General features: G+C 36.3%; 6 protein-coding genes, 1 long non-coding RNA gene and 2 other non-coding genes across 12 annotated transcripts; 6 read left to right on the top strand and 3 right to left on the bottom strand.

The window, feature by feature from the left end:
• Positions 1-5,933: 5,933 nt before the first annotated feature.
• Positions 5,934-24,638, top strand: LOC109101780 (envoplakin-like). Its single transcript, XM_042721354.1, has 23 exons — positions 5,934-6,160; positions 9,866-9,965; positions 11,177-11,331; positions 11,415-11,538; positions 12,826-12,945; positions 14,085-14,126; positions 14,237-14,398; positions 14,689-14,796; positions 15,904-15,999; positions 16,092-16,202; positions 16,292-16,438; positions 16,592-16,746; positions 16,840-16,953; positions 17,387-17,393; positions 17,874-18,068; positions 18,205-18,383; positions 18,496-18,634; positions 19,636-19,829; positions 19,956-20,106; positions 20,341-20,424; positions 20,520-20,624; positions 20,710-20,802; positions 20,928-24,638. Exons 1-23 carry the CDS (start codon positions 6,120-6,122, stop codon positions 24,384-24,386), a joined length of 6,081 nt encoding a protein of 2,026 aa, XP_042577288.1. The 5' UTR covers positions 5,934-6,119; the 3' UTR covers positions 24,387-24,638.
• A 542-nt stretch (positions 24,639-25,180) lies between these two features.
• On the bottom strand, positions 25,181-46,482 carry LOC109101408 (sphingosine kinase 1-like). 2 transcript variants are annotated; one of them, XM_019114775.2, is made up of 5 exons: positions 45,843-46,482; positions 33,848-33,997; positions 31,526-31,620; positions 31,280-31,395; positions 25,181-29,125 (listed from the first exon to the last, which is right to left on the bottom strand). In XM_019114775.2, the coding sequence occupies exons 1-5, from the start codon at positions 46,309-46,311 to the stop codon at positions 28,405-28,407; spliced, it is 1,551 nt and encodes a 516-aa protein (XP_018970320.2). In that variant the 5' UTR covers positions 46,312-46,482; the 3' UTR covers positions 25,181-28,404. The 2 variants fall into 2 exon arrangements, with proteins under 2 accessions (XP_018970320.2, XP_042575469.1); XM_042719535.1 differs by lacking the exon at positions 45,843-46,482 and adding an exon at positions 39,636-39,892.
• A 3,900-nt stretch (positions 46,483-50,382) lies between these two features.
• Positions 50,383-51,638, top strand: LOC109101429. Its single transcript, XR_006154135.1, has 5 exons — positions 50,383-50,540; positions 50,632-50,704; positions 51,070-51,109; positions 51,211-51,260; positions 51,543-51,638. It is a non-coding gene; the product is annotated as an uncharacterized LOC109101429 (long non-coding RNA).
• Positions 50,915-50,991, top strand: LOC122136936. The gene has a single exon (XR_006154422.1). It is a non-coding gene; the product is annotated as a small nucleolar RNA SNORD49 (small nucleolar RNA).
• Positions 51,384-51,453, top strand: LOC122136935. The gene has a single exon (XR_006154421.1). It is a non-coding gene; the product is annotated as a small nucleolar RNA R38 (small nucleolar RNA).
• On the bottom strand, positions 51,596-66,124 carry LOC109075977 (fas-binding factor 1 homolog). Of its 2 annotated transcripts, XM_042719520.1 has the most exons (30): positions 65,690-66,124; positions 64,280-64,307; positions 64,142-64,195; positions 63,980-64,055; positions 63,697-63,754; positions 62,943-62,993; positions 62,748-62,856; positions 62,583-62,666; positions 62,437-62,472; positions 62,210-62,329; positions 62,000-62,123; positions 61,666-61,811; positions 61,468-61,564; positions 59,880-60,287; positions 59,731-59,802; positions 59,582-59,643; positions 59,268-59,368; positions 59,053-59,172; positions 58,874-58,974; positions 58,397-58,603; positions 58,111-58,218; positions 57,882-58,021; positions 57,693-57,811; positions 57,481-57,603; positions 56,106-56,291; positions 54,761-54,937; positions 54,552-54,689; positions 53,789-53,882; positions 53,604-53,707; positions 51,596-51,724 (listed from the first exon to the last, which is right to left on the bottom strand). In XM_042719520.1, the coding sequence occupies exons 1-30, from the start codon at positions 65,690-65,692 to the stop codon at positions 51,656-51,658; spliced, it is 3,315 nt and encodes a 1,104-aa protein (XP_042575454.1). In that variant the 5' UTR covers positions 65,693-66,124; the 3' UTR covers positions 51,596-51,655. The 2 variants fall into 2 exon arrangements, with proteins under 2 accessions (XP_042575454.1, XP_042575455.1); XM_042719521.1 differs by lacking the exon at positions 62,437-62,472.
• A 13,103-nt stretch (positions 66,125-79,227) lies between these two features.
• LOC109075981 (cytoglobin-1-like) lies at positions 79,228-88,262 on the bottom strand. Its single transcript, XM_042719540.1, has 3 exons — positions 88,015-88,262; positions 80,509-80,740; positions 79,228-80,019 (listed from the first exon to the last, which is right to left on the bottom strand). The coding sequence occupies exons 1-3, from the start codon at positions 88,146-88,148 to the stop codon at positions 79,852-79,854; spliced, it is 534 nt and encodes a 177-aa protein (XP_042575474.1). The 5' UTR covers positions 88,149-88,262; the 3' UTR covers positions 79,228-79,851.
• A 9,929-nt stretch (positions 88,263-98,191) lies between these two features.
• LOC109080812 (sterile alpha motif domain-containing protein 9-like) lies at positions 98,192-104,470 on the top strand. Its single transcript, XM_042719518.1, has 2 exons — positions 98,192-98,622; positions 98,842-104,470. The coding sequence occupies exon 2, from the start codon at positions 98,846-98,848 to the stop codon at positions 103,253-103,255; it is 4,410 nt and encodes a 1,469-aa protein (XP_042575452.1). The 5' UTR covers positions 98,192-98,622; positions 98,842-98,845; the 3' UTR covers positions 103,256-104,470.
• Positions 104,471-104,606: 136 nt separating this feature from the next.
• LOC109080813 (ADP-ribosylation factor-binding protein GGA3-like) lies at positions 104,607-114,964 on the top strand. 2 transcript variants are annotated; one of them, XM_042719525.1, is made up of 16 exons: positions 104,607-104,885; positions 105,708-105,792; positions 105,864-105,939; positions 106,027-106,121; positions 106,653-106,950; positions 107,058-107,138; positions 107,709-107,846; positions 109,518-109,599; positions 109,677-109,793; positions 109,895-110,149; positions 110,853-110,926; positions 111,014-111,165; positions 111,353-111,636; positions 112,388-112,557; positions 112,739-112,849; positions 113,027-114,964. In XM_042719525.1, the coding sequence occupies exons 1-16, from the start codon at positions 104,837-104,839 to the stop codon at positions 113,135-113,137; spliced, it is 2,178 nt and encodes a 725-aa protein (XP_042575459.1). In that variant the 5' UTR covers positions 104,607-104,836; the 3' UTR covers positions 113,138-114,964. The 2 variants fall into 2 exon arrangements, with proteins under 2 accessions (XP_042575459.1, XP_042575458.1); XM_042719524.1 differs by having other exon boundaries at positions 104,608-104,885; positions 105,864-105,936; positions 106,024-106,121.
• The last annotated feature ends 3,188 nt before the right edge of the window (positions 114,965-118,152 follow it).

Here is a 118,152-nt window from a genome sequence, read left to right on the forward strand (position 1 = left end):
ATAGCAATAGTGGTTTGGCGTGTGAGCAGCGTCTGGTCATGATTACAGTTTTCGTGTGTGTGTATTGTCCGGACGCAGGTATGTAGGTGTGTATGTGTGTTAAGTTCCTGTGTAGGGTGTGAAGGAGACACACCTGTTTCAATAGTCTTGTGAACACAATAAACCGCATTTCCACATGCAGAAGCACGGAGGATTGCAAATACTAGGAGACAAATAAACTGATCTCACACATATCGTCAAGCCTTCCACACTCGATACCGGTTTAATTCACTTTGTAATTGTGACTCACGTTTCCTGAACTCTTGTTGCCAAATACTGGTGTCATAATTGGACTTTAGTAATTAAGGAGGGACATTTTGCAACCTAGAAACTGATTTTGAAGTAGATTTTAGTTTGTTTCCATGAAAAAAATAGGGAACAAAAATTCTTTAATTGGCACCCCATTCAACAAGACTCCCGCTGAGATGACTAATATAACATTTCAAAATACATTGAATGTTAGATAACCGTTAAATGTTAGGCTGATTCACTAGCTATATGGAAAAATGTCTGTGCCATTTGTGTCACTTTTAGAGGCTTTCTTTTATCCTGGTTAATTTCTGACCCTGTCTAATACACTTCAGGATCAGCAAATATCATCTCATCATCTCTATTTTGCAACAGTATTGTTTAAATAAGCTGTTTATGTATTTTCTTTGACGTGAATGTACAGTAGATAATCTAATCAGTATGACGTGAAAGTAACAGATTAAGTCTGTGGATGAAATGCATCTCTGTGGAGTGCTAGTGAACAGTTACATGTTTTCATAGCGTTTGTTACTGTGCAGTGCAATATGCACTATACTTAAAACATAGGCCTACTTAATGTCTGAATGTCATTGGATTAGATGTTAAAATAGTCACATTCATTTCTATAGTGCTTTTTTCATTAGATTGACAGGAAACAGGAAAATATCAGTGTTAAAGGGATACTCCACCCCAAAATGAAAATTTTGTCATTATTCACTTACCTCCATGTCGTTCCAAACCCGTAAAAGCTTTGTTCGTCTTCGGAACACAATTTAAGATATTTTGGATGAAAACCGGGAGGCCTGTGACTGTCCCATAGACTGCCAAATAAATAACAGTGTCAAGATCCATAAAAGGTATGAAAGTCATCTTCAGAATACTCCATCTGCCATCAGACGTGCAATCTGAGTTATATGAAGCGACGGGAACACTTTTTGTAAGTGAAGAAAACAAAAATAATGACTTTATTCAACAATTCCTTTGTCAACAGTCTCCTCTGTGTCTCTCCATATCACCGTATGCTGTGTGTGCTTTTCTGTATCATCCGTGCCACAAGGATGCACTGTTTCTATGTGTATTTAGCTTTGATTTGAAAGAAAACAGCGCATCCTTGTGGCGCAGATGATGCAGAAGAGCATACGCAGCATACGGTGATATGGAGAGACACTGGAGACTGTTGACAAAGGAATTGTTGAATAGTCATTATTTTTGTTTTCTTCACTTTCAAAAAAGTGTTCCCATCACTTCATATAACCCAGATTGCACGTCTGATGCAAGCGGCAACCTCCCGCTCTCTCTCGTGAAGCCAACAAGGAAGTGACTAAAACTGCAATTCATCGACTGGCCACTTGAGGCTGGCTGCAAAAGGGAGTCAAAAATATGTTTACAGCCTGGTTCAAAAAATAATTTTGGTCTATATGGCTAATTTTACCCTTCATGACAACTATGAGGGGGGTGAATTTTTTTTATAACTAATCCGTTTAAATTATATTAAGCCTTAAAGTTCTGCATAATTAAGGGAGTGGCCACTTGAGTGACAGGTGGATTGCCGCTGCTGACACTGCCGTCGCACTAGGTGGGCGTGGCTTCAGCAACCAGCTCCCATCTTTTTGCCCAAATACAATGATCCGGGAGAGGCACGTGGTGACACGCTGCCAAGATGGTGACGGCCCGCTCCGCCCACTATGCACTTCAAAAACGCTCTTCAGGAATCTACGGGTGACGTCATGGACACTACGTCCATGTTTTTATACAGTCTATGGTCTGATGGCAGATGGAGTATTCTGACGACGACTTTCATACCTTTTATGGACCTTGACACTGTTATTTACTTGGCTGTCTATGGGACAGTCACAGGCCTCCCAGTTTTCATCCAAAATATCTTAAATTGTGTTCCGAAGAGGAACGAAGCTTTTACGGGTTTGGAACGAGATAGGGGTTAGTGATTAATGACAAAATTTTCATTTTGGGATGGAGTATCCCTTTAATGTACAATTAATTAGTTATGAAACAAATTGGCTATAAAGCAGCTCTACTGAAGGCAATAATATAGAAATAAAAGCAAAATGTAATTTATTGAAAAAAAAAATTGTCTTAAGACAAAACAAGGAAAGAAAACAGATCTAATAGTGAAAACTAAGACAATATGTATTGTCACATTATCCAACGCTATCTCACGATCAGTTCGTACATATTTTATGAGATGGCTAATTCATAGATGTTTGAAGGACCTCATTTATATGATTTTGTATGATTTGTCTAGACCCCAGTGATGGGTAGGTTTAGGGGCGGGGTTAGCGGTAGGCCATTGTACGCCAAAATCTAAATCATACAAATTTGTATGAGTGAGATCAGACGAATTCATACTAATTAGCCACCTTGTAAAATATGTATGAATTGCGATGAGATCAGGTTGCATTATCTTATGTAGTTCAAGTGTGACTGAAGTGTTTTCGAGGTCAGTGTCGGTCAGGTCACATTTTTGTGATGTAAAAGGAAGATATGATGTAATGATGTGAAGAATATTATTAATATTTAAGGTCATAATCGCTGACTAATTACACTTTCTCTCAGTCTCTATTTTAATCAGTGTGAGAGCCGGTGTGTGTGTGTGTGTTATCCATCTGTGTTTGCTTGTAGGGTGGATGCATAACTGGACTGAATCCACATTCAGTGTTGTCCAACATTAAAAACAAATAGAATCTAAAATGCATCGAATATGAATAAATATTTAGTAACGCTGTCTAGGATAATCTCTTCTTCCATACTGAAAACCTTACAGATGTGCATGTTATTATATGCAAGTCTTTGTTTAAAGAAAATTGAACGGCAGAATTACATTCCAATAAATAATTTAAAAGTAAATTCAAATAACAGTTAAAAATTCTAAATTCTGATTGGATGAGCTGTGTTTGGAATGTTCAGAAGATTCTAAAGTGATGCAGCAAGTTGCTATGTTGCTTGGCAACCATAAACAATCTACTGTACAGTTACTCTAACATGTTTATTCTGATTGTTAATATTTGTGATTGTTTTTACAATCACTGAGCCTTTAAAGGGCTTTCGACAGTGATTCTGTACAGATGTTCTCAAAGTTCATGTTTAAAGGGCTTTCGACAGTGATTCTGTACAGATGTTCTCAAAGTTCATAGTGTTTGTCAAGTAGGATTATTTGATATTGTGTTTTGTATAATATCAAAATCCACCCACGTAATGGTTTTTCACTGAGAAAGCAATATTATGGATAATGGAATCATATTTTAGCAAAGGTTTGAAGTACTGAACACCTTAATGATGGATTTGTTTCTTAAAAATTTGCAACGTTTCTCATCACAAATCATTATCTGATGGACTGGAGTGGTGTGGATTATTGTGATGTTTTATCAGCTGTTTGGACTCTCATTCTGACGGCACCCATTCACTGCAGAGGATCCATTGGTGAGTAAGTAAAAAAATGCTACATTTCTCCAAATCTGTTGAAGAAACAAACTCCTCTACATCTTAGATGGTCTGAAGGCGAGTATATTTACTGCAAATTGGGTTAACTATTCCTTTAGTTAAAAGGAAAAACTGTTTTTTAAACCCCATTCTTGATTGGCAAATTAGTAATTTTTCTTGATGAAGTAAATGCATTTTGGCCTAAGAAATGCTTAGATATTTGTACTTAAAAACAAGACTTTTTGGCAGTAATAAAACATTAATATGCAGACAAAATAGTTCATTTGGCTCTAAACACTCATTTGAGATGCCCTGCAGCCTAAACACACACTCTAGAGAGGTCACGCTAACACGCCGCCGCATGCGTACCGGAGCAGGTTTAGGTTTAATGTGCCCCTCAGGTGTTTCCTCTGTCTGTGGGACACTAGTACATGGAGTTTCTTCTGTCAGGGGTAAGAGGTGACTGTGCATTGAGCCGTACCTAGCTGTGACTCGACTGGCTTAATTACAGACTGTGACTATGTCTTTTGTGGGTGGCTAAATGCCTCGGCTTTTGAGTTATGCTGATAAATGAGCAGTGACAGAGAGAGTTTCTAATGTTCATCTGACTGGATTGACAGCATTCCTGCTCCACCACACACCAAACACTCATGCATTTACACACCTGTTATACAGGTGTAAGAGCAGATGGATATTTATATAGAGATCTCAGACGCTCCAGGATCCTCTCTTCGTTTTGTTTTTGAATCTAATGGTGTTTTGGTGAATGAAGTCAAGTTCACACAAACAAACACAATAATTACTGACTACCTGCATTTTTAATATTAGATTAGTTTTTTTTTTTTTAGCATTTCAGACCCAATAATTCTCATTGCCATACATTTACATTCATGCAATGGCAGACACTTTTATCCAAAGCGCATTAATGCATTAACTTGTGCTGAAAAGTTTTTGAATAAAGGTTGAAATGTTTGGAATAAGTTAATAATTTTTTTTTTTATGTTTTTGAAATAAGTCTCTTCTGCTCGCCAAGTCTGCATTTATTGGGGTTTAAAAATACAGTCAAAACTGTAAAAATTGTGAAAAGTTTTTAAAATTTTAAAATAACAGTTTTCTACGTGGATGTATTGTAAAATGTAATTTATTCCTGTGATGAAAAGCTGAATTTTCAGCATCATTCCTCGAGTACATCCAGGCTTCAGTGTCACATGATCCTTCAGAAATCACTCTAATATGATCATTTGCTGCTTAGGAAACATATGATGAAAACAGTAAAACAAAATTTAGAAATTGTGATACATTTAATTTTTCAGGATTCTTTGATGAAGGTCCAAAAAAACAGAAATAGTAATCTTTTGTAAGACTATAAATGTCTTTACTGTCACTTTTGATCAAATTAATGCAACCTTGCTGAATAAAAGTATTAAAGGTGGGGTAAGCGATTTTCCAAAAACGCTTGGGAAAACTGATTCGGGCCGAGTAGCAAAACAAACTTGTAGACAATCAGCAGTAAGGGTTCAGTTCAGCGTTCAGTGCACAGGATGGACATTAGCCGAGCCGAGCGGCAGAAAGATAGAGATGGCAGATAAAAACAAAAGAGGAAAACGTCTGCGGAAGAAAAGAAGGCTTAAGCAAATAAGGCAAGAAGTAGGACCCATGTCTAGGACCCGTAGATATCCATGGTCTACACTGGACGCGACAAAGCGACCATTGATAATCATTTGAAATATGTGTCAATACGTCATAAATAGAACGCAGCATCAGTTTTCTGTCGGGGATTTGTTGTGTCGTGCCTCGCCGCATCCAGTGTAGACCATAGATATCTATGCTGTAGACAGCATCACTGATTATAATGAGTTTCATAGTATTTTGTCGTGCCGCGCCACTCGCGTCTGGTGTAGACAGACTAATCATCGTATATGTGGGGCGGAGCTATCAAAATGGGGCGAGACTCTTTTAGAGTGGGGTTGTGTTTGTTTTGGTGTTTTCAAATGTCAACATTGGCTACCAGAAATCACTTACCCCACCTTTAAGTTCGTTCAAAAAAAGACCTTTTGAACAGTAATGCGTATTCTAGTAATCTGTTTATGCATTAAAATCAGCATTTCTATCTGCTCTATGACACATGAGCGTTGTTTCCGGTGATGTTTAGCTGGTCTGCGGCGGCGTCAGTCGAGCAGGTTTTTCAGAGGACGGTGAGAGTGCAGAAGAGGAAGAGTTTGCCGGAGGAGTTCAGAGGGCAGGAACAGGTACGTCCAGTCTGAACCACCTGAATGTGACACACCTGTTTCAGTGGGCGGAGCCACAGCAGGTGACAGACAACCATAACACAAGACAGAAGGGACCTCGACAGCACAGAGACGCAGAGACGGTTCTCAGACACAGCACGCGGGATGTTTAAGAAGAAGGAATACAGTCCTGTCAAGGCTGGACAGTGAGTTTCCATCCGTTCTTGTTTCTGTTCGCTCTCATATGATATAATGAATGACAGATCTGTCTAAAGGCATTTTAGAGTAGAAACAGACTGCTGTTTATGCATTATAGCATTGACTATAGAGTTAACTGGATTTGTGTGATAATGTAGAGTGTGTAATTTATCTTTATGGCAGGGCAGGGCAGGGCCGTATCTCACTCACTCACACACACACACACGGGTCATTGAGTAATCTGGATGTTTTATTAGGGATAATGTACCATGAAACTGGCGTTATTGCAAAATAATGCATGACAAGCTGATCCGTGTCTTCGGCCGATAATGATAGTACCTGATTATCCTGCTCATTACGTGACTAATCAACATAACATTCATCGAGTGGAGCTGAAATAATGAAATTAATTTATTTAGTGACCAGAAAAACCGGTAGTGCTTGACAATAAGATTGTCTTTGTTAACATCGTATTAGTTAACATGACCTGACAATGAAAGAAAGCATGTAATAATCTTAGTTAATGGTCATTTCAATATTTACTAATGCATCAGAAGTTTCTGTTAATTTTATTTAATGTACCTGAGCTGACATGAGCTAACAATGAACAATTGTGTTTGATAAATACATTTACAAATATATTGCTCAACTAGTGGGATCTTATTGTTAAATCTATTTTTCTGGAATGTTGGACAGAAAGAATCTTCTAGATAAAAAAAAGACATATTTTACACATTTATTTTATTAACTTACATTAACAAAGATTAATGAATGCTGTTGCAAATGTATTGCTATATAACTGTTGGGACCTTGTTGTAAAATGTTATACACAGTTGGACAGAAATATTAATCTGGATAAATTGAATAAGCATTAATTTAACTGAATTGAATTTTTATTATATTTTATGTATTAACTGGTTGACAGTTTGTCTGTGTGCGGTGTGGGTTGGGACATCTAAACTACAGCGTATTCTGAGTAAACGAGTTCATGTGTCATATACAAACCGACAGGAGAGACAGCAGATGCTGTAGGACAGAAGATGAGATATCTATCAGACTCTGACAGCAGCAGCAGACACGCCTCTTGTGTAACCATTACACATGCATGCAGGTTTTATCACATTATTAATCATGCATTAGGTGATTTAAAAATGGTGGAACATCATTTTTTATTCATATAAATTTTACATACCATCACAAAATTGTAGCCTGCTGAATAAAACAAGTTCATGGCTCTTGGTATCTTAAGACATGCTCAGCAATACTGAACAGAAAATAAATTATTCTGTGTAAGTCAAGGAAGCACATTTTATTTTATTTTATTAATAGTTTAATTTATATAGCGCTTTTCCAGGTTTATTTTTTTTTTTCATTTTTTATAAGTTATATTTTATTTTATATTATTTAATAAAATTTATGATATTACCATTAAATTTATTAATTTATTAAATTTATTTAATTATATATTTATTATATATTAAATTTTTTAATAATTTGTATTTTAGATGTTATATTTTACATTTTATTTTATGTATCTTATATTTATTATAATTTATGTTTAATTTTAAAACGCACTTTAATATTAAATAATTTAGTTTAGTATTTAATAATTGAATGTTTTGTTTTGTTTTTATTTTTATTTTTATTTATATTATATTAAAATTATATTTGATATATTTTTTATATTATTGCCATTCGTGCTGTCCCATATTTTCCCTGTCAGCCTGAAGCAGTGGACTAGAGGTGGGAGAACAGAAAGCTGTTGTACAGTGTATGTTCTGTGAGTCACGTCTATTATTACACTGATGTGGATCCAGCTGATCGTGTTTGTGTGTGTTTCCTTGTATCCTGCTGAGGCTGTAGCCAGTGTTTGTGAGCCGCTCTTGTGTTCAGGATCAGCCCATGTAAAGATGGGTGTGTTGTTTAAAGCAGTGCTTCCCAAACCTGTCCTGGAGGCCCCCCTGCCCTGCACTTTTTGTATGTCTCTCTTATCTAACACACCTGTTTCCACTCATCGGCTCATTAGTAGAGACTGCAAGAACTAAACTGGGTGCGTCTGATTAGGGAGACATATAAAATGTGCAGGGCAGGGGGGCCTCCAGGACAGGTTTGGGAAGCACTGGTTTAAAGCACCGGTTCTTCTGTGTGTGTGTGTGTGTGTGTGTGTGTGTGTGTGTGTGTGTGTGTGTGTGTGTGTGTGTGTGTGTGTGTGTGTGTGTTGGGAGGTGTGTGTTTAACCCAGAATCTAATTGTATGCTAATCAGTGTGAGTAATTCATTACTCATGCTGATGCGTCACTGATTTTTTTAATTGACTGATGGTTAATTGTTCGTTTGAATGAGGAAAATCTCCCTGCGTTTAAGCTCCACTCGTAACAGAAGAATAAGCATTCGTTTCCTTCAAGCAAACGGCTGTCATCTGTTTGAATGTTCGGGTGTTTGTGGCATGTCAGTTTCACCGGTCGCTCACTATAGTTTCACCTTCCTCTGATTATTAAAACACTCTCAATCTGTTTTCACCATTGTTCACTTTATTTAATTATTTATTTATTTGTGTTTATATGCATGTGTGTAGGTGTTTGTCTGTTTGTTTTCCTAAATGGTAAATATGATTATTGTATGAATTTTGACAAATAAATTTTGAAAGTATAGTCTCTTCAATATAATATCATGTTTTTTTCTTATTTTTTTTTTACTTTTGAAATAATTAAACATTCATTCATTCATTCATTCATTCATTCATTCATTCATTCAAATTGTAAATATTGCCATTGCATGGATCTTGACAAATGAGTTTTAAAATACAAACATTTCATGCTGTCTCTCAATTAACACTTATAATATTTAATAATTTTCAGTGTTTTTATCACCTTGACCGATTGATTGATTGATTGATTTTCCAAAATTGTGAATATGACCATTGCATGAATTTTGACAAATAAGTTTTAGTACAAATACTTCATGCGGTCTCTTATTATATCTGTGCAGTGAAATAATAACGGCACAGTGTTGTTAAATGCCACAGAGTGAGCAGGAAACTCACACAAAGCACCCAGATCCCTTCCCAGAAATGTCTGGCATGAATCGGCCTTTGACTTGTAATTGCGGCCACACGCTTGATTGTGTAGAGACAAAGATCCAGGGTGTGACTTTATACAGCAGCAGCGGAGATTCCTCAAGAACAGAGCAGGAATTCCCAGAGTTCCACCTCAACATTCCACAGACACACTCACACACCTGTCAATCACTCGCTCTCTCACTCTCTCGCAGTGTCTCTCTCTCTCTCTCTCTTTCTCTTTCTCTCAGTGTCTCTCTCTCTCTTTCTCTCCCTCAGTGTCTGTCATACTCTCCCAGTCTCTCTCTCTCTCTCTCTCTCCCTCTCTCAGTGTCTCTCTCTCAAGAGGGTGTGACGCGGTTGTGTAAACGACTGCAGGAATGTCAGCACAATAAACACACAGAAGAGCTCACAGAGCGATTGATTGAAAGATGTAGATTCATGTGGGTGATGGAGAATGTAGAAACTCTGATGAAATGTCATTTCTTTTGCTGAGCTTGACAAACCACAAATGACTGACTGACAGTGACTCTCACTATTAAACACATACTTGAGCTTTAGACGTGAAGCGTCCCGGCGCGGGCATGAGCAGATGTGAATGGGATGTTTATAGTGCTGCAGTGATGCTGAATGTCTCTCTCATGTTTCCATCCGTTCAGGTCGCAGGCCAATGAGATGCTGGCTGTGACCACACGCCTGCAGCAGAATGCCGACCAGGTGGAGAAGAACGTCCTGCTGGCCGATAAACTGCTGCTGGAGGCAAGAATCTCTCTCTCTCTCTCACACACGTGTATATGTATATATATAATATATATATTATATATATATATATATATATATATATATATATATATATATATAAAACATGAATTATATATATATAGTTCAGTCATGAAACTCTAGATGGCGCAGACTGATGGGTATTAACATAACTTGATATTCACAGCATTAAACTACTTAGTCACAAGTTGATTGGTTCATGCTCCATACGCAGCCAATGAGCTTGCTGCTTTACATTTAAATGGCTGGTTAGCATCCACTTGAACATTTTGCAGTGCATTTTCAGAGTTCCTCTGAAACCCTCCACCTTCCCCAGCTCCACCTGTATAGATCTGGGTTATTTTTAATTCAACAGCGTAGCAGATCTATTCCACCAAGACCAAATACAGTAAATTTGTCATATCCATTACCATGCTAAAATCTTCTGAGAGTTGTCTTGATTGAAATACACACACGCACACACACACACACACACACACACACACACACACACACACACACAGACACACACACACAATACCTGCTGTATGACAGTAGATAATTATTATAATTATTCTTATAAATGCATAAACTTGTGACATCATTAATTATGCATTAGATTATTAAAATGGCAAAACATAATTTTTATTCAAACACATTTTATACACATTCACATAAATTTTAACCTGCTGTATAAAACAAGTTCATGTTTAGCCCAAATGAAAATGCAGACTCAAGTAAAGCATTGGAATGGTTCCAGTCCATGTGACTTATTTTTCTTCTCTGTGAAACATAAAAGGGGTAATTTATTTATTTTTTAATTTATATCTAATATTATTTTAATTTTTCATTTTATATAAAAATTTTATTTTATAAGTTACATTTTACATTTTATTTATGTACATTATTTAATTTGTATTATATTTTATTATTATGATATTGTATGGTTTGTTTATTTTTTACATTTTATTTAATTTTATATTTTTGCTTTTATTTTGTATTTAATTTAATTTTGTTTTATTTATTTATTTTGTTGCTTGTCAGATTATAATTAATAAAAATGACATTAATCACTTAAAAAATATGACATTAATGACTTTAATCACATCAAAACATCAATGATATTTAATATATTTTGTCTCTCAAATCAAAGCTAGCTCAGAAGCACACATGCTAAACTGTTAAGCCAGCTGTTTTGTTTGTGCGATCAGGATCTGGAGAACAAGCGTGCAGGCTCTCCTCTCAAACAGCAGGGTCCGGCCGCAGAGAACCTGTCTCAGGCAGAGATCTTACTGAAGGACCTCTTCATGGATGTCAGCAAAGCCAAAAAACTGCAGCACCCACAGGCCAGCGAGATCGAGCAGGAGTGAGTCCTCAAACACAAACACACTTCGTACACTCGAGCGAGAGCTCAGCACTAACACTTTCCTCTGATGTGTGTGTGTATAGCGTGAGTAACCTGCACGAGCGCTGGTCCAAATACTGCAGCACCTACAGAGATCTGTACGGCCAGCTGCACGAGCTCTACCTGCCTCCCGGTGTTGACTGGAGCAAACTGCTGTCTGACAAACAGGTGACACACATCACATCACATCACCTGCTGACTGCATATCAATATGTGCAACAGAGAGAAGTGAGAGGAAAAGTGCAGTTAAATCGAGGCTTCTCCAGTCTGATGTGACAGGAGAACCTGCTGACATCCCTCAAGAACATCTTCTTGATCTGGTGCTTTAAAGCAGGATTCAAACTGAGGTCGAGACAAACTAGAGGTGCAGAAGGGAGTGCTAGAACGTCCATAGGAAAAAAAAAAACGTTTAAAGAAATGTACAAAATTCAAACATATAAATAATAAAAAAGAAGATTAATATACATAAATTATTTAATTAAATAATTAATAGATAAACATTAGATTAAAACAAAGGAAGAAATTTGATAATAAAAAATTGCTTAAAATGATGATAATACATAAAATCAACATACATATAGTACTATAGCAGTACAGTGCTATAATAGGAAAAAAAAATTTTTCAAATATTTTAAACAAAAAACAAATGTAAAAATTGATTAAAAGAAATACTGACAAATATTTATACCAAAATACAATAAATAAATATAATAAATGCATATAGTACTATAACAATACAGTGCTAACATAGAAGAAACAATTTATTTAATAGAAACTATGTATAAAAGTAGTTTAATATATATTATATACTATATATTATAACAGAATCTGTATATTTTCTAAATAATATTTTAGACATTCATTTATTGATAAATAAGTAAATACACATTAGATTAAGACAAAGACAAACAACAACAACAAAACAAACAAACAAAGAAATAAAGGATTAATTAAATAGGTAAATAAATACAAATTAGATTAAATACATAAATGAATGTTAATTAAAACAAAACAAAAACAAATGAAGAAAGCAAATAATAAATAAATATATATTATATAATATATATATATATATATATATATATATATATATATAAATAAAGTACTATAGCGGTGAAGTTCTATAATAGAAAAAAAAGTAATACAACTAAAGTAATATAGTAACTAAATATTTTCCAAATAATATTTTAGATGTATTTATAATATCATTTTTTCAAGCCTAAAATTGGGTCTTTATACAGAAGATAATATAGCTGCCTCATGTGTGAGGGTTGATGGCATCTAAAAGATCGAAAACTGCTTTAAAGCACCCAGAAACCAAAACACAGATCTGAAGAAGCTTTCATGAAACACCAAGAGCTCTGTTCATCTCCAAACAGCTCAAGAGACATTACAGAAGCCAAGAGCGTCTGAAGAAGCTTCATTTGAGTGTGTGTCTGTGTGTGTGTGTTTCAGAAGCTGATTCAGGGAGATGTTTACGGTCCGACACTGTCTGATGTGGAGAAACAGATCGCAGTCCATAACATCCTGCATAAACAGATAGAGGCGTATCGCTCGGCCCTGGAGAGCAGCGGGGTCAGTCACACACACACACACACACACACGCACACGCGCACACACACACACACACACACACACACACACACACACCACCACACACACACACACAAACACACACACACACACACATGTTTGTTTTTGTGAAAAGTGGTGACATCCCATAGGCGTAATGGTTTTTATACTCTGTACGAACTGTATATTCTATCGCCCTACACCAACCCTACACCTAACCCTACCCACCCTTACAGGAAACTTTGTGCATTTTTACTTCTCAAAAAAAACTAATACTGTATGGTTTATAAGCGTTTTGAAAAATGGGGACATTGGTTATGTCCTCATAAGTCACCCTCTCCTTGTAATACCTGTGTCATACCCATGTCCATTATACAAAGTGTTGGGTCCTGATATGTCACAAAAACAAACACACACACACACACACACACACACACACACACACACACACATGCACTTTCACTAACACTGTGTAAATCTGATTCATTTTACTGATTTCAGAGGATGGGAACCAAGTGCCTTTAGCATGACGCTCATTTAATTAATTTTTTCCTTTAAATTGGGTGCCTGTAGAATAATTTTTGAATAAAATAGGATAAAAATACAGTTTATATATATATATATATATATATATATAGATATATATTATATATATATATATATATATATATATATATATATATATATATATATATATATTTCATACATGATAATAATGTTTCATTTGTTAACATTAGTTAATGCATCAACCAAAATGAACGAACACTGAGCAATATATATTTTAAAAGCATTTATTAGACTTTGATAATGTTAATCAATAAAAATAAAATTGTGAATTGTTTGTTCATGTTAGTTCACAGTGAATTAACATAATTAACTTAAATGATTTAAGTCATTAATGAGTAAATGATTTAATGATTTATCTTCACATTAAGATCAAAGTGCTGTAGAAGTGTGGTTTATTATTAGTTTATGTTAACTAATGTTAATTGCACTATTGTCTAGTTGTTATTTTTTATTATGAAGTACAATTTTATACAACTTTATCAACCTATAATTTAATAGCATTCTTATAGTTATTTTACAGTATTATATTATAGTTTTATGTTATTTACTAATATACAGTTTTTTTTTCCTAACAGGATAACACATCTGCTCTTCAGAAGCAGTGTGCAGATCTACTGGTAAGACTTTCTGAAATCTGATCATGTTTACAAATGACAAAGGTTTACATTAATGCTTTTATAAAGCCTTCTAAAGTGCAGCTGAAGTGAGAGTGTGTGTTGTTGTGTAGGAGGCGAGTGAGCAGCGCCGGCAGCATCTGGCGTCTCTCTATGAGTTCATGCACAGCTGCAGTAAAGAGCTGCTCTATCTGAGCGAACAGCAGCACAAGATCATCAGCACAGACTGGAGCGAGCGCATGATCGACAGCGCCGGGGTGCGCATGGACTACGAGGTGAGACACAGCTCAAGCTCATCGTTTAAAGTGACAGTTCACCCAAAAATCACAATTCAAACCTGTATGAGTTTTATTCTCCTGCTGAACACAAAAAGAAGATACTTTGAAGAATGTTGGCAGCCAAACAGTTTCTGGTCTCCAATTGACTTTTAGAGGATTTTCTTTATCCATACTATGGAAGTCAATGGCTACCGTCAGCTATTTGATTACCAACATTCTTCAGAATATTTTTCTTGATATTTTTTACTTAAGCTTTTATATGAATGATTTTTATGCATGTGTTTCAGAGGTTTAAGAACAACGGTCTGCTGTCACACGAGAAGGAAGTGAGCAAACTACAGGAGGACGCCAGTGTGCTCATTGAGGAAAAACACCCCGGCTCATCCGCTGTTAAGGTATTCATTCATTCATTCATTCAGTCAGAGATTCTTTCATCTGTTCGTTCATTCATTCGTTCATTCAGTCAGACAGTCAGTGATTTGTTCATTTATGCAGTTTTTTGTTTATCCATTTGTTGTTAGTTGTTCATTCATTCATTCATTCACTAGCTCGCTGTTCATTGAATATATTTTTATTATTATTGTTTATTTTTTTCCAGTTCATTAATTTATTCATTCCCTCACTAACCGTTAATTCATTGTTCATTTATTTGTTTGTTCAATCATTAAATTGATAATTTTTTGTTCATTGATTCACTCATATTTATTTATTTAATCATAGGTTCATGCATTTGTCAGTTCATTCATTTATTATTTCCCTTACTAACATATTAATGCATTATACAATAATTTGTTAATTCATTTGTTTGTTCATTTATTCACACATTTATTTAGTATTAATTTGTTTTGTTCATTTAGTTTGTTAACTGATTTGTTCATTCAATCACTAACACATTGATTCGTTATTCATTTGTGTTTGTTCATTAATTTGTACATTTATTTGTGCATTCATCAACTTATTTATTTAATCGTTCATTTGTTTGACAGCTTATTCATTCAGTCACTAACACATTTATTCATAAATTGCTGGTTTGTTCATTTTTTTGTTCATTCCTTGCATCATTTATTTAATAATGATCAATTGTTTAGTTTTTTTCCTTTGACCATTTGTTGCTTGATGTGTTCATTCACACATACTCATTGATTTATTTGTTTGTTCACTTACTCGTTCATTTATTAACTATTAACTCAAACAATCATTTTTTCAGTTCATTTATTTATTGATTCATTTGTTCATTCATTTGCTTGTCAGTTCATTCAGTTATTCTCTCACTAATTTATTCGTTTTTCATTCATTTGTTCGGTCATTTATGTTAATTCATTCACTTATTTAATCAGTCATTCGCTTCACAGTTTAATTATTCAGTTTCTAACACATTTATTCATTGTGTATTTGTTTTCTTGTTCTTGAATTTGTTCATTAATTTGTTATTTCCTCATCTGTTCGAGTGAGTCTTGCTGTCACTGATTGGCTGAATGAAGGTGATTTCACGTGTGTTTCAGTCATACAGCGCAGACGTGTCGAGAGAGTGGCAGCGATTCCTGAATCTGTGTCTGTGTCAGGACACACACCTGGACAACGTGGAGGCATACAAGAAAGTATGCAAACACACACACACACACACAACATGAGAAGTAGGAGATTCAGACGAGCATTTACTGAAACGATTGCATGTGTGTTTTAATCTCAGTATCAGCTGGATTTGGAGACGTTCACTGAGTCGCTGAAGAGAATCAAATCCACGACCGAACCGTCAGTGCTGAACAACATGAGCAACCCTGAGATCCTGCTCACGCTGGAGGTCAAAACACACACACACACACACACACACACACACACTGCAATATATTAATAATCCAGTATAATTAACAAGTGTGTGTTTGTGTGCAGGGTGAGGAGAGGTCCATCATGAGGAACGAGCAGCGTCTGGCGGATCTGAGAGAGCTTTGCACCAACATCGCTCCTCTACACCTGCGCCGGAGCAAAACAGACAAACCCATCAGCGCCATCGCCCTGTGTGACTGGAGCACTGAGAAGGTAACGTCCTTTTCTGACTGAAATCAATACTTGTATTCATCAAGCCTGCATTAAATTGATCTAAAATGATGGTAAAGATATTTATGCTGCTGCAAAAGATTTGGAAAGGCCATCAGTGGAGGATGAAGCATGCTAAACGTTTCTCTGCTGCAGGACTCTGTGAAAAGAGGCGACAAGGTCACGCTGGTCTCTGATCCCAGAGAGGAGATCTGGGAGGTGAAATCCAGCAAGGGAGAGACCAAGCTCATCCCAGGAGTCTGCTTCCTCATCCCTCCGCCCAACTCAGCCGCCATCAACAAGGTGGACAGGTAATAAAGCTCCTGAGACGCAGGAAGTGCAGGTGTAGTTCTCTCAGCTGCTTCCTGTTTTAACATTCCTGTGTTTACATGTCTTGTTTCCAGTCTGAGCAAGGATTTCTCCGATCTGAAGAGGACGAGGTCAGCTCTACAGGCCCAGGCCAAGACACCGACCGTGGAAGTCATGCAGTTCGTAAAACAGGGTATGATATACTATTAGTTTTTTTTTTTTTTTAAGAATTTTTTTTTTATGTGTGTGTGTGTATGTATGTATATTATATATATATATATATTATAATATATATATATATATATATATATATATTATATAGATATATATAGCAGTTAAAGTTTTATTAATTTAGTTTTTTATCTTTTATAAAAAGTTTATTTAGTTTTAGTCGTTTTAGTACTTCAACTGAAAATATAAAACAATATAAGGCAGCACTTCACATTTTCATTAAGTTTATTTCAGTTAATGTTTATTTTATGTTTTTTTTATGGTTTTAGTTTTAGTTAAAAGAATACTTCACTCGAAAAATAACCTTCTCTGAAAATATGCTCCAGGATGTAGATGAGTTTGTTTCTTCATCAGAACAGATTTGGAGAAATGTAGCATTGCATCAGTTGTTCATCAATGTATGCTCTACAGTGAATGGGTGCCGTCAGAATGAGAGTCCAAACAGCTGATAAAAACATCACAATAATCCACAAGTAATCCACACCACTCCAGTACATCAGTTAATGTCTTGTAAAAAATCTGCATGTTTGATCTATGCATATTTCTCTCCTGATTCAGACCAGGCCACTTTTTCACCAGAGAAACCAATATTATGGATTATGGACTCGTATTTCAGTTAGTTAAAATGTCTTACTTATAGATTTGTTTCTTACAAACATACAGGATTCACTTCACAAGATATTAACTGATGGACTGGAGTGCTGTGGATTACTTGTGGATTATTGTGATGTTTTTATCAGCATTTGGACTGTCATTCTGACGGCACCCATTCACTGCAGAGGATCCATTGATGAACAAGTGATGCAATGCTGCATTTCTCCAAATCTGATGAAGAAACAAACTCATCTACATCTTTGATGGAGTGATGTTGTGGTGTATTTTTAAATTTGTGTTGTAGATGATGTTTTTTCTACATGTTGTTTGTGTTGCGGGTGTTTACGACAGCGCGAAGGCCGGCCTCATTGACGGCCGACTGGAACAGATCTATTCTGACCTGCTGAAGTTAGAGAAGGACATCCAGAACCGAATGAGGTCTCCGTTAGATCGTGCTGCACCCATCGCAGATCTGACCGCCAGAATCAAAGACCAGGATGTAAGAGTGGGAAACAAAACCAAAAGATTTTTGAGTCTAGATGTGATTATTTAGTTGGTCAAAGAAGAAACAAATGCTGGATACTATAGTTAGTATAAAACATAGAGTGACTTTCACTTTGGTTTGATCTCTCCAGAGTTTTGTCATGATTCTGAAGAAACTGGAGGCTGAGAAAGCATCAGCTCAAAGGGAAATGGAGCCCCTGATATCCCAGAAACCCCTGGGGCCCACCACGTCCTCGCTGCCGCTGAAACTGAGCAAAGTCAGCAACAAGATAGACAACATCACCGCCCTCTCTGATCAGTACAACAAGAAGTAAGAAAGCATGCCTGTGGTAAATCATACAAGCAAGGCTTCATAAAGTACTGTGGTATTACTATGGATTTTGGGGTCATACTATGGTAAAAGCATGGGATTGTTTCCTCAGGGCCACATCTTCCATGTTTCTGGAGAAACAGATCAAGAAGGTGGACGACGTGCTGACGGCATTCGAGGATCAGTTGGCTGCAGACACTGGCATCTTAGATGAGCCCAATGCCATCCGCAACCACTCCAAACAGCTGCAGGTAGACACTTATTATACAAACACAATGCTGATATTAGTCTTTATCTATAATATTATAGGGATACATTCTGATATCATTTACGTTCTTAAATATACATTTTTTTATTTTTTATTTTTTAGATAATAAAGTATCTTAAAAGTAGTCGCTGTGGGATCACTATGATTTTTTAAGAATAAAACTTATCAGTTTCCACAAAAATATGAAGCAGCACAATGTTTTTAACATTGATAATAATCAGAAATGTTTCATATTAAATATTCATATCAAATCAGCATATTAGAATGATTTTTGAAGGATCATGTGACACTGAATGTGTAATAATATTTCACAATAATACACTTTCTACTGTGTTTTGGACAAATAAATGCAGCCTTGGTGAGCAGAAGAGACTGACCCCAAACTTTTGAACAGTAGTGAACAGTAGCCTTATGAAAGAAACCACCAATTTACCAGCCATTAACTAAATATCTTAGATTTAGGCTACGTTTACACTGGTGCGTTTTCATTTTAAAACGCATAACTTTTGCTTGGGTTACGCCTGTCGTTTACACTATTACCATTTTTGACCCTCGAAAACAGAGACTTTCAAAAACACAGCTGACCCCATTTTAGAATGAAAACTCCAGGCTGCATTTCAGTGTAAATGGACCAAAACAAAGACTTTTGAAAACAATGACATGGCTGCCCACATTCGCTCTGTGTATCCTTGACGACCGTGTAAACAAAAATATCATGCTCATTGTTGTACCTGCATGAATGATCATGTGACATGCGTTTTCAGTTGTGTAGTGTGGACGGAGATCTTTTCTGAAATGCAGTGGAAATGCCAGTGTAGATTAGGATTGTTTTCATTTTAAAACTGCATTTTTAAAAAGATAATGCACTAGTGTAAACAGGGCCTTAATGTTGACATAAAAGCAGGAATGGTTTTGATATGGTACAACTTCCCATTCAAACAATGTAATGATTTTTCGGTATGTCTGTAATTGTTTTCTCTTTAGACCATGAGTAAAGAGGTTGCAGCCAAGAAAGATGACATCCAGCAGTTAAACCGTGAGCTGGAAGTCACAGAGCAGGCGTGCAGCTCCCTGCAGAAAAGCTTCCAGGAGTATTGCCCTGATATCCGCCACCAAGAGACTGAGGTCAGGCGCTTGAGGAATCGCTACTCTAACATCAACAGCCAGCTGCAGCAAAGGTGAAGTGTTATAAAGAGGCCTTTTATTGTTTATGTTGACATCTTTTTTGTTAACTGAGGTAAATCTGCTTTTTTTTTATAATGCTACAGACTTTTGAACTCTACTATAAACTTTTTACTTCACAGGGCGACTCTGTTGCAAGAGGCTGTCAATAAAAATCAGGAATTTAACAGTGCCATCCAGTCGCTCACTGCTTTCCTCATCAATATGCCCAATAACGAAGTTCGGCCTGGTGAAAGTGTGTCACAAATCTATGCCAAGCAAAATTCTCAGATGGTTAGTATTAAGTTTTATTAGCACGGTTTTAAAACTTTTTTTTTTTATTACTATTAATATTATCTTAAATATTTTTGATGTGTAAACGACTATAACTAAGCTATTAGGAAATTGACGGTTTGTTTTTTGCTATTCTGTTTAGTGCCACTAGTTGCATGGAAATTACATGTATCACATTTAAATATCTCAGATATGTTAAATTTACATTGGATGTAAATTTGTTTTTGGTTGCAGAGAGCAGTTGAAGACATCAGTAGAAAGCAGGATGATGTAAACCGTGTGGTGAAACTTTCTCGTGAACTGCAGGGTGTTCTTAACGTACGATGGCCATCTTGAACATGATCATACTACTGCACATTTCACATGTCAGTGCTTGCATAAATGCAAATGGTCTGTTGCTTCTGTGTCTTCAGGAGTATGAGCTGAATTCAAACAAATACCGCAGTGCATTGGGAAAACCAGAAATAAACACAAAAAGAACTGATTACATCACCCTGGCTGAAGCTGTGCAGAAAAAGGTAGGTTGCTTTGCCATAATGACCATAATAATGACTTATTGTTTATGTATATTTCCAAATATCTGTACAATTTGCTACTTTTTAGGAAAGGGATGTTGTGAACCTTTACTCTGAAGTATCAGCACAGAATAATCAACTACTGAATAAAGTGATCTTGGCCAAGGACCTCATCAACAAGGTACTGACTTTCAAAGCTGCAACAATCATTGGAATAAATAAGTTAATGCCAAATGTTGTTGAAGGGTGTACAGCTAACATGAACTTCTTAAATTAAACAAATCTTTATTTGTATTCCATGAATAGAATGATGAAATTGTGAACCATGTGGTGGTGAGGCAGCAACTTCAGATACAAAGTCAGCAAAAAGACATGGACGAAGTTGAAGGTCTGAAGCAAGAGCTGGCTGAGGAAATATCTCGCCGTAGTCATGCTGAGAATGATTTAGCCACCTACAGGAAACGGATGGTGTCCCTGAAGAGTCGGAGAGGTGTGGAGCGAGTGGAAGAAAAGGAAACCGTGCATTACTACCGTGATCCGAAGCTTGAGGCAGATTTGGAAGCATTGAAGAGGAGGATAACCGAAGAGTTCCATAAACGATCCCAATTGCACACAGAAATTGAGATTGTCAACAAAAAAATTGTCAGTCATGAACGAGAGATTATCACCGTGAAGCCCAAGCTGGTGACAAAGGTGCTTACAGAAATTGAGCGTGATCCCAAATTGGATGTTGAAGCTGCGAGGATCAGGGAGCTCATACTCAAACTAAAGGAGGAAATTCGAGTGCACGAGAGTGAAACGGTACATATGAGAACGGAAGTTACTGTCTTGGAGAACAAGAGGCCACTAATAAAAGAGAAAGTGGTCCAGAAAGAGGTTTTGAAGCTGGAAAAAGACCCCGAAATGCTGAAATCTGTGATTACCTTGAAAAACGACATCTCGGATGAGGGTATCAGATGCCAGAACTTGAATGATCAGATATTCCAAATTAGGAGTCAGATCAATAATCTAGAGAGGATTATTCCAACTATACAACCGAAAACTGTCATCAAAGAGGTGAAAAAGGTTGAGCAAGATGCTGATCTCCTACAGGAGTCCAAGACCCTCCGTGTACACCTGGAAGAGCTCAGACGAGAATACAGTATTTTGATGAAAGAGTTCTCCAGCCTTCAGCTCCGGTACAGCCAAGTGGAGACCATCAAACAAAAGACAGAGTTTAATGAGATCATCCATGAGATATTTAGAATTGACCCCGAGACAGAAGTGGAACTGAGACGGCTGAGAAATGAGCTTCTTGAAATAAGCAAACGGCGTACTAGCATCGAGAATGAGATCAACGTGATTATGGTGGATCTAAAGACTCTGCGTGCCGAGAAGCCCAAGGTTGAACTGAAGGAGATGACTCGAGAGGTGGTGAAAGAAGAGAGGAGTCCTGAAATTGTCAAAGAACTTAAGAGGTTGAATGAGCAGCTCACCATTTTGAGAACCAACTACGACTCCACTATGAATCGTGTGATTCGTCTACGTAAGGACAGGGATGAGTGGAAGGCCGAAAGATCGAAGGTGGAGACCAAAGTGGTGACCAAAGAACTGATAAAGTATGAAAATGACCCTCTTCTGGAGAAGGAAGGTGAACGTCTCAGGAGGGAAGTACGTGAGGAAGTTCAGCGTCGTCGAACAGTGGAGGAGAATGTGTTTGACCTTCAAAACAAGTATATTGTGCTGGAGAGACAGAAACCAGAGGAAAGGGTTGTGGTCCAAGAAATTGTGCGCCTTCAGACAGATCCCAGTCAAATTCTGGCCCACGAAAGGTTAGTCAAGACTTTGGAAGAGACCATCAAGGGTCGTAGGCAGCTTGAACTGGAGGTGCAGCAGATGAGATCTCTAGTCCTGGAGCTGGAGAAGAAGCTGGAGCTCGTGGATCGGCAAAAGAAGATCCTAGTAGAGACAGAGCTGAGACAAATCAAGGCTAGAATCTATGAACTTGAAACTTGTCCAACACCTGTTGAGGAAAAGATTGTTATAGAGGAGGTTTTGAAAGTTGAGAGAGACCCTACAGTCGACAAACTAATCACTGACCTTCGTACTACCCTGGAAAATGAGAGTGCCAGCTTTACCCGCCTGGAGAGAGATATTCGAAACCTCAAAATCAGCATAGAGTCCCTGACCAAAGAGAAATCTGTGGAGAGGGTCATCCACAAAGAGGTTATCAGGGTTGAGAAGGACCAAGCGGTGGAGTCAGAGAGAGAAAACCTTAGAGCTCGACTCACCCAGTTGAAGAATGCTAGAGCCCTCAAAGATGAAGAACTTCTGCGACTCAACAACAAAATAACTCGTATTCAGACAACCAGAACAAATTTCTCTCAAGAAGAGACCAACTTGATTGTTTACAGGGATAGAATCAAGAAAGAGCAAAACGAACTTCTCCAGGAGTTGAGAAGACTGGAGTCTCAAAAGCAGGAGATCACCATAACTTTCCAACATCAATCCAAACTCTCGAGTGAGAGGAACCAAGTCAATAGGCAAAAGACCATCAAGCTGGAGTCTGAGCTCCAGCGTCTGGAGAGAGAAATTCTGGAAGTGAAAGAGCTTATCAACCAGCGGGAAATTACTATCATGGACCTCCAGAAACAAGCAAAGGCAGTGCAACATATAGATACAAACACCAGAGAGACCAACGTCTCCACCAAAATCACCATTCTGGACCCAGAGACTGGCAAAGACATGTCACCCTATGATGCCTATCTTGAGGGTCTGATTGATCGCAATCAGTACATCCACCTCCAAGAGCTTGAGTGTAGCTGGGAGGAAATCACAACCACCGGTCCTCAAGGTGAGACCACTCTTCTGCAGGATCGTAAAAGCGGAAAGCAGTACTCCATCAGTACGGCCCTGCAAAATGGCAGACTGACCCAGTATGACCTTCAGCGCTACAGAGAGGGCAAAATGACCATTTCAGAGTTTGCTCTTCTGGTTGCAGGGGAAAAGAAAACAAAGTCCTTCCCTCCTCTAAGTACAACACAAACAACAACTGTTCAGACACTCGCTCCAACAAACTCCTCCACATTGACACGCCGCTTATCCTACTCCAGCAACGGCAACTTGAACTCGCTGGTAATCACCAGTGGAGATGAGCTCTTCCCGATTTCTGGTGTCTTAGATGTCAGCACAGAAAGCCGAATGTCCGTACGAAGTGCCCTAACGCGCAAACTGATTGATCAAGACACAGCGATGAGGCTTCTGGAAGCTCAGGCCGCCACCGGAGGTATTGTGGACCTGAACAAGAAGGACAAGCTCTCTATTCACAAGGCGGCAGAGCGTGGATTGATCGATTCGAGCCAGCTTCACAAACTCCTCAGTGCCCAGAAGGCCTTTACTGGTTTTGAAGACCCTGTGTCCAAAGAGCGAATGTCAGTGGGAGAAGCCGCCCGCAGGGGATGGATCCCCAACGACAGTGCCTTGTGGTTCATGGAGGCACAGGTGCTGACCGGTGGACTGGTAGACCCAAAACGAGCAGGTCGCATTGACATGCAGAATGCCGTCGATACAAAAGTGATCGACGCATCCATGGCCAAGCAACTTCAGGATGATTCCGCCTTCGTGAAGAATGTGATCGACCCCATCAAGAAGGAAAAGATCACATATAAGGAGGCCATGGCTCGATGCAAGAGGGACCACACCACAGGTCTGCTCCTGCTCCCAGCTGCCTCAACTGACACTGTTGACACTCCATCCTATTCCAGCTACAAATTCTCCACAAGATAAAGACAACACGGAAGTGTGAAAACAGATTTAAGTTCTGCATAGCATGGGACTTCTGATTCTTTGTCTTTTTTCATAAACATATATAAGATAATCTCTGGAGCCTCTCATACTTTTACTTTTTTTATCTTTAACTCTCTTTGTTTTTAACATGCTCTTTCAGTTACTCATTATTTTCTAGTTTATCTTGATGAATGGGCTGCTGAATTGCTTTTTGAACTTCATATATAATAAAAGGTCTAACATATACCCAAAGTGACTGTCTATGTATTGATTTTCAAACTAGTTAAAGTGAATTTCTACAGTCAAATAAAATCAATCTCAATTCTATCAATCTCAAATCAATCAATTCTAAAGTCAATCTCTAAATGAAAACGCGTAATAGCAGAGATTCCCAAACTGGGGTTTGTGAACCCCTGGAGGTTTGAGAGGGAACTGCAGGGGATTTGTGAATTAATGTAAATCAATACCACACTTGAGACATCAAGAAACATGAAACATAAGAGAACTGTGAACATGTAAATGTATATTTAAATTAAGTAAATATTTTAGCCTGGAGGGGTTCAGCTAACAAAAATCTCCTCAATACAGGTATTCTATAGCTTTCTAGAGTTTTGGTCCTTAATAAAAGGTTTCCCTCATAATAAAGGCCTAAACATTTCTTAACCAAGAAAATGCTAAGAAGCTTATATGATCATTCCACTCTAAAAGTAATTATATTAGTTATTAATTACAGTGTTTTTACTGATTCACATGTCATCTTACACATAAAAACAACACGTACACATAAATGCACTTACCATCTGAAATTTTATTTATTTTTTCCATAAAAATTTATAATATTGGAAAAATATAGAACATATTTTTACATTTATCTCAAGTATAGAGACTCCTATTTAAATATCACAGTAAAGTTGGAATCATATGAACATTTTTAATTTGCAAATAAATCAAAGCAATTTTATATTCCGATTGTTCCCCTCTGGTCACACACACATACAAAAATCAAATGTCTCAAAATTATTGCGAAAACAAATATAATTCCTTTACCATCAAAAACAATATGGAGTGTTTACATCATTTCAACTCTGATTCAATAAGTCACACTGTTCACGTTACAAACTCTAGAGAGTGTCATATATACACAAATCAACACAACATGTCCTGTGGATGTTTGATCATCTATACGGCTTTAAACCTTTCAGTCATGATAAGCCTGAATCTGTCCATTGGTCTGCATCTGGCCGGTCTGTACAAGCCTGTAAAAAAATTTTCAAGTTCAAAAATGTTCAGGAACAAAATTCAAACATAAAAGAACTGGTCACTGAAAAACCCATACTGATATTTTGAACTTTGAGCTTTAATACATCTAAGATATTGTGCTATTATTGAATTTTATTAATGCAAGTACTTGAATACTTGAATATTGGTTGTTTTAAACCCCGGAACCTCAGTGCCATTCTAAAATGACAAACTCACAATTTAAAAATAATTTTAGTTCACAATGAAGCAAACAGCTTTGGCTATGGATGCTCATTTAAAAAATGTTTTAACCTCTAACCTTTCACTGATGACATCACCCAGGAAGTGACATCATCTTGGAGGAGAAACGGCAGCACAAACTTAAGTGTTATCAATGGATTTGATGAATTCTGTGATGGTTTTAGTCTCTAAACATTTCATCTTGTTTGGAAAATGTACAGATTAATTTTAAAAGATGGTTATGCTATGAATATGAACCAAGTTGATGCTTATATAAGCAAACAACTTTTGCTCATTATGAACATCTGTGCATTTTCTTGTTTTATTATTTATTCAATTAAAATTGTAATGTTAGAATCTGTCTGACCTCAGAAGTGAATCAGATTTTGTGTCTTTTAAAGAGCTTTTTAAAATTTAAAATAGTTTAAATCATTTAATAAGAATTTCAAGAAAAACAAGCTTTCAGTGACGGGGCATTGAGCATGTTACAACATCAACAATACAGCATATTTAGTAGTTATTTTGTATGTTGTTGATGAAAAATTGTAATTTCCCAGGAGGATCTGAAGGCAGCATGTTTGGTACATACAGTAGAGAAACAGCTAATAACAGCAAAACAGTTTCATGGCAAGAAGGAAAATATTTCTGTTTTTCTATTTTAGTATTTATATTTTAAATAATGGCTTGTCTACGGCAGGTATAATAAAACCTTCGTACTTTCATGGAGTTGATATTGCGATATATTGGTGCAGGCGGCTGGTGAGGCTTAATCACAAATACACACACACACACACACTGACAGTCAAACTGCTCTTAAATAATAACAAACATAAACATAACCTGATTTATATCATAGAAAAATAAAGATGAAAAACTATATCATATTTTCAACATTGGCACTTCTGAAAATCAAGATTGGTGCATCGCAGCAGCATAAACTCCAGCATAATACAGATGCCTGTGCATCAGAGACCATGAAACTCACCAAACCTCAGAGATGACAGATCTCATATTTCACTCCAAAAATCCAAGGAAAGAAATAAGGAACTGTGTTTTGCATAAAGAAAACAAAGCTTTTGTATTAAATGAAGAAGCTTTGCATTGGGAATGTTTTCAATTATTATTTAGGATATAATATGTTTGACTGTAATGAAAATAGTCACAATGTCATCTAATGCAAAATGTAATTTCTTCTGTTGTTTGGGGTGAAATGTGACGTGGACATGTTTTTGGATGCAAAAGCATCAGAGATGATGAATCTTAAATTGTTCAGTTCATATTTAACCCACAGAAAATCAATTCCAAATGATATTTTGCATAAAGTAAAAACAGTCAATTAGCAGTCAGTATAAAAAAACAGTCAATTTTATGCATTTCTTTTTTTCTTTCTTTTGATTTTTGGAGTGAAGTGTGACCCTAAAACGAGCCGCAACCTGCTCAGCTCATATTTCACCTCCAAAGGCAAAGAAAATAAATATATATTTTATTAATTTATTTGTTTGCATAAAGAAAATCAAGCTTATTTTGTAGATCACATGGATATTTTTAATTGTGCTATTTTTCAATAAAAAAATTATAGCTTAGTTTAATATGTTTAACTGTCAGGAAAATTAATGTAAACTTGTAAAACCATAAAATTTTCCTAAAGCAAATTTTCTTTTCTTGTTTTTTGGGGGTGAAATGTGACCTAGACATGTTTTCAGATGAACAAGCATCAGAAGTGATGACTCTCAACCTGCTCAAGTTCAGATTTCATCCCAAAAATCAAAGAAAATAAGTATTTATTTTTAACATAAATTGGCAATTTTTTAAGGATTTTTTTTATTTTTTTCCACATTTAAATTATGCAAATTTATGTCAGGGAAACAATGTCAAAGTAAAAACAGTCAATCTTGTAACCACGAAGTATATAATTTAATTTCCTGTTTTGTCTTCTGATTTTAGGGTGAAATAGGCTATGATCTGGACACCTGGTTTCGTGAGATTCACTCAAAGTTACAATTCCTCAATAAAACAAACAAACAAACGAACATTAAATTCAAGTTTAACGGCAGCCAGTCAGGATTGTGCGGTTGCTTCAGGTAAAGGATTTACCGTTTAAGGGCCAGATTTACTAACAGCTTATGTCAGCGTAAACCGTCTTTTGGCGTTAAATTATTACTGTCAGGACGGGCAGTGAAGAATTCTTTTTCAAGTTATTTTTGTATCTGACCTTACTGAATACGCATTTGTAGGAGTTTCCCTTTCAAATGCAAATTTTATGTGAGGAGAGTATTCAAATGAATCACTCAACACGATTTAGCTACAAACATTTGCTCTCATCAAATTACTGGTATTTGCGCCATTATTTATGGATGTAAGTCAGGCGGTAATTTGCGCTGCTCTTGGTAGATTGTACTGGTCATTATGGAAATTTTCTGACTGTGTCTGTGATCTTTACTGTGCACATTGTTAGTAAATCACTCGCCGAGTTTTTCCATCCCATCGGCACTTTTATGGAATTGCACTCTAATCTGGCCCTTAAACGGTTGTCGGTGGTTCACGCGGAGATGAGGCGGGCCACTCCTCTGTGCACTTGCGCTTGAACGGGCCCGTACTCCACACGCTCCCCGTCCACCGTCATGACGCCCGCTGCGCTCAGCGGCTCCAGCCTCAGTGCTCGCGCGCGCCGGTACACCAGGTGTGCGCAGCCGCAGTCCAGGTGCGTCCCACTCTGCATGGCCCGGAAGAGCCGCAGCAGCGCCGCGCGCGAGATTCCCGCCGTCACATAGAACAGGTGGATGAGCCCGTCGTCGGTGCGGGCGTCCGGAGCCGCCAGCAGATCCTCGCTCAGGTGTGACTGGAACATGGCGAGCACCAGAACGAACTCCCGCTCCTCCACCAGCGTCCAGTCCCGTGGGACGGGCTGCTCCAGCGGGGCGAGCAGATGGTCGGGCAGCCGGCTGTCGGAGGGGGAAAAGCTCGCGGAGTCCGATCCACACTCGTTTTCGGCTGGCAGGAAGGCCAGTTTTCCCTGATAGATCCGTAAGGAGGCCAGGCGCAGCAGTGTGCCGAGGATGAAGCGCAGCGCTCCGATCTGACGGAACTGCTCGCTCTCGATGTCCACGTCGGCCACGAAGCCCCAGGCCAGAGACAGGAAGGAGAAGAGACGTGCGCCGGACGACAGACGGATGGAGATCAGGTCCAGTTTAGACACCAGACCCTTACAGAGCAAAAAGCCACAGCTGGTCAGCAGATCTTCACCCCACACCGGAGACGCTCTGCAGAGAACAAGCAAACACCAAAATCAGAGATTACTGTTTACTGGATGGACAAATATAAGGTTAAAAGGACCGTAAAATAAAGCATGCATCATTTTGCAAACAGCAAAATGAACCTTGTAGGCCTATGATTAGTTGTTTATAAAAAATCATCTCCATAACAGTAACAGTACAATTTAGTACATTTAGTCCAATACTATTATAGTAGGGTACATAGGCTATTAATATTTTAAAAAAGTATAGTGTTGTGTTGCTGTCTATGGGAGGCTCTTTCATCAGAGATATCTTAAGTTGTGTTTTGAAGATGAACGGAGGTCTTACGGGTTTGGAACAACATGAGGGTGAGTCATTAATGACAGAATTTTCATTTAATCAAATGATTGTTTGAGCACGTTGGGTCTCTCTCACCGCCAGTAGGAGGCGCTTGTGCTTCATTAATAAAAAATCCAACGGCCACACTCTGAATGTGAGCGGTTATTTTGAGCTGAATTGCGCTGGTGTTCAATCATTTCTCGGGTACGTCCAGCCCTGATGAATGTCTGCTTCATCTTCATGAATAGAAATGAGTCTATTAATGAGGTTAAAGTCAGCGTTTTTCTGCAGAGATCGCCGAGCTCGAGTGTTTCATGAACTGACTGTTACCGCCTGCTCTAGTCACCTGAAAACACCCCTCTCTGATCCGATGTAAGTCATTAGTGAGTCATTAATGCATTCTTTTGTTTTTCTCTCTCAGCAGAGCCAAACTTTTATTCTTTAGTTCAAAGAAATGCTGAGTTTAAACCCTCAGAGATTCAGCTCTCAGAAACACACGCTAATGACTCTCGGTAATGACTGCTTACATCGCAAACTTTAAATTGAACATCTAAACGAAACAGCAACAGTTGAGTTTAATGGAGATTACTAAACCACATGAGGTCTGACCTATTCTGTATGAACACTGACTCTAGATCAGAGATTCAGAAAACACATGCTTTCTGAAAACCACATGCTCCAGACAGATTGGCTGGCTTTACTTTATCTCAAGGAGTTGATTCAGTTTGTATAGGTCCACTGGGAAACTCTCCCGAAGAACCACGTTGCAGTTTTTATGGCATCGAATCATATTTTAATGCGTTCTGTTCAAGACATTCAATGATGAATGAAAGAGATATCCAACAGAAATGCACAATATATATTAGAGATGTTTTGTTGTTTTTTGGTCTTGGATATTTAACTGTGGATGCTTATTTCCCTTATCTTGACATTTAGATTATTTTCTAAACTAAAATTCAAAACACTAGCAAATTAATAAGACACATGTCATTTTTAGAGAATTTAAAAAAAGAATAAAAATGTGTGCATTAATGTACATGGATTCAAAATTAAGAAAATTAAAAAAAAAAAAAAAAAAATATATATATATATATATAATATATATATATATATATATATATATATATATATTTTTTTTTTTTTTTTTTTGGTTTGAAAATTAAGAAAATTTTAATTTTATTTTTAATTAATAGATAAATTTATTTATTTTTTTTAATTAATAGGTTAAATTTTTTTTTTTTGATTTATGTATTAATTATTAAGGAACTGTATTACTGGCCATAACTTTATTTGTCTGAATTTGAATACTAAATTTCCTAAAATGTAAATTGAATTACTAAAATTATTTTAAATAAATAATTTGTTAAAATAATTCAATATTTAAATGAAAGCTTTTAGTGTTTTGTTTATCATTTGCCATAGATTACTGGCATTGGAATTTTAATATCAGATTTCATAAAACTAAATTATTAAATTTCAAATTGAATTAGATAATTCATTTAAATGAATGAAATTAAAAAAGTTTAGTTTTTAGTCTTTTATTTTAAAAGTGTATACAAAATAACATAATTTTACAATTGGCCATAACTTATTAGTATTGGCCAGAGATTTAATATTGGATTTGATACAATTTAAATACATTAATTTAATTCGATTCATTCATTTAAATAATAATAATAATAATATATTTTCTTATTGGCCATAATTTATTGCCATTGGACAGAACTGGCTTTCATATTTACTGGTCTCTAAACATCATGTAAAGAAACTAAATCCGGTTGGTCTCTTCACATGTCAATCAGACGGTGTGGTGGGCGGTTCTTGTCACTCTGATTGGCTCACCGTGTGTAGTGATGGACAGACGCAGCCAGTGCATTTCCTGAACCTCCGGGCAGGATTCCCAGAGGAGTCTGGATGGCCTTTTCCCAATCCTGCCTCTCCATTAGACCGTTCACTACCTAAAACACACACACACACACACACACACACACACACACACACACACACACACACACACACACTTACGTGAGCTGAATGCCCAACACACACACACACACACAGAGATGGACACAAGCGACCTGCACACACCTCAAACAGCAGTCCGTCTCCAGACAGAATGACCAGAGCGTCCCACTGCGTCAGGTCAGCGCTCCGCACCAGATCCCGCGCGTGATTCTGACGCTCTGTAAGATCACAGATAACTGTCCCGTGAGTCCTTAGCACATTCTCTCTGATACAATAAACTCTACTATTAGATCCTAACAAGTGCTGACACACCTGCTGAGAGAGATCTGATAGCATCGCATTCAGCTACACTCAGTGGTTATGTTACTATCATTGATATGCTGTTGTACTTTTTATTACTATTTTGAATTAGATTTATTTTTTATAAATTTTTTGTTTTTATTTTAAAGTTTTGCAACTTTTATTCATTCATTCATATTTATCTTACATATGTCTATTTAGTTTATATTATGTTTATTTCTGATTTAGTTAGTTTGGTACATCAGGTTAAACTAAATCAACAGTAAATACATTTATAATGTTACAAAAGATTTCTATTTCAAACAAATGACGTTCTTTGGGACTTTGTATTCGTCAAAGAATCCCAAAAAACAAAATGTGTCAAGAAAATTCTGAAAAAATAATATGGAAATATTGGGCAGCACAACTGTTTTCAACACTGATAATAATCAGAAATGTTTCTTGAGCAGCAACACTGAAGACTGGAGTAATGATGCTGAAAGTTCAGCTTTACATCACAGAAATAAAAAACATTCACATAGAAACTGTAATAATATTTCACTGTTTTACTGTATTTTTGATCAAAAAAATACAGCCTTGGTGAGCAGAAGAGACTTCTATCAAAAACATTAGCCCCCAAACTTTTGAACAATATGTAGTTGTTTACTCAACCTGATATTGAACATAATTGGCTCTTATGACAGATCGCTTGTGATATTGCTTATTTGTAAGCTGCGCAAGGCAACAACTAAATGAATGAATGTAAATAATTTAGTCAGATGCAGCAGAGCACAAGAAAAATGCACAAAACTCCTATTAAAGTGTCACAGTCTGAACTGTATGAAGTTTAAATCCTGAGAGTGTGTGTGTGTGTGTGTGTGTGTGTGTGTGTGTGTGTGTGTGTGTGTGTGTGTGTGTGTGTGTGTGTGTGTGTGTGTGTGTGTGTGTGTGTGTGTGTTTGTGTGTGTGTGTGGCAGAAGTGAAGATTCATAGTGACTGATTCAGCAGAAATGCCTAAAGCTGAGATCGCACTTCACACTCACACACACACACACACACACACACACACTCATTGGCTTCAGTGTGGATGTGGTGTGGAGTGTTAACAGAGGGAGACGGGTCACAGGCAGAAAAAAAATTATTTATCTGTCCCATCATCCATCCACCATCCCTCATCCATCATTTCATCGATCCTTCTTTACATCTATCTATTGTTGGAATCACTTTCAGAATGATTTTTTTTCCAGCTGATGAACAATAAAAATATTGACAGCCAATCAGAATCAGTCCTGCTATAACGAGCTCAAGAATTTAAAGCGGCAGACGAACGCGCTTAGAATAAACAGACGATATCGTTCGCTGGTGTGGATGCTAATTTCGTTATCTTTATAGTTATCTTTGTAGTTATTGTTTTTGGTGTGAATGGGCCTTGAATCATGCACATCTGATGTGCAGATACACGTCTAATGACACAAACACACACTCTGAACATTCACTGATGGATGTATAAACAGACCCATCACACACACACAGATGCGATCAGTCGTCATCAGTCAGATGTGAGTGTGTTCATGCTCTGACAGTGAAGCTCTTCATCTGCTTTCTGACTAATCATGAGATTTCTGAATGAAGCTGCCAGCTCTATATAGTGAGACGGGAACTTGTGTTTTATGAGTATATAGACTCTGATGATGATGAACTAGAACTAGATCGACTTTGTCATGGTGGAGCCCCAGTCTGAGGAAAAATATGTTGCAAGATAATTAAAGTAACTTAATTAGCTAGTATCCAGAAAAGCACACCAGGTTAGGGATAGTTGAGTCCAAATTGATAAATGTGTCAACATTTACTTATATTATTGACTTTTTCAGTCTGCAGAACACAAAAGAACATACTTTGAAGAATGCTGGGAACCTAACAACTTTGGACCCCATTAACTTTCACGATATGGATTTTTTTAATATGTTTTCTAGAAGATAGAAAGAGTGTTTTGGAACAACATGAAGATTAGTAAATGATTTCATTTTTTTTTGGCAAAACTATCTCTTAAGACTTGACACATGAAATATATAGAAGCATTTTCAATAAAGAGAGAAAATCATCTAACGCAATTAACAAGCTGAAACTGTTCAGAGAGCGTCTGTGGTGTGTGTGTGTTTTACACACCTGTGATGAAGAGTGTGTGCGGTATATCTGCCTCGGTGAGCATCCTCTGAACGTGGCCATTATAAAGAGCCATTGCTTGGCCCCGCCCACTCTGAGGATTGACCAATACCATCACGCCACACGGTCGACGAACCTCAGAGAACAACACACCTGACACGGAGAGAGAGAGAGAGAGAGAATAACATTTACATACAGGATAAAAATCAGATAAATGAACGTTTTGTGTTTGAGTACAGGAAACATTCAAAATAAAAAAAGAAAATTATAAAATAAAAAAAATCAGAAAAATACAAATACATAATAATATTTATTATTATAAATAATAAAATATTAAATATAAAATATAATTTTAGTATAAGAATAATAAATTAATAAATTCGATTATAGATTTTTAATTTATATTATAATAATATTTATAAAAAAACATTATAAAAAAAAAAAAAATGAAGATCGATTATAAAAATATATTTATAATAAAACAATACAAACATTATAAAATAGATTGAAATAACCATTATAAAAAAAAAAAAAATGAAGATAAAATAGATTGTCTGAAATAAAATTTCAAATAATAATAACATTTTAGGTATGTAACGATTAACTGCGAGCCAGTTGAAAATCGATTCAAATATGTGACGGTTCAAATCGGTTGAGATGCTAAACAAATCGCGATTCAGTTAAGGGTAGGAGTTAATATGAAGACATGTCTGAGGGGAACTTACTGTCATTAGAAATGTTTAGATGGTGTTTTTTCTTTTCATCTTGCCTCTGTATAATGCATATTAAAGTTCATAAGTGCAGCGCTGCTTTCTTTACAGCGGTAACCAAGGAAAGGCTTTAAGCGCCACCTGCTGGCAGAAAGTGAATCTGCGTCTCATTCTGCTCGTCTGCTGTTTCTGTTTCATGCAGATATTATGTACTGTTTCACAAAACTGAAGTCAAACCATTCTGTTTATGCTTCAAAATTTTATAAATGATACAATCTAATTTAGATTAAAAACTGCTCATGTTGCATGTATGCAGCATCTTTGTTTGGATCATGATTAAAATGCAGTGGTTGCCTCTAATTTTAAATGGAAATAGCACAGACAAAGCCTTATTTTGTTTATATGAAAAGATTTATTTTATTTGTGTTACTTATTTATTTGATTTGGGGCTTGTTTTAAAATTTCAATTTAGTTTTGTTATTTACATTAACATTATATTTAAATTTTGTCATTTAGCAGACGCTTTTATCTAAAGCTACTTACAAATGAGGACAATAGAAGCAATCAAAACCAACAAAAGAGCAATGATATATAAGTGCTATATTAGTATATTATTATAGTTATATTATAATTTCACAAAGAAATGTACAGCATTTTGTCCAAGCAACAATAAAAGGACACATTTAATTCATAATTTGTCTTAAATACCATATTGTTTAATAAAATATCAATTAAACAATAAATAAAATAAATGTGAGTATCTGATGATATATTTAATTGGTAAAGTCATTAAAATATGTGCATAATTCATGTTTTAACCATGTGATGTATTTCCTACTGAAGGTACTAAGCAAATAGTTATTGCTGCTCATTTTTACTCATAATTGGTGCTATTTATTATCTTTTAGATTACTGCATTGTATTTTTTTTTAAAAAATGCATTTATATAAAATTACAATGAAACAGTTTAATAAATAAGGTGTATATATATATATATATATATATATATATATATATAAATTATTTAATTTTTTCACATATATTTGTTATCTATTTTTATTATTTTATTTTGTTTTTTATTATTTTACTAATGCAATAAATCATGATTTTTCAGTCAGATTGTCCTGCTGAACTCAGTTTTCATCAGCTGCTGAAAGCATGATTTTAATTCTCTTTAAGAGGTTTTATGTTTAACAAATATCGTAAGAAAAGAGTGTGAGGCCTCGGGTGAGAACACAGCTAACAGATGGCAGCGCTAATGCTAAAAACTCCCAAACGGGACACAGACAGATGCGGGTTTGCCTTGATTCTGTGATGCATTAATCTGAGAGTGTTTCTGTGTGTTACAGGAGCTCAGGGTTTCTGGAATCATCCGGTTCAGCAGGACAGACTGGTTTCCTGGGGGGCGTTTACTCACGGGACGACTGACCCGGAAGACAGGTGACACGTTCAGAGCCCTGCGGCTATTTCAGGATGAAGACAGAGAAACACATGAAGGTCTCAAACAGGTCCTGGATCTTTACTCATGGCACAGTTTCACGACAACACAAATGATTCATGAGCACTGCTTCTGTAACTCATCCAAACTGACAATAATAACACAATAAAATGCAAAAAATAATATAGTTTGATTTAAAACCAACATTAATAAAAATAAATGTACATATTTTAACACAATTACATTAAATAATTTATAAAACTAAAAAAACGAGAAATAAAGAATATTACTGTATATTGTGATTCACAATAATAATACATTTAATCATCTATAAAAAGCAATGCTTTTAAAGACAATAAGCAGCTCAAAGTCTTTAGTTAAACTGATTTACTGCTCCGAGTCATTTAACGGTGATAAAATCACTGCAGTGCTTGACCTATTGCATTAGTAAATGATCTCTGCCACTTCCTGTGGACTGAGAGAGTTTCACATCCAGCAGCAGGAGCTTGTTTAAGCTGAGCTTCATCCGTAACCCAGAATCCTCTGGGGCAGAGGGCCGTAATGAGCTCCTGCGGGTGCCGCGTCACACGCATCAATGCCAGCGCTCAGAAACCCGCAAAACAACAGCCACATTCACTCGCTCCCGCTAGTATCAGCGCTTTCACAATGAGACTGATTAACATTCACCGGCAGATTCACACTGACACACTCTAATTAGCACCGGAGCCTCTGACAGGCCTGAAATTACAGCGCTTCCCTTCATAACAGCACAAACCTGCAGAGACTTTCAGCTTCACACAGGAACACCATCAAAACAGATCCGTTACAAACACTAGACAGCTGACTACTGAGGGAACGAAGCTGCAAAAATTACTCACATTCTGAGTTGATTTATTTATTTATACATTTCTTTCACAATACAATAAAAAATGAAAAACTATAATTATATTTTATTGTGTGATTGACATTAATTACATCATTATAATAATTTAATCACGTAAACAGCAATTCAATCTAAATATTTATTCATACTAGCACGTTCTGTTTTCATCCGAACTGATTAAATCAGGGACAATAAAACAGTAAAAAAAATAAAATAATAATAATAAAATATTTAAAATCTACCGGGCATTAATAGATTTAAACTAATTTGTTTTTGGAAAAATCTTTGATTGTTATATTATGCTTGACAACTATAAAAAATTATTGCATTTTTGCATAAAAGGATTTAAATAAAAAACAAATAAAATAAGTACATAATAAAATTAATTAAAATTTTAATAATGTTTTTCATTAATTAAATATATCTTTAAAGTTTATAGAAATAAAATAAATAAAGTAAAATAAAAATAATTAATAAAAATTTAAATGAAGTGACTAAAAAATAAATACATTTTTAATAAATGAATACATTATTAATGAATAAAATAATACAATATTAATAAATACAATATTAATAAATTATGTTTAGTAATACAATTAATATTAAATAGCATATTTTTTCTTCATAAATATTCTTAATGATTCATTAACATAATAACCATCCATATTTAATTAATTTGGTCAGATGGAGAGCCAAAATTGAAAAAAAAAGAAAGAAAAAAAAGAAGTCTTTTTGGCACAAAAAAAACCATGACAAACATTTCAAGTAGTCATCAGAAACAAATAAAATGATGTTGTTTTCCTTCATTTGGAGGTTAAATGTGATGAGCTATGGATCTGAGCTGTCTTGCACAAAGTTTAAAAGCTTAAACTGAAGTAATGGTTTTACATCCAAAACCAAAGAACCAAAAAGAGCATGTCTGCGATTCTACAAATAGACATCTATTTTTACTAAAAGAGAGAGAGAGAGAGATGAATGTGTGCTTCATTTCTCACACTGGTGGAGCTCTCAGCATCACAGCTGCTGAACTGTGAACATATGCTGAGGAGATACCGAGGTGTGTGTGTGTGTGTGTGTGTGTGTGTGTGTGTGTGTGTGTGTGTGTGTGTGTGTTTACACATCTGTGTGTGTGTGTGTGTGTGTGTGTTTACATATAACTATCCAAACACAAAACCACAAGTATCCAAAAACTTCTCTATGCATCTCACCAAACCTGTCAAAGGAGGACACATTTCACAACAAAACCAAACGAAAGGAAAACAGTCTGTATTTAGATGCATTCAATATGACATATTATGAAAATCTGATCTGAAGTGCTATAATCGGGTCCCAGGTGCATCTACCTACCCATGAAACATGAAAAAGGACAACGCAGTAACTTTGTTTTGGTAAGCCTTTTTCTGCAAGCTTGTGAGAAAAAAAAACAAAAAAAAAAACAGCGCTTCAGATTTCGCTCCGACTGTGACATAGAAAAAGGATCTCATTATAATGTTACCACCCCCTAATCTGCACATTTCCACCCATGGCACCATAATTTTGATTTTGCAGGTGATAATGGTGTACCAGCTCTTATGCCATGGTGAAAGTTTGAGCAAAACATCCTAACTGTTCTGTCTGTGGCTGCACATTGATTTATTTACTGTATATTGCTGCTGCCACACAGATCTAAAATAAACATGCGATTTACTTCCCAACAGTTTACCTTCACAGACATAACCAGCTGTTTTTGTAACTCGTGTGTGTTTTTAATGTAAACTTGAGTGTGAATGAGAACTTAGTTTAGTACTCACATGCTGTGACAGCCGTTTTCTGTCCATGTGCTTCAGATGTGTGTTCACAGAAAATATATCAGAAGTTTAAACTAATATGGTTTAAAACGCATGATTTAAGCACGATAAACATGATAATCAGAATCAAAACTGATGTTTTTTAGCAGATACAAGCTGTAATGATACAGCTCTATTCTGGAAAAGGGGGCGGGGAGCAGCAGCTCATTTGCATTTAAAGAGACAGGCACGAAAAACAGAGTGTTTCTGCTTCCACTCAAAACAGGCATTTTCAAAATGATATATAATAAATGATCTGTGCGTATTCTGAGCTGAAACTTCACAGACACATTCTGGGGACACCTGAGATATTACATTTTGTAAAAAGGGGCATAATATGTCTCCTTTAACATCTGTTTGCATTACAACATTATTTTCATTAGAGTGAAACACATTTTTTTTATTATTACAGTAATACAATATATATATATATATATATATATATACTATATATATACATATATTTATTTATTATATATTATATATATATATAATACTATATATATATATATATATATTCAACATTGATGATAATCAGAAATGACTGGAGTAATGATGAAAAAATTCAGCTTTACATCAGAGAAATAAATTGCATTTTAACATATATTTACTTAGAAAACACTGTATTTTTGATCAGTTAAATGCAGCCTTGGTGAGCAGAAGAGACTTCAAACTTTTGAGAAATAGTGTAACTGTATGTATATGAACGCTGTCACATTATGAAAGCTTAAGCAGCTCAGCAGCTCCATTCACTGTAGATGTAGCGTGTTTTTGCGTGTCCTTGTGTAATGAATGTCTTTGTGTGTCTGTGTGACCGCTGCGTGCCGACAAAACATCATTCAGCGGCTTAAACGGCTTTCTTTAGAGAAACGAGCACCAGAGTTATAGATAGATGAAGCAAGAAGGCCCTTCTTTGTGTTGAAGTCTCACTGACCTTGTTGTAAGAGATGGAGGCCGAGTAAAATAACTCTCATCCATCAACATCTGAAACTCCTGAAAACACATTCATCATGAAATATAAAGCTGGAGAGCTCAAACGCTGACGCTTGACTGGCACTGATAATTAGAGCCTCCAAACCAGAGACATTAAACCTCAGCTCATTAATCAAACGATTATTTGAATAATAATCATGTGGAACATAATTAAGCAATCATGTGGATTAATGCATGTGTCATCACTGTGATTATATGTGTGTGTGTGTGTGTGTGTGTGTGTGTGTGTGTGTGTGTGTGTGTGTGTGTGTGTGTGTGTGTGTGTGTGTGTGTGTGTGCGTGTGTGTGTGTGTGTGTAATGCATCATTAAGCTGCATCAAATCAATGTCAGCAAAAAATAAATAAATAAATAAATAAATAAATAAATACACTAAAATAGTCTATATGGCTGATTTACTTTAAAGTGAAAATGAAATGTAAATAAAATAATTCTAAATATAAATAAGTAAATAAATAAATAAATTGCTTTTTAAATCAAATTATATAATTTTAAATAGAAATGCATTTTAACAATGTAAATCAAAGAGTATAATTTTAAATATAAATACATTTATAAATGTAAATAAATAAAATAATTTTAAATATAAATTAATATATTTTAAAAGATGTAAATAAATTGTTTTAAATTTAAAATGTAAATAAATTAAATACATTAAACATTTTAAATGAAAAATCCAAATTAATTAAAGAAAATTGAAATAAATAAAATAAACACATTAAAGTTTTAAATAATATATATATAAAATACATAATATATATAATATATATAAATATATATATTAGATTAAATATAAAAAAAAACATTACAAATATAAAATATAAAAAATATACATTGAAAATTTTAAATTAATTTTTTTTCTAAAAATATATGATTGAATAATTTTTAATTATTAATTTCATGATTGATAATTTTAAATATAAAATATAAAAATTAAATATTAAATAAAAGGCTTTTAAAATCATCATTAAAAAATCCAAAATAATATATTAAATATTATATTGTATATTGTGAGTGGCAACAATACATTTAATCATCTACAAAAAAATACAAAACTGTTTCATAAAGACAATAAGTCGGGTTTAAAACAATCACTATACCACATGAAAATGAAACGTTACTCCAGATTTTCTGCAGTAGATTGGTGACACACAGCTCATGTACAATAAATGATGGGCGGCGTGTTTTGGCTGAGGGGCTCATGGGAATGTGATCAGATGCGGCCTGACAGCATCATGACACTCAGAGGAAAGGTCAAGGGGTCAGAGGGCAGCGCAGATGAAACACTAGAGGCCCTTCAGGCTTTCACTGAAGATACAGATCCATACACACTCTGTGCTGGAGTCCCTGTGGAAATAACACAGAGATGTCTCCAGCATCAGCAGACGAGCCGTCTCTCTCTCTCTCTCTCTCTCTCTCTCTCTCTCTCTCTTTACATAGAAATTAATCTTCATCTTAAGCTAAATGTGTTTGGGTTCTGGTGTAATTATACTGTGTTGTGTTTTAATGAAAATGATTAGCAGCTGAGAGCTCAAGAGCTGCTGCTCAAATCACTGAATGTGAAAAGCCTATGGAAGTGATGTTTAATGTTCAGATGTTGTTTCACACACAGACAGGCTCATTTTCACTGTTTATCTGTTTAACAAACTGCCCGCTTACATGGGAAAAGACTGACTGACTGTGAAATGATGTACAATATATTATTTGCCTTATTTATAAATTTTTATTTTTTCTATTTTTCTATTTATTTTATTTTACTAAAAAAAAATCTTTTTTTTTTTGCTTCTTAATAATTTAAATGTATTTTAATTTAAATATTTAATTTATATATATATATATATATATATATATATATATATATATATATATATGGCTTTACTATCAAGCACAATATACAATATCATTTTAATTTTTTTATTTTATTTTTAAATAATTTTATTTAAATTTTTGAAAAAATGTACTTTGTAGATTTAAATTTTTATATATATATATATATATATATATATATATATATATATATATATATAATATATATATATATATATATATATTTGTGAATGACTTGTGAATATCAGTCCATCCAGAAGTTACTAATAATAATTAGGTTCTAATTATTTTTCATACACATAACTGTATACATACAGTTCTTGCTATTAGGTCCCTCAAATAAACACATATCTGCCGACGATATGATGTCACCTCGCAAACTTTAACAAATCCAATGTTTTTATCCTCGAAAGCATTCACAGTATCGACCCGGTTCCTCTTTAACATGACTTTGCTTCCACACAGACTGATAAATATCATTTGCACGCTCTTACTCCTGGAAAGTCCCATAAAATCATTCATTCAGCTCAGAGGTCTGCAGATCGTATTTCCAGTCCAGTGTGCAGTATGGATTCACTAACAGACCGTGGGCGGAGGATGGGAAATGGATCACAAAAAAACTAAATATTGACTGTTTAGATAAAAAAAAAAAAAAAAACATAAGTGGGCCTAAAATGATTAAATAATGTACAATACGCCCTCTTTAAATATCTCCCCTGAAGTACTGTAAACTTCTATGACAATAACACAATACAACACAAAGCCTCCCTCTATAAAAACAGCCCCAGATACCTGTTTACACTGCCGTCATCTATCGGTTTGAGCATCTCGGCTCTCAGAGATGAAGAATGAATCACGTTTTGCGTTTATTTTCTGGGCATCTTCACATGTGACTGTTCTCCATACAGGAGAGGCTCATTTAAAATACATGTATTCTGTTAAATAGTGTATTATCATCTGCTGCGGATCACACATGGTGGAACAAACTCATCAATTAAACATATGCTTGCAGTATGATTGAGCCTGTGAGCAGTAGATGGCAAGCTGTGCCCGCAGCGGTCCAGCACTGAATGTAAATATGGCCATAGTTTGGTGCTGTTAGTGGTATAGAAATTAAACACTTATCTTTAAAGACTATCAAGACATAGATTTACTTGAACTTGTTTACATATTACAGTAACTTAGTCAAGAGCTATTTACAATATCTAGAAAGCTCAGACACTGCTATCGTTGTCTTTAATTTTGTATAAATACCACTGTCTTGGGCTGCAGAAATACTCAAAGAACTATACAGAAATATAGAGATTACAACCATCATAAATATGCACATACGTAGATGAATATGCATTGTTATGAATTCTTTGATGTCTTTGCAGAGATATTTTGCCGCAAGGAGTTATTTGGTTTGGCTCATTCTTTTCATGATTGAGTGCACTGTGAGGACAAACAAACCTCTTACCAATGTGTTAAGGAAAAAGTTCACCCACAACGGAAAATTACTCAGCAGTGGATCCTCTGGAGTGAATGGGTGCCGTCAGAATGAGAGTCCAAACAGCTGATTAAAAACATAGAAAAAACAAAACCACAACACCAGTCCATCGGTTAACATCGTGTGAAGTGAAAAGCTGTGTGTATGAATGAAACAAATCCATAACTAAGATGTTTTTAACTTAGAAATAGTTGATTCTGACTAAAATACAAGTCCATAATCCATAATACTACTTCCTTCAGTTTAAGTGAATCAGGAGAGAAATCTGCACATATTAAGCACCATTTACAAGCCAAAACAGTCAAATATGTGGGTGGATTGTGATGTTAGAGACAACAGGGCATGGACTTTTTCACTACAGGAAGTATTATTATGGATTATGGACTCGGTTTTTTTGTTTGTTTGTTTTTTAACCATGCAAAGTAAAAAAAACATCTTGATGGTTTTGTTTCTTACAAACACACAGCTTTTCTCTTTTTTTTCTTCACAAGTCATTAAATGATGGACTGGAGTGGTGTGGATTATTGTGATGTTTTTATCAGCTGTTTGGACTCTCATTCTGACGGCACCCATTCACTGCAGAGGATCCACTGGCGAGCAAGTAATAAAATGATACATTTCTCCAAATCTGATGAAGAAACAAACTCATCTACATCTTAGACAGCCTGAGGATGAGTATTTGTTTAGCAAATTTTCATTTTATTTTTCATAAACACATTGGGGAGAGGTTTGTTTGTCCTCACGGTACCTCACTATTCCTCTAACTAGAATTCCGAGTTACCATGGTAACCTAGAATCATTTAAAACGACCTCATCATTCAGAACTTCCTCGTTCCTCAGTTCTAGAAGGCCAGATGTGTCTCGTCCTGATCAAATATCTGCTGGAACGAGCAGTCTGTGCCGTACGGAGTCTCCGGTGTGTGTTTCAGCTTTTTATAGCACAAACAGAGAAACTGTCATGAACGGCATCCGGCGAAACTTGCAGGAAGAGTCTGTCCTATTTTTATGTGATCAAAGATTTAAACAGCTGAATTGTTTATGCTTGACATAATTACAATATCTGTTGCCTAAATGATGCCAGAACAGTTTTGTCTTGTTGCATAAAACAACTAGATACTGTCTAAAGAAACCATAACAGTGATGATTGATTTTAAAACACCATTTGAAAAATTAGTTTAACCCTATAAAGCCAACTGTGTATTTGATACTCAAATTACTAGGCCTCTAAAACATGATCAGCATCATCAAAACAAATTCTGACAAACCTGTTGTTCACAAACTACATTCCATCTGTCATCTGATTAATAGTTTAGACCTTATTAGCAAGTAATTGTACAAACGTCTGGCTTCAGCTAGTGCTCCGTGTGTGTTTTTGCTGTAAAATCTTTTGAGAAGCGTTTGTTTCCAGAACCTTCACTTTCACTGTTCCTCAGTAAAAGGAATGATCGCTCCAAACCTTGCAAACATCTCAAACCTTTTGAGGAATGATTATTATCTCCAGGTATCACTGTATTGTATAGCATTACATGTTCTGAAGCTACATAGCTTTGTTTATAAAACTAAGCATTTAAATATCATTTTACAATTTTTTTCCTCCATATTCTCACTATACTATATGAGTCATAAAAGCCTGACTAATTAAATATGATACTCAACAAAAGACACACATGCAAAGATTTCTCTGGTGTAAAGGTTCAGTAAATTTTTCCACTAATGTTTCATGTCAGGCTTCACAGGGTTAAACCCCTCAGTGTTGGACATGAGGGTGGACAGATGGAGATGGACGTGTCCCATACGTCTGCGGGTGACACCTCATGTCCTCTCAGCATCTCTTCACATCTGAGCATCATCTCATGCACTGTAACTCATGAATTACACACAACAAGATCATGTCTGTCTCTATCAGATGTTAAACACACACACACACACTTCAGGTTTATAGCTAAGCAGTCCTGAACTACCACATACGTTACAGTAACGACTGTCATCCAGCAGGTCAGACTAGTTCAGGATGTCATCTAGCTCTCATATTCTCCTCCTGGCAAACTGTCACACCTCATCGTCACACACTGAACAGGTGAAGCCGCGTGTGAATGTAAGGAACAGGCATGTCACGCTGACACACAGAAAATATTCCCCACTGAATGATTACCGAGTTCACATACCGTTTGCATGGTATCACTGTATTTTCACTGTGCTTTTTATTAGTCACTGCTTCTAACAGCTAATACTGCTGGATATAGCCTGTTTACAGAAAGGACTGTGGTAGTACCATGGTACAGAGATGACAACACAAAATACAAACACTGAATGACTGACGTATTTATGCACCATGGCACTGACAACCTCAACATATCAAGATATATCTGCAAAAAAACATGGTATAGCATAATCTTCTTTTTAAAGAGTTGTCCCTACTGAAAAAAACAACAAAACAATAGAAATCATCACAGAATGTGGACTATAATGGGAATTTCACTGGTTTTAATGGAAACTGTAATGGACACTGTGGGTCTCTGGTAATTGGTCGCCTTCTATTAGTGGCTTGTTAAATCCAATAAATTCTAATGGCATATGTCCTAAAACTCATTACAGGAAACCATTTTTTTTAAGTTGATGGTTTGTTATGGTATTTGTAGTGGAAACCATTATTTCTGTAATGGTTTCTATTTTTATCTATTATTTATTTCGTAGCTGAGGTGTAATGTTTGTTGATGTTCTTGTTCCGAAGCGTTACCGAACGCGCTCATGAAGAAGACACCTTTCAGAAGACAAGTTTCACCTGTCTATTGAGTGAACGAGAGTTTGAGCTCCGTATTAAGTTGGTTTCTCACCGTGCGTGTGTTCCGGACGCCGCGCGGTGTTGATGGCGCGCGCCCACCGTTCCGCCTCGCGCAGGCTCGCGTCCTCATCGCTTCCCTCCGTACCGAGCCGAAAGCGCCGCTCGTCCCTTTGGCGCACCGGACCCGAGGCCATCCAGCGGCGCCGGTACGGGTAGAAATACAAGCAGAGCTGCGCGCCCTGCGCCTCGCCCCGGTGCGCGCGGCTCCCCAGGCAGTCGCGCAGGTCCAGGTGCTCCGGCGCTGAAGCGCAGCTGATCGTCTGGACCGTCAGGCAGCTGTCCGACAGAGTCAGCGCGACTGTGAGCCGCCCGGTGTCCTCTTCCGTGAACAAACCGTGCATGCGCGCGCCCGCGGCGGACCCGTTCCGCTGAGGCGCCGCGTCCGGTTCATCCATCCCGCGGCGGGACGATGCTGCAGTGAGTGCGTGCTGCCGCGGGACGCTCTTTAAACACATGTGCATCTGTGTGTGTGTGTGTGTGTGTGTGTGTGTGCTTGTGTGCGCGCGCGGGGGAGAGAGAGTTCATATCTCTCCCTAGTGACGGAAAAGCGGCATGACATTAAAATAACGGAGGCAAAGGGCGTGACCGTGACACTCGGACACTCCTGAGATGTGATTTAACTAACAAACGCTGTGTGAGGACTGTAATCTCTGAAGTTATACCATGACCATGTGTGAATGAATAAAACACTTTTACCTACCGTGGTACATATCCAAAAAAAAAAAGATTAATCAACATTATTATCTTTAACTATACCTAAAAAAAAAAAAAAAAAAACTTGGAAAAAAATTATTTAAACTAAATAAAATCCAATTTAAAACAACTAATTTAAAAAGGTGAGAAAATATGTTACTTGAAATAAAAAAATAAAAAAATAAAAAATAAAATAAAAAGAGAAATAAATAATAATAATAAAGATGATAGATAGTTTAAAAAATGACCAAAACATTTAAAATTATTTAAATTATAAAAAAAAAAAAAAATCAAGCTAACTAGAGTCCAAACTAAAAAACTAATTTACAATATTAATGAAACTATAACAGTATAACAGTGATGCTACAATAACACATATCCAATCAAAAACATCACAGTTACCATAATAGGCTACATATAAAAAATATTATGACATATCATGTCAATAAAAACACAGAATTACCATAGTATAATATATCTGCTCAGCTTTCTAAAATAATGTGGTTAATCACAGTTCTTTCATGATTCCAATATGCAAAAAAACAACAACAACAAAATATGAATAAGAACTGTGATTAACCACATTATTTTAGAAATCTGTGTTTAATATCCCTAGCCAAACCCAGGCCTGATTACTGCCAGACCTGCTAAATCAAGAAATCATTTAAACAGAACCTGTCTGACAAAGTGAAGCATGCTTCAAGAGCAACACGTCATGCCACGATCTAAAGAAACTCAAGAACAGATGAGAAACAAAATAGTTGACATGTATCAGTCTGGAAAGGGTTATAAAGCCATTTCTAAGACTTTGGGACTCCGGTGAACCACGGTCAGAGCCATTATCCACAAATGGAGAAAACTGGGAGCAGTGGTGAACCTTCCCAGGAGTGGCCGGCCGACCAAAATTACTAATTGATCAAAGTGAAGAGTGTATATATTTTATATTTTTACTGATACTCTAGTTTACACCAGTATAAAAACATTTTAATCACTCATTAAGTTTGGAGAGAAAAAGAGCAGGCTATACAAGGATCAAATTTCTAGTGCGCATGTGTCATTCGCAAATGTACATGCACGCTATCAAATGAAGTATTGAAAGGCTGTGCGTAAAAATAATGAAGTACGCTTTCAGCTCTACCCCCCAATTGTGTATTTAGAGGATGTGCGTGAAAGTTATGAAGTGAGGTTTTGGATGTACCCCCCAAAAAAATCTTATATTAATATAATGTGGTTTCAGCTCTACCCCCCAAAAAAATCTTATATTAATATAATGTAGGGTAGACTATAGTGAACTAAATATAGCTACAACACACAAAGAGAAAGAGATACTACAGATGTCACAAAGAGGTCTTTGAGACATACATGTTTTTACCAAATAAAAAGGTCACATTTTATTATTAGGTCATCCCTCTATTTGATGTGAGTATAAGTATTGGAACAGCTGAATTTAAGGCAGATGTAAAAGATTAAAAGCTCATATTTAGTTGCAGATCCCTTGCATGCGATCAGAGCAGTGAGTCTGCAACACATAGACATCAGCAGACTCTTGGTCTTATGCTTTGAAATGCTTTTTCCCCAGCACTTTTAATGCAGCCAATTCCAACTGTTTGCTTGTTGTTGGGGAGTTTGTGTCTTTAGTCTCTCTCTTCAGCTGATGAAATTAATGTTCAATCAGATTTAAATCTGGAGATTGATTTGGGCAATCTAAGACTTTACATTTCTTTGCCCTGATAAAGTCCTTGACTGAACTGGCAGGGTGTTTTGGGTCATTGTCCTGATCTAATATGAAGTGCTTTCTAATGAGTTTGGTGGCATTTTCTTGAATATTGGTAACAAAGATGATTTTGTACGTCTTCCAAATTAATTCTGCTGCTGCCATAATACATCAAGTCATCATTAAAATGAAGAGGTCCTGTTCTAGAGACAGCCATGCATGCCCATGCCATGACACCACCTCCACCAAGCTTTACAGATGAGGTTGTATGCCTAGGATCATTTGCAGTTCCCTTTTTTCTCCACACTTTTCTTTCCAATTACTTAGGTAAGGTTAATCTTTGTCTTATCAGTCCATCAACTCAGTTCCAAAACTCTACTGGCCCATCTTTGTGAAGAATCTTGCCTTTCTATTTTCGGTGCTGATCAGAGGTTTGCATCTTGCTGTGTAACTTCTGTAATTCTGTGTCAAATTTTCCTCCGGACTGTAGATGGACAGAGCATCACCCCAGCATTCTGGAGGTTGTTGGTGATTTTACAGACATGTATTTTAGGGTTAATTTTCACAGCTTTTATTATTCATCTGTCATCAGCTACTGTTGATTTTCTCAGCTGATCAGGTCGTCGTTGGTTTCTGATGTCGCCGGTAGTTTCCAAACTCTTGATTTCTCCATGCCCTTTGTTTTTCCTTTAGTTCTAATCGACTTCCTCTTTTCTTTTAGCATCCAAACTCTTGCTTTTCTTTCAGAGTCAGTTTCCTCGTCTTCATCCTGGTTTGTGTGTGTCATCATCGAATACAAGAGTTAGAATGCAGAAGCAATGGATATAACTGATAAGACACATCCCCTGCTTTTAATATCTGAAGAATTAATGCAACAGGACACAGCTGAACACTTAGAAAGGCCTGTGAGGCAACTGTTCCAATACTTATGCTCACATCAGATAGGGAGATGAAACTCTAAAAGTGCTGATCTTCTTAGCTGGTAAAACATCTTTGTGTTGAATCACCCAATAATAAAATGTGACATTCTGTAGTTTTGTCTCATATTCATCTTTAAATCATATTTACAGATTTCTTGACTCCACAGCAAACAGAACAAATCTGTCTTAACTGTTCCAATACTTATGGAGGGCACTGTATATAAACTGATATTTATGTAAAATACTCAAGCTCTCAGTTCAAATCTCGTCTGAAAACCCATGTGGATTAATTGTGTTAAATTGTTAACCAACAGATATTGTTTGAAACCAGTATAGCCTACTAAACCACGACAGGTGAAAACAAAGATTTGTGAGACTGGACTTCATCTTCCCTTGGTTAGCACGGTCATTTTCAAACACTTGTTTTGTTCATTTCTTTCTGCTTCTTGATGTTGCAGACTGGTCATATTTGTCATCTTATTATCACTGATTATCATTTCTGTAAAAACAATGCTTTGGAAAGAAAATGGTCTGTCTGTGCATCAAAATGTGGAACATATGTGAAGCTCACATAACATTACATTAGATATAGACTTAATTAGTTTTTACAAATAAGGTATGTTTACTTTTATTACCCATTACCTTATATGCAATTATGTGACTTTTTAAATATAAAAAAAAACAAAAACAAACAAAAAAAAAACGTTCATTTAGCCAAGTTGTTCATTGTTTTAATGACCTTTATTTTGTAAATCTAAATAGGGGGTGAAAACATGTTAAATTGTGCAGTGGATAGAGAAATCACATTTTTCACATATATTTAAAATTTATAATTACAAATACGTAGCAATAATGTGAATATGTTTTTTTTAAATGTTATTTCTTATACCTTTATTTTATAAAGCGCTTCATTTTCCCAGCACGCATCACGGTTTCCACATGGCATTTCCAACGTGCCAAACTCATTAATGCTGCCTTCGAAGGGCACTTAGAAGGAGACACTAATGAAAGCTGCGCTGTAGGATCATTCCAGACAGAACTCGATATATGTTTCTTAATAAGTGAGTTCCGAGTGACCGTTATTTTGAACGCTACACCTTTGAACCCTCCAAAACTCAGCTTTGAAGGGAGCAGGGCACATGGATGATCACTACCGAGTGGAACACAGCCATAGTCACGTGGGTCGTGACGCTCCAGCGCTATAAAAGCGGACGCTCTCTGCCGCTCGCTCTCTTTCTCTCAGCAGCACGTGAGTGGTTGTTCTTCCCCAAACAGAGAGGACAGAGCCGCTCAAATAAAGCATGTTCATAATGAATTACACGCGAGGATCCCATCGCAGCGCGCGCAAGCCACCGTGATGAATGTAAGTCTCGTTCAAAGCTGGTTTTATTGATTTGACGCTGATATTAAGCACAGCAGTGGTTTTCACGGGTTTCCTCCTTGTTTTTCTGCAGGCTGGATTCACGTGCTCGTGATTATCTGCTGGCTGATTTACTGTGTGATGATCACGCGCAGGTCATGAAAATGGTGGGTATTCAGATGTATTTTTTGTGCATTTCAATGTAAAAATCTAACATTAAGGAACACCTTAAGTCATTAGAGGTTTAACTTGGTTAAGTTCGTTTATACATAGTTTATTACTGAACTGAATCTGGGGTACTTTTTTTTTTTTGACTCGTGTATTTAGAGGCATTTGTTCCTCAGATGCACGAGGTATTGATTGATGGTGGGGTTGTGTTCTGTGATGAAACTGCTATATAGGAAGTGCCGTCTGATGCGAGAACTGACGAGGGCAAAGCAAACTCATTCTGAGACACAACGAGCAGATGTGAGGTGCATCAGTCTGTTCTGGAGACAGGAGATATCTGATCAAGTGATTTTTCTCTCAACAGGTGAACGTCTGTATCTAAACGCTGATTCTGCACTGATCAGGTAGAGCTCTTAACCTTTAATTCTGTTTGGCTGCATCTTCCTGAGATGAGCGTGCTTCTGTAAGCTTTAACTAACCCATCTGATGTGTTTTCTCTGTACAGATGGAGCTGAAACCATCATGGAGTGTCCTGATTCACTTGGATACGGAGCTGTACGTACAAGTAGTGTTTTACTATAAATTCAGGGTTGTAAGTGGTGTAATTCAATGCTTTTTGGTCAGAATAGTCTGTTATAAAGAAAATCTGACCCAAGGTCAGCGTTTAGGTTTATTCATTCAAGCCTGTGATGAGAGAAGTTATCCCTGTCTGAAAAACACATGTGGAGTTTTGGTACCTGAGGCTTGTTAAATGTGTATTTTTTTTTTTTTTTTTTTTTTTTTTTTTTTTTAAAAACCATTTTTTAACTGAAGTGACTGGTTTTTCAATTTTTGCAGATACGCTCCATGGGGACCGTGAATGCTGGAGATTGATGTCAGACCATAAAACATCTCTTTACCGTGTTTATTATCAAATAAAGCATATCAAAACTATTCCTGTCTCTGTGTGGTCATGTGTTGTATGAGGCTTTCTTCAGAGTGTCCAGGAAGTACTGCTCCTCCTGCAGGAAGTCTCTGTCCTGTTGGAGAAATGGCCAGAAACCATTAGCATGGGTGGGATGTTGCCAATTTAGCAGAAATATTTGCTCTGAGGCAATAATGGCATTACTTAAATGCAAATTGTTAAAATAAAGGACAGCCTAATGATTTTAGTGGTTTGTGGCTGACTATAGTTACTGTAGATATAAGCATTTGAGTTTATTACACTTCATGTGATTTAAAGATATTAAACCTATGATTTTTCTCATAATCGAGATTTCTATTGGAAACCAATGGGGCCAAAAATAGTCTGACTTAAGTCCCAAATAAATGAAAAACCTAAATTTATTGTCAAAAAAGATGTTAGCAGTTGTGAACGTTATCTCAAAGCACAATTGCTGTGTTTGTAATGCAGCATTTTACATACACATACTCACTGCCTTCTGTTCATTTTTTAAATATTTAAAATAAAAATCTGTTTAACTCATCCCAAAAATCACTAGCTGTACTGTATCCTGCATATTTCTGCAAATAAACTGAGAATTTGTATACTGTGAGAACACACTGTAAGAATCTATTGACGTGCTATTTAAAGCTTATTTAAGAATTGTGGGTAAAAGTGCGGTCACGTTTACTGTTAAATGATAAAATCCATTCATTTTAGTAGGAATCCTTGTGAATTTGTTTTGAGAAAGAAAGATTTCGCAAGGCGTTCAAGTGTGTCATGATTGGAGGGAGTCAGTGGCTGATAATGTGTTAATATGAGTGCGCACTGTAGTTTTGTCATCTGCTGCTTTGAATGCAGGGTGGATTCTGATTGGCTGTCAATGTTTTTATCGTTCATCAGCTGGAAAATAAAAATCATTTCAAAAGTGAACCGAACATTATAGTTCCTCCATGCCATTTAATCTCAGACTGCAGACGGCAGGATTTCAACAGTTCACCAGCGATTATGATTATGATAACTACACACTCCGGCCACAAGCAATCGTGCACAGGTTTGTTGTGATTGTTTGATGCTCAGTGGTTTACATGTGTTACACCTGCTCTAGTTGACTACATTTTATGTTGAAGTGGATTAGAAAAGCCATTTAAACTGGATTGACTGGATTATTGGCTTCAACATCAATGGGAATATGGTGAGATCTCTTCTGTTTATGTATTTATGTGATTGTGCTTGTCACACTGAATAGTTGCTTATTTACATTTTTTCACTAGTATTCAAAATTCTGGTCAGATCTTTCAATATTATTTTAATTAGATTTTTAAGTTATTTGAATATTGACAATGGATTTTTTCTTCCATTATATGTAGTTTTTGACTGGGGTCGTTCAGAAACTTTTAGCATTTATGAGAGTTATTGTTTGTTTGTTTATGCACTGAAATATTCACTTCATTTATATATATATATATATATATATATGCATATAATATACTCTTGAGCTCATTTTGTACTTAATGTTTATGTAGCATGCTAGTGTTATGTATCTTACATCATTGGGTTTTTGCCTCCAACCTAAATAGTTAAATAGTCCAAAAAAAATTATTTATTTATTTATTTATTTATTTATTTTTTGCTGCATATTGGAATATTTGCTTTTTGGAGACCGAATCGTTATTTTAATTTTTCACTGGAGTAGTTCAGAAACTTGCCATTTATGTGAGGATTGTTCTGGTTTGTTTATATGGTGATACCTTTCCCTTTTTAAGTATTTATTAATTTATTCATGCATTTTTGCACATACTATGAGTATACATACATGCATATAATACACCCTTGAGCTTATTTTTAGTTGAACATGTTAAACCTCTTTAATGTGGAGTGTTTTACTGCAGTGGTCATTTGAATGGTTACAGTCCTCTCTAATGCATCAGAAAGCGTCATCACTGGGGAACTGAAGTGAACGTGTGTTTCTGTACCTTCTCAGCGGTGTGTTTGATGAGGGCGAGGCGGGCGTGTAGTTCAGCGGGCAGCGGGTTCACAGCGGGGCTCAGGTGTGTGCTGGCTAACACTGGAGAGAAATCTGACAAACACACACACACACACACATGACTGACTGTCTGACACACTGAACGCCTGTGGTGAGTCTGTATGAACAGATTACCTGTGATGAGAGGTGCTGACGTCCCTGGATGGACGGGAAGAGTGTGTCTCAGTCGCTCCATGTCTCTGTGATGATCCGTCATCCTCAGACGCTCCTGCAGATCACACCAGCAGAGTTACACAGCCATGAGGAACTACATCATTTATCATTAGTTCAGCTGTTTTCAGTACAGTGCGGCTTTACCAGCACCATCAAACAGTGGTGTGGAATCACAAAACTGTTGTCAACACAGTCACACATGCTCCTAAATATCCTCTCTCTTAGACTGTGTGTAGTTTTGGGAAGTCTGGTTCATCTTAATGAATTAGTTTGATTGCACAGTCCATTTGAATCGGTAAACTATTATAAACTATTGTTACAATGAAAGACATGAAAGTGAAAGTCGTGACATTTGTCAAGTATGGTAACCCATACTCGAAATTGGTGCTCTGCATTTAACCCATCCAAGTGCACACACACAGCAGTGAGAAGTGAACACACCGTGAACACACACCCGGAGCAGTGGGCAGCTATATCCAGCGCCCGGGGAGCTGGATTTTTAGTGTGTCTCCTCTGTAAATCATTGTAAATGTATGATAGTCATTATTTTTTTGCTCAGAAAAAATAAACAGGACACATTCTAGCACATGTAAGAAATGTGAAGCTGTATTAAACTTGCATTGTTTTAATGCTAGAAACCCCTTTTTTGTGTTTGACCCATATATCGTTTCCATTTCTTTATTTTAAAGTCATTTAGTGACAGTGTTTGTGGTCAGTGTGAGACCTGCTGTAGGCTGTGCTCCTGTTGTCGTAGTCTCTCCATCTGTGTGTGGATGTTGCGTAGTCGTGTCTGATGTTCGGCCTCCACCTGTCTGGCCTCTCGCAGCGCTCGCTCTCCCTCCTCAAAGCGCTCGGACGCCAGCTGTGACACAGGATCAGCGATCAGCGCTCTCTCACACACACACACACAGATCTGCTGCTGCAGTGTTTTACCTTACTGAAGCCCTCCACCTCCTGCGCTCGTGTCTTGAGTCTCAGAGCCGTGGCGCTCAGTCTGTCTTTCTCAGCGTCCAGCTCCTGTCTCAGTTTCTCCAGACCGTCTCTCTCTCGCAGCAGCGCTTCCTCCTTCTGTTTCAGCTCTCCGGCGCGCAGCTTCAGATCCGCCTGCTCCTGAGTATCACACCAGAAAAATGTGATTTAATCACTGCGCCTTCCTTTCTCATCTGATGTCACCAGTCCCTCTCACTTGTGAACCGCTCTCCTCTGACCACCTGCGGCTGACTGTATAAACTTATCTTGTATTGTACGTTGGCAGTCTTGTTTTTTAACTAAATCTATTAAAATAGTCTTCTTTAATTCAAATAAAGCTGAAATAAAATAATTTTAAATATTTGATGACCTTAAACTAAAAAACTACTAAAAATGGCAAAAGCACATTTTAAAATCAATACAATTTAAACTACATTTAGTTTAGAAATTTGAATTTAAATTTAGTTTATACTTACTTTTTAAACACATCTAAATTTAAAATATTAATAAATACTAAAACATAATACACTATATTGTACTAATACTATACTACTAAAATATTATATATGAATATAAAAAATCATCCTAAAACATTTTTTTTCATTGAATATCACTTTTTATTTATTCTGCATTTTGAAAAAGGTTTCTTTGTTAATATTAAAATGTACATTTAATCTAAACTCTTTAATGTAAAATATTATATCTTTATATATTTGCAATTTAGACTTTTTTCCTCAGAATTCTAACATTTCTTAGAGGTTTTCAACTTTCAACTAAAATTCTGATTTTAATTGTGACTTTAGATCATAGAATGCAAGTAACAAAAAATCATAATTTGCAACATATAACAAAAAATGTAACAAAAGCAAGATGTTTGCACTTAGATGAGGCATGTTCATTTATTTTTAGCTATTTTCGCTGTACTGAATTGTTATTATTCATTTATTACACATAGGAAAATGTATTTGTTTATTTTTAGCTATTTTGGCTGAACCAAAAATATTGCTTTATTTTGATATGTTAACTTCCAATAATAAGATAACTTGGAATTGTGCATAAAAAGTGAAAAATAGTGATATAAATCACAAATATGTTTTCATAGTACTAAGACACACTACTACTGTATGACTTAGCATTGTGCTGTTTGTGTTTGCATGTAAACATCAGCATCTAGCTCAATTCATTATCACTTTTAGGCTCATATAGGTTCAAAACTGTCTGTATTGTTCATCTCGATTAATATTAGCTATAACAGCATGATCCATATTTTGGCCTGTACTGTGCTATGAACTGGCGGTGCTGTGCTGACCTGTGCCATGCTGATGATGGACCCCTCTCTGTGTGCGTCTCTCTCCATGGCTCGGCTGGCCTCTCTCTCGACGTGCTCCTGACGCAGTTTCTCCTGCGAGTGAAAGCGGCTCCACTCGGCCGCCAGCTTCCTGCGCTCTTCTGCACAGTGCTGCATGACGGACTGCTGCTCCTCCAGCAGAGCGCTCTGACACAGACAGACAGATTTAATTATACTGTGATTTCAGACACACGTCATCCAGCCTGATTATTTTTCAGAAATCCCATTACTGTATTTATACTAATGGTGTTAAACAACGTCTTGTTTTAATCAAATATATGATTCATATAAAATGTAATAAATATACAGTACAGACCAAAAGTTTGGAAACATTACTATTTTTAATGTTTTTGAAAGAAGTTTCTTCTGCTCATCAAGCCTGCATTTATTTGATCAAAAATTCAGAAAAAAATGTAATATTGTGATATATTATTACAATTTAAAATAATTGTTTTTAAATTTATTATACTTTAAATTATCATTTATTTCTGTGATGCAAAGCTGAATTTTTAGGATCATTATCACATGATCCTTTAGAAATCATTCTAATATGATGATTCATTATCAAAGTTGGAAACAGTCTGCTGCTTAATAATATTTTTTCAGAACATGTGATACTTTTTTTAGGATACTTTGATGAATAAAAAGTAAAAAAAAAAAAAAAAAGAAGCTATGTTTTTTTAAAATATAAATATTTTATAATAACAATATACACTACTGGTCAGTAATTTGGGGTCAGTAATTTTTTTTCTTTCTTTTTTTTAAATAAAATCAATACTTTTATTCAGCAAGGATGTGTTAAATTGATAAAAAGTGATAGTAAAGAAATTATATCATTACAATATATATTATTAGAATTTTTTTTTTTTTTTTTTTTGAATAAATGCAGTTCTTTTTAACCTTTTATTCATCAAATATATTAGACAGCAGAACTGTTTCCAACACTCATAATAAATCAGAATATTAGAATGATTTCTAAATGATCATGTGATAGACTGGATGTTACATGTGACACTGAAGGATGGAGTAATGATGCTGAAAATTCAGCTTTGCATCACAGGAATAAATTATTTTTTAAAGTATATTCAAATAGAAAACTATTATTTTAAGTTGTAATAATATTTCACAATTTTACTGCTTTTTTCTGTATTTTTGATCAAATAAATGCAGGCTTGATGAGCAGAAGAAACTTCTTTCAAAAACATTAAAAATAGCAATGTTTCCAAACTTTTGGTCTGTACTGTATATATGGGGTGTTAACTTGACTTGTGAAATGAGTCCAGTAAGAGTTCTTTTTCTTATTTAATGAGCGATGCCGTGTCGATTCGCATCTGACCTTTGCCCTCTCCAGCTCCTCTCTCTCCATGCTGAACTGTTGCATCATGGTGCGTCTCTCCTCCTCCAGTCCTCGCAGAGATGATTCAGCTTTGACCTGCTCTGACGTGACCCGCCAGCGCTCCTGAACACACAAACCAGAGTAACATCACGTTAAACACTCATCCATGTTCAGACTTAACACGTGATGTGGATCCAGAGGGGTTTCCTGACCTTCTCCAGCTGTCTCTGCTGCTCGGCCAGCTGTGTGTCCATCTTGGCGATGACCTCTTTGAGTCGTGACCTCTCTTCGGCCATCTCACGCTGCTGCTGACTCAAGCGCTCCTGCAGAACTGGGAGTGAATGACAGAGTTAGATCCGCTGATCTGTTCTGCACAGGTCTGGAGATGTTTGTGTTTGTACCTCTGAGCTGTTGGTCTCTCTGTCTGGCTCCGATCTCCAGTCCCTGCGCTGTGTTTTCATGTGAACTCTCCACCCGAGACGAGAGATCGCCCAGCCTGTGGGAGAACTGCTCCATCTGCTCGATGACCACCGTCAGAGACCTGCACACACACACACACACACACACACAGAAGCTCCGTGAGATCCAGCTCAAACCGCTGAGGGACGTCTCGTCTGTGACATGCAGCACCTGGTCTGAGACGTGGCGCTGGTCACCGCGTCGATCTCCTCGTCCTTCAGTTTCTTCAGACGCTGGATCTGTTCTTCATGATCTCTCTTCATCTCCAGGATGGACTTCCTGTGACATGTTAATGAAACAGGCCTGTTTTACACTTTTTCTGTAACCATGGTCAGCTTTAAAGGACTTAACTTTGCGCTAAAGTTTTTTTTTTCCATCATTATCATTATTATTATGAAATGCTAATAATGAATTAAATGAACACTTTTAACTTTCATGGAGTGTGTGTGTGCATCACCTCTGCAGGTCTCTGAGTCTCTCCACCTCTCTGTCTCTGTCCTGCTGACACTGCGTGAGTCTGCGCTGCTGCTGCGCCTGCATCTCTGCTCTCTCCTGCTCCACCAGACGTGTGACCACAGCCAGTCTCTCCGCCAGGTCCTCGTTCTCCTGCCGCGAGCGCAGCTCTCGCTGAGCAGCCGATTCCTCCAGCAGCTTCACACGAGCTCTGAGACGAGCACATACATCATGCCAAATGACACTCTTACTGGTGTGTGTGTGTGTGAGAGAGAGAGAGATGGTGTGTGTGTGTGTGAGAGAGAGAGAGTGTGTTACCTCTCTGTGTGTGTGTGTGTGTGTGTGTGTGTGTGTGTGTGAGAGAGAGAGAGATGGTGTGTGTGTGTGTGTGTGAGAGAGAGAGAGTGTGTTACCTCTGTGTGTGTGTGTGTGTGTGTGTGTGTGTGTGTGTGTGTGTTACCTCTGTGTGTGTGTGTGTTACCTGTGCATGTTCTCCATGAGCTCAGTGTCTTGTTTGTGTCTCTGTTGAACGCTCTCTAACAGCATCTGATTCTGGTCTCTCTCCAGCTGTAAACTCCTCACCTGAACACAGACGCTTGAAGATCTCAGTTCCTGCATTCAGCGGGAGTGTCCTGAACAATCAGTCTGAGGTAACTGTACCTGTCCCTCCAGCTGAATGATGCGTTTCTGCAGTGACGTCACGTCATGCTGATGGTCCGTGTCCCTGAGTCTCTGTGAGTCCAGAGAGCCGCTCAGACCCCACAGCTGAGACTGAGCCAGCTACACACACACACACACACACACACACAACCCTTCATTACATGACATTAATCACCATTACAGCATGTTTTGTATTATATGTGTGTGTGTGTAACCTGTTGCTGTATGAGTAGCTGCTGAAGACTGTCTGCAGACAGAGGTGTGTGTGTTTGTGTCGCAGGTACAGCGCCCTCTGCAGGAGACTTCTGTGGAAACACTGAAACAACAGCCGTTTTAAAAACATTATTTTCACACTATAGAATATGTGCTTTCTTTATGCAGAATATAATCTCCCATTTTATTTCCTTCATTTACATTTATATTTCACTATCAAATTTTTTTTCACAAATTGAAATCTCAATTTTAAAACTCTAAAACCTGAAATTTTAGAGTGTAGTGTGTGGTTTAACAGTGCTGTGTTTCACTGTACCAGGTTTGAGTTGAGTTTCTGAGCTTGCGTTGTGTTGGATGGAGACGCCAGTAGACTCTCTGCTGGAAACACACACACACACACACACACTTCATTTAGTCCAGTGTTAATCACATTGACAGCAGTGATTGACTCTGTGTTGACTGTACCTGAGCTCTGGGTTTGGGACGGGAGACTCGTCCTGACGTCTTCGTGGGGCTAAAGGCACATTTGATATAGAGCTGCAAATACGTCACACGTTGAGAACTCTTAGTGCTTCATTATCCATTCCTATCCCACATTCATTAAAAACGCTCACCTGACAAACACGTCCACTTCCTCCCCCAGACCTGATGAAACTTCCTGTTTCCTCTCTCTGTCCTCTGATTGGCTGACTGACTGTGTTTTCTTGCGGCTCAGCGCTCCGGCGAGCCAGTCGTCTTCCTCGTCCTCGTCTCTCTTCACTGGTTTTGAGAGGGTTTTAGGAGACGAGGGTGCTCCCGGGGGATCTGCTGTGTTTAAAGCGGGTGTCTCTTTACGGGCCGCTGTGGAGGGTGACGCCGGGGGCTTCAGGGTCTCTGGTGCAGATTGTTTGGGTTCCTCCTTCATCTTTTGCTCCTCTTCATCCTGCTTCAGGCCGAGCCAGTCTGATCTGGGCCGGGCGGCGCGTGTGGAGGGTTTGGGTTTGTGTTCGGGCGAGTGAACGCTCACGTCTTCAGTCGAGAATCTGACATCATACAGAGCAACACTGAGTATACAGTAATATAAAATATACAGATGTATAAACAATGCAGAACAAACTATGATGGTAAATCTGCTTGCCTGCCTCCATCCTGAAAAAGTATTGATACGGTTCATGTTTTTTTGTTTTTTAGCTAATTTTAAGCTAATCATTTGTAAAAGAATCAATTTTGTGGACATTTTGTTGTTTCGTGTTAATAGGTAAAAATTAAATGACTTCTGGAAGTTGACATCGTGCATTCTTTTAATGTAAAATATAATTTTAAAATGATGTATTGCATAAATTGTGAAGTATTCATACATTATGGTAAATGTATGGCCTTTCAATTAACTAATTTTAATTTTACTGCATTATGAGGGCAGAATCTAATAATAGCAATATTATTCATCTTTATTTTTGAATATTTTAGTGAATGTTCAGGAAATATTGTGTAGAAAGATCAATATGCGTACATCTTGTGTTGTGTTAATAGATGTGTTAGTAGATATAAACTTTAGGAAGTCAAGATCTTGAATTTAGTTAAATTAAAAGAATTTAGTGTATTAAAAAATAATGAAAAGTAATGATATTACATTAATTGTGAAGTATTCATGTATTATTGTAATATTTATATTTTGTTTTAACTAACTGATTTAATTTTAATCATTATATTAAAGATATTTTGAATATTAATACAGTAACAATGATTCATTTGACTGCATTATTGAGGAAAAAATCTACAGATACTTTTGTTATTATTTATATTATTATATTTTTCTTTGTTTTTGAATCAATTTTCTGTGCATATTGTATTGTGTTAATGGGTAGACATGAAATTTTAGGAAGTTGAGGTCTTGCATTTTATTACTAAATTATATTACATCAATACATTTTTTTTTGATTGATTTTAATTTTTAAAAAACATTGTATTAAATGTGATTTTTTTTTTTACATTAATTCAGTAAGAGGTTAATGTAAATACCTTTATTATTAATTAACGCAATATTAGTATTATAAGAATCAAATCTACAGATAGCATTGTTATAACTGTATATTTTAATACACAGAGTAAATATTGTGTAACATTTTGTCTACATCCTATTGTGTTAACATGAAATCATTTTAGAAAGTTTGCATTTAGTCAGCTTTCAGTAAACATGTCAAATTCTTGTTTGACTCATCTCACCTGACCGACTGTCTGCGGGACTGCCGGCCCTCTGGAGTCGAGCCCATGGTGGGCTGGTAGGAGCCGAATGTGAAGTCCTCCTCATCCATCAGAGAGACTGCGGGAGCAGGACCAGAGGGTACAGCTTATTCATCCATTTCAAGAGCTTGGTTTGAATTCATGCATTTGTTAAGTCAGTATCATTTGAGACTGTATCACCTTTTCCAGCAGAGCTCTTCTCCGGCTGTTTCTCAGGCTGTGGCGTGTCTTTCTTCTCTCCCGTGACGGGTCTCTCCAGCAGACGAGGAGACGTTCCTCGGCCCAGGATCTCATCCAGTCGTGTGCGAGCTCTCAGAGGAGGATCACTGATCACAGAGGACGGGTTGTACAGTTATGTCAGTAATCTGCATATAATGTTAATCTACATTAACAGGGTTTTTTCTTAACTGTCCCATGTTGTTCATTTTAATTTTGATGTTATAAACAGGACATTTAACTGGTTTTATCCAAACCTCCTACAAACTGCCTTAATTCAGGTCTGCAGACACGTTACCTGTCTTTTTTCTGTGCCTTTCCGTTTCCTTGTGTTTTGTGTGTTCCTCCGAAGCCCAGAGCGTCCATCAGATCATCTTCATCGTCATCAAACGTCAGATCATCTCTCTTCTTCACAGCAGCTGCTGTTAAAACACACAGAAACAGACAGAGACGTCGACGAGCTGCTGGGTTCATCTTCTGTTTCAGTGAGACGTCACGGCTCTCTCACCCGTCTCTGTTTTCTGAGGAGCGGCTGGTGAGGAAGAGGACGGAGGCTCGGTTTTCTTAGTCGTCTTCTGCTTGTGTTCCAGATCATCCAGTAAATCATCCAACGAATCGTCCACTTTATCTGTGAAATACAAAGAACAGCCATCAAGTTTAACTTCAGAGTTTACAGAGGTGTTTTTTTCACTAAGTTTTTGCGAAAAGCTCAACTGTCCCTCTGTGTTTGGCTACCTTCATCAGGAGGATCGAGACCTCCACCTTCATCATCTGAACCACATGCAGCGTGAAAATGGGAAAAATCATTCCTCAGAACCCTCATGAAGCATTTTGACCTGTAAGATGCTGTCAAGAGAAGCAGCACTGGTTTTGTCACTTACCCAGAAAGCTGAACTTCTTGTAAGCTCTCGCTGTGGAGGCCGGAGCAGAACTGGGCTTTTTTTTGTCTTCAGGAACCGTGTCTTCTGTAAAGACACATGAAACACTTTAAAAACGGTCATTTGAGAATCAGATCATTAGTTAAACCTCAGTGTACAGAAATGCACCGGTGGGTTTGCTCTTGTCTCCGGTTCTTTTGGAGTCTCTCCTCTGAACAGGAGCCGAGCTCGGCTTCTTCTTGGAGCTGAACAGATCTGCATCCATGTCATCCATGTTCTGGAACGAACAAAATCAGAATGACGGCATCACTTTGATGTCATAGCTCATGTTTCAGCCAATCAGAGAGCAGCAGCCTGGTTTACCTTCATGCTGTCCAGCAGAGCGGCAGGATCAGCCTCAGACACGTCAGAGCCCTGAGACACAAACGCAAACAGATGTAATTAAGATTTATAGAAGAGACGGAAGCGTTGAGGGGCTTTGTTTCCAGTTTAGTAGACACAGGGTTATTACTGTAAACTAAAACCATAAAAAGTTACCTAAAGTAAACATTAACTAAAACATAATATTATTAAAAACTTGTTACTGAGGCAATATTTCTCATTTTTATTTAGTTTAACTAGATGTACTAAACTGAAATAAAATAAATAAATAAAAGCTACAAAGACATATTGAGAAAAATAAAAACTAATTTAAAAATGACAAAAACACACAGCAAAATCACTAAAACTTCAAAGTTGAAATGAAAATGAGAAATACTAAAATAAAAACTAATCCAGAGTTGTAATACTGCAATAATATTATTGTAATATTAAAAAATTATAATAGTATATGAGCGGTACTCTATACGGTGCAATAAATCTAAGCTTTGAGAATTTATTTAAACGTGAGTTCTTCATATTTCCTGTATTAATGCATGATGAATTTCAAACACACACGGATAAAAGACAACTCTTTTGACTGTTTTATTTGAATTTCTTTTATTTTTACAGCATTCTATGTAGTTTTTAAGTGCTTTATAAATATAAATTGAACTTAATTGAATATTAGCCATTAAAAGTGTTTAATTTCTGCAGCTTTTCTTGTATTTTCAGCTTTTATTGTGAGCGTGCGTCTCACCTCATCTTTCTCAGCCTCTTCTGCCAGTTTACTGAAGAAATCATCGTCCAGAAGCGAACTGAAAAGCAGGTTTATGGGCCGTTTACACTGGTGAAGGACTATCTGTGTCTCAGTTATCAGGCTGCGGAAGTTTATTCAGCTGTGTGTGCTACATGTGTATCTTATGATGTGACTTGCACATGTTCTTGCTTATGAGTTGTTACCCAAATGAAGCTCAGCACAAGGGCTTCACACAGACCATCTGATTAAATGTAACCAATCAGCTTAGAGATGCAGCGCTCACCTCTTGCCGCTGCGGGACGTGAGGACGGCCGCAGGTCTGCTGGACACGGCTGCAGGTGAGCGCACCTTCACTGGACCTGTGGACCAAAGACACTCACCTTCACACCAGGTACAGCTCATTCACTTCCATTAAACATACTGTGACTAGATCTGTGAATAATACCTTCATCATCATCATCATCACCCAGAAGATCTCCTAACACGTCATCTATAGAGCCTGGGAGAAAGATCACAGTTCATATCATACCCTAAACTAAAATATGAGACATAAACACAGATATGAGCTGAACAGAAAACTCACTTCTGAGCCCCTTCTTCTGTTTCGAAGTCTGCAAAAGATGAAGATGAGACGACTGAGCAGCTCGTATGCATTTTACAGTTTTAGCTACAGTTCTCTTCTGCTCTCAACACTACCAAATAACATTGATATCTGCACATAAATGTACAGTACAGACCAAAAGTTTGGAAACATTACTATTTTTAATGTTTTTGAAAGAAGTTTCTTCTGCTCATCAAGCCTGCATTTATTTGATCAAAAATACAGAAAAAAAAAAATGATATTGTGATATATTATTACAATTTAAAATAATTGTTTTTTAAATTTATTATACTTTAAATTATCATTTATTTCTGTGATGCAAAGCTGAATTTTTAGGATCATTATCACATGATCCTTTAGAAATCATTCTAATATGATGATTCATTATCAAATTTGGAAACAGTTCTGCTGCTTAATATTTTTTCAGGAACATGTGATACTTTTTAGGATACTTTGATGAATAAAAAAAAAAAAAAAAAGAAGAAGCTATGTTTTTAAAATATAAATATTTTGTAATAACAATATACACTACTGGTCAGTAATTTGGTGTCAGTAATTTTTTTTCTTTCTTTTTTTTTTAAATAAAATCAATACTTTTATTCAGCAAGGATGTGGTAAATTGATAAAAAGTGATAGTAAAGAATATATATTATTAGAATATATATTATTAGAATTTTTTTTTGTTTTATTTTGAATAAATGCAGTTCTTTTTAACCTTTTATTCATCAAATATATTAGACAGCAGAACTGTTTCCAACACTCATAATACATCAGAATATTAGAATGATTTCTAAATGATCATGTGATAGACTGGATGTTACATGTGACACTGAAGGCTGGAGTAATGATGCTGAAAATTCAGCTTTGCATCAAAGGAATAAATTATTTTTTAAAGTATATTCAAATAGAAAACTATTATTTTAAGTTGTAATAATATTTCACAATATTACTGTTTTTTGTGTATTTTTGATCAAATAAATTCAGGCTTGATGAGCAGAAGAAACTTCTTTCAAAAACATTAAAAATAGTAATGTTTCCAAACTTTTGGTCTGTACTGTATATGTAATATCTTGTTCGATAATAATGCATTACTTTATGTGACCCAAAAAAAAAAATCATAAAGAGTGTATTTGTAGCAACAGCCAGCAATACATTGTATGGGTCAAAATTACAGATTTTTCTTTTATGCCAAAAATCATTAGGATATTAAGTAAAGATCAAGTTCCATGAAGATAGTTTGTAAATTGCCTACCATAAATATATATCCAAACTAAAAAAATTTTTATTAGTAATATGCACATAATTTGGACTTCTATATTACTTTGCATTTATTAATTTTACTTCGACTTTAGATGCGTATTGTGGTTTAATTAGAAAGAAGCAGATGTTTACCATGTCTGATCGCCTGCAACAGAAACACTGTTTATGGTGAAATCTGTGCGCGTGCCCGTTACCAATGGAAACCAGCGCGGCGTCTACGAGAGATCAGCTGATCATCATTAAACCTGATCTGGACCCGTTAAAGATCCACTTCTGCTGCTGGATCCGGTTCGGGTTCTGTCTGGATGATAGGGATACAGACAGGATTTGATTTTACTTCTCAATCCTCGGATCTGTGTTGTGGACGGGAAGAGCTTCAGTGTTGATGAATCAGTTCCTCAGAGTCAAAGATCCTGCGTGTCTGCGACCAGAACCCACACGCGAAGCCGCACTTTCATTCCAGCGAAAGATTAAGAAGTAAAACTATATTTATTTACGTAATTCTGAAACACTGTGATGAATCGGTATGAGCTGTGGGCTCTACGGGTTTGAAATACCGTGACGCACTTCCTGTTTACAATAAGGCATTATGGGTAATGTAGTCCACATGCACTTAGTTGTTGATCGATAGAAACAATGAAAGTTTTTTTGGTATTTAGGGAACAGACCGTGCAACAGTGTTTTATAGCATTTAAAGGTTTGACTCGTGTTACATTCGAGCAGTGACAGCTTTCACTGACAGAAGCCAGTTTTCTCCTCATAGTAAAACTAAAATGTAATTATTTAGTATGAAACTAGGCTTTTGGTTACAAAGGTTTATATTGTTTATTTTGCATTTACAACATTCACTAGCTCCAGCTATTTTTTGGTATTTTGAAATATCTGAAGTGAGTTTTGACTACCATTAATTAACTCATTAGGCCTATTCCTTTTTGTTAAAAACATTTAAAAAATGTGCACTAATTGTCTGCTGATCCTTGAGACATCGCGAACATACCTCGATTCAGCTCTGATAGCACTGGTAAGGAATAGTTGTTACACATAAGACAAAGCTGACATTTCTAGGAAAGCTCTCAAACTAAAGAAGCGTGATCTGTTTGGCAGCAGCTTCATCAGCAGGATCATCAGCTGTTTTCTTGCAGTCCTCCTCATCGATCAGTACACCACCTTCATTAGGTGACAAATATCTTAGTCAGAGGTCAGCACACCACTCCAACAAGTTATTGTTTTAATAAAAATATCCTTATTATAGTTTTCTTTCTCTCTCTCTGTTATCTGTCATTATCAACCACATTTTTTGTGTTGCCAGATATTTTCTGATTATTACTAGTCTATCTGCATGAACATTGTTTTTGGATGCAAGTGAACCTCTAAACCAAACGTGTATGAGGTTTGTAAAGTTGGTAGCCTACATATCTTATGGATAAAAAGAAGCTTTGTTTGTGAGGCTTATGTTAGCTTTCTGCACTCTTGGAACACTGCCATGATAATCAATGAAGTCTACATGGCACAATAACTCTTTGTTTGCACCATGTCTGAGCTTTATTTGATAAATGGCTCATCTAGCACTTTCTACTGGTATTCTGGAACTGGGAATAAACTGAATAAAACAGCAAAATAATAACAACAACAATAATAACACCTTCATCAAATAAAAAGAGAGATTACCTTAGATAAAGTTTGATTAATAAGGGCACTTCTGAGTGAAAACAGTCATGGCCGCCATATTGAAGGGTTGTTCTAAACAAAATTAGTTTAAGTTTAATATTTACATAGTCAGGACTCAGGACCAAATTTAATTAGATCCATCAGTTTAACTGAATATATCTGAGCACTGAAATTGGAGGAAGTAATTAGTTTTAGAGTTGCATCAAGTTCCTTATATATATATATATATATATATATAAGTGTGTGTGTGTGTGTGTATGTGTGTATGTATGTATGTATGTATGTATATATATATATATATATATATATATATATGTATATATATATATATATATATATAATTACATATTTTTTATTTTGACTAAATACTTTGACTTTTATTTCTGGGGGGAATTGTTTATTTTTGCTTTTTAACATTGGTATTGTTGTTATTAAATGATGAAACTATATTATTCACCCTATATTAATATTTATAAGACGTACTGGGCAATTTCTCCCCATCTTTGCGATAGTTTTGTCAACATTTGAAAAAGAAAGAAAGAAAGAAAGAAAATAGTAATCGAGTTGCTCGTCTTGTAATAGCTGACTACCAGCAGATGGAGACTGCAGCTCTCTTTCTGTTCTTGTCTTTTACTTTAAAAGCAGATTTACCCAAGCAGAAACTTGCATGAATAATATTTTGTTTATGAAAAAAAACATTAATGTACATTGTGAACATTTATTAAGTGGTTGACTTGATAATTTTTTGAGAAGGTAAAGAGTGTGTTAATTCTGTGTTGTTTGTATTGTTTTCAGTCAAGAATATTGTTGTATTCATATAACTGGACGAATTTGTGCGTTCCGACATCAGCAGAATTATGAAAACATTTGGAATTTCTGTGCATTCTAATTATTGCATGATTATAAAATGACTCTTTCACAGATGATTAACCAGATTTTTTTTTTCAGATTAAAATTTTTATTATACAAAAAGTAAAGTTTTATTTTTTTTTTTTTTTTAAGACCATTTGCTGTGTTTGATAGATTTGACCACATTACAAACTAAATCGATGTGAAAACATGTCGAATCTGTTCAACTCCAGGAAGGCTAGAGAAGTGAGTTTAGTGTGACACGCGCAGACTGATTTAACACACGAGACCCGTGTCACATTTCAAATGAATTAAGTGAGGGGTTTGTGTCCTGAAGACCCTCAAATATCCCGCAGGATCCCAGCAGCTGCTTTCACACGAACACACACACACACACACACACACACACACACACACACACACACACACACACACACACACACACACACACACACACACACATTCACATTCCCAGACACAATGACTTTACATTGTCCAGAAAATGATTCAGGCGTTTATTTACCGTAAAGCGCATTCAAAACCCTAGAGACGGGAAAACACAATATTTCAACACAACGGTCTGTGTGAAGATGAACGTTTTGGATCATTCGAGATGTGTTTTATTATGAGTGTTGCTGCTGGGAACTCTAATGACATTAATTATGTGTCAATCTCAAAACACCCGTGGGTCAAATTCATGAATTATGCATGTAGCTACTTCCTATTACTTCCTTATTACATGTACATCAGAATAAAGGCTTTTTTCATTAAAGCAAACTATTAAGTTATTAGTTAATTCAAGTTTTTAGTCTTATGACCATCTATTCAGTGTTCTATAATAGTATATACTGGAAGACAACAATAAAATCACTCTTGAGAAACATATTAAACTAGGTCATATTTCCTTGCTCATAACTAATTTTATTGTTCTAATTAAAACGTTCAGTTGGGTTCAAATAAATTGTTTTCACATTCCACCAAAAGAGTAGGCTACAAACTTTTAAAACATGGCAGATACACATGCAAATTTGTATTAATTAAATTAAATTAAATTAAATTAATTATGAATCACAAGTTTGGGACCAAAAGTTGCTTTGCAGTTTTGTAATTTTGTGTTTATGTTCTTAAAGAACAATATTTGTTTAATCATTTTATTTTACAAATGTTGGTAACAGGGTCTGAGCTTAATTATTTACAGAAAGTACTTTTCGATTTACTATATTTTTTTACTAATAGTTTATCAAATATTTAATAGTGCTCTATTAATGATTTTATTTGTGCCTTTATTGTGGAAGATAATGGACTTTTTGGTACAAGATGTCCGTTTTCATCCAGACCCTAATCATCTCCTGGACCTCCATCTGTGTGTTTATGGACTCTACAAGATGTTTCCTTGTTTGAGATCATAAACATATGGCAGATTGAAACTTTATTTGCGTCTCGTGTACGTCTGTGGAATCTGAGGTTTGCGGGCTCTTGTAAGACACCTGGGATTGAATCCAGGAACGTTCGAGTTTCTCTCTCGAGTGCTGCTGTGTTTTCTGATTCTCTCTCAGGAGAGTTTGAGCTGGTCAGACCTTCAATGACAAATAATTATGAATTCTGAGGCATAAACCTTGTGTCCAAAGAGCACCTGTGTTATTTGGAAACTCATTATTTGTAAATTGTGCTTTCTGTTTTCACAGTCCATGTCGCTCAGAGACCAGAGTTACATGAGCAAAGGAAGATTTTAATGTTAATGTTTACCTCTCAGATGACTTAATGGAGTTCTTTAGTTATATTCTCACTTCTGTTTAGTTTAAGTATTAAGTTATTCTCATTATTCTCACATTTCTTCTGAAATTCATTAAGAGAAATAAAATAGACAGAATTATCTAAATGTGGTGCAGCTGAGATCATTTGATAGGAAATATTTGAGTTTGAATTGAGACTTTGGTGTCTTGGCAAAAATGAGCACACTGTGAGACATTATTGAGATCTCTTCTGAATATCTATGAGATAAACGTGTGTATTGAAGCCTAAATCCAAAAAAAAAAAAAAAAAAAATTGAGTTCATCATTAAAGTCATTATGAATAAAAATGTCTGACTTTTTAAGTCATAATTATCTTTTTATGATAATTATCATAATAATCTCAATTTTGACTAATAATTTTTACTTTGTATTTCAATTTTGACTGTTTCATTATTGTGGCTTAGTATCTTCTCACTTAAGTATGATATAGTACAATTTTGACTTCTTATAACTATACTTTTTATGTTGTATTATGTATTTTCACTGTCATAATTTTGACTTTTAAAGACTTTTTTCTCCTAATTATGGCTTAGTATTTTATTTAGATTTTTTACCTCATAATTGTTACATCTCATAATTTAAAATCTCATAATTATGAATTTTTGTCTCATAATTGTGACTTATCTTAGTTTTAGTTATCTATTAATTGTGACTCATAATTTCAGGTTTTTATCTCATAATTTTGATAGTCATAGTTTATAGTTTTTATCTCAATTTTGAATTACATCATTTTGGTTTTCTGTCTCATAATTATGACTTTTGTCTCATAATTGTGACTTATCTAATAGTTTTAGTTGTTATCTATTAATTGTGACTCATAATTTTATCTCATAATTTTGATTGTCATAGTTTGAAGTTTTTATCACAATTTTGAATGACAATTTTGGCTTTATGTCTCATAATTATGACTTTTTGTCTCATAATTGTGACATATCTCATATTTTTGACTGTCATTTCAAGTTTTATCTCATAATTTTGGCTGTGATAATTATGACTTCTGGTCTCATTACTATGGCTTAATATCTCTTAATTTTAACCATCAGTTTTTAGCTCACAACTGATATAATTATGGTTTCATATTTCATAATGTTTACATTTTATCTCATAATTATGACTTGTTATAATAATTATTTACCAAAGCATTTTTTTATGTGGTGAAGATGGCCTTTAGTGGATTACTGAGGGCCCCAGGAGAAAAACTAAGGAGAAAATAAGGAGAAATTAAGTTTGATTAAATGAAGATTGATCTTCATTTAATGTCATTGCTAAGAGAAACTATTGAGATATTAAAGAGGTCTCATTAATGAAATTAATTAAATGGACTATAAGAAACAATTAATTTGGATTGACCATTCCAGGAAACTAGTGCACTGAGCTGAAGAACGGACTGCTGTGGAGCAGGTGTGTGTGTACGTGTGTGTGTGTGTGATCACTGAAGCGAGGTAAACACACACTCACATCCACAGAAAGAGCTGACATGTGAAGGCATTAATGTTTCATGCACTTAACTGCCTCCTCCAGCGAGGAGCTCATCAGACGAGCCTCTATTACTCATTTAAAACTCTTTCAGTGACATACTCTTTCCTTCTCTCGTGTCAGTTAATAACATATCTGGATGAAGATGGTGTTGGTGATGATGAAGGTCTCTGTTGGTCCAGTCCTGCAAGCAGCTGATGGCCGGTTGTTGTGTATGAATGATTTACAGGGCGCTGCATCCATGTTCAGCCATGGACAGCACTTATAGCTCTAAAATGGAGCAGGCAAGTTCATGGCATCCAGTCCTGAAAGCACATTTCCACAGATGTTATTATTCCTCCTGTGTCCAGTTCAAACCATCCTTGCTGTGCTGGAAATGCAGTCGTCCAGTGGAGTCGCACAAAACCCTTTTCCTCTCTTTGAATTCTCTCTTTTGTGTGCGCTGCACGCGTGTTGCCTTGTATTCAATCTGACAATGCTCTTAAATATTTCAGGATGAACGTTTACTTTGTGAAAGTGTCCCTGAGAAGATCCTCCCTGGCTGTACTGAGTTTCTTTCTGTGCTCACAGTCTCAGCTGGATGAATGATGTCTCTTATCATTATTTTTCTGAAGGTGTTGCATCGTTCTCATGCGGCTTTTCCTTTGTCCCATTCACATCTGGCTGTCTGGAGATATGGACAGAAAAAATAAACCTGTGATAACTCTCAAAAATACATTACAAGCTCTGTTTTAAAACCTGCTGAGCTCCCTATCTAGATAGCATTTTAAGGCATCAGGGCGGTCTGCTTTAAAATGTAGGCAGCAATTACATTGCTTTATAAGTTTTATTCTTGTAGCTAAATCCTAAAGCAGCATCACATGTGTTCTTCATAGTGAAAGCAATCCCAGAAAGCACTGAGCTTGACGCAAAAAAGAAAGTCATTCAAAATGGTGGATAATTTGAGTAAACTACTTTAGTGTATATTTGTCTGTTCTGTATATTTTTAATGCTTAGTAACATGCTGACTCTGAATTCATTTGTAAATCAAATCTCTTGTGCTTTACATGAGGAACACAAATTGTGTGACATGAGGAGTTGGTCCCATGTAGTAATTATTATATTATATTATATTATTTTATATTATATTTTATTATATATATTATATTATATTATTGTAATTATATAAATATATATAATATATATAATATATATAAATATATAAATATAATAATGTCTTTAAATACTATTTGATTCTTTTTGAATATATGAATATATTTTTTTGTTTTTATATTATTATTTTTCTATATTGTAAAATATAATTATACAACGAATGAATTATGTTAAAATAACAAATGTTACAATTTAGTGTACTATTTTAATATATACATACATCATTTTGGGGAAGTCGTGGCGTAATGGTTAGAGAGTCGGACTCCCAATCGAAGGGTTGTGAGTTCGAGTCTCGGGCCGGCAGGAATTGTGGGTGGGGGGGAGTGCATGTATAGTTCTCTCTCCACCTTCAATACCATGACTTAGGTGCCCTTGAGCAAGGCATCGAACCCCCAACTGCTCCCCGGGCGCCGCAGCATAAAAATGGCTGCCCACTGCTCCGGGGTGTGTGTTCACAGTGTGTGTGTGTGTTCACTGCTCTGTGTGTGTGCACTTCGGATGGGTTAAATGCAGAGCACGAATTCTGAGTATGGGTCACCATACTTGGCTGAATGTCACGTCACTTTTTTTTCACTTTTCACTTTTATCATTTTCAATAATTACAATAAATATTTGAATATAAATATTATTTATATGTTATCACATAAGTATGAAAAGTCATATATATATATATATAAATATATTAAAATGTATTATATGAAATATATACTAAAATATGTTACCATTTTAAAATGTGTCCTTTCTGTTTTAATTTTCTCTTTTAAGGAACCCATTTTGCATGATTGAAAGTTTGAATCATATTTGTGACCCTGAATGACAAACCCAGTCATAAATATAAGTTTTTTTAAACATTGAGATTTATACATCATATGAAAGGTTTTGACAATATTTGAAAATGTGGAATCTGTGGGTGCAAAAAACATCAAAATATTGAGAAAATTGCCTTTAAAGTTGTACAAATTTAGTCCTTGGCAATGCATATTATTAATCAAAAATAAGTTTTGATATATTTATAGCAGGAAAATTATAAAATATCTTCTTGGAACATGATCTGTACTTAATATCCTAATAATTTTTGGCATAAAAGAAAAATCAATAATTTTGACCCATACAATGTATTGCTGGATATTGCTTCAAATATATCTGTGATACTTTAGTGGTCCAGGGTCACATTTGTCTCTTATATTACAACATTAAATGATATTATTGGGAAGCGGAGATTGTTGCATGAAATGTATTGTTTAACTGAAGATTATGTACACAAAAAAATTAATTTGTAAACAATATGACTGAATCACTTTTATTACATTAGGTACGACAGTAGAATCAGTTCAGATAGAAATGGCTCCTGTCACACAACAACAACAACACATTTTTACTGTTTTACATCACAGTCTATGCAATTTTTTTGTTCTGATCCTACAGAGAGTGATGTGGACTCACGGCTTGACACGGTTGATGAACATCTGTCGCAGCAGGAGAGCAATGGTGCTCAGGACCATGATGGTGGTGCACATGACTGCTGCTGTCGTTCAGTGAAACTGGGAGCGAACACACACACACATACAAAAAAAAACAGCTCAGGACATCCTCAGCAGGCAGAGGAAGTGAATTGGGGTTACACTCTTTCACCATTCCCTGCGCCTGAGTCAGATTATGTGGCTGGATTAGCGCTAATCTCAGTCAGCGTGAGTCCCGTGGGGGGTCGGAGCTGTCAGCACCTACTGACACAGCAGTTTACCTGATCAGAACTGAAGCCAAACACTCGACACAGCCCCAGTGACATGCAGCGAAACCACAGGAAACCAGCAACATACCATAATTCAGTCTGTGCAGTGCTGCCTGTTGTTGAAGTGATTCTAGGGTGAATGCATGCCAGAATGTTACTATGGTGTTTTGGGTTGCAAGGGAGTTTTGGGTGCCAGAGTGTTATTAGGAGGTTGCTAGGATTATTGGGTTACTGGGAGGTTGCTAGGGTGTTTTTGGTGGGTATGTTGCTTGAAGGTTTCTGTGGTGTTTGGGTTTGCTAGGGGGTTTGTGGTTGCTTGGAGGTTGCTGGAGAGTTTTGGGTGGTTGCCAGAGTGTTGCTAGGATTTTTTGGGTTGTTAGGAGGTTGCTAATTTACGTGGGATGGGGTGAGGGGGGGTGGTTGTTTGGAGGTTACTAGGCAGTTTTGGGTGGTTGCCAGAATGTTGCTAGAATGTTTTTTGGTTGCAAAGAGGTTGCTAGGGTGTTTTAGGTTCTTTGCAGGCTGTTAGGGAGTTTTGGGTGGCTATCACATCATTGCTAGGGTGCTTGGAGGTTGGCAGGGTGTTTAAGGTTGCTTGATGGCTGCTAGTGAGTTTTGGGTGGCTGTCAGAGTGTTGCTAGGCTGCTTTTGGTTATGTGGAGGGTGCTAGGAGGTTGTTAGGATGTTTGAGGTGTTAGGAGGTTGCTTGGGTGTTTTGGTGGCTGCCCAAATGTTGCTAGGGGATTGCTATGGTGTTTTGAGTTGCTAGGGTGTTTGTGTTTTCTTGGAGATTGCTAGGGAGTTTTGGGCACTGATCTATAATATAGAACTGGATTGCTCATGACGTCATTAAAGTGAAGCCGCCGCGCCGCCATATTGGTAATCCCTAGTGTGTGTAAACGTTCTATTGAATTAATAGGAAATTGTATGATTTTAATGAGAAAACATCACCTAGCAAGTCAGCGTTTATAAATCTGAAGTATTTCTGTACGTTATTACAATGCAAACACCCTAGGCATGAAAGCGGTTATTTTTTTAAATGTCGGGAATTTCCCCTACTTATTAAAACCCTACGTTCTTTACAGTAGCAAACATCATGAACATGATAAACATCAGACGGATATGACCTCGACATATATAATAAATGACAAAGTGCTCATTCTGAAATCTGAATTTATTCAGAGAAATAACTGACTATATACAGTACGGATTTAAAGACATAAAGCTTTATTTCCAAGATAGTAAGTTAAGCTTTTCATTTCATTATAGAGCAACATTAACAACATAATTGTATTATTCATTATAATATATTCAAATCCATTTCTGACACTAATACGTTCATGTTAAATAATTCCTGAATAATTATGTTCATAAAGAAATAGGCTATATTTTGTGTTGGATCGTTACCTGTGTCATAAGTGTGCAGCAGACACACCCACCTAAACGTTTAAATATATCGCTTATACTGCCCCAAAAGACCATAAACATTGCAGATAACATCTGAAGTAAACATTAATTTACATACACATAACATAAAGACTAGTCCCGTTTGACTGATTTGCTTCAAATCGGGTGATTTTAGGACAGCGGTTTGAATGTGACTCGATGGTGCTCTCTGCCGGTAGGGATTAGTAAGATGGCGGATCGAACACTTCCAGTGGCTTCACTGCCTGCTGGCAGTTTAGAACGCGATGAGCGATCCAGTCATATATAGATCAGTGGTTTTGGGTGGCTGCCAGAGTGTTGCTAGAGTGTTTTGGGTTGTTCGGAGGTTGCTAGGTAGTTATGGGTGGCTGACAGAGTGTTACTAGGGTGTTTGGTGTTGTTTGGAGGTTGCTAGGGAGTTGAGGTGGCTTTCAGAGTGTTGCTAGGGTGTTTTTGTTTGCTTGGAGGTTGTAAGGGAGTTCAGGTGGCTTTCAGAGTGTTGCTAGGGGGTTGGTATGGTGTTTTGTGTTTGCTTGGGGGTTGCTACGGAGTTTTGGATGGCTGCCAGAGTGTTGTTAGGGTGTTTTGATTTGCTTGGAGGTTGTTAGGGAGTTGAGGTGGCTTCCAGAGTGTTGCTAGGGGGTTGGTATGGTGTTTTGTGTTTGCTTTGAGGTTGCTAGGGAGTTTTGGATGGCTGCCAGAGTGTTGTTAGGGTGTTTTGATTTGCTTGGAGGTTGTAAGGGAGTTGAGGTGGCTTCCAGAGTGTTGCTAGGGGGTTGGTATGGTGTTTGTGTGTTGCTTGGGGGTTGCTATGGGGAGTTTTGGTTTTGATTGGCTGCTTCCAGAGTGTTGCAGAGTGTTGTTAGGGTGTTTTGATTTGCTTGGAGGTTGTTAGGGAGTTTTGAATGGCTGCCAGAGTGTTGTTAAGGTGTTTTGATTTGCTTGGAGGTTGTTAGGGAGTTGAGGTGGCTTCCAGAGTGTTGCTAGGGGGTTGGTATGGTGTTTTATCTTTGCTTGGGGGTTGCTAGGGAGTTTTGGGTGGCTGCCAGAGACTGTTGCTAGGGGTCTGCTATGGTGTTGTGGGTTGCTAGGAGGTTGCTAGGGTGTGTTGTGATTTATTGGAGGTTGTTAGGGAGTTTTGGTTTGCTGCCAGAGTGTTGCTAGGGGGTTTTGGATTGGATGGAGGTTGCCATGGAGTTGCGGGTGGCTGCCAGAGTGTTGCTAGGGGGTTGCTCTGGTGTTTCAGGTTGCTAGGTGATTACTAGGTTGTTTTACTTAGAGGTTGCTAGGGATTTGGGGTACCTGCCAGGGTGTTATTAGTAGGTGGCTAGAGTGTTTTGGGTGGTTGCCAGAGTGTTATTATTAGGTTGTTAAGGATTTTGGGTCGCTAATGGGTTGCTATGGTGTTTTAGGTTGTTTGAAGGCTGCTAGGGAGTTTTCGGTGGCTGCCAGAATTGATATGGAATTTTTTAGCTATGCAGATACTAGAATGTACTGAATGTCTTGACAAATGTGTAGCAACCACCGGCAACAACTCACAACAGCCCAGCATTGTGGTAGTGAGGTCTGAAGCGCTCTGTTGTTCTCAAATATTAAGCTAACGTTTATTGCGTTACATGACTGAGTTCATGGGAATAGGGATGATGAATGTGTTAAAGTGAACTGCATTGAGAAACACTGTGAAAATCTTTTTGAGTCACTCTATTTTTCAGTGATTTCATTTTTCATTATGATGAGTCACTGTGATACTCGTGAAGCAGCAGAGATTGATCACATGATCACAGCTGAAGAGCTGCTGTTTGAGGGGAAACTGATAAGGAATGTGTGTCTGTGTCAGTCATTTATCTGCTGTGCTGCAAACCTTCATCTGACCTTTAAACCAGAGACCCTTCAGACTCTGCAGAGGAGAAAAACACAAACAAGATCTCTGTAACATCTCAACTCTTTCTCTTGGGAAACTGGAGACTTTTGCTGAACGTTCCCACTTGTCAGATGTGTCAGAGTATTTTCACACATATAGTTCTAGAAGAGATCTTAACAATGTGTGAGCAGATTTGCCAAGCAGTCAACAGTCAGAGATCTCAATATGTCCTCAAACTTTTCTCATCAAATGATCTGAGCCACTCTTCACAGTGACTTTACAGCTCTAAGACATACTGCTGCTGCACAAATAGCATATACAGTATAATAACCCATAGCAGATCTATACAGGTGGAGCTGGGGAAGGTGGAGGGTTTCAGAGGAACTCTGAAATACTAACCAGACTTTTAAATATAAAACAACAAGCTTATTGGCTGCCTATGTAAATTGAACCAATCAGCTTGTGCCAAGTCATTTAATGCTTTGAATATTAACAGTTTATGTTAACGACCCATCACCCTGCACCATCTAAAGTTTTAGACAGAACTTGGCATTCATTTTACCACTGCAACTTGAAGTGTTTTATTACAACATTTCAAATTTTTGTTTCAGTTTTATTTCAATCAATTCCCAAAAAAAAAAAAAAAAAAAAAAAAAAAAAAGCTATCCAACATGGTATTCCCTACATTATGAAATATCCCCACAAGTAATACAAGTACATTTTAACCTAGTGGTGGGAAATTTTTTGTTTGTTTCTTCCCCTTGAAGAAGCAAGCTTATAAATTATACAGAATGCAGTTTATGAAAACAAAAAAACAAAAAAACAAGTTGTGTATGAGGGGTAGGTTTAGGGGTAGGGTTTCTCTGAGCAGATATAGGAGTTTTAAGAAAGGGTAAAGTGTTGAAAATGTGGCGTGAATGAAGTGCAGCTCTGTTTCCACTTGAGTCTGTGAGCGGTAGGTGGTCAGATCTGTCTGTCTGTCTGTCTGATGCTGCAGGCCATTTCTACATCTGTGTAAACACACACACACACACACACACACACACACACACACACACACACACACACACACACACACACACACACACACACACACACACACACACACACACACAGCTTTAAACAGACATTTGTCCTGCTGAGTTCCACTCATTTACTCCATTCGTGGTTTATCTTTCTCTCCAACACTCATCTTATCACACAGCTCTTGATAATGAAGTTTTCTCAGTTCCTTTGTAAAGTTTGATCAGGTCATAAGCTGAATATCTCTGGTTCACTGTAGATTATCACACATGGACACAGACTGCAGATGGAAACGCTGATAAAATTACTCATTTAATAGAGATTTAATCACGTTCAGCTCTCAGTAAACAGTGTTTGCTTCCATAACTTCATCCATAATGTCAGTCAACATTCCACATTTACTACAGTTAATGCTATTCCTGTGAAAGCATAATCAATTTTTGTGGCATGTTTGCACAAAACATTTTGCAGTACAGTGATTTTCAACATTGCTAATAATCAGAAATATTTCTTGAGCAGCAAATCAGCATATTAAAATGATTCCTGAAAGGATCATGTGACACTGAAGACTGGAGTGATTTTACAATATATAAAAATGGTTATTTTAAATTATAATAATATTTCATATATGTGTATAAATATATATATATATATATATAGTATTATGGTCTATAAAAAAGTGCAAGACTCAGGGTTTATTTCTTTAATGTTTCAAAGTTTATTTTTGAATCAGTGGTTATTTTACATGTACAAAACTTTTGAATAAGTACAAAAAGAAATCAGTTTTGCTGCTTTAGCACAGAACAGTCCTTTCTACTCATTTTGCTCCCGGCACGCAGAGGAAGCGACTGATACAAAAACACTCATCTCTTTCAAAAACATCCGCTTCAGATGAACTGGAAACTGGAAAAAAGCTCCAGAACTGACCTGAATGTTTCATCAGAAATGCACATTTTTGTAACCGATGGAGGTCGTGTTTGTGTACATGGTTTATCTGGAGTATGTGTAAATATTTAATAGGAGACGGACTGCAGAGAGCTTGAGATTTCTGCACTGATTTATAAGTGTGTTTATTATCTGAGCTGAATAAGAGTTGCTAGGAATCTGACATCGATAAAGTCCAGATAAAATATCATGTAGGGTCCATCAACATTTATAAAACATCGTCTGGTATGAACTTATTTTCTCATTTTACAACAACACATCTTTATTTTCTACTACGTCTTTTTCGTTCACTTATAGAAATGAATCAAATATACATGACATTACTGTAATAATCTTTGGTTTAATTCTTTTAATTATGCATATATTCTCTCCTTCACTTTGCAGAGTTTTTGATGGATTCCCAGCCGACTTCAGCGTAGACTTTGTTCATCTGCCAGTACAGGACGCCCAGGAGTTTAGACCACGCGCTCTGCACCGACGCTGGACTGAAGCATTGTGGGAAAGCTTCCAGCAGCACCTCCAGAATGACTCCAGCCAGAATCTGCAGTAAGAAATTAATAATTTTATTCAGCAAGGACGCATACAATTGATCAAAAGTGACAGAAAATACATGTTTTAATGTTACAAAGATTTCTATTTCAAATAAATGTTGTTATTTTCAGCTGTTTATTCATCAAAGAATCATGAAAAAAAAAATCATAGTTTCAACAAAATATGAAGCAGCACAACTGTTTTCAACATTGATAATAATCAGAAATGTTTCTTGAGCGGAAAATCAGCATATTAGAATGATTTCTGAAGGATCATGTGACACTGAAGACTGGAGGAATGATGCTGAAAATACACTGAAGTAAATGTCATTTTACAATATATTTACATAGAAAACAGTTATTTTAAACTGTAATGATATTTCACAATATTACTGTTTTTACTGTATTTGAATAAATTAAATGCAGCCTTATTGAGCAGAAGAGACTTTCAAAAACATCCTTTATAACTGTGTCTCATGCTGTTTGTTCCTCATACTCACTTTGAAGTAAACCGGATCCACTTTGTGTTTGAGCGCGTGTGATTTGCCCATCTGCTGGAAGACAGAGTTGAGTTTGTCTCCGTCGCGCAGGTTTTCCACCAGCGTGTTGAGGGCGGTCATGATCCGCAGCGCGTGTTTCTTCAGCTGGATGCTTTGCTTCATCTCCTCGGGATCCTGCATGTCACGGAACTGATCGAAGTACTGCTTCGCCAACGGGAAGTTTGAGAAAAACCTGGAGGAACACACATTTAGTTACTTTCAAAACAAAAATTCATTGACACCCTGACCCCCCTCACAATGTTTAAAAGAATAGTTCACCCAAAAGTGAAATTTACTGAAATGTAGCATTACATCACTCACCAATGGATCCTCTGAAGTGAATGGGTGCCGTCAGAATGAGAGTCCAAACAGCTGATAAAAACATCACAATAATCCACAAGTAATCCACACCACTCCAGTCCATCAGTTAATGACTTGTGAAGAGAAAAGCTGTGTGTTTGTAAGAAGCAAACCCATTAAGATGTTTTAACTTCAAACCACTGCTTCCAACTTCATAATCAATATTAATGCTTCCTCCAGTGAAAAAGTCCATCTCCTGTTGTCTCTCATGTCAAAATCCACTCACATATTTGTTTAGATCTGTTTTGGCTTGTAAATGTGCTTTATCTTTGCAGATGTCTCTCCTGATTCAGACAAGATGACTTATTCACTGGAAGAAGCAATATTGTGGATAAAGGACTCATATTTTAGCCAGAAGCAATGGTTTGATGTTATAAACATCTTAATTAATATTTTCTTATAAACACACAGCTTTTGCCGGACTGGATTGGTGTGGATTACTTATGGATTATTGAGATGTTTTTATCAGCTGTTTGGACTCTCATTCTGACGGCACCCATTCACTTCAGAGGATCTATTTTGAGACGTGGGCTCCAATATTACTTGGCTCCCAATATCTGTCAAAATATCACTTTCATGTTCCACTGAAAAAAAAGAAAGTCATACAGGTTTGGAATGACATGAGGTTAAAAGATTATTATTTGGGTGAAACATAACATGATCATGTTTCATTGAAATAAAAATGTCTAGTTGAATTGTTTCAATGCAATATAATTCATTTTGTGATGTTTATTATTGATTGATTTTCCAGACATGCACAAGTGAGCCACACACAGTAGCATTTTGATTGGACTGGAACAGAAGATCTTCATCATCACGTGATCAGAGTACAGTTACCAATCTTCATTCATTTATGATTGTTGATAATAATAAAAATGTGTAGTAGGTAGTGGAGGATTAGGTTCCAGAATGAGGCTGCAAACTTCCTATTTTAACAGAAAGTACATTATAGCAGGCCATGCAGCCATTTCATAAGGATCCTAAAGATAAACATGTGAAAGTGAGCTGTGTGAGAAAGTGTATCTCAGCCCAGCTGGACAGATAAGCGTTCTTGAGATAATACTAACTTAATATTTAACCAGCATTGCTGAAATTCTCCGTCATTCACAACAAATACTGCAAGAAAACTCACTTAACTTAGTGATAAAAATGACCTAGAAGCAGTTAAAGGGATGTTGAGCACGTTGAACTCTGTAGTGTGTGTGACATGGGTGCCGTCGTTCCTGACACATGCTCACGTGTTTGTGTTGTGATGGTAGCTTCTCTGTTATTACTCTCCTCCAGCAGAAGCAGCATAAACACTCAGGTGCAAGTTTCTGCGTTGACGTCGATTTTGAATTAGCTTTTGTATTTATAGTTTTAGTTGCAACGAATAGCCCTAAATATAAAACTTAATTCACAATTCAGCTGCATCAGTGAGATTTCCAGTGTTACAGTAAATGTCCTCAGCTCTGAATGCTAATATATGTGTTTACTCCGATGTAACACAGAAGAACAAGAGTGGACTAGTTTACACTATAAAAAAAAATAAAAAAGCATTCCTGTAAGAACAAAACATTCTCATGAAAGAATCTGTTCCAGCTGCATAACAATAGGGTGCTTAAATTATTAAATTCATTTTAATTGTGGGTTGAACAAACCTTTAAAGAAACCAAATACCCAACATTTTTATTATTATTATTTTTAAAAGGTTTAATTAAGCATAGATTATAGATGTTACAAGAAAATAACATTTCAGTTTTTCTAAACTTTTCTTTGTAATTATTTGTGGAATTTCCTAGTAATGTCTGAGTTTAAAATACACTAAATTTATTTTCAGTGCACACTGACCTTAGCCTTATTTTTATTTTATTTTTAAATTTTTCCAGTTTTAGTATTAGTCATTTTTAATACGTCAACTTCATTTATTTCAGCCAAGGCAACATTTATAATTTTCATATTTGTGTATATGTTGCACCTGTTATAGGTGACATTTTCTAAGACAGTGGATACACACAATAATATGTCACAAATTATTAATATTATTTGTCTTTGTCTTGCTTATAAATTCATGTATTAGCAAGTCAAAAAAATATTATTGGAATTATAGGAATATAATAGGAATTTTAAGGGTTGAATCATAAAAAGTGAGTGTTTTATGTCTAAATGGAATGAGATTTTTGGAAAAAAAATATTATTATAATATTTCACTGAAAGATTTTGAAGACAAATGACAAAGAGGAATCTTAAAATTAAATAGAGTTGGTTTTGATTTTTATGTTACTTTTAAATTTCATTTAATTTTTGCTTTGAAATACTGTTTTATTATGATTAGTAAATCTATCTGACTGAAGCATCTTTTGTGTTTTTACAGTCGTGCCTCATGCATCCAGCGCCAGAGTGGCTGTGATGTTGTTTCTACGAGCCCCATCAGCTGTTTCACCTCTTACGGCCCACAGAACTGAACCGTGAGTCAAACCGCAACAGGAAGATCTGTCCCATTAAACAGAGTCAGAATCTAGTAAATGCCTACAAAGGAGACGTGTCCTCACATGTCCAAATCAAACAGGAGATAAAGAGAGACTGTGTTTTTCTCTCATCTTAATGTAGACCATAACTCATGTTTAAGTACTAGCGCTCTTAACCTCTTGACTCCAGATTCATGTGTCAGCGGCTGGAGGACGAACAAAGGCAGTTAAAATCCCCTGGAAACGTGAAAACAATCATGGGGATAATAAACAGAGCAGGTAGATGAGCAGTTAAGAAGACACTTAGTCCATGTGCGTGGGATAAAACAGTCACTTGTTGCCCAGCTCACCTTCAGAGAGCTAGTCATTTGTATGAAATTTTACAATTTGTATTATTTGTTATTTTGAATGATCTTTTATCTTTATCCTTTCAGTTTAGCTTGTCTTTTTTTATATTTCTCATTAGCTTTATTTCAGTTTTAGTCATTTTTTAGTACTTCAACTTTAGTTTAAGATAGTCAACTTCAGTTTAGGGTAGTCAAGGCAACATTAAATTAAATGAAAAACATATAAAACAAAAATGATAAATTTTATATTTGTATTTTTCTTATTTTATTTGAGTTAACACTAACAACACTGTTATAGTTATCGTCTGTTGGTGTGGACACTGGTATAGTTATCGGTATAGCTATCGTCCATTAGTGTGGACTGTGGACACTAATTTAGTTATCAGTATCAGGGCCGGTTCTTGACAGCTAGAGAAGGGTGGGCTGGCAGATATCCTGGGTGGGCATTTTTCCCATTTTGGGGTTGTATTGCAAGGGGAAAAAGTCTAGATATTTATACTGTAGATATTGCTATGTTAACTATATTAACTATAGGCTGTTATATGTACACTTAAAAAAAAAAAAAAAAAAAAAAAAAAAAAAATTTCATGGCCAGCCTAGAATATCATGCAAATTAAACTTTTTTCTTTATTGAATAATAATAATAATAAAAACCCTCTTTGTTCTCTTTCTCTGTATCATTGTTTCTACACTGGTGATTTTTCAACTAACTTTTTATTTATACCAAACAAGGCCATAATCATATCTAGAACATTATAGGGGGACTACTGTTTTGAGGAAAATATTAAGGCCAGACCACTAAATAAAATAAAATAAAATAAAAATATTTTTTGTAAAGTAATCAATCTGAACTGCAAATAATATTTTTATTTTAAGATATGCACCCATTCAATTTTAGTTGTATTCCTAATTATGTTAAAAATGCAAGACAGAGAAATGCTATTGTCATCATAATAATTAAGAATTCCATTTGAAAAAAAAAAGAAAAAAAAAAGAAAGTCGAATAGTTTGCATCACTGGATAATACAGTCGAGCCGACTGTTGCTATAGTAACTAATTCATACATTCAACATTAACGGCAAGTCAAAAGGGGTAGACATTTTAGACGATTATATGTATAGCTGTCGTCTGTTGGTGTGGACACTAATATAGTTATCGCTATGGTTATCAGTATAGTTATCATCTGTTGGTGTGTGTTGTTGTGGAATTTTATTTGTTTATATTTATATCTTTTTGTTGGTGTTTACACTTGTTTAGTTATTTTGTTTTTTCAGATTGGATACTATAGCTATCCGATCATAAAAAGACCAGGTGTAAAATGCCCTCTGAAACGCATTCAAGACGGATATAAATCCAATCACTCAAACCACTTCAGGAGGTGGTCTGAGACGCATTCCAGACGGAACTGGACAAGTGTAAATGCATCTGGTTGTTGAAACCACATATGCCAATTTTACTCGTCCCAAAACATTAAAACAATGACCGTGTGAGAGCGTGTTATAGGATACATGTCATTATAGTCAGATAAGACAGCACTAATGCAACACGCATTGCTGTGGACAAGCAGTTGAGCATCTCTTCAGCAAGCTGACGCACAAACTGCCGTGAATGAAACTGAAAGTAAGACGCAGATGGTCAACACACAATCATCTTCATTAAAAGTAGTGTGAATAACCTATCTTTCCAGTGCTGATGCCGCAGGCTCTCCTATTGCGGGCTTTGATCTTGAAATGAGCTGATAATTAATAAAATTTGATCTTGATCTTTTGATTTAATTTTACGTGAACTTTAAAATTTCATGTTAATTTTAAATATAGCGCAAGAATTGAAGATCGGAAATATATCCGTTTTGCGATGACACATTTATGTGGCCAAGAATAAATGGAAATGTTTTAACAAATCAGACAGATATCTGATTAGCGAAAATGCATGAAATGACCAGGGAAATAGGCCATTAGGGTGGATTCTAATATACTTATCGCTGTAGTTATTTTTCTTGATGTAAATGAACATTAAATGATGACAGTAAATTATTTCTTTAAGACATGCAGGTTCTTGTTTTCTGTTATGTTGTGTTGATTTTTGACAATATTAAGGAAGGTTCACAGTGGTTTGTGAATTTATTTGCACAGAATGAGAAAATTGGGCTAAAAATAGATGAAATGTAGGGGAGCATCTAGACAGTTTGATAGTTTGGTTGGTTCTTTTTTGACTTTTGATTCCAGTTGTCTTGCTGTTCACTTGCTCTCCTTTGTCTCTCACTTTCCTAAACTGTTGTATGCTGCTGCTCTCTTGCCTGTCAGAGACAGTGTGGACACTTCACAACTGAGATGTTTTTGCCGTTTGCAAATGAATTTTTGCCATTTGATAAAAAGGTGTCTTAAAGGGTGATTTTAATCAAATTTACAGCAAAATGGATGATAATATCTGATCTAATCCACTGACCTGTTAATTAAAGCATCACAGGGAGATCCACTGAAAAGCACACTCCCTCTGAGAAGTAAATCTAATTTCACAAGCTGAAAGAGTTTAATTATGAATCTTTATCGCAGCCCTTCAGGTGTCATCTTCAGATAGATGTGAGCTGTTATCTTTAGAGAGAAATTACTGCTTACATCCATCACAATCTTTTAGCACTGTTAGATGTGCACAGCTCAGGAATGAAGAAATATGAGCATCACTTCATTTGCTCAAATTCACCATATTCCTGAACATCAGAAGAACAGCAGGAACAGACCTCTTTAACAATAATATGATATCAAATATTACAAGCAAAAAACTGCTCTAAATCAATTTTTTTTTCTTCTTTTTTTGCAATAGATCTACTGATTTATAAACTACAGTAAATAGGCCTCAAATACACCTCAACTCTACCAACAATCCTCTTGCACCCAATTTAACTTCTTCTCTTTCCGTACAATAGGATATCAATCTTTATTTATGGCCACATAAGCAGCGCCAGTGGGATTAGTTTTCACATCTTTCATGTGATGTCACCATAGAGCAAAGGTCCTCCTGGATTCACATAGTGTATGTTTTTATCACATACAATGTGATGACGGTTCACGACTCCAGATGGGATCGACTGAAGCAAACTTCAGATGACCAGCCCTGAACAACACTTGAGGACGTCGCCAAGGAAATCATCTTGATAAAGTAAATACTGTCTATGCACAAATGCAGTAAGGTTCATATCATCAGCTCAGTATAAAAGTAATAGAGACTGATGGAAATTCTCCACCATGATAGAAATGAGTGTGTTTCTTTAATTAAATCTCCAGGCCAGAAACTCCAGTGCAATTGCAAGTGCTTGGAAATATATCATCCTACTGAATGACTGTCATTACGTATGGCACATATATGTGATATGTCATACACAATGACAGTCATTCAGTAGCATGATATATTTCTAAGAACTATGTGTGTGTGTGTGTGTGTGTGTGTGTGTGTGTGTCATTGTGTGTGTTTGTGTGTTTGTGTGTGTATATATCTATATAGATATATATATATATATATATATATATATATAGTGTGTGTATATATATATATATATACATACATACACATGAATACAAATTGATACATGCCCTAAAACACTGTTATGGTATATGTTAAAATATCTGTATTTCTAGGGTACATGTCAAAACTGTGGTGTAGCCATGGTAAATGTCCAAACAAAAATAGTATTACAATAGTCCCTACAATGGTGCATTTTCAAAACCTCTTGTATTATCAATTATTACTGTCAAAACCATCATGGTAAATGGTCAAAAACACTGTATTACCATGGTATGTTCATTGTACTACCACTGTGCATATTGCAAACTGGGAACCATGGTATTATCATTGTGCAAATAATAATTTAAAAAAGGTTTAAATTTCAAATATTTTAACATTTTAGTAAAAAAAGAAAAGAAAAAAAATTGCCAATTATAAATGTCAAAACACCATGGTATTATGGTGGTACATGTTCAAAAACACCATGTACCATGTTACATGTTCAAAAAATCATTGCATCACCATAGTGCTTATCAAAAACTATGGCATAACTGTGGTAAATGTCAAAACAACCAAGCATTATCATGGTACCTGTTCAAAAAAGGCAAAACGCGGTATTACCATTGTGTATTTCCAAAAACTTGGATATTACCTATTATAAATGTCCAAAATACCATTGGATGACTATGGTGCCTGCTCAAAAGACCTGGGTATAACATAAGTAGTGAACTATGCTGCATGTGCAAACAATCACAGTGATAACATGGTAGTTTTTGTGAATGATTGTTGTGTGTAAATAAGACGGACAGGCGTACCTGATGAGCACAGCGACTCCGGCATTCTCTCGGTTCTCATAGACAGGTCTCCAAGTGTCCTGGATCACACACACATCGTCCTCGGTGAGAGTCTCAGGACTCTGTGTGCGCTCCACACCTCCGTCTCGCTCCATCCAGACGCTAGCTGAGAAACACTTGAGCTGTGTGTGTGCTCCTGCCGGGGTCTTTATTTCTGTCTCCTCAAGAGTCTGATGAAGAGTTACTGCTGAATGAAGAAGATCCTCCCACCCACTTCCCTTTATCTCTCTCTGTCTCTCTCTCTCTCTCTCTCACACTCTCTCGTTACACACACACTCATGTTCTCCTCTTAACTCACAATCACACCTCCCCCCTTCAGTTTACTTGTTTTTTTCTCACACTCTTGCATCCGTCTGCTGCCCACCCACGGGAATGACAACAGATGAGATCTCTTTAATATCTCATTTGTTTCTCCTGGACACCGAGGAGATTAAATGAGCAGCAAACTTGTTTTAATCTCCTCTAGAGTTAAATACCAAAATCTGCAATCTAAAGTTTTTTTTTTCTTGTTTTATAGTAAAACATCTACATATCCTTAAACAAGACACTGAGAACCAAAATCATCCATCTCCTTAAATATCTTTAAAATACAGTTTGCCCAAAAGTGCTTTTACTTCATTCCAAGACTTACTTTCTTCTGTGGAGCACAAGATGATGACGCTTTTAAAGATTTATGAGGATTTCAATGAAAGTCAGTTGGGTTCAGTGTTGTTTGGTCATTAATGTTCTTTAAAACATCTTTCATGTTCCACAGAAGAAAGAAAGTCCTACAGGTTTGGGATGACATGAAGGTCATTGGTTGAACAGTTTCTTTGGAGATTGTCTTCTCTCTGAGGGCTCTGTAAGGGTCCACTGAAAATATAAGAAAATACATTGAATTTAGCTGCTCCACATTCTTTTTATGCCTCTTTTCTCTTAATGGATGACAACTATTGACCAATTTTGGTTTGTTCTTGGAGGAAAAACGTCTCAGATGAAATTGACATTGACACAATGGAGAACTCCAGGTAAACCCTTATTCTTTATCTTGAAGAAACACACACGAGCACTGTAAGAGCAAACGGACACGCTCCACCTTACATCAGCACTGCTGCGACTGCATCTGTCACACCGTAGACAAACAGCTGCACATCCAGAAGATTGTTTTATTGCTCAGATGCTAATGTTTCATCAGTTTGACAGCTTTTTCTGTAATGATTTATTAAAGTACATAATTGAAGAGTTCAGATGCAAAAGCCTCTAAGTGCCATTACTGAACCCACACATGGGAGTCTGTGTGAAGCATGTGTACGTGTGTGTTTGATTGTGCACCAGTCAAAGCCGGGTCAGACAGACTCTTTACACACTTTCACATTGACATTATCACTGTGGGAGAGAGGGAGAGGTTTAGTCAGACTGAGCTCATTTCTGGAAAAGCGACAGGTGTTTGGGTGTTCAGGGACAGATCAGAGGTTTTTGTCTTATTGTTCAGGGGGCGGCATGTTTTGTGGGGTCATGGGGTCAGTTTGACACCTGTCTGCAGTGTGAGCTGTGATCTGAGCTGAGAATTATCACCCCTGACTACCTGCGTTGTTTCAGTTGTTTTCAAGCATTGCTTTGAAAGTGCATATACTGCAGTGTTTTTGATAGAAGTCTCTTCTGCTCACCAAGGCTACATTTATTTGATAAAAATTGTGAAATATTACTCATTTCTATGTAAATATATTGTAAAATGTCATTTATTTCTGTGATCAAAGCTGAATTTTCAGCATCATTACTCCAGTCTTCAGTGTCACATGATTCTTCAGAAGTCATTCTAATATGATGACTTGCTGCTTAAGAAACATTTCTGATTATTATCAATGTTGAAAACAGTTGTGCTGCTTCATATTTTCGTGGAAACCATACAATTTTTTCAGGATACTTTGAATAGAATCAAAAGTTCAAAGAACAGCATTTACTATATCTGAAATCAAAAACATAATTTACTATCTATCTCTTTTGATCCATTTAATGTATCCTATAATTGTAAGGTCTTTATATCAGTCTGAACTGCTTGTATAACACTAAGTGAAATACTGCATATGCTGCATGTGACTGTTGTAGAAAACTGGCCCCAAATATTTCTCATGAATGCACACCAACCATATATCAGCGCTTTGCTACTGAAATATGAACTGTATGGATTATATGAGTGTGGGTGTATAAGGTCAGGAATCTAAATGAAAGGCAGATGTGTGTCTGTTGAAGACACATTCCAACCCTGAGGCTTGTGAGCCATCATTACAGATTCTTTACAGTATTTATCATAATCCGTCTTTGCATACTCAACTTCTGAAGAGCAATTACACAGTCAGTCATTTTTATGTTAAAGCATAAGTTATACATTGACATTTTAGCGCACTTGACAGAACAAACTGAAAGTTATTTAGTTGTTACAGAGTTTCGTAAAACATCAGGTCTGCTCATTGCCATTTGAGTGGATTCAGTGCCTAGGCCAGTGAATAACCTGACAACCCAAAAACTGTCGTTAATTTACTGTGTTTCCGCTGCCCTCTAATGGAAGATTGAAGCAGTTACGTGCAAGAAAGGCGCTCAGAACTCAAGTGTGTGTATTTGCACAGCATATGTTTATAAATTCACTGCTGGGCATTCAAATTTGAGTTTCATTACGAAACAACACAAACGGTATAATCAAGTATATTATAATGAATGACTATATAAATGCTACATGCATACATAAAGAGAGGATAGTGTGTGTGATGACGTGAATATGATGATTTCCATAGAATTCAATTTATTTATATACCACTTTCACAGCACTCATTGTTTCGAAGCAGCTTCACAGAAAATCATGATGTTTATGAATATTTTTATATCGTCATGCCTTATAATTACATTTAGCAGATTAGAACTGCATGGACGATAATACAGTTACATTTTGTGCAGTGATATAAACATCACACAGCTAAGATTTTATATGTAGTATATAATGCTTTTCATGAGTATACTGTATATATGCAGGTAAAGCAGGATGTAGGCCTATCCAACTTCTAATATATATCGTTGGATGATAATACATATGGCATTTTTTTCAACAGTTTAAACAATCGCACAATTGCTATAGTACAAAACTGCTGAATACTGTATGTTTTCAGATAAGTTTGGATATACATAAATTATTTTCTTAATTTCCTTTGTATAATTCATTATTGATTAAAATGTATTTGGTGATGTGTAAAAGTGACATTTTGTCTTCAGCTAAATATGGTTGTCATACCTCTATTAAATATTCTGTACATCATAGTTGTGCTCCATTCAGTTCTTCAATTCTGAATTCTGAAGCCTGTGGTCTATTATGGTGGTTGACTGATGTGCACATTTAAAGATTACACTGGAACTGTGCTTTGCAACACAATCATGTGTAATGGTACAGGAGGCATATTACAGATCAGGTTAGTCTACTAGTCACACTTCCATTTTTACATACTACACACTGGGGGGCAGTATGGTGTTTACCTCCTGGTACACACAGGTACAGGTGGTGGTGGAGGGAGGAGTTATGAAAAAGAATGAAGTAAGTTTAGGCGTAGTTCAGGTCAGAACATCATTGCATGGTTATCATCACCGACACCCTTTATGAATGACAAATACAAGAGGGAGCTGAGCGAGGTAAGATCACATTTGATCAAAATGATAGATATGTGCAGGATTTTATGATTGGATAATTTAGGACCTAAAAACAGTATTGTTGAGATGCTTTTGAGGATGTGGCAAATGCAAATTACTAATGCAAATGTCAGGAAGTCCAGGATCTAGTTGCACTAGTTAGTCCCTGATCCTTTATTTACTTGTTTTTTTTTTTTTTTTTACAAGTTTGAAGGGAATGTTGGTGTTAAATGCTTATTGCTGTTAAATGCTTAACAGCATCCATACATGCATATCTCCAGGTGTCAGTAGAGTTAAATGTGGCACCTGTGGCACATGTTATGCCAATGTAAGAAAGAGAACTTTTTCCAACAGATTTTGGGACCTTGTTTTTTTTGCACTTCCGTGTCTGCAATGATTATGCATGTAGAATCATTCATTAAAAAAATTAATATTTCTTGCCTTGCTGTCATTCACACCCAACCCATTCAAATAACAAACAAACAGAATTTGCAGTTGTTATTTGATTAATATCTATATATATATATTCACTTGATATCTATACTTCGTTAATGGACTGCTCTAACAACCTGTTGACATTTCTGTATTGTAGGTAGCAAAAGCAAATGTGATCACTTATATCAAAAACAGGGCGACCCTTTAAGCATATGGTCTAAATTCTGGCCACCTCAATGTGGAGGGTTATTGTGCTGGTAGTATTTAGAAAGCACTTAATTAAAGCATTAACTTTTCTTCTATGCAAAAGCATCTATAAAATCACTTGAACAAATAAAGACAACACATAGTGTGAAGATGTAAAGAAAGACTGTTACATCAAGAAAATGGTATGCATGGAATAGAAATTTCTTTTCACTAACCAACTTCAGTTCATGGAGTTATTTTAATTATGAGATTCCGACTTGTAAAAACCATCCTTGTAGAACTCGTCAATTTGTAAATTCAGAATCTTCTAAGACCACGGTCTTTAGAACGACACAAAAGCATCATAAGGCAGCTCTGTTGCCATGTTTGGCAGAAAAATCTCCAAACGTTGTTGATGGTAAGAAAATTCTATAATGCCATACAACAATGACATTACACATAAGTACAACAGAGATGCAACACATCACAGTGTGAAAACAGATGTGATATATATCAAAACATCCCATGAATCTGAATTTTGGATTTCACAGCAGACTTCGGAACTCCATCATCTGTTCTGGGCGATAACTGACAGCTGATAGTGTTGTCATTACAGGGAATTTGATTAACTGAATCTATGCAGATTATATATTGCAAAAAGTAAGATGGTCAACTGAAAATGAGTCGTTCCTTAAATTATAGTGTACATTGGCTATGTTTACATGCACAACTTTTGTGACAATCGGACTGTATTCATTACGATTGATTAATCTGAATGAAGTGTTTACATTAACGCTAAATTAAGTGAACGGGTTGTGCGCGTTTATATAGGCGATCTCGCGCTTCAAATCGGAATTGATTTTTTGATGCGAACACACCGCATAAATAGTCTATAGTGTTTCCTGCTGATTGCGCATAATAACCATTATACTTTTTTATTTGTTTTAAACAGTAGAATTAATATTTATCCATTTCTGGTCATAACTTGGTGACAATAAACATATAAACCGCTGTGTCATGCTTCTTATATTTATCACACAACTAAAATGCCCCTCCCTGCGCCCAAACATCTCATCTGTGGATGAGAATCCGAAACAAGGACTGGTGGGACGTTTTCCTGCTCCACTTCACATAGGCTAAGTGAAAGAAGAGTTTTATAATGACATGACACTCATTCGTTCATCAATTTATTCAACAGGAAGAACAGCTCGTTCCGTGTGTTATAAGTAATTGCACATGCTCAGTCCTTTCAGTTTCGGTTTTCAATCTGATCAAGCGTTTGCACGCACTCTCTCTATCGTATTAGAAAAGGAATAAACCAACCCTTTCAATACGATTGAAATTTCATACAGATTCAGCTAAATTTAAATTATGGTGTTTACATAAAAGCTTTTCAGTCCGATTGAGCCATCAATCCACAAACGATTATTTGGTTTCATGTAAACGTAACCATATTATTCTATCAAGATGTTAAACGCAATATAATAGTATAGTTATAGTTTTTTATGCTTTTGCCAATAATATGCTCAAAGGAATGTGTTTGCAGTTGTCTGTTACTTCAAAAGGACTGCAAGTCTTACAAAACAGATTCTCTGTAATTGATTCCCAGCAGAAAGGTTTAATAATGACCAAAAATAATTAAATGACTGTCTTAGCCTTGCTTCCTACAAAGTTACCTGTGTGTTCAAGTAGCCTATTTTATAGTGGTCATATAGTTACATTTAGTGAATTCTATTTTTTCAGGCAACAACATCTTCCTTCTACAGAAGTCCTTTAACTGCAATATAACATGCAGGTAAATGTGGTCTGTATTAAGCAAAAGTTTATTAAATATCATAACAAAAAGCTTATTAAATAGCTCCCTAACTCTCCCATGTGTGAATCTACTCAGGTGTTGACATGAAATAACCAAAGCACTCGAGAGTGTTGCAAAACCTAAAAACAACATATGAATTCCGTTGATGTGGTAAGTCAGACTAACATTTTTTCAGCTCTATTTACAAGGTAAATATTATTTAAGGGAAGACTGGTGATGGTTGTGGCAATTCTTGCTTTAAGTTCTCTCTCTCTCTCTCTCTCTCTCTCTCTCTCTATTTTAATTGTGAATTTATCCCACATTTGTTGTCAGTTTTTTTTCATAATCTATAACTATCCCTAAACTGTGAGTTATTGTCAAACACATCTATCACTTTAACATTTAATAGCCAGAAACATTGTGCATTTCAAGTCAATTGTACATTACATTGTGCATTTCAAGTCACATGGTTTGTAGTTAATTTATCTGTTCATTTTTAACTAATTTACTTAATTACAACTTTTCAAGCCTTACATAAAGGGTGAGAAAATTGGTTATACCATTTAATTATTACACATTTGTGTGCATTCATTGTTTGTTTTCCTGAGGAATTCTGAATTAGATTTTTTTAAACAACATCTAATAATATACTTTTTATAATGATATTTTAATATTACTTGTAAGTTATTTCATTATTTGATCTCCATTTATAAAATGAAAATGTGTCAGTTCCAGTCCTCATGCAAATTTGCACTAGTTTGTGCCTTTGCCCCACCTGGCAGTGGTTTTGGCTAACAAGTTTTACATGCGACTGATAGTAGTGATGACCTGACCAGAGATCTTCAAATGGAATCTATCAGAGATCTTATTATTGGGAAATACCACAGTCCAATGCTCTACCACTGGAGAAAGTATAAAGACCAGCTTGGATTATGTATGCCTTGACAACCAATCACATTACAGCCTTGATGTCAACTCTAAAAACAGATGAATCCAAAACGTAATGTTTAATGGCAAACATGTTGAAGCTCAAGTAATAATCTGTTGATTTATTAAATGATAAGCTATTTCTTCATAAAAGCATGCTGTTTATTCAGTTAATAATCCATATAATTGGGATCAACAGTGAGTTTGCTACTACCAGTTAGCTATTGGAGAATTCTACTGGAAGCACGGCACTAAGATTTCCGCAGAACCTAGGCATGCATAGAAATATTTTTCACTTAATGACCTAAATACATAAAATTAAGAAATTAACAAATCAAAAATATTTGTTATTTAACGTAAGGTTCTTGAAAGTTCTAACAAAATGGATGAAGTGGCTTTTCTCATAATTTTTGTCATAATTACAGCTGAAATATATTATTGGCTCGGAAATACCAAAAAAGAAAATAATAATAAATAAAATAATAAATGAATAAAAAAAACGTGCAACCTGCGCCTGAGAAAAATCATTACTATATTGGATTCAAATGTGGATACATTGGAGAGTGAGTGGAGACAATGCTGAAGATCGACACAAACATAATTCCCAAGGGAGGGCAGATATCCTTCATCATAGGACGTCACGGACACTACATCCCTGTTTTTATACAGTCTAAGTCTATGGTTTTAACACGTTATGCTGAGTATTGAGCTCTGACATTATTCTCCAAACCGGAGTGTAGCCATCATTTCAAAAGTGAGGGGGACAGAAATGTCAAATGTACTAATACCTTTTTTTAATTCACAAGTTTTATTTTTCTCTTATTTCTTATCTTTAATTGACTAAGAAATTGAAACACACTGCTGGACAATAACCAGTAATTTTTATTCTATAGGCCTAATATTTTTCTTATATTTTTCCTAATGACAATTTTATGATTTGTTTATATAACATTTTTATCACAGAAGAAGGCAGACTAGTTTCTGTACTGTAATGGGTGCTAGTTCAATTAGCACTGAATTATTCATATATTTTATTACCTGGAGGTGACTAAAAAAACACCCATAAACAATATATTGTCACAATCGTGTGTTTAATGTCTTCACATTTCACCAGTCAAAAAGTTTCTGCTTTTTATTCAGCTTATAGATAGCTGGATTCTTTTGTCCATATTAGGGATTTCCTGGCACGTCATCATTTATTACTCCTATGAATCCATTTCAGCCTTTCTGTACGAAAGTACCCTCAGGCTTCGAGTATGAATGAAATATACAGTCCACTGCATGAGAGTGTAGAGCGCTCCTTCATGTTCACAATGCCTCATTCTGGATATGAATAAAAATATCAGGTTATGCACAGACTATCCTGTCTCTTTGAATTTAAAACTAGATTTATTCACACTGGTGAATGATACGTGTTATTTAATCATTAATTTACGTATTATTAAACATGAGGAGGTTACATGTCCCCCATGCCCCCTGCATATTCTACTTCCATGTCTCCAAGGGTTTTAAATTATTTTTTTTAATTCAGGTAAAATAAAGTATTTTTTTTTACCAAATATCTTAGAATGTGTTGGAACTGATGAATAATAAAGTGATTTTGTTTCATGTATTTCCATTTTTAATGGATTTTTCCATTAAATAAATTTTTCCATTGGCTCTACAGAACTTTGGCTCTACTAACTTTGGTGTGCTTCAAATGATATAAGAATGCAGCACAGACCAAAGACCGTGTAAGTGACCCTAAAAAGGACGGAATTCTCAAGCATACTTGGTACTCCTCATCATATGAGCTATGTTGCCCATTATTGTTCTGTACATGTGTTGGAACCGTTGTCTCCTTGCAGTAGATCTTCACATATACAATAGAGAAAGTTCACAAATTATGCATCATAAAAACGGTCCAATCAGTTTGTAACCATATCTTTATGCCTTTTGTTTTGTATCCTTAAGGGGTTAGTTCACCCAAAAATGAAAATTCTGTCATTAATTACTCACCCTCATGTCGTTTCAATTCCATAAGACCTTCATTCATTTTCGGAACACAATTTAAGATATTTTTGATGGATTCTGGAGTTGTCTGACCCTGCATAGACAGCAATGCAACTGAAATGTTCCTAATTCCAGAAATGTAGCAAGGAGATCTGTGAATTAATCCATGTGACATCAGTGGTTCATCCACAATTATACGAAGCCATGAGAATACTTTTTGTGCGCAAAAGAAAAAATCAAACAAAAAAAAACTTTATTCAACAATTTGTCTCCTCTGCATCACCCTAGTGCCATTTTGGAGAATATCTCAGCTGCATCACGCCAGATCTGTTTTCGGTTGTTGTGATTTTGATCTAAACGGAAACAGCATATTGGTGTGATGCAGCTGACACAGAACAGCAATAGGTGCAACAGATATTCTCCAAAATGGCACCAAGGTGATGCGGAGGAGATCAATTTTGTTGAATACATCAATTGTCTTTTTTATTTATTTATTTTTTTGGTCCTGACCAAAAGAACCCGAAAGAACCAAACTACAAGTGTAAACTCAGAAATCACCCAAAACATTTGAGTTAGAGATGTCCGAATTTTTACGGAGTAGGTGTAGGGGTGGAGTAAGTATTAAACAGTCTTGTAGTAATCTGGCAGGAAGTCAAATTTCAGGCACAACAATGGCATTGGTGTGTGGGTGTAGTGGGTGTAGGTGTAGAAGATAATAAATAATAAATTAGATTTTGTTACTTGCCAAACCCTGGCAACTAGCACCTAGCATCAATTTTCACTAATTATCTTTCTCTCACATTCTCTCTGTCTCACTACATTCATGTGTGTATAAAAGAAAGGAAGGGGAAGCTTATTTTCATATAAAGTAATGATATCATGGAAATTAAAATGAATATGAGGGATAATAAAAAAAAAATACCATGGGTGAAGCAGGTGCAATGATATTACATAGTGCACTGCACACAGGCACTGCGTAATATCACTGTGCCTGCTGCACCCATGTTTACGGCAGCAAAGTTCCTTGATTATTACGTTGGAATGAGAGTATAGTTCCTATGCATATCAGCCTAGAAAATCGCAAATTTTCCATCTCCTGTTGTACACGATGTAACTACAGAAGGGTCAAATAGGAAAAATATAGAAACTCGTTGGTCATTTTTGAGCGAGATGGTAACGGTCTAATCAGATTCATTTATCTATGCTAAGCTACAGCTAAAAGTGGTACCGCCAGACCTGAAGATTGGCTGAATGGATTTGAAAACGGTAAAACTCAACTGTAGGGGAGTTGGAAAATGAGCATATTTTCTAAAATAGTGGTGTGTTCCTTTAACATGATCAAATTTTAAATGAAATGTATTACATCTTTTTAACTTTAAAATGTCTCAGCAAGGTGATGGTCATGTATGCCAGAAGTTTCTTCATTCTGGCTAATTTCAACTGACTCTGTTTCAACTAATCCCATGTTACAACCATTTCTGGTCTCCCCAATATTACAATGATGCACTGTGTTTTGATGCCATTTCTACATGTTTCTTATTTGAAGGGTTTCTGATTCCAGTATGGGAGCCTCAAGACATTTAGAGGTAAGTAGCACTAGAGAGGTCAACATTTATAACATAATTTGTAGTATTTGTTGTAAAAATACATTAGTTTATACACTAACACACAAAGCATTATCATTATCAAATCTACATTTTTAAGAGTCTTTCTGTATACAGTATACTTAATTAATTATTAATTATACATCAGTTTTTTTTTTCTCCAAACTATGTTCCTGTTTGCTTATGCTCTTTTTCTCTTAGAATAATGAGGAAATCACTGTCATCTGAACGTCCAGTGGACATCAAAGAGTGGAATAAAGACTATGTAAGACAATGGTTGCTCGAGATAAAAGTGGACAAAGAAGATGCAGATATTTTGTATAATGAGAAAATTAATGGATCTGGTCTTCTCCACTTGAAGATGTGTAATCTCACAGAACTACACCTGTCAATGAATGCAAAAGCACTGATACTTTACAACATAGACATACTGAAACAAAAGACTGACATGGTGACTAAGTCTTATAGCTTAAAGCCTTACCCTTTCAATAGATTTAATGCTGCTCAAAGGTACAGAGAAAACAGCATTCTAGATGTAACTGAAACCGGTCCTAAAGACTACATACAACCATGCCATGAATTCAAAGCCTTCATCAACACAACAGAAGAGAATAGAATGAAAAAATACACATATGAGGTAATTCGATTTGCAGCAGCTTGTATGAATAGTCGCACAAATGGCACCATTCATTTCGGAGTGGCAGACAAACCACATGGACAAATTCTGGGCATTAGTATTCAGAACACAGATACGTTTGATGTACAACAGTCACATGCAATTGTAAAACATTTCAAATCAGAAAGGGCCATTAAAATAGCAAAGAGGTGTATAAAACCACCACGATTTGTTGAAGTTCTCAAGGCTGACATGACATCCACAGGAAAGTGTGTTATTGAGGTAGACATCGAGCCATCCTCCATAGTCTGTCAAGAATTTTACTTTAACACTTATAAGGTAGATAAAAATGAACATGAGATACAAGAGCCCACAACTGCAGAAAGAAAGAAATCATCTTTTTTCATACGAGAGGACAGCAGCAGCAAGGATCTTATTACATCTGATTCCTTGAAGGAATATGAGAAATATATCAAAGACATGCCACAGTTGTCCAAGCTAAGAAAGGACGCTGAAGAAAAGCATTTAGCTGTTGTCAAAAACAGCGTGCAAGGTTCTAAACTGTGTGAGATGATAACAGGAGGGACCCAGTCTTTGGACAGGTCACACTTTGCATGGTACATTGTGGTGGCTAACAAGTCCCATCCTGTTCAGCTGGAAAACCTGCGGTTCCTTCTTCACATGGATCCAGTGGCTGTTTTGGATTTTGATCCAGAATCTGCTGAGAATGGCTTGAATAAGCTGTTTGAAGAAAGAAAAACCAATATTCACTTACCAGTTCAGTATAAAATTACAGGTGCAGTTGAAGACATAGCAAGCAAGTTAAAGCTGACCAAAAATACAAGTTGGGTTTTCTGTAATGGAGGTATTAATGAGGAAAACCCATCTGATGCTGACAAATGGTCGATTGAGAAGGGATCTTCAGTGCGTGATGTAGTTTCTTTCCTGTGCAGAAAAGATGTGCTGCCTCACAAGAAATTTCTCACCATTTTCTTGCTGTTAAGTCAGGTGAGTGATGGAAAAGACCCTTTGCTTGAGACCTTCAATATGTTTTTACAAGAGCTCAAGGGAGGAAACCAAATCTTATGCATCATTGACAATGAAACATCATACACCTACTGGAAGGATATCATTGAGGGCAGATATGGAGTTGACATCTCAACAAGATGCATTTATGAATTGAGTTTTGTTGAGGTCAATGGCACTGTGCTTAGTCTGTGGTCAGAGAATCGCAAATCAAGCCGCTTTGTGCCTTGTGGTGGTGGCAGTAGTGTTGTGCTCTCAAAGAAAACAGAGGACTCCTTAGAAACGCTAAGTATTCTTTGTGTGAACCAATGTGATGGAGGAAATGAGGACAAACAAAAACATGAGGAGATATTTTACAAGGGAGGGAAGGTGTCTTGGTGGAACTTTTACTTCTCAGAACAGCCTGGGTCAATGCCATTTATTAAACGAGACAAATTTAACTACATAATCAATACTATTATTCCAGACATATGCAGTCGGAAGAGAGTGTGTGAGTTTTTCAGCATCTTCCATCTTCCGGGCTGTGGTGGCACTACACTAGCCATGCATGTTTTATGGACACTCAAAGATAAATTCCGTTGTGCAGTTCTGGAAGACACAACAAATGATTATACTACCATAGCTGAACACATAGTGCAGCTTCTAACATATGAGACAAAAGAGAAACCCACACAACTTCCCGTTTTGCTCATGATCGATGATTTCCAAGACATCTCTGATGTAAAAAAACTCCAATTTCAGATTGAGGAGGAATGGTTGAAACAAAACAAAAATTCAATGTCTCCACAGGTCATAATTGTCAACTGCATGAGAGCTGAATCTAGTGAACAGACTGATGATGCAGTTTTCATTGGAAACAATTTATCTGAGAAGGAACAGGAACTGTTTGAGGAAAAGCTAAAGGAGTTTAAGAGGACCAACACAAACATTAAAACATTTTATGGCTTCATGATTCTGAAGAAAAACTTTTCACCTAAGTATATTCAGGGTATTGTGAAAAATACCCTGAAGGGTTTCAACTTCGAAAAAAAAAAAGCTCAACTTTTTGCTGTTCTTGTCCTCTTGCATGTCTACTGCAAGAATGCATTGCTGTCAGTCTCTACATGTGAAGAGTTCCTTGGTCTGCAAACCAAAGCAGATTTTGAACCCTGCAAGGTCGAAGATGGATTTGAGCAGTTTTCAACTCTTTTGACAAGATGCACAGTCAATTCCAAAGTTAGCTTTGAAGGTGTGAGGGTAATCCACTACAGCATAGCTCAACACTGTTTGAAAGAACTTTCAACTTTTTCTTCCAAAGTGACAAAGGCAGACATCACTAACCTTCTGCTCACAACAGACTCATTTTATGAGTATGCTCTGGGAAAACAAAAATTAATGCAGGATGTTCACGACATGCTGGTGAGGAGACAGTATTCAGCTGAGGATGAAGACTCACTTTTTTCTCCTCTTATCCAAGATATAATGAAAGAGATGCCAGGGATGGAAGAAATTATTCTACAGAATGCAGCAAAGTGCTACAGGAAAGATGCAGTAATATTCCAGCTCCTCGCCAGGTACTATTACATCAAAAAATCTGACTTTACCACAGCCATGATTTGGGCGAAGAAGGCCAAAGGTCTTTCAAAAGACAACTCATACATATGTGATACAGTGTCACAGGTACTTGTACGTGAGCTCAAGCATGAGGTTCACAAAGACAGAGATGATCCCATCAAGCCAGAAAGTCTTGAAAAGTATCTTACATTGGCTAAGTCTGCAGGAGAAGCTTGCAAAGAAACACAACAAATTGCAAACAAAGAGGCAAAAACTCGGTCGGAAAGACTAAAGGATTATAATACCTACAACACTGCTGGCCATCTTGGTGAACTTCAAACTGCAGCTATTGTCATACAAATACTGCAAAAGACACCACTGTTTAACTGTCTTGCTCAAGTCCTGTCGGGTAAAATTAGCTTTGAAGATCTGCCAAGGATGAACGATGACCTTGAGCAATATTACCAAGTATTGCAGAAGCATAAGAGCTATCTTCTTCAACTAAAGGACACAATGAAGAATCATTTTCATTTTCTTAATAATTTTTTTGTCAATTTAGTGCCCTTTTTTGCAGAGAAAGACAAACAAAAAGAGCTGACAAAGCCCAAGGTTTCCAGGTACTTTCAACAGTATATTGATCTCTTTTGTAAAATAAATTGGAGTGAGCTGGTCAACAATGAGCACATGAACCTCATTGTTAAAACTGAGCGGACGCGCCAATGTCTGGAGAGGAACAAGGGTGATTCCTATACTGGCCTTCTGGAATATTTATATAAGGGAGACTCGGCATCAACTCTTGAAGAGATCATCCAGCAGTACGATTTTATTCTGAAGTGGAAAGAGGCCAGACACTTGATGGACATTATCAACTTCATCTATGCCAATGTAATTCTGGCCAACATTAACCCTGAATCTCAGTATATCATGCCGTACCAAGACCTTTGCAACTTACTACATCAAATAATTGACCACCCCATACCCTTCAGTGAGATCCTGCCATTGCACTACATCACAGTGTTATTGTTACGGCAAGAGGAGGACTGTACACTACCACCTTTTGTGTCACAAATGAAGCTGTCATACTTAAAAGACCTGAGACCTGTGTCTAATGGAAAGAGAGCAGCTGTCCATTTTTACTTAGGGAAGGACGAAGGTTACGGTGGCCTGATTTCTCATAGGGATATAAACAGCTGTTTAGGATCTGAGCAGAATATCTCAACTAAATGGGATGATGAAAAAATGTGGGAGCGAGTGAGAGACTGTGAGAAACTTTACAGAGCTTCTGGTAAAATTTGTGGTGGTTTTATTAGTGCTGCAGATGTGAAGGTCGATCCAATGTTCAGAAGCCAGTTACCTAAAGAATCTAGCAAAAGAGTATCATTCTTCATCGGATTCTCAATGAATGGACCAGTTGCACTTGACATAGACTTTGAGTCATAAGGTTCACAAGCCTGATTTAATGGATCTGACTGATGACCGGAGAAACAAGAATGAGAAAACTTTATAGATGTCCAGTTTAAAACTAAGACACTCAAGTCAAAGGAGTTCATGGACCAAAGCCAACATGAACTTTTTTTTATTTGCCTCATTATTATATCTTACATCACTCAATCAATTTTTTAATCATTAACGTTGCATGTTTTTGTAGCTACTTTGTTTTAGCTAAAATAGTTTAGTCTAATTGTGTTTGATGTGAACTTCATAAAAGGGTGTGACAGCACTATGTGAGAGGCGAGTCTGGCCAGTGCCAGCAATACACTGACATCCAGAGGGCAAACATGCACCTGTGTTGTACTTGAGTTCATTTGTTTTTCTTTATATGCATTTTTCTTACTGGATTTTAGCCATATATCGATATATTCATATACATTTATTCATATATCACATATTCTTTAGATTTGACTTCTATTTTTATTTAATTTATACTTTAATAATAATAGGGTCCAATGTTTCATGTTAATCTGAAGGGAACTTTCCATATTGATTTTTTCACAGCTGTTTTGCATGTATTTTGAATGATGCTTTGCATTGTGTTGTGCTTCAGGGTTGAAGGAAATGTTTGTAAACTTAACGGAGGTACAGGTAATTTTCTGCCAGGACATTATCTGTTTTTCTACTGATTATTATTATTTTCTTACAGTGTGCATTTGTTTCTTAATAAGCCTCATTTTGCAACTCTGCAAGGCAGCAGGTTTTTCTGTAGCTGGGACAAAGAACTAAGTATATTACAGTAAATGTCTGCATTCAAGGTCTTCAAGGTCACAAGGCACTGTTAAGAATAGTCCATTCCTTTTGCTTGTGATCATAACATTTGTTAAATATATATCTTTTAAAGCAAAGGTTATTTAATACACTTATATACCTTCACTTCCTTTCCCTGCTCATGTGCTGCATCTATTCATGTCAAGTCTTAATATGTGTATATTGCTTTTCAGAATCATTTCAAAACAACTTTACAGAAATGTCTGCCTTACAATCCATGCTGGATACGTAAAATCCACGGTAGATATACTGCAAATTAGTTAAAATGTTTGTTTTCTCATCTACTGTCGCATGAAAGTCTATAAATTTATATTACCAGAATATTTACTACAACTAAGATATCTTACTGTATATAAAATAACTGAATAAAATAATAGTCCAACTCCTTTGTTAGAACAGTTTTTTTTTTTTGCAAGAATTCTCTTCTCTTCGTTTCAAGTCGTTCCTTTGAAACAACAACAGCACTTTAAAGATTTTAGTTTAACTTTTATTTTGTAATCCTACAAGACTCGTCCCGCTAGTGACTTTTATTTTGTAATCACCAACAGAGGCGTCTAAATCAAGGACCTATACAGGCAGCTGATGATACTGCCGGCTGGTGCACTATTCCTTTAAAATATAAATAAAGCAGTATTTTGCCGCTGCATACAAGCTCGGATGGAACAGATGATGTTTTCTTTCAATATAGTCAATTTAATTTGACGAATGTCTGTGGTATTTAAGGAGGAAATGTGTGGATTTATGGAGTCAAAGCGTTAAATGAGGATCATGGCGTTTCCGGAGGGAGAATCACTGGAATCCTGGCTCAGTACGTGCATTATTATCATTTGCATTTCATAATAGGTGTAAACAACACTGCTGTGTTATGTCTTCAATGCATGCATTAATACCGACGCGTGTGACGTTCTAGTTCAGCTTGTTCCAGCGGAATTTCGAATCATACTATAGTGAAGGTCTGCTCATGAATATTAATCTTCTCATATTGACGTTGCCTGGTAACCTTCTCTGGGCGTGCAATTATGACGCATAAATAATGTCAAAGAGCCAAGACTTCACCATAGTAGGATTCGTTAATTCGCCAGTGTCTGCCTTCCAGCCAATCACATATACCTAGAATACGAACGTCACGTCTCATAATTAATATTCATGAGCCATGCCTTCCCTATAGTATGATTTATAAATTCAGAGACTCAGAGTGCATTTTGACCGTCAGATCTGGCGATTATGAGTCCAGATTAAAGGACTTCATGGATGGGTTCAGACCCAGAGCTTCAGGATTTACAGCAGCAATTACTAATTCATTACTTATTAGCAATTTAAATTATTTAAATGATTTTATCCAGGCTGTCTAAACATCATAATACAAAGATTTTTTTTTTTTTTTTTTGGACATGCACAATAAGCATAGCATATAAATAAAATTGCACGAGTATGCTAGCATTATACATACACAGCGGTTTTTGTAAAGGACAACTTCTTTATTTTCTTAATATTTTTCTTAAAATCTCTGATGGAAATATTGATATGCATCCCTGTGACTGGCCCTCGCACTGTTGTGCCAGTGTATCACAGACACAGAGCTCAACGGGGCCGATTGTTTGGTGCTTACGATGGTGTGTGTCCTCCACAGACAAAGCCACACACCCGACCAACCGGCAGGAGGACTGGGAATACATAATCGGGTTTTGTGACCAGATCAATAAGGAGTTGGAAGGGTAAGCAATAAGCATCTGTAATCCAACATGACTGAAAACTACAGGATTCTCTTCTCTAACTGTGTTTGTAGTCCTCAGATAGCTGTGAGACTCCTGGTTCACAAAATCCATTCTCAGGAATGGGAAGCCCTTCAAGCTCTGACGGTGAGGGATTGCTGCTTTATTATGAGTTTCTTTACAGATGGTATAATGTTTACATGATGTGATGTTTGATGGTTTTGTGTCTCTGAAGTACTAGAGGCTTGTATGAAGAACTGTGGGCGAAGATTTCACAACGAAATATCCAGATATAGGTTTTTAAATGAGCTGATTAAAGTGGTTTCACCCAAGGTTAGTGGTTTTTCTGTTATGACTTTTGTATTTTTGTAGGCTGGCACATAAGTTAGCATCACCCTTGTTCCCTCAACAGAAAGCCAACGAGATCTTCATTTTTTATTCATTGGCTTTTGGATTATTGCAGAAAATAAACTCTGTGGCCACCAAAACTTCATGATTCTTGCACATCTTGTTCATCATGATAATCATAACAAATTATCACAACTTTTCTGAATTTTTAAGCCTAAATACAATCATTAAAAGTACAAAAGCTAAACGTAGGCTATAAACGAACTACACCATGATTGCACAACTTCAACATCACCACCATTAAGTTAAACTCTTTCAGTCTTTATTTAAATACATTTTCTATGAAAGTTTTCTAGTTAGAATAGTTTGCAAGAGTGTGATTATTAACCAGAATGACTGAATTCAAGACGATGGAGCCAGAAGTGCAAAAATGTGATCTTGTTTCTCATTTTAGGATTCATTTATGTGTGCTTTATAGACATAATTGACTAATATGTTTAAAAACTTTGTGCTTCGTATATGGGGGACAGTGTTTCTGACAAGGTGAAGAATAAGATCATTGAGATGTTGTACAGCTGGACGGTGGTGTTTCCCAATGAGGCCAAGATAGCAGACGCGTACCAGACGCTCAAGAGACAGGGTGAGATGTTACGAGAGAACTTTCTCTGGTCTGTCATGAGCGGCTGTCTGATCGATGTGTTTTCTTTAGGACTTGTGAAGTCGGACCCAGAGCTGACAGTGGACAAATCCCTGATCCCGTCCCCTCCGACACGGCCCAAAAACCCAGTGTTTGACAATGAGGACATGGGGAAGGTGAGACACCTGATGGCATCATTTAAATATGCGATTTGGAGGCTTAACTCAATGTGTTTTCCTTTTATGTAACTAAGAAAATGTGTTGTTCTGTGATTTGATTGCAGTTGTTGGCTGAACTTCTGAGGAGTAAAAACCCGGAAGATCTTCAGGAGGCGAACAGACTCATCAAAAACATGGTGAAGGAGGTGAGAGGATCTTAAGACGTGATCAGGATGTTGATCTGATATTTAAAGATGGATGAAGAGCTCCCATTTAAACTCAACATATAACAGCGTTTCGTTTTTTACTATATTGAAACATAAAATGCAATTAAAGAATTGCATGAAAATTAAAGTCTTTAAAGGAATATAAGGGAATAAATAAAAAAATAACTATATTATTAAATATATATATATATATATATATATATATATATATATATATATATATATATATATATATATATATATATATATATATATATATATATATTTAAAATAATGCATTTGAACAAAATAATATTTCTTTATTCCTTAATAAATGTCTGGTTTACAAAACAAGACATTTACTTATAAAGTAGCTAAATAGTCACATCTGATTTCATGTTGACCCTAATGGTTCAAGGGTGGTTGCATCTGTGGTGCTGTTTGTATAAACTGTATTAATGTCAGACCTCTTGATCATATTTTCAATATTTTTTCTGATTTACACATACTGATTCTGGATCAGGTGTGGCATAATTGATGTGACAGACTGAATCTGTGTTGTGCATGCAGGACGAGGCCCGAGTGCAGAAAATAGCCAAACGCAACAATACTCTGGAGGAAGTGAACAACAACGTCAAGCTCCTGAGCGAAATGCTGAGTCATTACGACAGGGACCGATCGTCAGACGCTGACCGCGAGCTCATCAAGGTGAGATCATACCTGACAACAATCAATGTTTATAAAATGTGCACACCAAGAAAGTTTAAAGAAATGGCACTTAAGTTTCTAAGCATCAGGTGGTTAAGTTAGTTTGTTGCGGGAAACTAGTTTGATCATAAATCTCCACCAGCTTAGCCCTATTTCAAGTGTTTCTGCTGTAATTATGACAAAGCTGCTTGTTTTTAACTTATTAATAGTATTTATTAATAGAAACTGGTAGTATTAAGTTTAAAGAACTGTATTTTCTTCAATACAAACAATAGTCAGTGTGGGAAAAAAAAAATGATTTCGGTTTATGTCTTGACATTGTGTTTTTGTTTTTAGCATTTTTATTTAGATTGTTTTAACATATCATTAATAATTCACTACTTTAAATACTGCATCCTCAACCCTCAACTGGCTGCCTGGTTGAGAACCGCTGGTTTAGTAGCTCTAACCAGTTACACCAAGCTGGTCTACTAGGTCTGCCTCAGCCCTGCTGGCTGGTTTCCCAGCTGATCACCCACCTAAACCAACTCTAACCATTTAAAAACCTCAAAATTTAGTTCATTTTCAAGGGTTTACATTTTACCACAGTTTACTTTCCTGGGACTGTGCCTGTGGTTAGTGCACTTCATGTCATTCTGAACTTAAAGAGATAGTTCACCCAAAAAATATTTTACTCACCCTCAAGTTGATCCAAGTATGTTGGTAGCCAAACAGTTGATGGTAGCCATTGACTTCCATAGTGTTTTTTTCCGTACTATGGAAGTCAATGGATACTGTGAACTGTTTGGTTACTAAAATTCTTCAAAATAAACAGAAGACAGAACTTTTTTTTTAATTAGGTGAACTGTCCCTTTAACCCAGCAGCTGAAATCAAACCTGCAACTTCTGGTTACCAGTCCCAAACTTGAGTAATTCATCAGTTTTTCGTTACTGTCAAATGCCTTATTTCACTTGTACACTTCAGGTTACAGAAGTTCTGTATTGTATCATTACAGCTGTTTCCTGTCTGTACTATAACACCTTATTTAAACGGCACACGTCTGCGGTGTGTTACAGCTCTGACATGGCCACTGGAGCTGATGTCATTGCTTGTGTTTATACCAGCCGCGCCGCGGCACGTTTCAGAAGCATCCCAGAAGTGGCTCTCCACACTGCTTCGCTAAAGATAGGCGCCTAGTCTATTTTTAACAGATGCCACATCCAAGAAACCTCAGCACAGCTCAAATACAAAATAAACAGCCTGTGCAGACTAAAACACAGCTACAAATCTTTAATCCTTGTCACTCATAATGGAAGTGTATTGACTTTGTATGTAGGCTACAGCACAATAAAGCAGAAAATTGCAATAAACACAACAATAAACAATTAAACTGGACAAAACAAAACCATTTAGCCAATTTACCCATGGTAGAACCCCAAAAATCAAGAAACAAAACATGAAAAATCAAGAAAAACAATGCTGGACAGGCAAATCTCATGGTTTCGGAAACGCATTTGCCTTTGAAATGCTCCTGGTGTGAGTTGACACCACGTGGAGGACGAAACAAAATCTTGTTGGAGCTGTAACGCACCACAGATGTGTGCAGTGTAAATAAAGGGTTAGAGATTGTATAATTAACTTGATGTAACCATGACAACAGCACTCACATGTGACCTGATGTGTATGTTCAGGAGCTGTATGAGCGCTGTGATAAACTACGACGCACCGCATTCAAACTGGCCACCGAGGCGGAGGACAACGACTCCAGTTTGGGTAAACGACATGATGCTCTACTTTACTTTCAGAGGATTGTGTATTTGAAATGTTTAGCATTTTTCTACTTCCTGTAGGGGACATTCTCAAGGCAAACGATGATCTGTCCCGAGTAATCAGCTCTTATAAACGAATCGTAGAAGGACAGGCGGATGACGGCGAGGGTGAAGATCTCAGACAGGCTGCTAGTGAAGGTGACATCACTTCAGGGATCATCTGTAGATCTTCCCTCAGCAGCAATATTTTGATAATCCAATACATCATATTTTCTTCATGATGTTTCTTGTTTTCTCAGGATGTGAGACCACGGGCACATTGATTGATCTGGCTGGATTGGATGAACCTTCCTCTCCCCCTACCGTCGTTCCTCCTCCTCCTCTTCCTCCTCAGGTCCCGTCAGCCAATCCCACGGCCTCGCCCATCCCCGTGCTGCCACCTCCTCCACGCCGATTGGCCGCCGGTCACGGCAGTCAGACGAGCAGCCCCAGTCACAAACCGCCTGAGCAGCAGACCTCCCTCTCCCTGCTGGACGATGAACTCTTGTCTCTCGGTAATAAATCTCTTTTGAATTGTGACACTGTCTGGTGATGCATACCATAGAAATAGGCTATGAGAGGTCACATAGTACCACACATAAATGTGTCAATCACTGTAAAGCCTTTTTATAAAATGGCATCGACAGTAATATACCATGCTTATTAAATAAATAAATAATATTAATAAAATAATGATTTTTATTAACATTAATGTTTTTGAAAATGTAAAATTTTTGATTATATAAAATACAATATAATTGTTATTTAGCATAAACAATACTTAGGAAATAATAATAATAATTATTATTATTATTATTAATGTTTTTAAAACAGTTTGAAAGCTTTTATGTTAATAATAATAAAAATTATTACTAGTAGTAGTAGTATTAACATTTTTAAAACGATGATCAGTAAATAAAAATGTATGATTGATATAATAAAATGTCATATTATTAATAAGTTCACAAGTATGAAATGTTATTTTTATTAACAATATATATTTTAATAAAAATAAAATAATAAATTACAATTATTATTGCTATTAAAGAGTACATAAAGATTTGAAAACAAGGTTCATTAAAATAAAATTAATTATTATATAATTGATATAATAATGATAATAATATTTAAATATTCTTCCATAGTTTTCATGACTTTACTATTTATTTTATTAGTTTATATGCAATATAACATGCATAAATGTTATCTTACTCTCAGGACTGAATGATCCTCCCTCTGTGCCGAACAGACTGAAGTTGGATGAACTGTCTGGTCAGTGGACGTCCTTACAGGTAGAACACACAAAACCATTGGACTTACAGACGTTAACAGAGAGATGACTGAATCTCTCTTTTTTTTGGTTGGTCTCTTGGTGTCAGGCTCCTGATCCGGACCTGGACCTGTTTGGGAGCATCTCAGCTCCGAGTGCCATCTTTCCGACAACACACACACCTGCGCAGACCTCACACACACCGGCTGTCAGTCAGGGGCTGCAGGATCTCTCCATGCTGGACTTTGGAGGTGGAAAGAGGTACAGTTCTGCTCTTCCTGATGAAAACAGCACCTCAAACCAACCTAATGTGGTTTGCACATGCAGAGCGTTTCTTATCAGTCACTTATGAGGGTCCGTCATGTTACAAAGCTCCTTTAGAAGGCTGCTGCCTATGTAGACCGCTTATTTGAATATATAAATGAGATTTTATTCTGTCTCTCAATAGTGTTTCTGGTCTGACTGGCATCGCTGGAGGTACTTTTGGTATTTCTGGAGGTGTAATGGGCTCCACAGCCGCCCCTCTTCAGTCCACTAACCCGTTTATGAGTGCAGCGGGGCCTGGTTCGCCCGCTGTGGCCCGGGCTCAGGCGGTGGCGGGCGGCTCAGCTCCGGGCAGCCCTTTCTTTCAGCCCTTCTCATCTCCATCTCACTCGCTTCAGAGCAGCCCGGCGCGGAGCTCAGAGCCCAGCTTGTCCAACCTGTACGTCCCGCTTGAGTCCATCAGACCCAGTGAGTGACCGCAGCATCAGTCTGAACAAGTCTGATGAGTGACCTAATACAGTTGATCTGAAATGATTCAGTATTTCATTTTCAATTGATGAACTGATTACACTAAAAGGACGTGAAGCTCAAAATAATTGGAGGGCAATAAACACAAAAATATAATAAAATAAAAATAAATGTGCTTGAAAATAATGTCAAAATGTTAGTACAGTTATAAATAATTAAAATCTTAATTATCCTTTGTTGGTATTTATATTATAGGCTTAATTTTCATTGTGAAAAATTAAATATACAAAATATATAAAAAGATTATTATAGGTATATAATTATTTTTATTATAAATATATTATATAAAATGTTATAAAATATATTATTTATTATTTCTTCCTTTTTAAAATGAATTTCTTTGGTCTGAAATGTGACCCAGAAAGGCTTTGTGCTTTACAGTTCAAAATTAAAATTGAATTAAAAATCCTATAATATAATTTATACTATATTATAATTTATATAATTTATATTAAAGGCTTGATGATTGTTTCTTCTTTATATTGTATATTATTTCTTTATATTATACAAGTTTTATAATAAAATTATTATAAATATAATTTCCTTAAATTTTTTTTCCTTTTGATTTTGTGGGTGAAATGTGACTTTTTAAATAGCCTGACAGCCAAGGTTTCCAAGTGATCCTGCAGCTTACCTGTTTAACTGTTTTAGTTGCTGAGCTGTAACTCAGTGTTTCTGCTCGTGTCCTCAGGTAAAGTCTTACCTGTGACGGTGTACGATAAGGACGGAGTCCGTGTTCTTATGCACTTTGCGATGGACTGTCCGCCGGGTCGCCCGGACGTCCTGGTCATGGTGGTGTCGTTGCTCAACACGGCGCCGTTACCCGTGCGAAACATAGTGCTGCAAGCAGCTGTGCCCAAGGTACGACCTCCTCCACTGCCAACACAGATTTACACAGAGATTTTACATGAATCGTTCATTTGAATCAGTACTTTAATGTTTCAGCTGAACCAATTCACAACATTCATTTTAATATAAAATGTGAAATGAGATTTCTTGGAACATGTTTGATGACTCTGGTATTGTGTTGTGTTTGTGGCAGTCTATGGGAGTGAAGCTTCAGCCTCCATCAGGTACAGAGATCGCGCCCTTTAACCCCATCCTGCCCCCCGCATCCATCACTCAGGTCATGCTGCTCGCCAACCCTCTCAAGGTAGGAGCTCACACACTTCTAATACTTCTTTTATTAGAAAAAACTTGTATAAAATACAAAATCGAATAAAATGTATTTATTTATTTTTTTTGAAAATACTTTTTAAAAAGAAAAAACAACACAACACTTTGATTCTGCTCATCATAAAGGTTTACCAGTGTTGCGTGTGTGTTTCAGGAGCGTGTGCGTTTGCGCTATAAGCTGGCGTATCTTCTGGGAGAGCGTCAGTATTCGGAGGTCCGAGAGCTGGATCAGTTTCCTCCAGCGGACAGATGGGGCTCCCTGTAGATCTCTCCCTTTACCTGCTCGAACTCTTTAGTGTTCATTCCCAAGTATTGTCATTCATTTGTGCTGTTTATTTATTTTCAATCAGTGTTTTACTGTAGCCTTGTGAAGCAGCATTTGATGCTTGATGTTTTACGCGAAAATTCAAGCTGGATATTAATACAATAACACGATGTCAGTGACACACATGATGGTCAGAAGCAGAAGCGCGTGCTTCAGAGATTGATCTTTTGTGTGCTGCCAATACAGAGGTTTATGGAAATCATAGTTTCTGTCAAAATACCATAGTAAAACAAGAATAACTGGCACTTTCAACAAATAGAGTACAAAGTTATTAGAAAATTTTATTTAAAAAAATTATTAATTTATGTGAAAGAAGTTTAATACAACAAACTTGACTGAATGATTTATGTATTAATTTAGGCTAAATTTAAAGACTTTTACCAGTGATATTTTAGTATCATTGAGATACTATAATAGTTGTTTTTAAAATAGTTTTATTTTTGTATTTTGTTTTCATTTACAGTTTTAGTAACTAGTTTTTGCTGTTTTTTTGTCATTTTTATTACTTAATGTTTTTTTCATATATGTATATAGTTTTTATTATTTGTATTTCACTTTTTTAGCTACTTTAGTTCATTAAGTTAAACGAAAATGAAAAATGTATGACACTTAGCTAAGTAAAATGTTTTTAATTTTTTTCAACTAACAAAATGTAAAAGAAAAAAGTAAAATGTTTTTAAGATGTAAGTTTTAGTCAACTTTAACAACCTTGTAACCAATTGTGGTATTTTATTTAGTTATTATATTATATATATATAGAGAGAGAGCGAGAGAGAGAGAGAGAAGTTTATTCAGTTTATAGGTGTCATGTTTATTTAGGGGGAAAAAAATGAAACTAGAGTTGTAAACTGCTCTAAACATGTCTGAAGTTTGGTAACTGTTGCAAAAATATAATTAGGTGAGCAGCTCTTTTCATTGTCTACTTGTTGAAAAATTAAACAAAATTGACCTTTTTCAAGCACTGTAGTAACTGTGGTATTTTGACGTAAACTGTGGTAAATAGTGGTAAACTCAGAAGCCGAGCTGATCCTGATGGTGTCACGTGACCTCGCTGCTGTCCGTGGAGAGTATTAAACCGTGATTTCACTCTGTTCAGACAGTTCTAGGTGTTCTCGCGCTCTTCTCAACAAGCATTTGAACTTTGCTGTTTCTAGAGCTAGACGATTTATTTCATGCAAACTTCAACTCTTGAAGTCATGAAGCGTCAGAACGAATGTACCTGCCGTCAAATGTGTTTACATGGAGCACGCTGTGAGATTACACACATAACGTCAGAGTAGCATTATGTTGTCTATGTTGAGTTTTTATCTGCCTGTGTTATAGTTCAGCACTGTTTGTTTTTTGTTTTTTATTGCTGTTATAGGGACCCTTGGACGTTTCAGCATTACAGTCTGTCTCAGAGAGCCAACAGCCTTTATTGAAAATATTATATTTGTTTATTTAATTGTGACATATTTACATAGTGTGTTTACCCGCAGGTTATGCAACCAAGATCTTGATGGAGGATGAATTGCATTTGAATACGAGTTCTTCATAAGTCAGTCAGATTGGATGTGTGTTGTTAGTTATGTGGAGGCATCATCAGTCAGTCCTATGAGCGTTTCGCTTGATTGGATTCTTTTAAGCGCTGTAGCGGAGCAAGTGAGCATTTTATTTAAAGGAGTCATATGATGCGATTTCAAGTTTTCCTTTCTCTTTGGAGTGTTACAAGCTCTTGGTGAATAAAGAAGATCTGTGAAGTTGCAAAGACTAAAGTCTCAAATCCAAAGAGATATTCTTTATAAAAGTTAAGACTCATCCACGCCCCCCTGAAACGGCTCGTTCTAACACGCCCCCACATCTCTACGTCAGTATGTGGGAAGATTTGCATAATACCACCCAGATGTTCACGCAAAGAAAGAAGGCGTACCTTTTATTCTCATTGTAGTATTGTTGTTGCCACCGCCGGTGTGTCGTATAGACGCTGTGTGTTTCACTGTGAAAGCGAAACTACTTTGTTCCAAAAGAGGATGACATCCGCTTCGTCATGCCTGGAGCTGATCGTGCTGGTTGCTGAGGAAATACATCATCTTTGCACTGTGGATCGCTGAATTGGCTTTCACCGTGGACGAAGCAGCATCCAGCCCGGGGTCGTCACATGTGGTTGCTGCAAGACCAAGGTACACTCCTTCGTAGAATCCGCCTGCCGCACCGTTCTCAAGACCACCCACCTCCACTCACTCAAGCCGGCCGCGGCTCACTCTAGGCTTTCGTCCTTCGCTCACTCAAGACCGCAGTGTGTGACGCTGTTTCGTTGAGAAAGCAAAACTACTTCGTTTTTGCCTTCCAAAAGAAAACACGACTAGAAATCATGTTTATATCATGTTTATAATGGGTTAAATGTTTATGTCTCTCCGCTCCGGCCGGACATGGCATCGCAATTTGTTAAGAGGCGTAACATTTCCATCACACGCTTAAGGCAATTAGCCAATCACAACACGCTGGATAGCTGGCCAATCAGAGCACACCTCGCTTTTCAGAAGTTTCAGAAGGTGGGGCATGGAGGAGAAACAATAATGTATGGTATGTGGTAAATAATGTGTTTTTTTAACTTTACACCGCATAAACACATTTCATTACACCAAATACACAAAATAATGTTCTTTTTAGCAGCATCATATGACCCCTTTAATCAGATAAAGGGTGATTTTGGTCCCAAACAAATCTTAATGTGTCTGAGAAGAGGAGAACAGCTGCTCCTCTGATGTGTGCAAACCATGTAATTCATTACAATCATGCATTAAGACTCTGACAACAGCGATCGAGTGAATCTCACACAAAAATTATGTTTCTCCCAAAGAATCAAAATTAATTATATATATATATTTTTTTTTTTATATGCATATTTATACATTTATGCATGACAATTAATAACTAATTTAACTACTTTTTTTTTTTTTTTTGGCATATTTTGACATTTATTTGCATGACAATTAATCTTGTGTGTTTAACACTACTTGATTTTGGGGGTGGAGCATCATGGTGATTCTGTTGACGTGCTTCAGGAAGATGGTTTCGGCTTGATTGACATCTGCCTCAAATCGTTTCGAGTGTGTTCAGAGAAAACACATTGTGGATTATTATGAATTCTGGACATCATGGAGCATCTCTGCTGATTCTGTCTGAAGTGCTTCAGGAAGATGGTTTCAGGGCTTCATTGTGAGAAACGCTTCATCAAAGCGTTTCGAGTATTTCAGAGAAACCTTGTCAGTCTGTGTATTATTATGAATTATTGTGTCTCTTTTAAAGAGCCAGAGCTTCATATGGTCGGATGTTGATTGTGTCTCTTTTAAAGAGCCAGAGCTTGATATTGTTGTGTTTTGATGTTGATGACAATGATGGTTTAGGTATGGATGACGATGACAATGATGATGCACTGCTCTGGTGTTTAATAACGATTCCATCATGTGTACTGCACCATTAAAGACTGTATCAAATGGATTGCCCAGCTTAGCTTTCTTCTTTAACTTACATGTTTCCTGTTGGGGTGGGAATCACCGATCCTTTTCATTATATAGAGACAATTTTCACCATCCAGTTATTTCCTGATAGTTCAGATCAAGTCATGACTAAGCTAACGTTACATTTACTCTCTTTTTCTACGGTTTCATTCAGAAATACACAAGAATGAGAGTAAAATGGGATGCAAAGCAAACCCTAATTCAACTTGATCGAAATTAGACAACCTAAATAAATTAGCGTCTGAACTGCAGTTAACTTTAAGATGTGGAATTATAGATTAGCCAAAATAATAAATGAAGATATTTGAGGGTATCTAACCTTCTTTTCCCGCTTAGGACAGATTTACGTGAGATTTACCGCTTCTTCTGAATCCCTGACGTTGTGCTCATCGCTGAATCTGAAGACATTTTGTGAAGTCGTATCTATAAATCACAACTGTACAATAAAGGCATTTCACGCTAAAAACGAAAACTAGCCTACAACATTAATTATATTAGCGACACGCCAACGGACGATAACGGTCTGTTTTTCAAACTGCGCGCTTCAGTTACGTCATTGCAGCGCGCGTAGTCGCGTGCGCAGTTTTAGTTCTGATTGGCTGTCTGTGTTTATCGTTTATCAGCGGGGCAAAAATCGCTCTATTAGTGATTCCCAATGATATCGTTGATCGGTGTCCATAATGTAACTGAATTTGCTATTTTTTAAAATGTTATGGTTATAGTTATAAGTGCGAAAGGGACTTAAAGGAATATGCATAATACCTATAACGCCTGTAAGGATTCTTACACCAAAATAAAATAAAATAGAAACACATTAGTTGGTTTATAATTTTTTTCCATCCTTGTATAATTCTTACAGTTAACAGGCAATTTAAGTTGCTTTACCTTAACCTTTTAACTGTCACCCCCCATTTTTTAAATTTGGCATTAAAGTGCACTATCCAAACTTAAATTTTTGTAATTTATGAACGCTTTGGAATATAGATGTAAGGTTGGTCTCTTTTTAAAGAAGAAAATTAGCAGATTTTGGCAAAAGTGGAAAAAAATAAATAAAAATAAAATAAAGTATCAAAAAGTTATAGAGGTTTAAATGTACTGTAAAATAAATGCGCTATATTTTATTATATTTTACATAACAGGTTTTACTCTAAAATTGGTATAAAATTAAAGCCTTGTGTCTAAAGTTATGTTCCAAATTTGAAGTTGATATGAAAAAAATTGAGGTTCCTGTGAGATTTTATTTAGGGCCTCATACCACAAACAGCCACTGGGAGCCATCAAAACTCCTTTGAATTTTGTTTAATGAGTTTGTCTCTAGATTTCTCTGGAAATTTTACTTCTATCTCAAAATAACCACCAAATATTGAATCCTGAGACTCAGACCTTTCCAATGATATGTTTGTTGTCAAGATTATAAAAAGTTTTGATTCTAAAAGACCGTAATGCATTTTGTAA

Source organism: Cyprinus carpio, chromosome B3, assembly GCF_018340385.1.
Source record: "Cyprinus carpio isolate SPL01 chromosome B3, ASM1834038v1, whole genome shotgun sequence".
Classification (NCBI taxonomy): Eukaryota; Metazoa; Chordata; class Actinopteri; order Cypriniformes; family Cyprinidae; genus Cyprinus; species Cyprinus carpio.

Bases quoted from the DNA above. Each gene is read 5' to 3' on its own strand.
- LOC109080813 (XM_042719525.1), top strand. From the start codon at position 104,837: ATGAGGATCATGGCGTTTCCGGAGGGAGAATCACTGGAATCCTGGCTC. The intron at 104,886-105,707 runs GTACGTGCATTA...TGTCCTCCACAG, and splicing joins ATCACTGGAATCCTGGCTCA to ACAAAGCCACACACCCGACC. The intron at 107,847-109,517 runs GTGAGATCATAC...GTGTATGTTCAG, and splicing joins CTGACCGCGAGCTCATCAAG to GAGCTGTATGAGCGCTGTGA.
- LOC109101408 (XM_019114775.2), bottom strand. From the start codon at position 46,311: ATGCACATGTGTTTAAAGAGCGTCCCGCGGCAGCACGCACTCACTGCA. The intron at 33,998-45,842 runs GTGAGAAACCAA...TCTCCGTGTCAG, and splicing joins GCGTCCGGAACACACGCACG to GTGTGTTGTTCTCTGAGGTT. The intron at 31,621-33,847 runs GTGTGTAAAACA...GTGATCTTACAG, and splicing joins GCACACACTCTTCATCACAG to AGCGTCAGAATCACGCGCGG.
- LOC109101780 (XM_042721354.1), top strand. From the start codon at position 6,120: ATGTTTAAGAAGAAGGAATACAGTCCTGTCAAGGCTGGACA. The intron at 16,439-16,591 runs GTAACGTCCTTT...TCTCTGCTGCAG, and splicing joins GTGACTGGAGCACTGAGAAG to GACTCTGTGAAAAGAGGCGA. The intron at 20,107-20,340 runs GTTAGTATTAAG...TTTTGGTTGCAG, and splicing joins CCAAGCAAAATTCTCAGATG to AGAGCAGTTGAAGACATCAG.
- LOC109075977 (XM_042719520.1), bottom strand. The intron at 62,330-62,436 runs GTAGCCAAACAC...TGTATTTCACAG, and splicing joins TCTCGATCCTCCTGATGAAG to ATAAAGTGGACGATTCGTTG. The intron at 61,565-61,665 runs GTGATACAGTCT...CTGCTCCCGCAG, and splicing joins GAAGAGCTCTGCTGGAAAAG to TCTCTCTGATGGATGAGGAG.
- LOC109080812 (XM_042719518.1), top strand. From the start codon at position 98,846: ATGAGGAAATCACTGTCATCTGAACGTCCAGTGGACATCAAAGAGTGG.
- LOC109075981 (XM_042719540.1), bottom strand. From the start codon at position 88,148: ATGGAGCGAGACGGAGGTGTGGAGCGCACACAGAGTCCTGAGACTCTC. The intron at 80,741-88,014 runs GTACGCCTGTCC...GTGTTCCTCCAG, and splicing joins GGAGTCGCTGTGCTCATCAG to GTTTTTCTCAAACTTCCCGT. The intron at 80,020-80,508 runs GTGAGTATGAGG...TTCTTACTGCAG, and splicing joins TGGATCCGGTTTACTTCAAA to ATTCTGGCTGGAGTCATTCT.